This window comes from Eubalaena glacialis, chromosome 15, assembly GCF_028564815.1.
Source record: "Eubalaena glacialis isolate mEubGla1 chromosome 15, mEubGla1.1.hap2.+ XY, whole genome shotgun sequence".
Taxonomy (NCBI): Eukaryota; Metazoa; Chordata; class Mammalia; order Artiodactyla; family Balaenidae; genus Eubalaena; species Eubalaena glacialis.
The window spans coordinates 35,686,532-35,830,710 of record NC_083730.1 but is presented as its reverse complement, the minus strand read 5'-3'; the positions used below and the strand labels follow the sequence as shown (position 1 = coordinate 35,830,710).

General features: G+C 37.7%; 1 protein-coding gene across 1 annotated transcript; it reads right to left on the bottom strand.

The window, feature by feature from the left end:
* Positions 1-99,078: 99,078 nt before the first annotated feature.
* LOC133075765 (large ribosomal subunit protein mL42) lies at positions 99,079-99,640 on the bottom strand. The gene has a single exon (XM_061170121.1). It carries the CDS (start codon positions 99,610-99,612, stop codon positions 99,184-99,186), a length of 429 nt encoding a protein of 142 aa, XP_061026104.1. The 5' UTR covers positions 99,613-99,640; the 3' UTR covers positions 99,079-99,183.
* Between the last annotated feature and the right edge of the window lie 44,539 nt (positions 99,641-144,179).

Below are 144,179 nucleotides of genomic sequence, written 5' to 3'. Positions count from 1 at the left end.
AGTTGGGAGGATGAAATGACTCCAGGCCCTCTTAGGGTCCCACCTGGATTCACAGTGCTGATTAGAAGTGACTGTTGTGGGAAGAGAGAACAAAGTGTGGTCCCAGGGTTGCTGTGTCTGACAGTCTGACACTTGTGGATGTGCCAGGCAGAATATGTTTGTATCTAACCAGGTGGCCCTTCATTTCATCTCACCATAAACAGTGTGCCAGTGGCTGAAGGTATAAAAATAAACAAATAAGCCTCTTGCCTCAAAAAGCTACAGACTAAAAAGGTATGTATGTATACATACATATATACATACATCTCCTTTATACATACACACACATACATATACACACATATACACACATATACACACCTTTTTTACATATATACATACAAAATAATATACATTTATTACTTGGGCTGAACTTTGTAGAGTATAAACAGGAAACGGCTTTGTTATTATCTTACCATTTACTTCAGCATGCTTTGTCTCATTTCCCTTCTTTGCCTCTTGATGACATCTTGGGCAGATTCCATAGCTGTCCAATTCCTTTTACTTCTTTTTGACAGTGTAAAGTCCCTTTCAAGCATTCAAAAGCCTAATTCTGTCCCTTTTAAAACTCCAAGGTCTCTTTTAATTTAAAGCTTTTCTTATTCACTCAAAGCATGTTAACTTGTGTCTTGGTGACCAGGGGTGGGTGTGAGGGGTGGCAGTCTGATCTATTCTTTCTCCATCACCTTTCCCTGTTCTGCTTCATCTTCCTCCAGGGTTGGGGGTGGAGGCCAGGAGAGGTAAGATCAGGTTTAGACATTGCAAGGATAAGGGAGGCAACAACCACATGGCTGATGGTTTGTAAGGCCGGCATCCATGCCCTCAGCTGTAGCAGATGTCCCGATGCTGCGGGAGGCACGGTGTAGGTTGTTCACAGGACCTGCTGCCCAGTGTCACCACCCCACATCCAACATGGGGATTTCTGCTGTGTGGTTTCCTAATACAGGGGCCACACTCTCTGGATGACCCTTGGCAACTCCTTTCTAACACCAATCCCTCTGAGGTCAATCTATAGGCATGCAGCCCTCTTGGGCAGGATCTTATCCAGTTGCCTCCCACTTGGCCATCCTCTCAGCCTTGCACTTGGTTCTCAGGAAGCTCTCATACACTTGTCATGCCCAACACTTTTCTGATGTGCCTGCTGCCCTCTCACTGTCATCCTGGGCTGCTCTAGGTATCCCGATGCCAGAGTCCTCCAGGGTGGGAAGCAGGTTTCAGTCTCTGTGTCCACAGATGTCCCCAACTCAATCTCTCCCAAGAAAGCTTACTCTGTGTTTCACTTGGATCCCTGGCTGCTGTGATGCCTGTGATTCTGTGGCAAGGTAAGCATCCTCCTGGGGAATAGGGTTCCAGTCTCCCCTTCTTGCAACTACACCCAAGATCTATAAATGATGCTCTTCGAGCACTTCCTTCAGCCTCTTGGTTGAGAAAAGCCAACAACTTTCTATTCATTTACTGAAACTCTTTCATATTTCTAAAGTTCTTTTACATCCAGGATGGCTTAGTGGTCTTCAGCTTCTCTTTAGAATGTGTGAGTACTTCTCTGTTGTCCTCAGTTTTAGCCTAGATTCTGGGACAACAGGACACACCCCATTAAATACAAAATATTCTGAACCACATTGATAACTGTTAATGGAGCCAGACAATAAACCAGTTCAAGGGAAGGAATGGCCGGAGGGCCTCAGGCGGCCAGGCATCCAGGAGGAGTGAGCTCTGGAAGGACAGTGAGGAGGAAACTCTAGGCAGGGGGGTGAGAAAAAGTCTGATGACAGAGAGTTTGGTGAACTCAAAGCACAGCAAGTTGGCAAGTCAGGTCTGTGGGGGAGGGAAGGGGTGTCAGGGCTGCAAAGCTACCTGTAGCCAGAGCGTAGGGACATGGGGCCACTGAAGAGCCATAGGAAGGGGGGTGATGTGACATCCTTGCTAGTCAGAAGGTGCCTAGGATGGAGAGCAGGAAGAACAGTTAAGAGACTTGTGCCAGGCCAGATGAGCAATAACAAAGGCCTGCTTTAGGCAGGATAGACTTGGAGAGGAGGGCTGGTTAGAGAAAGGTCTTCAGTTAGAGTCTGGAAATTGGCTGTGTGGAACTCAGGGCTGTGAGTGGAGGTAAAACCTTGTCCAGGCCCCTCAGGTCATCCCATTTACCTTCAAAATTTTACTCTCTTACATCTTCCTTAGTTATCCTGTTGTCTTGTGTTCTTGAATCTCTTCACCTTCTATGTTCCCCTCTAGAGGGGTAACAGACAGTGGTAAATAGTTGGCAAACTATTTATTTGGTGGTGGTGGTGGAGCAGGTTCACATCCTATAGTATGAGTGAAGCAGGTATCTGAAAATGCTCTATAAAGCTCTAACCTGAGGAAATGCAGGGAGCTCTTATTTTTAAACAGATATTGTTTGTAACTCATTTGGCAATAATCATGAACTATCTCTGACATTTCTTCTCTTGCTATCTAGAATTGTTATTTAAGTCTATGAATCCACTTGCCCCATCCCTTGGGGCTCTGCTCTTTGGTTTCCAAGGTGACAGCTAGCTAGCTAGCTAGCAGGTAGATTAACTCATGCTAAGCCATTAGTTACTACCATAGCAGACAACTCTGAGTAATGCCATACATTCTGAAACCTAGTAATATTCAGGTTTCTTTTAGAAGGAGAAAAAAATTCAGACCCAAAGTATTGACCTAAATAATTTTAAATTATAACATTAATTAAATAAGTATGTAGACTATTTGAGTGTGACAGATATATTCCTTTACTTTATGTACTTTAGTTCAGATTGAATAAGACCCTCATCCTGCCAGGCCAGCAGGAAATTGAAACTCAGTCTTATTAGGGCTCCTTGTAGCTCAGCTGACACATCTACTAAAGGCTGTGAAAAGGTCTTGGGAGCATCTTAGGCAGTGACAAAGCATGTAAGCCATTGGCCTTATTAGAAATCAATGAGATGGCCTCATCCAAGTTCTCAAGGCAACTTAAAGTCTACTGCTCTGCTCCCTCTGGGCCATATTTGGGGCCCAGGAATTGGACCCCAGATTCCTAGTATCCAGTTCTCCAAGGTACACCAAGCCTTGTCCTGAGAAGGAGTAGGACATGTATCCCACTACTTGAGGGACCCTCAGAGACTTATCTCCTCCCAAACTGGGGTAAATCTGCCATCATTTTCTCTACATCTTCCTCTATCCCTGGTGAGAACCTTTGCCTCCTTCCTTACCCTGCTGGTGTACTCAGCATATCTCCTAAATAAGTGAGGTCTTTACAAAAATCCCTGTATGATGTGGTCTTCTAGTAGCTCCACTTATGGCCCCACAAATGTTCCTGATGTGAGAGAACACAGCGCACCTGATTAACCTCTGGAACAAAAGTGGTGAGCAATGTAGACGGCAAACAACTTAACATCCTGATAAATTCTCCTACCTCTTGTAGATAAAAGTAGATATGTTTTTTAATGTCTCTAGTTTTTAGCACAATAATAAACATAATAAAGTTATTAATTAAATAGAAATAAGTACACAACTTAATAAAACTTACATTAACAATATTACTCATATGTGATGATATTTGAATAAAGGTTTTTCTGGGCGTCACTATGGCTCTGACTGCTATGGCACACCCCTTTTGAAGTCAGCATGAGTGTACTATTATGTGTTGTGTGATGATGACTCAATTTGCCCACAGTTCTTCTGTTTCATCTATTGTGACCTTTTTTCATACAAACAGCTGTGATGCTATTTGGAATTCACATAGTGTCAAAATTATTATTTACATAATAAATATGCTGTACTCTTTTTCCATTATTCTGGGACAATTAAAAATTAAAGAAGTACCAATTTGTACCAACTCCATCACCAACACAACACAAACTTGAACACAGAAATCATGGGGTAATATTGGTTATTTGATGGTCATTAAGATAAGCCTATGTATATTCATCATTTGAAAAACAACTGAACTGTAAATAGACAATTAAGAATTTTTTGGATTGAATGCTTTGAATTCTGGGCATCTGTCTGTGAATCCCAGTCTCGTGGAAGTCAGTTTGAAAATACTGCTATAGTTGCATGAGTATGAGCTCTGAAGTCAGAGCTGAATTTGAATTCTGCTTCAGTTTCTACATCTGCAACATATGAATGGTGATATCTGTCTCTGTATTTGCTAGTGCTTCATAACAAAATACTACAAACTGGGCAGCTTAGAACAATAGAAAGGTATTATCTCACAGTTCTGGAGTCTGGAAGTTTGAAATCCACGTTTGTAGCCAGTGCTGCCTCTAAAGACACTAGACAAAGCTCTGCTCCCTGACTCTCTCTGAGCTTGCAGTGTCCTCTGGCATTCCTTGGCTTGCAGGTGCATCACTGCAATCCTCCATCTTCACATGGTATTTTCCCTACATCTTCACATCATTTTCCCACTGTGTGTGTCTGTCTCTGTGTGTCCAAATTTCCCCCTTTTATAAGGACACCAGTCATGTTGGATTAGGGCTTGCCCCGAAAGACCTCATGTTAACATGATTACTCGTAAAGACACTATTTCCGAATAAGGTCACATTCTGAGGTACTGGGGATAGGACTTCAACACATGTTTTGGGGGACACAATTCAAAGCATAGCACCTTCCTTTGCTGGTCTGAGGATTTGAAGTAATGGATCGGAACTGTCAGGCTCATGTAGATGCTCAATAAGGAGCAATTGGTATGTTCCTAACAGGATGGTTGACTGCTCCTCCCACAGACACACTTCACGGCATATTTACATTCAGCACACTGGCTGTAGTTTGGAATTTCTGACACTGCAGTGTGTCAGTGAGAGAAAGGCCTTTGGCAACAGATCAAATTCCACCAAAATGTTTATGTCTACTCAAGACCCAGGCTGACAGATTTCGTTATCTACTGTGTTAGTTTTCAAAAATCACTTTGGACCAGATTGTGAGTCTTTTGATTGCATTCACTACCCTGTCTCCACAGTCCAACAGCTGCTTAGCGAATAAGAGCCCCTCTGCACTTCCAAGTTTAAGCTGTGAGTTTCTTTTGCGTCAAAGAAGAAGGCTGCTATATATTTATTTTCTTTACTTTTTTTTTAGTTGGATTTTGGGACTGAGTCTGATTCTCCCATAAATGAAGGAAAGTAATGCCAAGTTAGAGGCAGTGAAATGAGGGACTCAGAAGACTTTGAAAGGAAGGGAATATGTGTGGTTTGTTGTCATTTCTGTGTCCACCTGTGTCCAAGATTTTGAAAGTCTCTGCATTTTAATACTGGGCTTTCATATTCTGTGCAGATTAAATTCTCAAAGAGAACTCTGAACAGTGGCCTTTGCTTCATGGACATAAAAATTTTCTTTGTGGAGTCTCATGTGCATTAAAACAAGGAATGGAGCCTGGCTCATCAGGCTGGCTGAGGGTTTTTATGCGGTGGAGGAAGAGTGGGGGCACCAGCTTTATAGCGTGCCCTTTCAGGTAGATACACATTTGACACAAGAATGCTGAGTTATCAAGTTTCCTCCAAGGGCAATCATATATCTTGAGAATCCAGAGGCAAATTATATTTGACATTTCATTTAAAACCTGAGACACCTTGATGCTAAACCAGAGTGTAAGAGTGCTAAAGCATGAAGCCATTCAACTTGACAGAGAGGATGTTTCTATTCCTATCTTACCTGCATGGGTAATAGACAAGTGCTGATAGCTCTTCCTTATTTCATCCAGATGAAATCACGGAGTAAGCTCTCTGCTGAAATGACAGTAGCTCAAAGTTATTTCCTCTCTGGCAGCATGAAGGGTGCCCATCTGGAGCAATTTAGAAGCTGCGTTGTGGCTGGTATTATTTATGCAGTGGGTAACAAAGCTGTATTTACTTGGCTCACATTCCAGATCGAAGAGGTATGAGTGTGTGTGAGTGGGAGACATGTGAGCAGGCCCATCCGATGACATTTCCTCCACATGTAGGGGCAGAGGGGGAGGAGGCTGGGAAAATTGCCTTTAACTCAGGGTGGCGATGATTCCCATATCTTCTTCATTTTTATGAGAATTTTATACTTGTCTATGTGGATTTGGGAAGGAGGGCAGAAGGGAGAAAAGGTGCAAAAAGAATGATAGTTTAGACTAGTATTTTCCAGAGGCATGGAAATAAAATAATTTATCAAGTAAAAATAAGAAAAATGCAGATGTATTATATTGCATGGTGATATGTAACATATATACAATTCATTGATAAAGAAATATGTGTGTGTTGAGAGATGATGCTCAAATATATATATATATAGATAGATAGATATCTATATCTAATATATCTACATAGATAAAGATATATATATCTCCTTTTTTTGTACTGAGGGGAGTACATGGTCAAAAAACCAATGTCCTACACTGGTCGGTATGTAATAAACCTTAGGAAGTTATAATTACACAGTCAGTTCATCTTGTAGTCAATAATTATTTTATGAATACCTAGTCCCATAATAGAGAAGAGGAAGAGGAATAAGCTGCATCCCAAGTGAGTTGCTGAGGGCAGGGCACATGCCTCCATCTTTCCAAGCCCAGTGTCTGTGTCAAGCCTGCCAAGGAACTGGGGATCAAGAAGAGTGGCAGAGTGAAGAAGTGAGTGACCAAGTGAACAAACAAATTACAAAGTGCTCTGTCAGACTGGAGCTAAGGGAGAACTCACAATGGACTGGGCTGCAGTGGTGTCAGAGAACTAGAAAGAAGGGCAAATTTATGAGATGGGAATTCTTATTTTATTTGTGAACATCTACAGATGCAGCCGGTTTCCACTTCAGAGGCCTCAATCAGGACCTATGCCCAAAACGGGCTCCTTGAAGGATGAGAACCGACACATCAGTCCCTCCAACACCATCCATCATGATACCTCCCTGCTCCAAGCTGTTCTTTTTGCCTCATTTATCATCTCTGTTTTTAAAATATTTCTGTGACATTACAGCCCAATGGTAGAGCACAAGTAGAGTTGTATTGCTAAATTTTAGAGAAATAAACCCCAAACCAGCACATTTTCATCACTCAGCAGTGACCGTTGTTCACACCTTGTTGCATATCCATCTATGCCTATCTACGATGTTTCACACCAAAGTGAGATCATACTGCATATGTTGTTCTGCAACCTGCTTCTTTTTTCAGAAATGATGTCCACCTTTTTATTTTATTAGATGGTAAACTCATCAAACATTCTCCCAAATGACGTTCAAGTAACTTTTACAGTTGGTTTCTCCAGGATTAATCTAGGACCACATGGAACCAGGCAATGTCCTCTAAGCAGTGGCATGCCATAGCTGGCTCTGACTGTGTGCTAAAGATTTTGTGAGCTCTTTGATGTCACACAAGTACCCTGAAATTACCTTGGTGGGGCTGTTTACAACATGGAAATCTGCAAACACTGCAAATCCCTATCACTCTGGACTGGGTGTGAAACATTTACCAGCACACCTTTGCCTCTGGTATCTTTTAATCCAGCATAACACCCCTGTCGCTTTTTTTGTATGACACTGACTTGTTAAAAAGAACAGGTCAGTTGCCCTGTAGAATGTACTACCTTCTGCCTTTGTCTGGCTGTGATGTAATATAGCCCACATATTTCTGTTATACTGGAGGTTATGTCAAAAGGCTTAATGGATTCAAGTTAAACATTTCTGGCTTTCAGTTGATTTTAGGTATATAATATTGTAGTTTTCCAGAAGACACATAATATTTGGTTGACCCATCATTAATGATACTAATATTGGCCTCTAGATTAAATTTAATAAGGGCAATTCAGTCCCTCCATTGTAAATTATGTTTTTCTCTTGGGACTAGAAAGTAATCTGTGTAGTATTACTTTGCACTATATGAATGTATTACTGTACAAAACATTCATCTACTGGTTATGACACCAATTGATAAACCTTGCCTGAAGCAGTTAATTTAATTAGAGTTTCTAAAATGTTTTTACAATTCCACCACTCCTTCATTTGTTAGCTGACATTCCTATGTAAAGAAGAGCTTTCACTCACCAAGTGGGCTATTTTATTACCCTGAAACCCAATTCCTGCCAGAAAGGCAAGATAAATGATCAATTCTTTTCCTTTATTTCCCAATCTTCAGAGAGGAGTTGTGTTAATACCTACCTCAAATAGTGACAAATGAGTTTTCTATGACTTTCTTTTTTATAGTATCGTTATGCACTCATTGATTCTTCATTGATTCAATCTGTTTCAATCCACTAAACTCATTATTCTCTTTTGAGGTCTAAATTGTCTCAACTTTGACCAGTGGTACCTTCTCCATATTGGCTCCCAGATGTTTGACATAACCCCATGAATCTTTGCAGGCACATTTGCTTTCTGGCAAAAGAGGTCCCAGATTTACCTGTTCCCTTTCCCTCTTAGACTGAACTCAACCATTTCTCCAAGGAGCCTTGGCTTCTTTCCATGTAGAACGGTAATAGAAGCCACAGCCTGGGCACAAGGGCTGTTAATTGCTGTTGAGATTACATCACTTCTAGAAGTTTTCAAAAAGTGTTTAAATATATATTTAAAAAGTCATGAGCTCACATTTATAATTTAAATTAAAATGTTTACATCAGAGTGTTTTCACTTTTTCTTATTTTATATTTGTATTCTTTGTTTTACACTGAAATTTTGGTTAATAAAACATAATTAACATAATAATTTGTTTTGATATGCAATATATTTTTAAAAGTTTGAAAATAGCGATGCCAGTTTTAAAAACCAACAAAGTGGGTTTTTTTTTCTTGTTTTTTTTTTTCGGTATGGTTCTTTTTCCCTAAGAATATCTCATAATGTATTATAATATTATAATATCATAAGTATTCACAGTCAAAATACTGTGTTTTCAGGAATTCCCTGGTGGTCCAGTGGTTAAAACTCGGCACTTTAACTGCCATGGCCTGGGTTCAATCTCTGGTTGGGGAACTAAGACCCTGCAAACTGCATGGCCAAAAAAAAAAAAAAAAAAAAAAATACTGTGTTTTCAAGTCCTTTGAATGAAATCTTTTCACTGTTACCAATTTGATATATAGATAGCTTCATTTGTTTCAATTTGAGGTGTTTTTCTAATTTAGTTTTCTTTAAAAGTTAATGTCTATATAATTAAAAAGTCAAAACAATATATAGTGTATATACAAAAAAGTCTTGCTTTCATTTCCCCCTCACCAATTTCATGTAATCATTTAAAAGCTTCTGGTTTATCATTTCAGTGTTTCTTTTTTATATATATATTTCCCCATAGTACATATACAACATTCTGTGTCTTGCTTTTTGTTATTATGCAGTATTTATTGGCAATCTTTCCATATCGGTTGGTTCATGAATATTGTCCTCATTCCTTTATTCCTCTGCAGAGCATTCCTTCTTGAGGGTCTCTCACAGGTGGGGAAGGGAGAATAAAAGCAGAGGGGAGTTAAGAAAGCAAAAGCCACACCCCATTGCTTGTGGGCATCACAACAAAGCCAGAACGAGGCAGAGTGGAAAAGGACAGGGTTATGCCAGGGGGGAAGAGAAGTGTGCTTTGGACTGGATAAAGTTTTCTCAGTCTCCACCAGACAACTGCCTTCCTTCTCAGATGCTAAAAGTTTCTCCAACTGATTCCTCCTTTCCCAGTACAATAAGGTTCAAGGCTGTCTGTGCTGTAGTGAGCCTGAAAATGAGAAGAGCCAACATTTTTTAGCAGGTATCAGGGCTTCCTCTAAAGGGATCTGGTGACAGATGAGAGGGTGGTGAGGTCAGGCTGCGTCTCCTGTATGGAAGGAGCCTGAAAACTGACCTCACTGAAGTTGTTACTTATGATCAGGTTTTATGTTTAATCGATAAAAATGGGCTGATACAGAGTATGGGAACACAAAGGTCATAGCTATGTGCACTTATTACTTCATTCATTCTTTTATTCAACATACATTTATTAACTGTCCACTATTTTCTTTTCCTTTTTTTTTTTTAGTGTTTCTAAGAGAATTCATTATCCCATCTGTAGTATTAAAATATTAGCAAGGAAGTATGTTTCCATTGAATTACTCAACAATGTACTCCTGTAGTAGAGCCAAAATAGATGCACACACATCAATGGTTATCATCAAAATGTAAATATGAACACAGCTGCATACATCCCTCCCTTTATACTTCCTTCTGCCCCTCTGCTGCCAACATAATGAACAAGTCCTGACTCAGAGATAGTTTAACAATTCCATGTCCTAGATGCTGCTTTTCTATCAATTATTTTTAAAAAGATATTTACAAATTGGTTAATTCACTAGCTCTACTTTTTGTCATACATTGTCACCTCAGGATGTTTAAAAAGCTTAGATGTTGCAAAATAAAGAATGAACTTTGTTCATAATAAACACAGGCACTTTACAAAAATGCACATGTAGACCTATGGTTATAACCTAAACCTGTCTTCTCGATATGGAGATACTAGCCAAGAGCCCTTCCCTTCATCCTTCTTTTCCCTCCTCTATCATTTCAATGGACAGTCTGCTGTTTTCTAACAACTTAGCTGGGCAAAGTAAGACATAATCCAGTTTTAAGGATCTGCTAGTATAGAGCAATGGCTGCCAGCTTTTTAAATCTCACACCCCAGCACTAAACACTTTTTGACATGCATTCCAATTATCCTTACTTATTCATAACACAACATACTTTGCTATTCTAATATGAACATTATAAAATGTACAAAGAAATTATAGAAATATAAATAGAAATTTTAATATTTTCTCCCTTAGAATGGTTTTATAAAAATTATTGACTACAATACCAATGTGCTATGGGCTATTGAAAGTGGTTGGCCATCCAGGTAGAAATTAGGCCAATTAAAACAATTTGTCAAGGCTCTACTTACCTGGGTATCCACATACCTGGATCTTGCCTCTAATGTTAACATGGAGTTGATTAATTCAACTAAATCAAAGGGATCTCTTATTTTGTTAAACTAAGACTTAAAAAGACAATAAAAATTTTTTTTGCTGGGGGAAAAAAATGACTATTTGCAATGTATATCACCTGGTTAAAAGCAAAAAGTCCTGAAATTTGTCCCCAGTTCATCTGTCAGAGGAACTGGTAATGATCCTAACTGGTGTGGTTAAGGGGACAGTTTGAGTCCAGGCTTTATTTTTTTCTGGATGTACCATAGTATTCTGGGTAAATGCTAGTGCATCTTGATCTTGATTTAAAGGCACTATTACTAAGGCATAGTCTATGCTTATACACTTGCTCAAAATAAAGCCTGTAAATACTGAACCTTTATTAGTTGAGTTTGGTGAAGGATTTTTTTCCTCTTCAGTGGTCTCTGAGAATTTCTGCCTTCAGCTCTGTGATGATGCAATTTTACATCCACATACATATACTTATAGAGTGCCTGCTTTTCAAGGAGGAAAGACATTAAGCCAAATTTTTTTATTTCCTCAACTATATTATGAACAAAACAATTGCTTTCCTTGCCTCTGAGGTGGAAAGCCTTGGTTGTCTCCAAGTTACCCAAATATGTGGGGGATAAAAGTGACTGAAATTACGGCATTATTTTAAACTGAAGATCAAATCGCAGAACCTTGATACTCTTGGGATTAATGAAAACAAGTTTGGAAAGTGAAGTTTTCTTAGGGAGCATTCAGTTGTCCATATGGCTTAAACAGCAGAGAGATGGTGCCTTCATTGGGATGACCATCATGACTCATTATTTGCAGCAGCATCCCAGCATGCTTATTGGCTCTTAATTGAGTACTGTGTGATGTATATACATATCCTGAGCACTGTGCACCAGAACCTTGCTTGTAGCCTTTTCATAATTCAGTTGCTTTTCTGTGTGATTATTTTATTAATGTTGGTATTCCCTCAGACCATCTGCCCCATGAATGCAGAGACCATTTCTGATTTATAGTCAGTTTCTGCACAGGAACTAGTGTCTAGTAGTGCTAAATACATACTGGTGGAAGGAAGGAAGGAAGGAATGAGGGAAGGAAGGAAGGGAGGGAGGAAAAGACAGGGGGAAGAAGGAAAGAGGGAAGGATCGAATACAAAAAATACAACACAGCTGTAGTCCTTGAATTCTTGGTTGGGGAATCTTCAAATGTTTTGGAGAGGTCGGTGATTTTTAGTTACTCAGAACCTTCAGATTATGGGACATGAGTAGGGTGACCATAGCTCTGTTTGCCTGACTCAGTCCTCATTTGCTCCTGTTGACCTGGTATAATTATTAATAAAGTCCCTTTTCAGTCTCAAAAGTGTCCTGACTAGCAGAAAAATTATATGGTAACCCTAGGCAAGAGGATGTAAAAAATGGGATCTTTTAGAATTTAGCTACCCACTGGCCAGTCTTAGCTGACCCAGTACTTTTCTGATTTCATAAAATATGAACCCAGGCTGCATCCCACAAAGCTTTGTACGGGAGGAAAAATAATTTCCCCCCACCCTTCTGAGTTCTTGACTGAGACTCCTGTACTAAAACATAGATTAACAAATAGAAGTTTATTAGTATGTGAATCATGGGAAGTACCCAAGAAAAAATGAATAGCTCGAAGAAGTAGTTTTAGAATTCAGGATTAAATACCATCTTAGAGAGAAAGGAGGGAGGATGTATAGGCCTCTTAGGGGAGAGTAAATGATTTTGGAAAGATGAATGGGCTCTTAGAATAGATTGAGGGGTATGACATTTTGTGACAAAGTGTGTCTGGGTGTGGTGTCGACTTCTAGTTTCCTCTCCCATGATAAAAGTCAATCTTCTCTGGTGGATGAAACTCCTGGGAAGGGGATTTATGAGAATTGAGTTCCTTTTGGAAGATCTGTCTTTAGGCAGATAAGGGGAGTTCAGAAAAACCATCACCCTGCAGTTGTTTTTCAAGCGCTTATAGCTCAAAATAATTAATATTCCTAAATGACATATTTTGGGCTGGCATATTCTGCTACCCTTCAACTTGTACCTCCTTGAACTGGCCCCATGTGCAGTGATCTAAAAAGACCTTTGAATCAAAATACTTACATCATTTAACCATTTTTTGATTCTTCCAAGGTACAGGATCTGGCTCCAGTTTCTTGGATGCCAAACAGAAATGAAACACCTGGAAGAAGTGATATGTTCCAAGTTCCTTAGTTAATGTCTTGGTTCTCACTAGTTTGTGACTTTTTGCAGCAACCAGAGTGTTTATTTTCACTCCTTGATAAGAGCAATAGAGAGTGAAATGGGAGCTAGCAGTGTAATTTGGTTTGATTTGGTCTGTACAATACCAAAACATTAGGACAAAAAAGAAACCCTTCAGTGAATTATCTAGATGTATTGTTTATGTGACATCCATCATATAGATATGGGATTTGAAAACAGCCAAAATATTCTGATTTTCTACTGTTTATCCATTTTTTTTTTTCACCATCCCTAGCTAGTTCTCATTTGGCTTCATGCTTCCTTTGGAGGGACAGCAGGGTCAGATCTGCCAAGTGTTCAGCTGCAGCTCATAGTGAAGAGAATTAACTCTCGAGTAAAAATGAAACTATAAGCAGGCTGTTCAGATCCCTGTAGACTCTGAATTTAGATCTAAGAGGAGGTTGTGTGCTTATCACACCCTCATTTTGGTGATGAGGAAACTGAGGCTTAGGGAGGTTAGATGACTTGGCAAATGTCACACAGCTGGTGGCAGAACCTCTATTTCATTCTGCTGCATATGTAGAGTTCAGAAAAAGCACTTTCCACACTCTGATTTCTGTTGCACTCAGTGCTGAGCAGAAGTCAGAGTTCTTGCTTCAAAAGGAGTGTGCCGCAGCAGAATAATCCAGGAACGGCACAGCAGGCTCTGAGAGCGATTTGCAGCCGGCATGTGAAATTTGGGTGTCTGGCTGAAACTGACCTCAGTCAATCACTGGCTCTTTCTCTGGCTGTTGGGAAGGAGGTAGCATAATTTTTTTGGTTGTTGCTTTAGTTGTAGTTATGGGTTGATATTTTGAACAAATACACTTTTTTTTCTTTCAAATCTTTGTTTCTGGTAAGGTTAATTAAACTGGGCACTTGATTTGTCATATCTAGCATCAAGGAAAGATAGAGGCTCCTTCCTTCAAATCTACATGTGGTTCTCGGCCCCTGCTATTTCATATATCCCAGGCCATGTGGTTCATGCATCTTAATCCTGTAATTATTTGAAAAGATTCCAGTAATGTCTACTTATCAAAGATCCCTGGGATTCTTACCATACCCCTCTAATTAAGGGTGGTTAGTGAGGATTAGAGAAATACCTGATATCAAACTCTTTTCACATTTTCTTCTATATTGATTGTCCAAAAGGTGATTATTGTGGCTGCTTGGCTGGCTGTTCTCATTAGGAATCCATTGATTGTTGCTTGGTTATGGTTCCACAGGCCAGGCTAGATGTGCTGCATTTGATTCATAGTGTGAGGAGACAGAAAAGAAAAAGGAAAATTAAGGCCAGCATTCTATCATCCAAGCTCTGGTAAAACTGTTCTACCTTCTGACTACTTCCCCAGCTCCCTCCCCAAAGAAACAACATTAATTAGTGTTTTCAGCTATGCAGCCTTTGGAAGCAATACCCTGGATCTATTGAAGGCTGCATTATTAAAATTATCTGCTGTGTCAAAGAAGGAATCTATGAAAGCTGATTCATCACAAAGGCCCTGGGGAGGCACACTTCTGAGAAAAGCAATTTTATTTCCTGTTGCAAGATAGAACTGGGTTGCAACCCCCCTTGCTTATCAGAAAGGCAAAGCCTAAAGAATCCACAATTAATTTGGAGAAAGGCTTAATCACTTCATCTGGCCTTCTTCATGAAGGTTTCCTTATGACCAGGCAACATATAGGGGATGCAGTGGTGAGGGAAGGTTTTAACTCTTTAAGCAAATGATAATTCCTCCCAGGAGATTCTTGTCAGAATAGATTTCCCTCTGAGCTCTCAGCTTATATTTCTTTAATAGTTATTCATGCCACTGTATTGGCAATGCCCCCTTCCCACCATGATAAAATCTCTCCAAAGAAGATTGCTACTGCATACGTTCAGCAGGATTTAGGAAGGCAAGATGCTGGGCAGAAGAATTGATTTTTTCTCTTTCAATAGAGGACAGTGATGGAGACATTGGCCTGTCTTATAGCACAATATCTTCAAATTACTTCAAAATTGCACAGGATAGTCTCCATAATATCCTCAAAATGTAAAAGCTCCTAATTTGGTATTTAATTTGTGCTTTCTGAAAAAGAGTTGTTTCTTATTTCTACTGAAAAAATTGTAGTTCTGGAATTTTGGGGACTACCAGTGTAGGAAAATGGTTGATGTTTGGCCCCATACATAGACACATAGTATCAGTGAATATTTGCCGACTTGTGGATAGTTGCCAAGATAGAAAGCTAAAATTCCCCAAGAGTCATTTCAATACAGCACCCATTTACAGCAAGTAACTTCAGCTTGATCTTTAACATATTTCTTAAATAAGTGTGACTATATAACTGTGGAATCTGAGCACTGGAGTTTCTGCAAGCTCCCCCTTCACATCAAATGCAGGCATCAGCTGAGAAGTCATCATCCAGCTTCCAGCTGTGGGCTTGTGTTAATTTTTTTCCATTTCCAGACTTGCAATGATATTTCTTAGAATATGTGCAAAGTTTTGGCCTCACCCCTAACCAAGTAACAGGAGTATTAATAAAATGAGTGGTGAGGTAGGTTCTTTTTCAAAGCCTTGAAAATTGTATTTGATCCCTCTTGGCTGAAAATATTGTGGAAAGTTTTGATTACTAGGTCATGTCATGAAGCTTTTTATTCATCATAATAAAAATATTTATCTAGCAGTTTCTAGTGGGTTCTGGGCCCTTTGCTTGGGCTTAGAAGTATAAAGATAACTAAACTGTGGCCTCTAGTCAGCCAGTCTGATTAGATTAGTAAAATGTTATGGGGCATAGAGGAGAAAAAAAGATTTCCCAGTTGGATGTGCCACAGAATCCAAAAGATCATAGTCTACTCTGGAAAATTTGGTCTGCTTGTAAGTGAGTGGCTGGAAGAGAGTTTGAGAACTAAAGATGGGCCAGGCCATTCAGGACTTGATACATCAAACTGGAGAGATTGGATAATTTGTATGGCCAGCAGAAAAATTTAACCTGGGATGAAAAGATCACCCTTGCCCCTTAGAACGTTTGTGGCTCTCCATAAATCCAAAGAAAAAAACCAGATATTCAGTTTACATTATGCCCCATATCTAAAATATCTTGAGATCTACCCCTGGCTGTTGCATTATTCTACTGAGGGCTTTTTATATTTTTTTCAACAATTTCAATAACAGGCTTGGAGGACACATCCCTGTTGAGAGATCACTAATTTTTATTTATCACTGCCAACATCACAGAGAAAAATATAATTTGTTTGGCTCTAAGAAGACTAACTGATCTTCAGGTGGGATTAATAGCTTGCATGTACTCTTCATTTGAATTCTGATTTACATAGTAACTCTCTTTTCAGCAAGGAACACCCTACATGGCTTCCTGATGCTGACCTGGATTTTACTTACAGCTGCCCTAAATTGTGTTATCTTGGTATACCAGTTGTTCAGTATTCAATGTTCCCCCTCTGTAACTTAATATTATGATTTATTTCTGACTTGGATTTTCTTTATCAAATACTGACTTTCCCTAAGAGGTTCATGTGGAAATGTGCTGTATGGAAAAAAGAGCAGTTTGCCCTCAGGGCAAAAACATGAATACTGACCCAGGGACACAAATACAGGGCAGAAGAGATGGTGTCATGAGTACTTAAGCAGCCAGCAAAATTAACTCATTCCTTGGTCTCTTGTATGCTCCTAAATGTTGTGGAGTGACTTCAAATTTTAGCATATAAAATGAAGTTAGGAAGTAATTGTTGTCTGCTAACAATCTGTTCTTTCAACTTCATAGTTCAAAAATTCACTTAAAAACTGCAATTTCATTTTGTCTTGGCTAATGCACCAAATTTTAAGGTATGTGGTGATTCTGATACTACCTAAAAAGCAAATATTTCTTGCAGTCTATTTCTGAATGATTTGAATGAGCTCAAGTAAATGACTCAGAGATGGATTAAATGTCCCTTGAAATACACCCAAAAATAATAATTAGGAGAAGAGTGCTTGAATAAACACATTTAGAGTGTTATCGAGCGTATACAAGCTTAGATGGTCCATATTTTGAAAAGGCAGTGAGTCTATAGCATGTTCTGGGGAGCTGAGCTGATTACACCATAAATAAAAATGGCAGTGGAGGCATTTGTTTTATCATTCAGTTAAACAGGAGGAATTTTTTCCTTCCTAGAGGGACTTAGGTAAGACTAATGATCAGACAACCCTAACAGTAAGAACAACAGAAAATAAGAAAGTATTACCTTTCAAGAGTAGGAAATCACTCCTCTCAGAGTCTTTTAGGATTTAATACTTTTTTATTGGTAATGTCAAATTAAAACTTTCCCTAAAGCAGTGGATAAGTAGATGAGTCTTCCCATGCCACCTAAGGCTTATGGTCTCCCATAATTCAACTAACATCCCTGTGTATGTTTCCAAATCCTTCTTTCAATGTCTCCAGTGTTCAAAAACCTGCTGGACAGAGTAAGGTGTGGAGGAGGAGAGTGTTCAAATCCTAGCTCTGTCACTGGCTTGCTCTCTTCATTTTGAGCAAGGTACTTAGTATCTCTGAGCCTCAGTTTCCACATCTGTAAATGAGGAGTAGTGAAACACTAGCCTCATGGGGTTGCTTTGCGGGTTGAATGAGGTTCACAGGGGAAGGTGCATAGCTGGCTTTGCAACAATCTCTTTATCCAACAGTGAATCCTCTTGGCATGTGGACTCATACATGACCTTCCAGTGTCATCCCTTGACTCTTTCAACACATCTCATGCAGTCTCTGCTGGCTGTTGTATTTTCCAGTCCACAAATACCCCTGGCATTGTACCATATCTGTACTCCTTCCACATTATTCCCCCATATATGCAACCTCTAATGACAGTGCAATCTTTTTAGAGAACCTCTGAAGTAGAAATATTACTAGTCCACAGTGAATATAAAAATAGATTAATAGCAAAAGGAAAGACTGAATATGATTGAAGATGAAATTACGCATTTCCTTGGGACATATATAAATAGAAAGTACTCATTTTTTACTTAAAGAAGGGGAAAGTTCTGAGATCTTTCTGTCATTATTCTGGCTATCCTAACTGTACCGAAAGTCTTGGTTCCCCACTGAGGCTGCTTATTATAGTGATTTTCCCAGGGGCCCCTCTGGAACAGACAGACGCCCTCCCTCCCCACAAGCTATGAGTCAGACATGGCATCTACATGACTCGTTACCAAATGGTTCTTCACCAGAATTCCCCTTGCTTACTTTCCCCCAGTCCAGCCAGTCCCTGTGACCAGCCACCTGCCCTGACTCATCCTAGATGCAGCTCTTCTGCATGTTTCTGATGCTTCTCCTCAGAGTCATTTCAAAGAGCCTGGCTTGTGCACCACGACCCCACTCTAATCAGTTTCCAAGGGCTGTCTTAACAGCCAGGTGGTCTACAATGTAATTTGTGTTTAGAGAACCCTCAAGGCCAAAATGCCTTTTAGAAACTCACTCCCTTGGGTATGTCAATCTTCCCTCTGTTCAAATGCATATGCTCTGGGAAGAACACACAGCAAATCATCTCTCCATTGATAATAGTGTGAATCTCACACAGGGCTGGAGCGAGTTTGTGATGGGAAGCATAAAAGGGAGGAAAAAGTTACAAGGGTTGAGGTGGTTAATATGGGAGATGTCCATGAAAAGACTAGGGAGAGGATTTGAGACAGGTCTGCACACATGGAGGAGGACAGAGAAGAACCAAACCAAACCCCTTATACTGCACAATTGTGCCACGAGCTGGCCCTGCTCTCCACAACACTTTAGGAGTAGTAGTCACCTGTACCTCTCATTGCGAGCAAAATCCCTTATTGTTTATAGTATATTCCACTTTTTAGAAGATAAAAGTCCCCTGCTAGAACTAGCCTGCTCAGAATGGTATTCAAGTTTTCAGAAAAGCCCAGCACCAGCATATTTCTTATCCATTTTGAAGGTTATAATAAGTCTCTCCTATTAATTCATAAGTCCTTTAACCACATGCCATTTTTAGTCCATATGCTTTCCTTCTTCTTTCTAACCCTGGGGAAAAATTTTCATACCCAATCTCTATAGATATATGAATATGAAATTGGGTATGGTTATCTTATTCCTCTAATCAGAAGGTCAGCAGTCACCTGGGGCTTTTCCATCTCTCTTCTAGCTGAACACCGGCATTTAGTAAATCAAAAATTGGTTACAAATTAGTGAAGCTGACTGGCTCAATGAGATACAGCCCAGAGTTTTTGCTGAAAGTGTGAAGGTTTAAATATGATTTGAAGGGAGTTCTGGGTGAACTCTATTTGTCAAAGCAGTAGAGTTAGCAACATAGAAGATGAGAGATATTCTCCTGGAAAAAGTGTCAAATTGCATGGGGAATGGGAATATTTCACAAGATGATTATTGAATTTTGAGCATCACTCTGAGTGGATTAGGTGTAGGTTTTTTTGGTTTTGGTTTTGTTTTTTCCCCCCCACAGGTATAAGGAAGTAGCTGGAAACAATTTTCAGCCTAGACAATTATTTCAGCCTAGAAATAAGTAGGGAAGCCTCTTGTACGTCTAGCAGTCTGCCAGGTGCTAGAGTGATGCAGGATATGTTTCAAAGTTCACACACCCATGAAATAATTTTCAAACAATGAAGTGCTAACCTATGTGATGTGGATCACAGATGTATCAGGACACTAGAAAAGGAGGGAAAGAGAGCACCAGCTGAAGAAATTTCACGGAAACTTCACAGACAAGCTAAGTCTTGTACTGGGCAATAAAAAATGAGCATGTAGTTTTTTTTGTTTGTTCATTTATTTTGTTTTGTTTTGTTTTGTTTTAATCAGAAGTAGGAAGAGTGGAAACTGGAGTGGGAGGAAAGATACAAGTAATGATGAAAGTGGTTGGTGAAAGTGAGTAGGTCTGGAAATGGGATCAAGTAAGAAGACTCTCCTCCCATAGACACACCAAAACTACAATTACATATAGAATAACTCTCTCTGAGAACAACCTGAAGACTAGCAACACAGCTTTTCTACAATTAAGGATCTAAAGAAAAACCATATTTAGAAAGGTTTGAAGGGGAGAGAAATAATCCAGTCAGAACCCACACCCTCAAAGGGTGATCCCAAAGAGAAAGGGGATATCACAAACTTGGAGGTCCTTCCTAAGGAGCAGAGATGTTGAGCCCCACATTGGGCTTTCCAGCCCTGGGGACTGGCTCTGGGAAAATGAGCCCCCTTAATGGGTTTTGAAAACCAGTGGGGCTTATGACTGGGAGAGGCTGTAGGAAACTGAGACTCACAAACTCACTTGCTCTGAGTCCCAGCACAGGGGCAGCAGGTTGAAAAGCACCTGGCACTCTAGCTGGCCTGCCAAGGCCACCCCAACATGACCCACAGTCTGCATCTGGTTCTGGCTCCAGCACATTTCTGGAGAAGCCCTGGCCCACAACAGACTCCAGCTCCAGCCCAATCCAGCCAGGGTGGTAGTCTTCAGCATACCTTGGGAGAAGCCCTGGTCTGAGCCAGGCTCCACTTCAAACCCTCTCCCCACCAAGGCAGTGGTTTTTTATGTGCCCTGGGAGAAGCCCTGGCCCACGTCAGGCTCCAGCTCCAGCCCACCTGGCCAAGGTGGCAGCCATGTAACCCAGAAAAAGCCCCAGCACCCCCTTGTTTTAGCTCCAGCCCTCCTGTCAAAAATACTGGGCATATGCAGTCTGCATAGGAATGCTCCTACACAAAGGAATGGGAGACACAACTGTTTCACCTAATTCATAGAGACAAACACAGAAAGTCAAACAAAATGAGAAGACAGGAATATTTTCCAAATGAAAGAACAAGATACAACCCCAGAAAAAAACTGTAATGAGACAGAAATAAGTAATTTACCTGATAAAGAGTTCAAAGTAACAGTCATAGACATGGTCACTGAACTCAGGAGAGGAAGAGAGGGACAGTGAGGACTTCAAGAAAGAATTAGAAAACATTTAAAAAAAATCAGAGCTGAAGCATATAATAACTGAAATGAAAAACATACTAGAGGAAATCAATAGCAGATTAAGTGATACAGAAGAATGCATAAGTGACCTGGAAGATAGAATAGTGGAAATTACCCAGTCAGAACAGCAAAAAGAAAAATGAATTTTAAAAAATGAAGATAGTTTAAGGGACCTCTGGAACAACATCAAACATAATAACATTCACATTATAGGAGTCCCAGAAGGAGAAGAGAGATATAAAGGGGAAGAAAACAAATTTGTTGAAATAAAGGCTGAAAACTTTCCTAGCCTATGGAAGGAAACAGATATGTAACTCCAGGAAGCATGGAGAGCCCCCAAAAAGATAAACCCAAAGAAATGTACACCAAGACATATCATAATTAAAATGGTGAAATTTAAAGGCAAAGAGAATTTTAAAGGCAACAAAAGAAAAACAAGAGTCACATACAAGGGAACCCCCATAATACTATCAGCTGATTTTTTAGCAGTAACTTTGCATGCCAGAAGGGAGTAGCATAATATATTTAAAGTGCCAAAAGAAAAACACTACAACCAAGGATAATCTACCCAGCAAGCTTTTCATTCAGAATTGGAGAGAGAAATTTTCCCAGATAAGCAAAAACTGAAAGAGTTCATCATCACTAAACTACCTTATAAGAAATGTTAAAGGGTATTCTTTAAGTGAAAAATAAAAGGCTCTAACAAGAAATAAGAAAATATATGAAGGAAAAAAATATCACTGGTAAAGGCAATATATATATTAAGGCAGTGGATCAACTACTTAAACACTTAGTATGAAAGTTAAAAAACAAAAGTCATACAATCAACTGTAATTACAATAAATACACAAAAAATGTAAAATATGATGTCAAAAACAAAACATTGGGAGGGAAGTAAAAAATGTAAGATTTTAAAATGTGTTTGAACTCACATAACTATCAGTTTAAATCAAATGTGTGTGCATATATATAATATGTATATAATATATAGATATAGATATTGATATATATGAACCTTATGGTAACTACAAATGAAAAAATATACAATTGATACACAAAAAACAAAGAAAAACGAACTCTAACATAACACTAAAGAAAATTTTCATACCACAAGGGAAGAGCCTAAAAGAAAAAGAAAATAACATAGAACTACAAAAACAACCGAAAACAAATAACAAAATGGCAATAAGTATATACCTAACAATAATCACTTTAAATTTAGATAGACTAATGCCCCAGTCAAAAGACACTGGGTGACTGAATGGATTAGAAAGCAAGACCCATCTACATGCTGCCTGCAAGAGACTCACTTCAGAGATAAGGACACACACAGACTGAAAGTAAAGGATTATATTGAGCAGAGTTCCCTGGGGAAAGAATTTGAAAAACAATAGATACATGTATATGTATAACTGAAAAATAATAAAGGAATTAAAATAAATAAATAAATACAATACAATAAATAAGTAAACCATTAAAAAAAGGAAAGTAAAGGATTGTAAAAAGATATTCTATGCAAATGGAAATGTAAAGAAAGCTAGGGTGGCAATACTCACATCAGACAAAACAGACTTTGAAATAAAGACTATAACGAAAGACAAATTATGGCATTACATAATGATAAAAAGGCCAATCAAAAATAAAAGTACCTAATATATAAAGCAAATATTAACAGACATAAAGTGATAAATTGATAATACTACAATAATAGTAGGGAAGTTTAAAACCACACTTACATCAATGGATAGATCATCCAGATAGAAAATCAATAAGGAAACATTGGTCTTAAATGACACAATAAACAGATAGATTTAATAGATATCTACAGAACAGTCCATCCTCAAACAGCAGAATACACATTTTTTTCAAGTGCACATGGAATATTCTCCAGGAGGCCACAAAACAAGTCTCAATATATTTTAAAAGACTGAAATTATACCAAGCATCTTTTATGATTGTGTGAAACTAGAAATCAATTACAGATAGAAAACTGGAAAAAACCACAAACACCTGGAGACTAAATAATACTAGTAAAAAACCAATGGATCAGTGCATAAATCAGAGGAAATAAACAATACCTTGAGATGAATGAAAATAGAAACACATTTTTCTAAAATGTATGGATACAGCAAAAGAGGTTCTAAGAGGGAAGTTTGTAATGACACAGGCCTGCCTCAAAAGACAAGAAAAATCTCAAATAAACAACCTAACTTTACACTTAAAGGAATTAGAAAAAGCAGAACAATCAAAGTTCAAAGTTAGTAGAAGGAAGAAAATAATAAAGATCAGAGTGGAAATAAATGAGACAGAGATTAAAAAAAGAAAAAAAAAAAAAGAGAGAAAGAGACAATAATGAAACTAAGAGCTACTATTTGAAAAGATAAACAAAATTGATAAAACTTTAGCCAGACTCATCAAGGAAAAAGAGAGAAGGCCCAAATAAATAAAATTAGAAATGAAAAAGAACTTACAATCAAAATCACCGAAATACAATCATAAGAGAATACTATGAACAATTACATGCCAACAAATTGGACAACCTAGAAGAAATGGATAAGTTTTTAGAAACATATAATGTTCCCAGATTGAATCAGGAAAAAGTAGAAAATCTGAACAGACTGATTACAGTAATCCGTAAAAAAAAAAAAAGAAAAAAAAAAAAACGCCTAACAAACAAAAGTCCACGATCAGGTAGCTTCCCAAACTATTCCAAAAAATTGAAGAGGAGGAAACGCTTCCAAACTTATTCTATGAGTCCAGAATTACCCTGATACCAAAACCAGACAAAGACACTGCAAAAAACAAACAAACAAACAAACAAAAAAGCCAATATCTCTGATGAATATAGATGCAAGAATCCTCAATAAAATATTAGCAAACCAAATTCAACAATACATTAAAAAGATCATGAACAAGTGGGATTTATTCCAGGGATGCAAATATGATTTGATATCTTCAAATTAATCAATGTGATATACCACATTAAAAAAACAAAAAATTAAAACCATATGATCATCTCAGCAGATGCATAAAAATATTTAACAAAATTCAACATCCATTCATTATAAAAACTCTCAACAAAGTGGGTACACAGGGAACATACCTCCACAAAATAGAGGCAATTTATGAGAAACCCACCAGTAATATCATACTCAACAGAGAAAAGCTGAAAACTTTTCTTCTAAGATCAGGAGCAAGACAAGGATGTCCACTCTCACCACTCTTATTCAACATAGTATTGGAAGTCCTAGCCACAGCAATCAGACAAGAAAAACAAATAAAGGCATACAAATTGGAAGGAAAGAAGTAAAACTGTCACTATTTTCAGATGACATGATAATATATGTAGAAAACTCTAAAGACACCACCCAAAAACTATTAGAACTAATAAATGAATTCAGTAAAGTTGCAGGATACAAGATTAATATACAAAAATCTGCTGCATTTTTTTTCAATGTAACTGTCTGATTTAATGTAAAAGTTGGGGTAATAAGAAAGGTATTAGAAGGCACAAAAATTAGATCTCTAGTATCAGATAGCCTAATAATTCACATAGATTATTCTAACTAATGTACAAAAATGTTAAAGCTGCATTTTTATACAATAATAGTGAAGTATCAGAAAGAGAAATCAAGAAAACAATCCCTTTTACAATCACATCACAAAGAATAAAATACACTTGACCCTTGAACAACACAGGTTTGAACTGCATGGGTCCACTTATACATGATTTTTGTCAATACATACTTACTACAGTACTACACAATCCATGGTTGGTTGAATCTGTGAATGCAAAACCACAGATACAGTGGGCCACCTGTAAAGTTATACACAGATTTTTTATTGAGTTGGGGGGTTGGCGCCCTTAGCCAAAGCATTGTTCAAGGGTCAGTCTACTTAGGAATAAATTTAACCAAGGAGGTGAAAGACCAGTACTCTGAAAACTAAAAGACATTGATGAATGCAATTGAAGATGAAACAAATAAATGGAAAGATATACCATGCTTATGGATGGGAAAAATTAATACTGCTTAAATGTCCATACTATCCAAAGGAATCTACAGATTCAGTGAAATCTTTATTAAAACACCTATGGTATTTTTCACCAAATTAGGAGAAATACTCCTAAAATTTGTATGAAACCACATAAGACCTCAAATAGCCAAAGTAATCTTGAGAAAGAAGAACAAAGCTGGAGGTATCATACTCCATGACTTCAAAATGTGCTACACACCTATAGTAATCAAAACAGTATGGTTCTAATTCATTCTTTTACATGTACCTGTCCAGTTTTCCCAGCACCACTTATTGAAGAGGCTGTCTTTTCTCCACTGTATAGTCTTGCCTCCTTTATCAAAAATAAGGTGACCATATGTGCATGGGTTTATCTCTGGGCTTTCTATTCTGTTCCATTGATCTATATTTCTGTTTTTGTGCCAGTACCATACTGTCTTGATTACTCTAGCTTTGTAATATAGTCTGAAGTCAGGGAGCCTGATTCCTCCAGCTCTGTTTTTCTTTCTCAAGATTGCTTTGGCTATTCGGGGTCTTTTGTGTTTCCATACAAATTGTGAAATTTTTTGTTCTAGTTCTGTGAAAAATGCCATTGGTAGTTTGATAGGGATTGCATTGAATCTGTAGATTGCTTTGGGTAGTATAGTCATTTTCACAATGTTGATTCTTCCAATCCAAGAACATGGTATATATCTCCATCTGTTTGTATCATCTTTAATTTCTTTCATCAGTGTCTTAGAACACTCCCTAACACAATACACAAAAATAAACTCAAATTGGATTAAAGACCTAAATGTAAGGCCAGACACGATCAAACTCTTAGAGGAAAACATAGGCAGAACACTCTATGACATAAATCACAGCAAGATCCTTTTTGATCCACCTCCTAGAGAAATGGAAATAAAAACAAAAATAAACAAATGGGACCTAATGAAACTTAAAAGCTTTTGCACAGCAAAGGAAACCATAAACAAGACCAAAAGACAACCCTCGGAATGGGAGAAAATATTTGCAAACAAAGCAACTGACAAAGGATTAATCGTCAAAATATACAAGCAGCTCATGCAGCTTGATATCAAAAAACAATCAACCCAATCCATAAATTGGCAGAAGACCTAAATCAACATTTCTCCAAAGAAGATATACAGATTACCAACAAACACATAAAAAGATGCTCAACATCACTAATCATTAGGGAAATGTAAATCAAAACTATAATGAGGTATCACCTCACACCAGTCAGAATGGCCATCAACAAAAAATCTACAAACAATAAATTCTGGAGAGGGTGTGGAGAAAAGTGAACCCTCTTGCACTGTTGGTGGGAATGTAAATTGATACAGCCACTATGGAGAACAGTATGGAGGTTCCTTAAAAAACTAAATATAGAACTACCATATGATCCAGCAATCCCACTACTGGGCATATACCCTGAGAAAACCATAATTCAAAAATAGTCATGTACCACAATGTTCATTGCAGCTCTATTTACAATAGCCAGGACATGGAAGCAACCTAAGTGTCAATTGACAGATGAATGGATAAAGAAGATGTGGCACATATATACAATGGAATATTACTCAGCCATAAAAGGAAACAAAATTGAGTTATTTGTAGTGAGGTGGATGGACCTAGAGTCTGCCATACAGAGTGAAGTAAGTCAGAAAGAGAAAAACAAATATCTAACATATATATATGGAATCTAAAAAAAAAAAAAAAAGGTCTGAAGAACCTAGGGGCAGGACACGAATAAAGATGCAGACGTAGAGAATGGACTTGAGGACACAGGGATGGTGAAAGGTAAGCTGGGATGAAGTGAGAGAGTGGCATGGACTTATATATACTACCAAATGTAAAATGGATAACTGGTGGGAAGCAACTGCATTGCACAGGGAGATCAGCTCGATGCTTTGTGACCACCTAGAGAGTGGGATAAGGAGGGTGGGAGGGAGACACAAGAGGGAGGAGATATGGGATGTGTGTATATGTATAGCTGATTCACTTTGTTATAAAGCAGAAACTAACACACCATTGTGAAGCAATTATACTCTAACAAAGATGTTTAAAAAAAAACACAGAAAACCGTATGGTACTGGCACTAAAAGAGACACAAATCAGGGGAAGAGAATAGATTGTCCATAAATAAACCCAAACACTTATGGTCAATTAATCTATGACAAAGAAGGCAAGAATATACAATGGGGAAAAGACAGTCTCTTCAATAAGTGATTTTGGAAAACTAGATATGTAGAAGAATGAAACTAGACCATTTTCTTGCACCTTATACAAAAGTAAACTCAAAATGGAATAAGGACATAAATGTAAGACCTAAAATTGTAAAACTCCTAGAAGAAAACATAGGTTGTATGCTTTTTGACATAAGTCTTCATCATATTTTTTTTGGTATGTCTCCTCAGGCAAGGGCAACAAAAGCAAAAATAAACAAATGTTACATCATCAAACTAAAATGTTTTTGCACAATGAAGGAGACCATCAACAAAATGAAAAGGGAGAATGGGAGAATATACTTGTAAATGATATATCAAATAAGGGGTTAATATCAAAATTATACAAATAACTCATACTGCTCAATATCAAAAAAAGAAACAACCCAGTTAAAAATGGACAGAAAATCTGAATAGGCAGTTTTCCAAAGAAGTCATACAGATGGCCATCAGACACATGAAAAAATGCTCAACATCAATAGTCATCAGGGAAATACAAATCAAAACCACAGTAAGATACTACTTCACACCTGTCAGAGAGGCTATCATCAAAAAGAGAACAAATGAAAAGTGTTGGCAAGGATGTGGAGAAAAGGGAACGCTTGTGCACAGTTGGTGGTAATATAAAATTGGTGCAGCCAGTATGGAAAACAGTATGGAGGTTCCTCAAAAAATTAAAAATAGACCTAGCATATGATCCAGCAATTTACTCCTGGGTATTTATCCTAAGAAAAGGAAAACACTAATTAAAAAAGATATATAGACCCCAATGTTCCAATATTCATTGCAGCATTATTTACAATAGCCAAGCTATGGAAGCAACCTAACTGTCCATTGTTGGATGAATGGATGAAGAAGATGTTTATATACATATATATTTATATAATGGAATATTACTCAGCCATAGAAAAGAAAAAAATCTTGCCATTTGCAACAACATGGATAAACCTAGAGGGTATTATGCTAAGTGAAATAAATTAGACAAAGACAAATCTCACGTGATCTCACTTATATGTAGAATCTAAAAAAGAAAGCAAGCAAATATAACAAAATGGAAAGACACTCACAGATACAGAGAACAAATTAATGGTTCCCAGAGGGGAGTGGGGCAGAGGGATGGGTGAAGGGAATTAAGAGGTCCAGACTACCATTTATAAAATAAATAAGTCACAGGGATATAATGTACAGCACAGGGAATATAGTCAATAATATTGCAATAACTTTGTATGGTATGTAACCTATAAAAATATTGATTCACTATATTGTACACCTCAAATGAATATAATATTGCAAGTCAACTACACTTTAATTTAAAAAGTGAAAAGGAGAGTAAGTCTGTCCAGCTGGAGCTGAAGGCAAGTGCTAAGAAATGGTGGAGAAGGATGTTGGTGGTCAGAGAAAGATTGGCCAATGCATTTGGAGGTGATATTTTAGATCAAAGGAATCCACAGATGTTTCTCCATAATAATATAAAAGAAAGATAAAAGTGATATTTTAGTATGTATCTGGCCATTGGGGTTGAGACTGGGGAGAAAATCCATAGTAACCCCCAAGCATAACTTGATGGGATTGGTTTACAATGAAGCGCTAAAGGGAAGACACAATTTTGCAGTCAAAAGTGTCAATGAAAACCAAGAGTACTCCCCCCCACCCCACGCCCCCCCAAAAAACCCAAGAGTACTCTATCACAATGCAAAGAGGATTTTAAACAACTTACAAACTTCCAGCCTGCAGCAGAGGAAAAACCTTGTACCTCGGGCTTCTATAGGGCTTCTTCACTGGAATGTTTCCATTTCAGCCAAATTGTTCAGTACGTATGTGAGGTCTGGGCCCCCTTTAACATGAAGGGGTCTGCTGTGCCTCCCCATGTCCAGGTGGGCTCAGGAAGCAGCTGATCACTGGGGGATCTTGATGCACCCTTGATGCAGTAGAGCTGGGATGGGCCTGCCTAGAACAGGTGGTAGTGGTGTAGGAGCCTCAGGCTCTGAGATGTAATAGTTGCAGCCTTCTGTGTTTGTGAAGGATTCTGGAGCTCCCTGGCCACTTGCACCTGGCCCTGGCTTAAGGCACAAAGTTGAATTGTACATGCTGAGAAGCAGGTGCAAAAGACCTTGTGATGTGGTTTAGCTTGTGTGTAGACATTTGCAGCTCAGAATGGTTGAGTGTTTCCTTTCTCTCATTATCCTGTACCCAGTATTCTTGTGGAAGGTCTGAAGGGGACACTGAAATTTTTCCCTTTAGAATTTACTGCGTTTATGGCAGAAGTGATATAATAAAGTACTATTTGCAAACTTAGGCAGGAGTAAGGGTCTATGAACATATTTATGAATAACAAAGTGGGATTGAATCATGTTGGGCCTGCACCTGTTCAGTCTCGGTGTTGCCAGGATGTGGGGTGAGGTGGGGAGGGAGTTGGCAGAAATGGTAAGGGGCAGATGGGGGTCAGGGATGCAGGGTCAGGAATTGAACTAAGCTGAAGCACAGACAGGCAGGGCTGGGCAGTTTAGCTGGATGCTGAGGCAAGAAGAGACTTGCTTTTCCTGCAGCTGTTTGTCTAGAGCCATCTTTTATAACAGCGTTCACTCACAGTTCTCTGAAGTGTCCAGCCTGTGGAAGCTGAGTGATGGGCTGGCAAAACCTCCTTTGGAGCCAAGATTGGGTCTCTGCCATTGATGACTTTTCTGAGCTGGTGATAGTAGCAGTTCTTCCTCAATTTGGCCCAGGGGTTGTGAGGATGTCAGACAGAAACTGAATTCCTGAATCCCCAGGGTCATCACTGTCTTATTTGGCTGCTGCAGCTGGGGCTGAAGGCTCTGAAATGAGGCATGTAACTAGGGCTTTGCCTCCCTTTAGCAGTCATTTTCACACTTTTTCAAAAAATGATGTATTTTCCCAGGAGGGTGTATGGCTGCCTATAGCAACCTTCAGCTAAATGAAAGCATTCTCTTGGTCTCTGGGGAACCAGACGCTGACAGCAAGCTTCTAGGATTTAGAATTTCCTGGGTGTGTTACTTGAGCTTAACAAAAGAGAAAAATCCATTCTGGATGCAATTAGATCATGTTTTCTTTGTCTTCTCCCCCTCTCCCACCTGAGAAATAGAAGAAGAAAAGTGAAGGACAGACTTTTCCCACTGTTACTGGTAATTTTAAGCCCAGTGTGAGTGAGTTAATAGCTGATAACAAATAAAAGGTTTGTATGTGTCCTTTTATCTCTTTGAAAAAGCTATAATGCCATGAGTACACTCTGAATAAGAGGGGCATTCTCAATATATTCAAATAAAGTGAAGGATAATTTTATTATGATACCATGCAGCAAGGTTTCTGTGTAGAGCTAGAAGCTCCCAGAGGAAAGCAGTTTCAAAGCAACTAGCACAGACTGGGAAGGACATGTTGACCCTGAGGGTTGTAGCAGGAGGGAGCACATATTCTTGTTATTCGGCATCACAGACAGGGTGTCGTGCCCACGGGTGTGTAGTAATCAATTGTGATATATGTCCTTCCAATCTTGTTGCTACTAATAAACACTAGTAAACACTGTTATATGTGATAACTTCAATTTTAAAATTATCTTTGTTGAGTTATATTTTATCTACAGTAAAATTAACCAATTTTAAAAGTACAATTTAATGAGTTTTGACAAATGTGTGTAGTCATGTATCACCAAAATGATGAAGATCTAGAACATTTCCATCACCCTAAATGTTCTCTGTGTCCTTTGCAGTCAATTCCCTTCACCCCCTCCACTCCCAGCCCATGGCAACCACTGATCTGTTTTCTATCACTGTAGTTTTGTTTTTGTTTTTCCTCTGCTATATTTCTAAACTAATCTTTCATGTAATTACCATATTGTTTCAATATATTTGTGAATATTACTAATCTCATTTTAGCCACGTCTTTATGGATGGCTTTAGAGCCATTCTGTCAATTTAAGGTAACTTTGTAGATTTCCACTTCAATCTGTTAACATGTGATCCATATAGGATCATAGTTTAGCTCATTTCTTTTTTTTTTTTCCCTCCAAGTTCTTGGTGGGGAGCAGCTCATTGTCACCTTTATACTTTAAAAATTGTGAAAGGAGGTCATATATACACATATATGCTGGGAAGCAGGCAAGGGTCAGGAAGAGAGGGTAACCAGCAGGAGGCTGAGGGGCAGGAAGGGTGAGCATCACTGATGATCTTGCAGGAGGGAAAATATGTGGTTGCATTTGGAGGGGGTGGAGGGTGGAGACATTTCTTCTGGGACAGTGGTTAGAATAGATATTGCTGACAGGTTAACCTAGAGGTGAAGAAATGCCACTGAGTCATGTGTTCAGAGTGACTAGGATAGATAGAATTAGGGATTCTGAGGAGTGTGCTAGAAATTTACAACCACTGGAAGAAATGCAATACAGCAATAATGAGGTATAAAGAAAGAAATCGCTAAGGAGCATTGAGAGACCAATTGCTCCTTTAGGTACCACCTGGGTACCATTTTCTATGGGTTCTTCTTTAATCAGACAGAGACTTAATTCCACTCAATTAAATTTTTATTAAAAATACTTTCATATCTACAGAAAAGTTTTAAGAACCCTATATTTTATGCCCATATATCCTTCACCTAAATTCAACCCAATGTTAACATTTTGCCACATTTGCTCTTTCTATCATATAAAATATATAGAACATTATTCTTATAATTATTATCATCCTGTTGAACCATTTGAAAGTAATTTGCAGAGGTCATGACTCATCATTCCTTCAGCACATATTCCCTAAGAATGTGGAATTTTTTTTAACATAACCATAGTTCAATTCTCAAAATCAAGAAATTTAACATTGATATAATAGTACTATTTAATATGAAGTTCATGTTCAAATTTCTTCTGCTGTAGTGGCTTGCATTTTAAATGACTGTAAGCCAAAATCATCTCATGACTCAAAAGAATGATACTGGGGAGAGAGCTTCAAGATGGAGGAAGAGTAAGACACGGAGATCACCTTCCTCCCCACAGATACATCAGAAATATATCTACATGTGGTTCTGCTCCTATAGAACACCTACTGAATGCTGGCAGAAGACCTCAGACCTCCCAAAAGGCAAGAAACTCCCCACGTACCTGGGTAGGGCCAAAGAAAAAAGAAAAAACAGAGACAAAGAATAGGGACGGGGACCTGCACCAGTGGGAGGGAGCTGTGAAGGAGGAAAAGTTTCCACACACTAGGAAACCCCTTCGCGGGCGGAGACTGCGGGTGGCGGAGGGGGGAGCTTTGGAGCCACGGAGGAGAGCACAGCCACAGGGGTGCAGAGGGCAAAGTGGAGAGATTCCCGCACAAAGGATTGGTGCCGACCAGCACTCACCAGCCCGAGAGGCTTGTCTGCTCACCCGCTGGGACGGGTGGGGGCTGGGAGCTGAGGCTCCGCTTCGGAGGTCGGATCCCAGGAAAAGGACTGGGGTTGGCGGCGTGAACACAGCCTGAAGGGGGCTAGTGCGCCACAGCTAGCCGGGAGGGAGTCCGGGAAAATGTCTGGAATTGCTGAAGAGGCAAGAGACTTTTTCTTCCCTCTTTGTTTCCTGGTGCGTGAGGAGAGGGGATTCAGAGCTCCACTTAAAGGAGTTCCAGAGACGGGCACGGGCCGCGGCTATCAGCGTGGACCACAGAGACGGGCATGGGATGCTAAGGCTGCTGCTGCAGCCACCAAGAAGCCTGTGTGCAAGCACAGGTCACTATCCACACCTCCCCTCCTGGGAGCCTGTGCAGACCGCCACGGCCAGGGTCCCATGATCCAGGGACAACTTCCCTGAGAGAACGCAGGGCACGCATCAGGCCGGTGCAACGTCACACTGGCCTCTGCCGCCGCTGGCTCACCCCGCATACATACCTCTCCCTCCCCGCAGCCTGAGTGAGGCAGAGCCCCCGAAGCAGCTGCTCCTTTAACCCTGTCCTGTCTAAGTGAACAACACATGCCGTCAGGCGACATACACGCAGAGGCAGGTCCAAATCCAAAGCTGAACACCGGGAGCTGTGCGAACAAAGAAGAGAAAGGGAAATTTCTCCAAGCAGCCTCAGGAGCAGTGGATTAAAGCTCCACAATCAACTTGACGTACCCTGCATCTGTGGAATACCTGAATAGACAACGAATCATGCCAAATTGAGAGGTGGACTTTAGGAGCAAAGATATATTATTTTTTCCCCTTTTTCTCTTTTTGTGAGTGTGTATGTGTATGCTTCTTTGAGTGATTTTGTCTGTATAGCTTTGCTTTCACCATTTGTCCTAGGCTTCTGTCCATCCATTTTGTTTTTTTTTTACTTTAAAAAATTTTTTTCTTAATAAATATTTTTTATTTTAATAACTTTATTTTATTTTATTTTATTTTATCCTCTTTCTTTCTATTTTTTCTCCCTTTTATTCTGAGCCATGTGGATGAAAGGCTCTTGGTGCTCCAGCCAGGACTCAGTGCTGTGCCTCTGAGGTGGGAGAGCCAACTTCAGGACACTGGTCCACAAGAGACCTCCCAGCTCCACGTAATATCAAATGGCAAAAAACTCCCAGAGATCTCCATCTCAATGCCAAGACCCAGCTTCACTCAACGACCAGCAAGCTACAGTGCTGGACACCCTATGCCAAACAACTAGCAAGACAGGAACCCAGCCCCATCCATTAGCAGAGAGGCTGCCTAAAATCATAATAAGGCCACAGACACCCCAAAACACACCACCAGACATGGACGTGCCCACCAGAAAGACAAGGTCCAGCCTCATCCACCAGAACACAGGCACTAGTCCCCTCTACCAGGAAACCTACACAACCCACTGAACCAACCTTAGCCACTGGGGATAGACACCAAAAACAATGGGAACTATGAACCTGCAGCCTGAGAAAAGGAGACCCCAAACACAGTAAGTTAAGCAAAATGAGAAGACAGAAAAACACACAGCAGATGAAGGAGCGAGGTAAAAACCCAACAGACCTAACAAATGAAGAGGAAATAGGCAGTCTACCTGAAAAAAAATTCAGAATAATCATAGTAAAGATGATCCAAAATCTTGGAAATAGAATAGAGAAAATACAAGAAACATTTAACAAGGACCTAGAAGAACTAAAAAGCAAACAAACAATGATGAACAACACAATAAATGAAATTAAAACTTCTCTAGAAGGGATCAATAGCAGAATAACTGAGGCAGAAGAACGGATAAGTGACCTGGAAGATAAAATAGTGGAAATAACTACTGCAAAGCAGAATAAAGAAAAAAGAATGAAAAGAACGGAGGACAGGCTCAGAGACCTCTGGGACAACATTAAATGCACCAACATTCAAATTATAGGGGTCCCAGAAGAAGAAGAGAAAAAGAAAGGGACTGAGAAAATATTTGAAGAGATTATAGTTGAACACTTCCCTAATATGGGAATGGAAATAGTTAATCAAGTACAGGAAACACAGAGAGTCCCATACAGGATAAATCCAAGGAGAAACATGCCAAGACACATATTAATCAAACTATCAAAAATTAAATACAAAGAAAACATATTAAAAGCAGCAAGAGAAAAACAACAAATAACACACAAGGGAATCCCCATCAGGTTAACAGCTGATCTTTCAGCAGAAACTCTGCAAGCCAGAAAGGAGTGGCAGGACATATTTAAAGTGATGAAGGAGAAAAATCTACAATCAAGATTACTCTACCCAGCAAGGATCTCATTCAGATTTGATGGAGAAATTAAAATATTTACAGACAAGCAAAAGCTGAGAGAGTTCAACACCACCAAACCAGATTTACAATAAATGCTAAAGGAACTTCTCTAAGTGGGAAACACAACAGAAGGAAAAGACCTACAATAACAAACCAAAAACAATTAATAAAATGGGAATAGGAACATACATATCGATAATTACCTTAAATGTAAATGGATTAAATGCTCCCACCAAAAGACACAGACTGGTTGAATGGATACAAAAACAAGACCTGTATATATGCTGTCTACAAGAGACCCACTTCAGACCTAGGGACACATACAGACTGAAAGTGAGGGGATGGAAAAAGATATTCCATGCAAATGGAAATCAAAAGAAAGCTGGAGTCACAATTCTCATATCAGACAAAATAGACTTTAAAATAAAGACTATTACAAGAGACAAAGAAGGGCACTATATAATGATCAAGGGATCGATCCAAGAAGAAGATATAACAATTGTAAATATTTATGCACCCAACATAGGAGCACCTCAATACATAAGGCAAATACTAACAGCCATAAAAGGGGAAATCAACAGTAACACAATCATTGTAGGGGACTTTAACACCCCACTTTCACCAATGGACAGATCATCCAAAATGAAAATAAATAAGGAAACACAAGCTTTAAATGATACATTAAATAAGATGGACTTAATTGATATTTATAGGACATTCAATCCAAAAACAACAGAATACACATTCTTCTCAAGTGCTCATGGAACATTCTCCAGGAACAATCATATCTTGGGTCACAAATCAAGCCTTGGTAAATTTAAGAGAATTGAAATCATATCAAGTGTCTCTTCTGACCACAATGCTATGAGACTAGATATCAATTACAGGAAAAGATCTGTAAAAAATACAAACACATGGAGGCTAAACAATACACTACTTAATAACCAAGTGATCACTGAAGAAATCAAAGGGGAAATCAAAAAATACCTAGAAACAAATGACAATGGAGACAGGACGATGCAAAACCTATGGGATGCAGCAAAAGTAGTTCTAAGAGGGAAGTTTATAGCAATACAATCCTACCTTAAGAAACAGGAAACCTCTAAAATAAACAACCTAACCTTGCACCTAAAGCAATTGGAGAAAGAAGAACAAAAAAACCCCAAAGCTAGCAGAAGGAAAGAAATCATAAAGATCAGATCAGAAATAAATGAAAAAGAAATGAAGGAAACAATAGCAAAGATCAATAAAACTAAAAGCTGGATCTTTGAGAAGATAAACAAAATTGATAAACCATTACCCAGACTCATCAAGAAAAAAAGGGAGAAGACTCAAATCAATAGAATTAGAAATGAAAAAGGAGAAGTAACCACTGACACTGCAGAAATACAAAGGATCATGAGAGAATACTACAAACAACTCTATGCCAATAAAATGGACAACCTGGAAGAAATGGACAAATTCTTAGAAATGCACAACCTGCTGGGGCTGAACCAGGAAGAAATAGAAAATATGAACAGACCAATCACAAGCACTGAAATTGAAACTGTGATTAAAAATCTTCCAACAAACAAAAGTCCAGGACCAGATGGCTTCACAGGTGAATTCTATGGAACATTTAGAGAAGAGCTAACACCTATCCTTCTCAAACTCTTCCAAAATATAGCAGAAGGAGGAACACTCCCAAACTCCTTCTACGAGGCCACCGTCACCCTGATACCAAAACCAGACAAAGATGTCACAAAGAAAGAAAACTACAGGCCAATATCACTGATGAACATAGATGCAAAAATCCTCAACAATATACTAGCAAACAGAATCCAGCACATTAAAAGGATCATACACCATGATCAAGTGAGATTTATTCCTGGAATGCAAGGATTCTTCAATATACACAAATTAATCAACGTGATACAACATATTAACAAATTGAAGGAGAAAAAGCATATGATCATCTCAATTGATGCAGAGAAAACTTTCGACAAAATTCAACACCCATTTATGATAAAAGCCCTGCAGAAAGTAGGCATAGAGGGAACTTTCTTCAACATAATAAAGGCCATATATGACAAACCCACAGCCAACATCGTCCTCAATGGTGAAAAACTGAAACCATTTCCACTAAGATCAGGAACAAGACAAGGTTGCCCACTCTCCCCACTATTACTCAACATAGTTTTGGAAGTTTTAGCCACAGCAATCAGAGAAGAAAAAGAAATAAAAAGAATCCAAAGTGGAAAAGAAGAAGTAAAGCTGTCACTCTTTGCAGATGACATTATACTATATATAGAGAATCATAAAGATGCTACCAGAAAACTACTAGAGGTAATCAGTGAATTTGGTAAAGTAGCAGGATACAAAATTAATGCACAGAAATCTCTGGCATTCCTATACATTAATGATGAAAAATCTGAAAGTGAAATTAAGAAAACACTCCCATTTACCATTGCAACAAAAAGAATAAAATATCTAGGAATAAACCTACCTAAGGAGATGAAAGACCTGTAGGCAGAAAATTATAAGACAATACGATGATTATAAGACAATAAGATGATACAAATAGATGGAGAGATATACCATGTTCTTGGATTGGAAGAATCAGCATTGTGAAAATGACTCTACTACCCAAAGCAATCTACAGATTTAATGCAATCCCTATCAAAGTACCACTGGCATTTTTCACAGAACTAGAACAAAAAATTTCACAATTTGTATGGAAACACAAAAGACCCCGAATAGCCAAAGCAATCTTGAGAATGAAAAATGGAGCTGGAGGAATCAGGGTCCCTGATTTCAGACTATACTACAAAGCTACAGTAATCAAGACAGTATGGTACTGGCACAAAAACAGAAACATAGATCAATGGAACAGGATAGAAAGCCCAGAGATAAACCCACGCACATACGGTCACCTTATCTTTGATAAAGGAGACAAGACTACACAGTGGAGAAAAGACAGCCTCTTCAATAAGTGGGGCTGGGAAAACTGGACAGGTACATGTAAAAGTATGAAATTAGAACACTCCCTAACACCATACACAAAAATAAACTCAAAATGGATTAAAGACCTAAATGTAAGGCCAGACACTATCAAACTCTTAGAGGAAAACAGAGCCAGAACACTCTATGACATAAATCACAGCAAGATCCTTTTTGACCCACCTCCTAGAGAAATGGAAATAAAAACAAAAATAAACAAATGGGACCTAATGAAACTTAAAAGCTTTTGCAAAGCAAAGAAATCATAAACAAGACCAAAAGGCAACCCTCAGAATGGGAGAAAATATTTGGAAATGAAGCAACTGACAAAGGATTAATCTCCAAAATTTACAAGCAGCTCATGCAGCTCAATATCAAAAAAAACAAACCACCCAATCCAAAAATGGGCAGAAGACCTAAATAGACATTTCTCCAAAGAAGATATACAGATTGCCAACAAACACATGAAAGAATGCTCATCATCATTAATCATTAGAGAAATGCAAATCAAAACTACAATGAGATATCATCTCACACCGGTCAGAATGGCCATCATCAAAAAATCTACAAACAATAAATGCTAGAGAGGGTGTGGAGAAAAGGGAACACTCTTGCACTGTTGGTGGGAATGTAAATTGATACAGCCACTATGGATAACAGTATGGAGGTTCCTTAAAAAACTAAAAATAGAACTACCATTCGACACTGCAATCCCACCACTTGGGCATATACCCTGAAAAAAAGATAATTCAAAAAGAGTTATGTACCACAATGTTCATTGCAGCTCTATTTACAATAGCCAGGACATGGAAGCGACCTAAGTGTCCATCCACAGATGAATGGATAAAGATGTGGCACATATATACAATGGAATATTACTCAGCCATAAAAAGAAACGAAATGGAGTTATTTGTAGTGAGGTGGATGGAGTTAGAGTCTGTCATACAGAGTGAAGTAAGTCAGAAAGAGAAAAACAAATACAGTATGCTAACACATATATATGGAATCTAAGAAAAAAAAAAAAAAGGTCATGAAGAACCTAGGGGCAAGACAGGAATAAAGACACAGGCCTACTAGAGAATGGACTTGAGGATATGGGGAGGGGGAAGGGTAAGCTGTGACAAAGTGAGAGAGTGGCATGGACATATATACACTACCAAACGTAAAATAGATAGCTAGTAGGAAGCAGCCGCATAGCACAGGGAGATCAGCTCAGTGCTTTGTGACCACCTAGAGCGGTGGGATAGGGAGGGTGCGAGGGAGGGAGATGCAAGAGGGAAGAGATATGGGAACATATGTATATGTATAACTGATTCACTTTGTTATAAAGCAGAAACTAACACACCATTGTAAAGCAATTATACTGCAATAAAGATGTTAAAAAAAAAAAGAATGATACTGTTGGGGAACTAGAGGCCATGGGGTTACTATTTGAGAGAAGAGGGGTACCCATTGACCAGATATATTCATAGTCTTATGGAGAGTGTCCAATAAATATTTGTCTAATTGACCTGAAGTATATGAACATTATTTAAAAATTCATTTTCTTGGTTTTCGTTTTTTATTCTTAGCTTTGGGGACCTTGCTGTTACTGAGTGAGCAAGCTAGGCCATTAGCTATTTGGAACACTCCATCTCAGCTCCATTTCTCCAGTGCCTTGTAACAGGCAGGACTGTACAAAGGAAAACCCTTTTTATGGCCCCAATTCATATCAATCAAATACCAAGGAAAGGACCCTAATATCTTTCTAAAATGTTTTCATTTATCTTGGTGTTTAGTTGTCATAAAATCATATGTTTAAAGCGTCCATTGGGTATAAATGGTCCCATAAACTCTTGTAACTGACTGACGTGATAATGAAAGTATCTTCACAAAGAACAGCAAAATAGATCTCTTTTTTTTTTATCGTAATCATCAAATACTGTGACCCATGGTATTGATTGAATTATACATAAACTGATAAGGATGATAGCATGCTGGTTCAAAACAAACCACACACAGATTAGGTTACAAGAAATAACCTTAATTCTAACAATATCCAGACTTTGCTGGATGGATACCAAAACAAAAATATTTCCTGTAGGTATGTAATTTTTTAGGATTGTGCTGTGAGAAATTTTATCAATCAAAAAGTAGGAAAGACTTTATTAAGTCTTTGTCATATGAGAGAGAATCGAATTCCAAGCAGCTTCTCTGAATTTCTTTCTAGCTCTTTCTTTACTGCCACTGTATACTTTATTTCATGTCTTTCTATTTACTTGGACTTGTTTTTATTTTCTATTGAATCACCTTGAGTAATTTTTTAAATAAAGCTGTGTGTTGATGGGTTAAAAAAAGAAGAAACTTAATGTTTCTCTTTAAGGCAGATGCACACATATATGGTTAATTTATTTTTGACATAGGTGCCAAAGAAACTCAGTGAGGAAAGGATAATCTTTTCAACAAATAGTGCTGGAATAATTTTACAGCTATATGTACACAAACAAACAAGCAAAAAAAATACAAAAAATACCCTCAATTTTTACCTAATACCATATAGAAAAATTAACTTGAAATGGATTTTGTTCCTAAATGTAATAGCTAAAACTATGAAACATCAAAATTAAAACAGGAAAAAATCTTAGTGACATTCAGTTTGGCAAAGAATTCTTAAATACCACACACAAGGCATGAAATAAAGAGCATTAAAGTAAAAAAAAATTGACTTCATCAAAATTAAATACTTTAGCTCTTCAGAAGACACTTATGAAAATAAAAAGGCAAAGACACATTCTAGTTAAAAACATAGCAAAAACCATATATTTAATAAAGGATTTTGTATCTAGAATATATACTCTTACAACTCAATAAGAGGAAAACACCCAATTTTTTTAAAAAAAAGCAAGAGATTTTTTTTTCTTTTAAAATTTATTTATTTATTTATTTATTGCTGTGTTGGGTCTTTGTTGCTGCACACAGGTTTTCTCTAGTTGCAGTGAGCAGGGGCTACTCTTCATTGTGGTGCACGGGCTTCTCATTGTGGTGGCTTCTGTTGTTACAGAGCACGGGATCTAGGCATGCAGGCTTCAGCAGCTGTGGCATGTGGCCTCAGTAGTTGTGGCTCACAGGCTCTAGAGCTCAGGCTCAGTAGTTGTGGTGCACAGGCTTAGTTGCTCCACGGCAAGTGGGATCTTCCCAGACCAGGGCTTGAACCCATGTCCCCTGCATTGGCAGGCAGATTCTTAACCACTGTGCCACCAGGGAAGCCCCAGAGCAAGAGATTCTAAAGACACTTTACCATAGAAGATGTACAAATGGCAAATAAGCACATTAAAAGATGTTCAACATCATTATTCATCAGGGAAATTCAAATGAAGACCTTAGTAAGATACCACTACACTCCCATTAAAATGGCTAAAATGAAAAAACTGACAATATCAAGTGTTAGCAAGGATGTGGAACAACTCGAACTCTCACATACTGCTGCTGGGAATGTGACGTGGTATAATTACATTGTAAAACAGTTTAACAGTGTTTTAAAAAGTTAAAAACGTACCTCCCATGTGATCCAACTACTCCACTCTTAGGTATTTACACAAGGAAAAAAAAAAAAAAAAGCATACATTAATTTAAGATTTACACAAATTTTCATAGCAGCTTTATTTGTAGTAGCCAAAAACTAGAAACAACAGATGAACGAACAATTTATAGTATATCCATACTATAAAATATTACTTAGTAATAAAATGGAATAAACTGTTGATATATGTAATAACATGGATAAATCTCAAAATAATTATGCTGTATGAAAGAAGCCAGACAAACAAAGCTACATACTGTGTGATTCTATTTATATGCAGTTCTAGAAAATGTAAATTAATCTCTAATGAGGAAAAGTAGATCAGTGATTACTTGGGGGTGAAGAGAGGGAAAGGAGAAAAGAATTTCAAATAATCCTGAGAAAATTTGGGGATGATGACTCTGGGGTGTTCATTTATTGATTATGATAATGGTTTCACAGGCATAGACCTGTTAAAATGGGTCAAATTCTACTCTTTAAGTATGTACTTTATTGTATGTCAAGGTTATCTCAATAAAACTATTTTAAAAAATTGTTCCCAAACTGACATTTTTGCTGTTTTATAGCTTAAAAGTAATCTAGTTTCTCTTTGGAAGGCAGATGTTGTAATATAAAGAACATGGGCTGCTGAGTTATGTAGATATGAATTTGTGCTATTGCTCTGCCACTTCCCAGACGAGTAACCTTGTATGAGTTCATTTGAGTTTAAGAACCTTAGTTTTCTCTTTTGGAAATTAGGCATAATAATAACTACCACAGAGGATTGATGGGAAGATTATACAATGTAGGCAAAGCACCCAACACAGTGATTTCCATGTAAGGATCATTTCTCTTCTCGTTCCCTTCTTCTCTCTTCTCCACCAAGCCAAGCACAGTTTGCATGTGTAACAAGTGCTGAATAAATCCTTGTTTGAATCATTCATCATTTGTTTGTTTCAATCTTCAGTTTATGAGAACACTCTCTTCTTCCTTTCTACCTTGTGAGGTGACAGGGAAAGATGGCCACCTAGGAAGAGAGGCCTCACAGGCAATGGATCTGCTGGCACCCTACCTTGGACTTCTCAACCTTCAAAACCATGAGAAATAATTTTTTTTTGTTTATAAGTGAACCAGTTTATGATATTTTGTTATAGCAGCCTAATGGACTAAGAAAATATGATTAATAAGCACTTTCATGTGTATCACCTTATTTGAGCAGTGTAAAATCAGTGAGATAGGAGTGTCAAGAGCTCTCATATTCATTTTGAAAATGAGGAAATAACCTTTCTGGGCCTTTAAGTGACTTGAGCATGATCCTATAATTTCCGAGTATTTAAACAAAATACCTTTTGATTTCATTATCTTTTTAGTGTGGTGAAATAAGATGTATTTTGTTGTTTACAGAATTTGCAATAATGGCCAAGATAATTGCTCAGTCAAATATATTTTTATTGCACAAGCATAAATGACATTCAATGGATTTTAAAAGACATAAATGATAATTCTAACAGAATAGCTGATTACATTTCATATTATTTTCTTTCAGTTTTCGTTGGTATGTAACTATAATAGTAGGAATTATACATTACTGAATCTGAATTTTTTAGTTAACAATACATTGTAAATATTTTTCATTGTAGTTTAATACAGTGCATTGTCATTATTTTTTAAATTATAATTTTATTGCGTTTAATATTTTATTCAATTATTTAAAAAATATATAGTTTAGACAATGTGCAATGACTTTTTTTTCAACATCTTTATTAGAGTATAATTGCTTTACAATGGTGTGTTAGTTTATAACAAAGTGAATCAGCTATACATATACATATATACCCATATCTCTTACCTCTTGTGTCTCCCTCCCTCCCACTCTCCCTATCCCACCCCTCTAGGTGGTCACAAAGCACCGAGCTGATCTCCATGTGCTATGTGACTGCTTCCCACTAGTTATCAGTTTTGCATTTGGTAGTGTATATATGTACATGCCACTTTGTCCCAGCTTACCCTTCCCCCTCTCCCCTGTCCTCAAGTCCATTCTCTAGTAGGTCTGCATCTTTATTCCCATCCTGCCCCTAGGTTCTTCATGACAATTTTTTTTTTAGATTCCATATATATGTGTTAGCATATGGTATTTGTTTTTCTCTTTCTGACTTACTTCACTCTGTATGACAGACTGTAGGTCCATCCACCTCACTACAAATAACTCAATGTCGTTTCTTTTTATGGCTGAGTAATATTCCATTGTATATATGTGCCACATCTTCTTCATCCATTCATCTGTTGATGGACACTTAGGTTGCTTCCATGTCTTGGTTATTGTAAATAGAGCTGCAATGAACATTGTGGTACATGATTCTTTTTGAATTATGTTTTTTTCAGGGTATATGCCCAGTAGTGGGATTGCTGGGTCATATGGTAATTCTATTTTTACTTTTTTAAGCAACCTCCATACTGTTCTCCATAGTGGCTGTATCAATTTACATTCCCACCAACAGTGCAAGAGGTTTTGCTTTTCTCACACCCTCTCCAGCATTTATTGTTTGTAGATTTTTTAATGATGGCCATTCTGACTGGTGTGAGGTGATATCTCATTGTAGTTTTGATTTGCATTTCTCTAATGATTAATAATGTTGAGCATTCTTTCATGTGTTTGTTGGCAATCTGTATATCTTCTTTGGAGAATGTCTATTTAGGTCTTCTTCCCAATTTTGGATTGGGTTGTTTGTTTTTTTTTTTTTGATATTGACCTACATGAGCTGCTTGTAAATTTTGGAGATTAATCCTTTGTTGGTTGCTTCATTTGCAAATATTTTCTCCCATTCTGAGGGTTGTCTTTTCATCTTGTTTATTGTTTCCTTTGCTGTGCAAAAGCTTTTAAGTTTCATTAGATCCCATTTGTTTATTTTTGTTTTTATTTCCATTTCTCTAGGAGGTGGGTCAAAAGGGATCTTGGTATGATTTATGTCATAGAGTGTTCTGCCTATGTTTTCCTCTAAGAGTTTGATAGTGTCTGGCCTTACATTTAGGTCTTTAATCCATTTTGAGTTTATTTTTGTGTATGGTGTTAGGGAGTGTTCTAATTTCATACTTTTACATGTACCTGTCCAGTTTTCCCAGCGCCACTTATTGAAGAGGCTGTCTTTTCTTCTCCATTGTATATTCTTGCCTCCTTAATCAAAAATAAGGTGACCATATTTGCATGGATTTATCTCTGGGCTTTCTATCCTGTTCCATTGATCTATATTTCTGTTTTTTTGTGCCAGTACCATACTGTCTTGATTACTGTAACTTTGTAGTATAGTCTGAAATCAGGGAGCCTGATTCCTCCAGCTTTATTTTCTTTCTCATGATTGCTTTGGCTATTCAGGGTGTTTTGTGTTTCCATACAAATTGTGAAATTTTTTGTTCTAGTTCTGTGAAAAATGTCATTGGTAGTTTGTCAGGGATTGCATTGAATCTGTAGATTGCTTTGGGTTGTATAGTCATTTTCACATTGTTGATTCTTCCAGTCAAAGAACATGGTATATTTCTCCATCTGTTTGTATCATCTTTAATTTCTTTCATCAATGTCTTATAGTTTTCTGCATACAGGTCTTTCGTCTCCTTAGGTAGGTTTATTCCTAGGTATTTTATTCTTTTTTTGCAATGGTAAATGGGAGTGTTTCCTTAATTTCACTTTCAGATTTTTCATCATTAGTGTATAGGAATGCAAGAGGTATAAAGGTATAAATTTTTCCATTTCTTTCAGATTGTCCATTTTATTGGCATATAGTTGGTTGTAGTAATCTCTCATGATCCTTTGTATTTCTGCAGTGTCAATTGTTACTTCTCCTTTTTCATTTCTAATTCTGCGCATTAATTTTGTATCCTGCTACTTTACCAAATTCATTGAATAGCTCTAGTAGTTTTCTGGTGGCATCTTTAGGATTCTCTATGTATAGTATCATGTCATCTGCAAACAGTGACAACTTTCTTCCTTCTTTTCCGATTTGTATTCCTTTTATTTCTTTTTCATCTCTGATAGCTGTGGCTAAAACTTCCAAAACAATGTTGAGTAATAGTGGTGAGAATGGGCCATTTTTTCTTGTTCCTGATCTTAGTGGAAATGGTTTCAGTTTTTCACCATCGAGAACGATGTTGGCTGTGGGTTTGTCTTATATGGCCTTTATTATGTTGAGGTAAGTTCCCTCTATACCTACTTTCTGGAGGGTTTTTATCATAAATGGGTGTTGAATTTTGTCAAAAGCTTTTTCTGCATCTATTGAGATGATAATATGGATTTTATTCTTCAATTTGTTAATATGGTGTATCACATTGATTGATTTGCATATATTGAAGAATCCTTGCATTCCTGGGAGAAACCGTATTTGTTCGTGATGTATGATCCTTTTCCTGTGCTGTTGGATTCTGTTTGCTAGTATTTTGTTGAGGATTTTTGCATCTATGTTCATCAGTGATATTGGTCTGTAGTTTTCTTTTTTTGTGACATCTTTGTCTGGTTTTGGTATCAGGGTGATGGTGGCCTCATAGAATGAGTTTGGGAGTGTTCCTCCTTCTGCTATATTTTGGAAGAGTTTGAGAAGGATAGGTGTTAGCTCTTCTCTAAATGTTTGATAGAATTCACCTGTGGAGCCATCTGGTCCTGGGCTTTTGTTTGTTTGAAGATTTTTAATCACAGTTTCAATTGCAGTGATTGTGATTGGTGTTTATATTTCTATTTCATCCTGGTTCAGTCTCAGAATGTTGTGCTTTTCTAAGAATTTGTCCATTTCTTCCAGGTTGTTCATTTTATTGGCATATATTTGGTTGTAGTAATCTCTCATGATCCTTTGTATTTCTGCAGTGTCAGTGGTTACTTCTCCTTTTTCATTTCTAATTCTATTGATTTGAGTTTTCTTCCTTTTTTTCTTGATGAGTCTGCTTAATGGTTTATCAATTTTGTTTATCTTCTCAAAGAACCAGCTTTTAGTTTTATTGATCTTTGCTATTGTTTCCTCCATTTCTTTTTCATTTATTTCTGATCTGATCTTTATGATTTCTTTCCTTCTGCTAACTTTGGGGGTTTTTTGTTTTTCTCTCTCTAATTGCTTTAGGTGTAAAGTTAGCTTGTTTATTTGAGATGTTTCTTGTTTCTTAAGGTAGGATTGTATTGCTATAAACTTCCCTCTTAGAACTGTTTTTGCTTCATGCCATAGGTTTTGGGTCATCATGTTTTCATTGTCATTTGTTTCTACGTATTTTTTGATTTCCTCTTTGATTTCTTCATTGATCTCTTGAGTATTAAGTAGTGTAGTGAAAAACACCATTGGAATTTTGATAGAGATTACATTGAATCTGTATCTTGGAGCTTTAATATTTTCCATTTACTCTTTGTAACAAGAATGGATATTATCTTTCTCCTTTAGCTACTTGCAACAGGATAACAAACTTGTATTAAGGTTAGGAATTGAGGCATGGAATAGCTTTATACCTCTAAGAAGATTGAATTCTATATTTAGTGTCATTGAGTTGGCTCGAGTAATATGTGGCTAATGCAAAAATTCACTTTATTTAAATTGTTTATGTGACTTCATGTCATAAAGTGTTTATTCACTGTTCAGTGACATCCATTTTTAAAAAATGTGTTACTATCCTTGGCACCCAGAGTCATACTAACTTTTCACAATATTTGAAGCTTGAACTCAAGGGGCTAGCCATAATAACCAGGAGATGACTTACAATTTTAGTCTTAACTAAGGACATATGTTGGCTTCACAATTGAAATGGGAAGTCTACAGAAGGAACAGACTTTATGTCGTTGCCTATTACAGGTTTTGTCACAGAAAATTGGATTAATAGAGTAACATTTCATTGTAAATGGACATTAATGAATGCTAAATTACCACCACATTCCTACGGAACTGCACATAACAGCTACTTTCATATTCAAAGAATTTTTCATGATTAATGTTATTGTAATGAATACCAAAGAAATTAATAACCTTTTGTCACTTTAAAAGAGTTGCTGATTAATTTTATGCTATTATTCTATTCTCTTTTTTCATAAGAGTGAGACCTCGAATTTTAATGTTTAATATGTGGTGTGAATTAAAGAAGTAGCCATGCCCCCCTGACCTTTTCAATATTCTAATCTTTGCTTTCCTGACCTCTCAGACCTCTTTCTGGCAACAGTTAGGCTTTTGAGAGGAGGGAGAGCTGAGCCTGTTGGGTAACTGAATGGAATGAAGAAGCATTTCAAGACACATTTTCATAATTTACTGACTATTGGAAATTCAAAATTTCAGACTATTCATTATCTTGACAAACATTGTAATATGTGCAAAATATGGCACCACATAAATCCATTCTGGTGACAAAGAATGCAATGAGAATGGGAAATAGTAGAAACCCAAAGCAATCACCTTACAGTCTGGAGACTGGATAAAGCTAATGTCCCATCAGGTTTCACAGCAGCTCTTTTTTGACACTCATAACAATTGCTTTCTACAGAAAACACAGCATGGCACCATATCCAAGCACTCATAATGGGAGTTTGGACACATTCATTTGAAAGTGGCCTCCATCCAAGTAGAACATCAATTTAATGAATTCATGTTCTTTACTCTGTGTGGGGCAATGATTTGACATCATAGTTGATTTATATTGAAAGTGATTCATTCGGATTTTGAAGGGACATAAATATTTTCATCTGTTAGTGTATTCATTAATCTATTTCATTTGTCTATTTGACTATTTGATAAGATTTATTAAATTACTGGTGTGTGCTTAGCATTGTGCTAGCTAATATAAGGGGCTTACAATAAAAGAATTGGATATGGATGGATGGACAATAAAAGTACAAATGACTGAGGATAGATTCTCTCAGAATGAAAAACTATGGCTATAATTTTCTGGAGAATATGAGGGGGATCATTCTAGTCATGAGGAGCTTGGGCAGTTGTGTGCCAATAAGGGGATATTTGGTCCCTGGAAGTGTGAGGATGTCCAATCTGCATGAGAAAGGTATTTAAAGGATATGAGGAAAAATGAAGAAACATTTTTATTTTTAACAATTTTGTAAACAAGTAGACATACCATTACAAGTTTTTATAATTGTTGCCAACAAGATCTTAGCCAGAAGTAGCACATACTTAGCACCAACAAATGTGCTTAGCACCTACTTTGGGAAGGACTCATCCTAGAGCATTTAGGGAGGTAGAAGCCACTGAACTATGGTTGTTTGACACTGTCCCATTCAAACGTACCAATATTTTCATGTCTTTGGTGATTACACAACTATGTGTCTAGTCTATGTGACTGAAATTTGCAGTGAGAATAGTCTGCTAGTGGGAACCTGAGAGCAGGTGGCCAATATGGACAGGGAGTATATCCAATTGCTGAACTTTAAAGCAAGTTCATATATGAGTACTGAGTAGAGGACTTAGAGTCAGGAGTTAAAACTGGGGTTTGGAACAGATTGGCCATATGACAATGTGTTAGAGGTCAGGAAACAGGAAATGAGGATCAAAAAGGAAAATAAGAACACTAATAAGGCAAGCAGCAAATGGAAGCAGCAGTTAAGACAAGGAAATCTGAAAAATCTACAAGAGTGAGGCAAAGTGATTAAAAATCTTGCTTTTGAGGTAGATTGTAAAACATGGTATTTTATGACAACAGGTCAGACAAGTAAATGATTGTGACATTTGCATTCACTTTATACAGAATATTAGCACTTAAAGGAAACAATTCTATCACCAAAATTTCTGGAAGGGAAGTCCTTAAGAGGTGCCTGACAAACCTGATACTTACAGGTTGTACAGTCAAAGATAAGTAGTGTTACAGATAATAAATGTTGGAGAGGGTGTGCAGAAAAGGGAACACTCTTGCACTGTTGGTGGGAATGTAAATTGATACAGCCACTATGCAGAACAGTATGGAGGTTCCTTAAAAAACTATAAATAGAACTATCATATGACTCAGCAATACCACTACTGGGCATATACCCTGAGAAAACCATAATTCAGAAAGAGTCATGTATCACAATGTTCATTGCAGCAATATTTACAATAGCCAGGACATGGAAGCAACCTAAGTGTCGATCGACAGAAGAATGGATAAAGAAGATGTGGCACATATATACAATGGAATATTACTCAACCATAAAAAGACAAGAAATTGAGTTATTTGTAGTGAGGTGGATGGATCTAGAGTATGTCATACAGAGTGAAGTAAGTCAGAAAGAGAAAAACAAATACCATATGCTAACACACATGTATGGAATCTAAAAAAAAAAAAAAAAGGTTCTGATGAACCTAGGGGCAGAACAGGAATAAAGATGAAGACGTAGAGAATAGCTTTGAGGACACAGGGAGGGGGAAGGGTAAGCTGGGACGAAGTGAGAGAGTGGCATGGACATATATACACTACCAAATGTAAAATAGATAGCTAGTGGGAAGCAGCTGCATAGCACAGGGAGATCAGCTTGGTGCTTTGTGACCACCTAGAGGGGTGGGATAGGGAGGGTGGGAGGGAGATGCAAGAGGGAGGGGATATGGGGATACATGTATACATATAGCTGATTCACTTTCTTATACAGCAGAAACTAACACAACATTGTAAAGCAGTTATACTCCAATAAAGATGTTTAAAAAAAAAAGATAAGTAATGTTTTGGGGCTAGAAAATTGACATGGTTTAAAGCAATTGTAAAAGTCTAATATCAATTAAATTTCTTGCCTCTATGCACTATCAGTTTGTTTATTTACTTTTTATTTTGGAAAAATATAAAACATGTGAATGCCAAGTACTTGTCACTTAGCTTCAGCAATTATTAAATCATGAACCATTCTTTTTCATTTACACCCCTACTAACCCTCATCTCTCCTTGCTCTGATTATATTGAAGTAAATCCCAGACTTGAAATAACTTCATCCATAAATATAACTGTATGCATCTCTAAAAGATAAGGAATGATTCTTTTATTAAGCATAGCCATAATACTATTATATCACCTTAAAAAATTAAGGATGATTTCTTATACTATTTAAGGTTTAGTCAGTGTTCAAACTTCCCTGATTTTCTTATAGTATTTCTTTTTATATTTTGTTTCTATGGCAGGATCACGTAAGTCCATGTATTGCAATTAGCTGACATGAGAATCAGGCTTCTTTGGGAGTTCCCTGGGGACAAGCGGTGGTTAGGAGTCAGTGCTTTCATGGCTGAGGGCCCAGTTTCAATCCCTGGTTAGGGAACTAAGATCCCACAAGCTATGTGGCACGGCTACTTTTAAATACCTGACTTGATGTGTTTTGTTAGTTTTGGAAAAATCTCAACCATTATCTCTTTATTTATTTATTTATTTTTTAATAAGTCATCAATTTTATACACTTCAGTGTATACATGTCAATCCCAATCGCCCAATTCAGCACACCACCATCCCCACCCCACCACGGTTTTCCCCCCATGGTGTCCATAAGTTTGTTCTCTACATCTGTGTTTCAACTTCTGCCCTGCAAACTGGTTAATCTGTACCATTTTTCTAGGTTCCACATACATACGTTAATACACGATATTTGTTTTTCTCTTTCTGACTTACTTCACTCTGTATTAGAGTCTCTAGATCCATCCACGTCTCAACAAATGACTCAATTTCCTTCCATTTTATGGCTGAGTAATATTCCATTGTATATATGTACCACAAGTTCTGTATCCATTCGTCTGTCGATGGGCATTTAGGTTGCTTCCATCACCTGGCTATTGTAAATAGTGCTGCAATGAACATTGGGGTGCATGTGTCTTTTGGAATTATGGTTTCCTCTGGGTATATGCCCAGTAGTGGGATTGCTTGATCATATGGTAATTCCATTTTTAGTTTTTTAAGGAAACTCCATTTTGTTCTCCATAGTGGCTGTATCAATTTATATTCCCACCAACAGTGCAAGGGGGTTTCCTTTTCTCCACACCCTCTCCAGCATTTGTTGTTTGTAGATTTTCTGATGATGCTCATTCTAACTGGTGTGAGGTGATACCTCATTGTAGTTTTGATTTGCATTTCTCTAATAATTATTGATGTTGAGCATCTTTTCATGTGCTTCATGGCCAACAGTATGTCTTCTTTGGAGAAACGTCTACTTAGGTCCTCTGCCCATTTTTGGATTGGGTTGTTTGTTTCTTTAATATTGAGTTGCATGAGCTGATTATATATTTTGGAGATTAACCCTTTGTCCGTTGATTTGTTTGCAAATATTCTCTCCCATTCTGAGGGTTGTCTTTTCGTCTTGTTTATGGTTTCCTTTGCTGTGCAAAAGCTTTGAAGTTTCATTAGATCCCATTTGTTTATTTTTGTTTTTATTTCCATTACTCTAGGAGGTGGATCAAAAAAGATCTTGCTGTAATTTATGTCAAAGAGTGTTTTTCTTATGTTTTCCTCTAAGAGTTTTATAGTGTCCGGTCTTACATTTAGGTCTCGAATCCATTTTGAGTTTATTTTTGTGTATGGTGTTAGGGAGTATTCTAATTTCATTCTTTTACATGTAGCTGTCCACTTTTCCCAGCACCACTTATTGAAGAGACTGTCTTTTCTCCATTGTATATCTTTGCCTCCTTTGTCATAGATTAGTTGATCATAGGTGGGTGGGTTTATCTCTGGGCTTTCTATCCTGTTCCATTGATCTATGTTTCTGTTTTTGTGCCAGTACCATATTGTCTTGATTACTGTAGCTTTGTAGCATAGTCTGAAGTCAGGGAATCTGATTCCTCCAGCACCGTTTTTTTCCCTCAAGACTGCTTTTGCTATTCGGGGTCTTTTGTGTCTCCATACAAATTTTAAGATGATTTGTTCTAGTTCCATAAAAAATGCCATTGGTAATTTGATAGGGATTGCACTGAATCTGTAGATTGCTTTGGGAAGTATAGTCATTTTCACAATATTGTTTCTTCCAAAACAAGAACCTGGTATATCTCTCCATCTGTTTGTGTCATCTATAATTTCTTTCATCAGTGTCTTATAGTTTTCTGCATACAGGTCTTTTGTCTCCCTAGGTAGGTTTATTCCTAGGTATTTTATTCTTTTTATTGCAATGGTAAATGGGAGTGTTTCCATAATTTCTCTTTCAGATTTTTCATCATTAGTGTATAGGAATGCAAGAGATTTCTGTGCATTAATTTTGTATCCTGCAACTTTACCAAATTGATTGATTAGCTCTTGTAGTTTTCTGGTGGCATTTTTAGGATTCTCTATGTATAGTATCATGTCATCTGCAAACAGTGACAGTTTTACTTCTTCTTTTCCAATTTGTATTCCTTTTATTTCTTTTTCTTCTCTGATTGCCGTGGCTAGGACTTCCAAAACTATGTTGAATAATAGTGGTGAGAGTGGACATCCTTGTCTTGTTCCTGATCTTAGAGGAAATGCTTTCAGTTTTTCACCATTGAGAATGATTTTTGCTGTGGGTTTGTCGTATATGGCCTTTACTATCTTGAGGTAGGTTCCCTCTATGCCCACTTTCTGGACAGTTTTTATCATAAATGGTTGTTGAATTTTGTCAAAAACTTTTTCTGCATCAGTTGAGATGATCATATGGTTTTTATTCTTCAATTTGTTAATATGGTGTATCACATTGATTGATTTGTGTATATTGAAGAATCCTTGCATTCCTGGAATAAATCCCACTTGATCGTGGTGTATGATCCTTTTAATGTGTTCTTGGATTCTGTTTGCTAGTGTTTTGTTGAGGATTTTTGTATCTATATTCATCAGTGATATTGGTCTGTAATTTTCTTTTTTTGTAGTATCTTTGTCTGCTTTTGGTATCAGGGTGATGATGGGCTCATAGAATGAGTTTGGGAGTGTTTCTTCCTCTGCAATTTTTTGGAAGAGTTTGAGAAGGATGGGTGTTAGCTCTTCTCTAAATGTTTGATAGAATTCACCTGTGAAGCCATCTGGTCCTGGACTTTTGTTTGTTTGAAGATTTTTAATCACAGTTTCAATTTCATTACTTGTGATTGGTCTGTTCATATTTTCTGTTTCTTCCTGGTTCAGCCTTGGAAGGTTATGCCTTTCTAAGAATTTGTCCATTTCTTCCAGGTTGTCCATTTTATTGGCATAGAGTTGCTTGTTGTAGTCTCTTAGGATGCTTTGTATTTCTGCGATGTCTGTTGTAACTTCTCCTTTTTCATTTCTAATTTTATTGATTTGAGTCCTCTTCCTCTTTTTCTTCATGAGTCTGGCTAATGGCTTATCAATTTTGTTTATCTTCTCAAAGAACCAGCTTTTAGTTTTATTGATCTTTGCTATTGTGTTCTTTGTTTCTATTTCATTTATTTCTGCTCTGATCTTTATGATTTCTTTCCTTCTGCTAACTTTGGGTTTTGTTTGTTCTTCTTTCTCTAGTTCCTTTAGGTGTAAGGTTAGATTGTTTACTTGAAATTTTTCTTGTTTCTTGAGGTAGGCCTGTATAGCTATAAACTTCCCTCTTAGAACTGCTTTTGCTGCATCCCATAGGTTTTGGATCGTCGTGTTTTCATTGTCATTTGACTCTAGGTATTTTTTGATTTCCTCTTTGATTTCTTCAGTGACCTCTTTGTTATTTAGTAACGTATTGTTTAACCTCCATGTGTTTGTACTTTTCATGTTTTTTTCCCTGTAGTTCATTTCTAATCTCATAGCGTTGTGGTCAGAAAAGATGCTTGATATGATTTCAATTTTCTTAAATTTACTGAGGCTTGGTTTGTGACCCAAGGTGTGATCTATCCTGCAGAATGTTCCGTGTGCACTTAAGAAGAAAGTGTAATCTGCTGTTTTTGGATGGAATGTCCTATAAATATCAATTAAATCTATCTGGTCTATTGTGTCATTTAAAGCTTCTGTTTCCTTATTTATTTTCGTTTTGGATGATCTGTCCATTGGTGTAAGTGAGGTGTTAATGTCCCCCACTATTATTGTGTTACTGTCGATTCCCTCTTTTATAGCTGTTAGCAGTTGCCTTATGTATTGAGGTGCTCCTATGTTGGGTGCATATATATTTATAATTGTTATATCTTCTTCTTGGATTGATTCCTTGATCATTCTGTAGTGTCCTTCTTTGTCTCTTGTAACATTCTTTATTTTAAAATCTATTTTATCTGATATGAGTATAGCTACTCCAGCTTTCTTTTGATTTCCATTTGCATGGAATATCTTTTTCCATCCCCTCACTTTCAGTCTGTATGTGTCCCTAGGTCTGAAGTGGGTCTCTTGTAGACAGCATATATATGGGTCTTGTTTTTGTATCTATTCAGCAAGCCTGTGTCTTTTGGTTGGAGCATTTAATCCATTCACGTTTAAGGTAATTATTGATATGTATGTTCCTATGACCATTTTCTTAATTGTTTTTGGTTTGTTTTTGTAGGTCCTTTTCTTCTCTTGTGTTTCCCACTTAGAGAAGTTCCTTTAGCATTTGTTGTAGAGCTGGTTTGGTGGTGCTGAATTCTCTTAGCTTTTGTTTGTCTGTAAAGCTTTTGATTTCTCCATCAAATCTGAATGAGATCCTTGCCAGGTAGAGTAATCTTGGTTGTAGGTTCTTCCCTTTCATCACTTTAAGTATACCATGCCACTCCCTTCTGACTTGTAGAGTTTCTGCTGAGAAATCAGCTGTTAACCTTCTGGGAGTTCCCTTTTATGTTATTTGTCATTTTTCCCTTGCTGCTTTCAATAATTTTTCTTTGTCTTTAATTTTTGCCAATTTGATTACTATGTGTCTCAGAATGTTTCTCCTGGGGTTTATCCTGTATGGGACTCTCTGTACTTCCTGGACTTGGCTGGCTATTTCCTTTCCCATGTTACAGAAGTTTTCAACTATAATCTCTTCAAATATTTTCTCTGATCCTTTCTCTCTCTCTTCTCCTTCTGGGACCCCTATAATGTGAATGTTTCATTTAATGTTGTCCCAGAGGTCTCTTAGGCTGTCTTCATTTCTTTTCATTCTTTTTTCTTTATTCTGTTCTGCAGCAGTGAATTCCACCATTCTGTCTTCCAGGTCACTTATCCGTTCTTCTGCCTCAGTTATTCTGCTATTGATTCCTTCTAGTGTATTTTTCATTTCAATTATTGTATTGTTCATCTCTGTTTTTTTGTTCTTTAATTCTTCTAGGTCTTTGTTAAACATTTCTTGCATCTTCTTGATCTTTGTCTCCATTCGTATTCTGAGGTCCTGGATCATCTTCACTATCATTATTCTGAATTCTTTTTCTGGAAGGTTGCCTATCTCCACTTCATTTCATTGTTTTTCTGGGGTTTTATTTTGTTCCTCATCTGGTACATAGCCCTCTGCCTTTTCATCTTTTCTATCTTTCTGTGAATGTGGTTTTTGTTCCACAGGCTGCAGGATTGTAGATTTTCTTGTTTCTGCTGTCTGCCCTCTGGTGTTTGAGCCTATCTAAGAGGCTTGATGGGAGGGACTGGTGGTGGGTAAAGCTGACTGTTGCTCTGGCATCAGAGCTCAGTAAAACTTTAATCCACTTGACCGTTGATGGGTGGGGCTGGTTTTGCCTGAGGCCACCCAACACTGGAGCCTACTTGGGTTCTTTGGTGGGGCTAATGACAGACTCTGGGAGGGCTCACGCCAAGGAGTACTTCCTAGAACTTCTGCTGCCAGTGTCCTTGTCCCTTGGTGAGCCACAGCTTCCCCCCACCTCTGCAGGGGACACTCCAACACTAGGAGGTAGGACTGGTTCAGTCTCCTATGGGGTCACTGTTCCTTCCCCTGGGTCCTGATGCGCACACTACTTTTTGTGTGCCCTCCAAGAGTGGAGTCTCTGTTTCCCCCCGTCCTTCCAAAGTCCTGCCCTCAAATCCCTCTTGCCTTCAAAGTCTGATTCTCTAGGAATTCCTACTTCCGTTGCCAGATCCCCAGGTTGGGAGGCCTGACGTGTGGCTCAGAACCTTCACTCCAGTGGGTGGACTTCTGTGGTATAAGTGTTCTCCAGTTTGTGAGTCACCCACCCAGTAGTTATGGGATTTGACTATATTGTGATAGTGCCCCTCCTACCGTCTCATTGTGGCTTCTCCTTTGTCTTTGCATGTGGGGTACCTTTTTTGGTGAGTTCCAGTGTCTTCCTATCGAAGATTTTTCAGCAGTTAGTTGTGATTCCGGTGTTCTCGAAAGAGGGAGTGAGAGCATGTCTTTCTACTCCGCCATCTTGAACCAATCTCTGTGAAATCTTTCCTTTTGGTAACTTTGGGTACTTTTTTGTTGTTCTTCTTTCTCTAGTTGCTTTAGGTGTAAGGTTAGTTTGTTTATTTGAGATTTTTCTTATTTCTTGAGGTAGGATTGTACTGTTATAATCTTCCCTCTTGGAACTGCTTTTGCTGCATTTTTTTGCATTTTTGTATTGTTCATCACTGATTGTTTGTTCTTCAGTTCTAGGTTCTTGTTCAACATTACTTCTATTTTCTCAATCTGTGTCTCCATTCTATTTCTGAGATCCTGAATCATCTTTACTATCATTACTCTGAACTCTTTTTCAGGTAGATTGCCTATTTCCTTTTCATTTATTTGTTCTTGTGGGTTTTTACATTGCTCCTTCATCTGCAACATATTTCTTTGTCTTCTCATTTTGTCTAACTTAGTGTGTTTGTGGTCTCCTTTCCACAGGCTTCAGGATTGTAACTCCTCTTGCTTCTGCTGTTTGCCTCCTGGTGGGTGAGTTTGGTCCAGGGGCTTGTGTAAGCTTCTTGGTGCGATGGACTGATGCCTGTGCTCTGGTGGGTGGAACTGGATCTTTTCCCTCTGATGGACAGGGCCATGTCAGGTGATGTGTTTTGGGGTATCTGTGAGCTTAGTACAACTTTAGGCAGCCTGTCTGCTGATGGGTGGGGCTGTATTCCTTTCTTGATGGTTGTTTGGCATGAGATGTCCAGCACTGGAGTCCATGGGCAGTTGGGTGGAGCCACATCTTGGTGTGGAGATGGATACCTCTGGGAGAGCACACTCCAATTACTTTTCCCTGGGCTTGGGAATTCTCTGGCAGTGCAGTCCTGGACTCAGCACTCCCACCCCAGTGCCCAGGCTCAATCCTTTGTCAGGGAACCAAGAGCCTGCAAGTGGAATTGCAGGGCCAGAGAAAAATATAAAAGAGAAAGAAAAAAGAAAAGAAAAGAAAACAAACAGATGAACAAAACCCAATACAAATAGCATAAACAAAAACAAACAACACAACACACACAACACACACACACACAAAAGAAGAAAGAGAACAAACTGACACACCAAATCCAAGACAAATGTTAACAACAAAACCAAACTAACAGAAACAAAGAAGCAGACAATAAAGCAGGAGAAAAACCGAGAACAAACAAAGAAAAGAATTAAAACTGAGAACAATCAATAAGGACTAAACTAATAAAAAAAAAAAGAAAAAGAAAACTAAAACAGAAAGCAAACAAAAAAAGCAAAGAAAACATAAAATAAACACATTGAAACAAAGAAAAATAAATTAAAATAAAAATCAAAGAACAAAAAGAAGAAAAAAATCCACAAAACAACAAAAAGTAAAGTGAAAATAGAAAAACATATATATTAAAAAAATAAAAAAGAAAATGAAAAAATAATAAAACAACAACACCATCAAATGAACAAAAGGAAACAAAAAAAAAGAATAATAGTAATACAAATATTTTCCTGCAGCCTCCTCTGTCAGTGTCCTTGTGCCCACCATGAGCCAGAGCCAACCCCTACCTCCCCAGGGGGCCCTCCAATACCTCTAGGTAGGTCTCTGGACCTGCTGTGGGTACTGTTGGGCCAGTTCAGACTCCAACCTGGCCCAGCTCCCACTTGTACTTGTCCCCAGTGTCCACTGCTGCTAAGGCTAGCCCCGTAACAGTTGTGCGAACACACATTGTCTATTCAGGTATTCTATAGGTGCAGGATTTACCAAGCCAATCACAGGGATTTAATCCGCAGAAAGATTTCTGTTCCTCTTCCTTAGTCACCCTGCCCCTGGTGCTCAGCTTTGGTTTTGGTCCCACCTCTGCTTGTGCTCCTCAGTCATGTGTTCCCCACCCAGGTGAGAGGGAGCGAAAGCAGCGGTGATTGGGGCACACTTACTACCTCAGGCCGGGGAGGTGTATGGCAGCCACAATTGGGGTTGCACAAATTGCCTGCGGTGGTGGGGACTGGCAGGCAGTTGAAACAGTTTGGGGCATGCTTGCTGTGTTGGGAGTCCTTCCCAGTGCCCACAGAAACTGAAGAAGCTGGCAGGTGGAGAATGGAGTTGTATTGGTGGCCCCTCCTCTTGTGCACCACTCAACAATGACGCCTTGCTTCTATGATGGCCCAGGCTTTTTCCACAAATGTTCTCAGTTGTGGAGCTCCTTATGCTTGTTCCTTCAGGCTGTCTTTTCACAGCCAACAGCTGTCCCCTCCCTGGGTCCGCAATCCAAACCCCACTTTCCAGCACCTGGCCCCCCTCCACAACAGGAGACTCATGACTCAGGCTGGGATGTGTAGAGTTGCAGTGCAGATGTGTGTGCAGTTTTTACTTTTTCCTGCCTTCCACAGGCCGTCTGCTGCATTCTCCTTTGATCCCCCGAAGGTCCCTTTCTATCCCAGCTGATTTCCCCACCGTGAGGGAGTGTTTCTGAGTTTGGAGACATCCCCTCACCTTTAGCTTCCCACAAGAGTTGCTGGTTCCTTTTTTGATTCCTCTTTTTCTTTTTTTTTTCTTTCTTTAATCCTACCCAGTTGTGAGGGGATTTTTCTTGTCCTTTTTGGTGTCCTAAGTTTTCTGCTAATGTTCAGCAGGTGCTCTGAGAGAACTGTTCATTTTTGTAGATGTATTCTTGATGTACTTGTGAGGAGTGATGAATTCTGCATCTTCCTATTCCACCATCTTGACTCCTCCTCCCTTCCTGTGGATTTAAATTATCATCAGATCTTATTTTCTTTCAGCCTGAAGGACTTCCTCTAGTATTTCTTATAAGGCAGGTCTGCTAGCCACAACTTCTCTCAATCTTTGTTTGTCTGGGGATATTTTATCTTTGCATTTTTTTAAAGAACAGTTTGGCTAGATATAGAATTCTTATTTCATAGCACTTTGAATATGTCCTTCCACTGTTTTCTGGTCTCTATTTTTCCTGATTCAGAAATCAACTTTAAATAGTACAGTTGGTTCCCTGCATGTGATGAGTCTTTTTTTTCTTACGCAGCTTTCAAGATTTTTCTCTTTGTCTTTGTCTTCCTGCACTTTGACTGTGATGTGTATAGGTATTGATCTTTGTGTTTATCATATCTGGATTTCATTGAACTTCTTGGATCTGTAGATTAATGTTTTTCATCAAATTAGGGAGTTTCAACCATTATTTATTGTCATTTAAATAAACTTTACTTTTCAGAACAGTTTTAAATTTACAGAGAAATATTAGTACAGAGAATTCCTGTATTTTAATACCCTGTTTCCCCTATTAACATCTTACATTATTAAGGTACAATTGTTAAAATTAATAAACCTAGAACAAGACATCATTATTGATTAAAATTCATATGATTTCCAGACTTCCTTACTTTCTACCTAATATTCCCTTTCTGGTCCATGATTCCATCCAGGATATCACATTGCATTTAGTTATCATTTCTCCTTAGGTTCCTCAAAGCTGTGACAGTTTCTCAGAGTTTCTTTACTTTTGATGACCTTGAAAGTTTTGAGGAGTACTTATCAGGACTTTTTTTTTTTTTTGAGAATGTCCCTCTATTAGGATTTTTATGATGTTTTTCTCATAAGACCTTAGTTATATTTTTGAGGGAGGAAGACTACAAAAGTGCCATGTTCATCACATATCAATGGTATGTACTATCAATGTAACTTATCACTGTTGGTGTTGACCTTGATCACCTGGGTAAAGTAGTGTTTGTCAGGCTTCTTCACTGTAGTTACTTTTTTTCTCTTTCCATACTGTATTCTTTGGAAGGAAGTCATTATGTACAGTGCATACTTAAGGAGTAAAGAGTTATTGTCTACATCCTTGAAGAAGGAATATCTATATAAATTATTTGGAATTCTCCTGCATGGAAGATTTCTCTATTATCTCCCAAGCATTTAGATATTCTGTCATTTATATCTGAATGGCCTTATGGATATTTATTTTATACTTTGAATTATAATCTGATACTACTTTGCTTATTTTCTATCCCATATTGTTACAGTTTTGGCCTTTGGTAACTCTTTCAGTTGGTTTCTATGTCCCCTTTGACATAACCCATCACTAAAGGTTTTTTTTTTTTTAACAACTATTTTCTTACTTTATGGTACTGCAATATGCTCAAGGCTCATTTGTATATTTCCTGCCTCCATGCTAGAATCTGCCAGTTCTTCAAGGAAGCCTGGTTCCTTTTCTGGAAAATGGTATTAGAAACCAAGATCTGAGTGCTAGATATACTCTTTGTTACTTGAGTGTCATTGCTTCTAGGCCCTCTCAGCTAACAGAGCAAGGAAATACGTGTGTGTGTATTCTAACCCATGTATACGTACTTATCTAGAAATATTTTCATATGTAACCATCTGTATCTATATGTTAGGCTAAACATGAGTTCATGCTGATGTCTCCAACTTCAGTCTATTACCATTATGGATCATTCAAGCCTCTTCTACATGCTTATTTGTAAACTGTGACTGCAATAGTGAGAAATCTGGCTCCTACCATCCACCTTTCATTTGCTTAATTGTTCAAATCCAGTACATATTTATACCAATATCAGAGTTAATGTCTACCCCTATGGAATTCACCTTTATCAACTGGAGTATAGTGCTTATGTACACTCTCTTTTGCCTTTAGTTTTACAGACTCCACTCATTCCTAAAATTGCCTAGGTCTGCATGCTTTTCCCAGACCCCATTCAGTGAGGTTGTATCGTACATTTGTAATACAGTTAGATTGTTTCATCACATTCTATATTCCATACTGGGATTCCCCTAACATCCCAAATGATTTTTTAAAATTTACATACATTAAGGTATATTCTTTGTGCTGTAAAGTTCAATAGATTTTGGTAAAAGCGTAGTGTCATGTATCCACAATTACAGTATCATACAGAGTAATTTTACCATCCTAACAATTACCTGTGCTTCACCTACTCATCCCTCCCACTCAGCTCCCTGAACCCTGCAGCCACTGATCTTTTCACTGTTTCCATAGCTTTATCTCTTCTAGAACGTCAAATAGTTGGAAAATAAAGTATGTAGTCTTTTCAGATTCTTTTCAAATTCTTTCACTTAGCAATATGCACTTACAATTCAACCATGCCTTTTCATAGCTTGATAGTTCATTTCTTTTTATCACAGAATAATATTCTGTTGTATGGATGCACCACAGTTTTATTATCTATTCACCTATGTAGGACATTTTCTTTTTTTATAGTGTCTTTATCTGGTTTTGGTATCAGGGTAATGCTGGCCTCGTTGAATGACTTTGGAAGCATTCTTTCCTTTTCAATTTTTTGGAATCACTTGAGAAGGATAGGTATTAACTCCTCTTTAAATGTTTTGTAAAATTCACCAGTGAAGCTCTCTGGTCCTTGACTTTTGTTTTGTGGGAGGTTTTTTATTACTGATTGAATCTCTTTACTAGTAATTGGTCTGCTCAGATTTTCTATTTCATCATGGTTCATAATTTCCTTTAATTCTTTGGACATATTTATAACAGATGCATGAAAGTTTTTGGCTGCTAAATCCTATACTTAGATCTACTCTGAGTCAGTTTCACTTAGTGCTCTTTTGCTCAAGTATGGGTCATATTTTCCTGGTTTTATTTTTCTGCATATCCTGTAATATTTTGTTGAAAACTGGACATTTAGGTAATAAAGTAATTTTACATTCAAATTTTACTTTTTATGTGTTTTTTGTTTTGTGTTCTGTTATTTACTTGGACTTAAACTGTGGAATTTATCTCCCCTGCAGTGTGTACTTGCTTGTGTCTCTACTCAGATTTTTTTTTTAACTTTTATTGTTTAGCCTGGCTTCCTAGGAGTCACCCCAGCATCTGCATAGCTTAAAGGTCAGCAAATAATTTGGGAATAGGTTGTGCTCAAACATCTTAAGCCCATTAATCGTCCTTCTGCTAACTGATCTTTGTGTGGGTTGGGGAGCACGTTTGATGTTCAGCCAGTTCTCACATCTTCTTTGGCTTTTACTTTCAACTCAATTTTCTTGGTTATGTTCCACATATGTGTATAGGTTGCCAGTCAGCCAGGGGTACATGAAAATATTATCTCATCTCTTCTATGGCTCTCTTACTTTAAAAATCTTTCCACTAAGTTTGTGACTGATTCATCTCTTGCTACAACTAGTACCCAACCTTAGGCCAGTAGAGCTGTCAGTTTCTCATTTATTTCCCATTTATTTCCTACTGACAATGCTGCCTGCTGCAGATTTTTCTCCTATGCCTGAAACTGGGTCCACTTTCTCTGGTAGCAAAGTTATTGGTATGCTGGCTAACCCCCCACTGGCAACACTGTCATTATCACTGACCAAGGTGGAGTTAGGGAGGGGGGTGAGTTTTAGCTCCAGGCAAGAAGACTATACACACTGTTGTTTTTAACTGAAGGACTAGCAGTTTTTCATAAGTAAATGCTTATCAATTTGTTTGCATTCGGTCAATTTTTTCAAAGCCCCTAATTGTTTTTGACAATTGTGTCCAGTTTTATCCTTTTTTTGTGGAGGTAAGGAGAGGATTTGTGGACCTTTTCACTTACTCCTCCACAGCTGTAAGCCCTTTTCCCTGGTTCTTTTTAGTAGGAAACTATACTTATAGACCATGATATTGTCACTGGGAGAACTCATTGCTATTAATTTAGTTGTTATTTTTTACATGCATATGGTAAAATATATTACAAGTTCACACTGATACTTCCAATTCAAATTTAGGATTATGGGGTTTTAAAAAATGTAATCTCTTTGATCCTACATCTGTATGTTTTTTATTCCATGCCAAAAGTCCCAGGTCTTAATTACACCAACATAATTATCCATTTTATCTCACAATGTACATGCACCTGTCTCAGAATAATAATGCCAACATGATCACATATATGGTTACTTACAACAGGTTAAGTGGGTATTTTTTGCACTGTACTGTATGTTTCATAATATAATGTGGATGCTGATTTTTTGCTACTATATATTTGTATATTTGTATTTGTTACATGAGTCAGGAAATATCTGCTTGTCTTGGAAAAAAAAATCTGTGTATTCTACCTTGCCAAATCCTTAAACATGCTGTGTTTTATATCCATGATTGATAATACAACACATTTTGATGAGATTCGGGGAGCTATTCCACTGTCCAGTTTTGCTGCACATTTGTACTACACCATAATTCTGCTCAAAACCTGATGCAGTTTACATTTCCAACTTTGTCAGATGTACTAAAGTACTTTTAAAATATTAAACATTAAAGATTTTTAAAAGTAGTTGTAAAATTGAGTATTTTCTGCCATTTCATAGCTTCTTCCCATTTATGAGTGAGCCACATGGCATCAGGATATAGATGATGAAGAATATTCTGGACATTCTGTAATTCTAGGAAGGCAGGTCATAGAAAAATTACTCCTTCAGTTTATATACATGATAATGGTCAATGGAGGAAACTCGCTAGAGAATACAAAAATGAATTATATTGTATATGTTCTGCAAACTCAAAAGAATAAAAACAAATAAAAATCCTCCAAGTGCCCCCTCCTCACCACTAAAGTTGTTTAAAATTATTTTTTAAATTATTATAGAAAGTTCAGTCATGTAAAAGTAGAAATAATAGTAAAATAAGTCCCCATGTACTCACCATTTGGCTTCAGAAATTATAAACTCATGACAGTATTGTTTCATTAATACCTCCATCCACTTAACCTCATTGAGTATTTGTTTGAAGCAAACCCCAGAAATCAAATTATTTCATCCATAAACATTTTCAGTGTGTATTTCCAAAAGATAATAATTTTAAAATAACCACAATTTCATTGTCACAAGTAAAATTAATTTCTTACTATCATCAAATACCTAGTCATTGTTCAAATTTTCTCATAAATGTCATTTTTAAGCAACTTGTATGTCTTGGATGGGTCTGAAAAACAGTTTGCTTTGTTGAAGGAAGCAGGTCATCTGTCCTGCAGAGTTTTCCACAGTTTGGATTTTCATGATTGTACCTCCCTTAGTGTTATTTAACATTTTTCCTCTGGTCTCTGTATTTCCTATAAACTGGGCTTAGGTTTTGTGGTTTAATCAGATCCAGGTAGTGTTTTTTTGGGAAATGCTATTTGATAAATGTTAGTGTGTTTTTCCATTATTAGGTATTTACTATCTGGTTGTTTCTCTTTTAGCAGCTGTTGATGGTCAATCGTCTATTAATTCATTAAAAGTTGCAAAATGGGGCTGTTGTAGCTCTGCTGTTTATATAACTAAAGTTAAATGTAGATATGGATGTACGTTTGGATGTATTTCTGAAATACAACTATAAACAGAATTTTTTGAAAACAAATAGTATAGTTTGTATAGGAAATACACAATAAATGCAAAATGTTACATTTCACAGATGATCCATAAACATAAAAACATGCTCTGGAATGCCATAGGAAAAGGCACCCAAGGCAGTATCCCCAAATTTTAATATTCTCCTCATACTCAAAGTCTTTTGAGATCCTTTACACAAAAATTGTAATCACAATACTTAAAAAGTGTTTATAATTGCTTTCTGTCCAAAAAGTTATGCATGTAGAGTAAGTAAATTAACAATGCTGTACAACCACTGGCACTATTTAAATCCATAACTTTCTCATCACCCCAAATGAAGAACTCGTGATAGGTCTGCAACTCTATGACTTAGACTAAGAAAAACTGAATTGTACATTTTAAGTTGGTGAGTTTTAGAGTATATCAATTATGTCTCAATAAAGCTGTTTCCAAAAATGGGAGATAGGAATCAAAATATTTTTAAAAATCCTTGACTTCATGGAGTAATAGTCTAGTAATAATCATTACCAGTAAAATTCTTTAGTACATTCAATAGCAACAAGAAAATGGGACAGATTGTCCTTAAAAGGTAAAAGATATGAATATGTTATTTTAATAGACTTTAGATTTCTTGAATGTAATCTCAAATTTATGGCACCTGACCCCCAGTTCTCATAAACAGTTAGCCAACCAAGGCTGCAATGGGGGCAACCAATCCTGTATTTTCCTGCAGATGAAGAAACCCCTAAACTACAAAAAAATACTGCAAAATAAATTTTAAAATGTAAATCAACATCTTACAAAGTTATGAAACTTTAGATCTGGGAGTAATCTTAGAAATAATAAAAAACCTAATTATTTTACACATAGGAAATTGACACCCATGGTAGATCAAGGATTTACTCATAATCAACCAGGTATTATCTGAATGTATAAAGCTGTTATGTCTAAGGGCAATGCTTATTATATTTTATTTTTATTTTCCAGAAGCACTGTCTATTTGACAGCTCACTCATGATTCAAATGCTCTATTTATAAAATATCTTTTAATTTGCTATTCTAGAAAAGATGGAGGTTGAGTAAACATTGCATATCATACAAATCCTTTCAACTTAGATTTTTTTTGGTGTCAATTCATAATGGTCAACAGCAAACCTGCAGAAGAATGAAATCCTGAATGAGGAAGATTTCTGAAATTTGACCTGGCTCATGGATGAAAGCCCCAGGGTACAGTAGGCCTTAACATGCCCCTGAGGAAGAAACTCCGTGTGAAAACCTGAGATTTTGGTCCAATTCTTTCAGTAAAACCTGTACCTAAAGAGAAAGTGATGTCCCTGAGTGGGGACCTCTTCCTCTTGTTCTTAGAAGCTAGCTGGTGGCTGAGTTGAAACAGATCTTTTAGAGCCTTGCTGTGTGTACATTTTGGCTTTGATGATTTGTGATAAAAATCCTTCCCAACTGACTGACTCTCTCTCATGCCTCAATTAGTCTAATCTAATGAGCATGAATGAAGGTTTCTTTGCCAATTAAAACCCTTGCAAGTTGCAGGGTCCAATTTTTGAATGTGAATTCTCATTTACTTTGTAAAGAGTGGATTGTGGTTGAAGAGAAAAGAAAGAAGGGTGAGGAAATTAGACTGATTCTATCAGTACTTAAAGTGAGATGTCTCAAGTTCCAAGCAGACTACCGGGAGGGCTTTGAAAGATATTCCCTGTAATTGTGAGTCACACTGAGGCTAAGAGCAGATTTGCAGTGGGTCAATTTGAACAGAAAGGAGGCTGCCAAAATTTTCATCTAGGGGCTAGCATTTTAAGGCAGAGGGATAAAAAATATAAAGTTGTATTTGTTCCCATTACATGAACAGCTGTTCAACATACAATTTGATTTGAAATTATGCAAATTTAGGAATGGAAAGAAAGAGAAAATAGAGGCAGTAGTAAAGTGAGGCTTCTACAATTATTGCTGGAAACAGGACTGTTCTTTTAACGAGGCACTGACTGTGTGGTATCTGGTTGGCTGGCATGATTTAAAGGGAGCAATTTGTAATCATCATATATATATATATTTAATCATTTAGGCATCATAACAGCTATGAGAGATAGGTAGCACATATATTATTATCCTCATTTTAGGTGAGGCAGTGCAGAGATGAGGTGGTTAGCTTTTGTAAGATCATCGATTTATTCATTCAGGAAGGTGAGTTAGTTGAAGTGGAAGGAGAAGTCAGATCTCCTGTTTGTGAGCCTGTTGGCCTTCCATCTACAGCACGTTGTCCCATTCATCATGCCCATTATGGGCCACCTTTCTTCTAAGGGCTCTTATATCAGTAGGGCAGATTCTATAGTCAAACATATTGCTTTTGCCCATTGTCTTTGCAGCAGAAACATCAGTCTGAGAATTTGCTTGACGGCTTCCTTCACTCTGATGAACATAAACATGATTTGGGGGAAAGGATTTGAGTTGCCTTCAATATTTTGTGGTTAATGAATTGTCTTAAGGGTTTTATGTGTCCCCCTCCCACTCACTTGTTTGCATGGTAGTGGTCCCTTTTCCATTAAAAGGCTTTTTTTCATTTGAACTGATTTTATGAATAGAGGGCTCTTTCATTTTTCACACCCAATTTCCTTTTATTGTCTTGTTTGCAATTTAACAGGGAGACAAATGACACCACAAACAGAGATGAGGGAGACTGCCCCTGCCTTTCCTTTATGTGTTTTTATTAACCTTCGTTCATCCCCTAGCTCAGGTTGTGGGATGTAGACCTTTAGTGCAGGTCATAAACAAACAGTCATACCTGAAGCTCTGTTGAAAAGCTTTCTAATGGAGCAGAGTAGTCCCTGAAACAATATTTGTTTCTAAAATTGTGTCTGCAGTTATAATGACTAGTAATAGCAATTATAATAATAAAAGTTGTAACACTAAGAATCGAGGTGTATTGATAGAAGGAAACATTTAGTGTCTACTAGTATCTACTATGCTAGGCAGTCTAAGTTTTTTCTATTATAAAAATAATATATGAATGTATTCTTGTGATAAAAATTTTTAAAAATCGGGGGGTATATAGAATAAAAGGGGATAATTATCTTTATCTCCCTCTTCCTCCAAACACCACTGGCCTCAAAGAGACTTCATAACAATTAGATTTGTATATACATATTTATATTTTTCATATTGTTTTGATATGAATGGGTTTAAAACTTCCTCCCACATATTGTTCAATGACATTCTTTTTTTTTAATTAATTAATTAATTTATTTTTATTTTATGGCTGTGTTGGGTCTTCGTTTCTGTGCGAGGGCTTTCTCTAGTTGCGGCAAGTGGGGGCCACTCTTCATCGCGGTGCGCGGGCCTCTCACTATCGCGGCCTCTCTTGTTGCGGAGCACAGGCTCCAGACGCGCAGGCTCAGCAATTGTGGCTCACGGGCCTAATCGCTCCGCGGCATCAATGGCATTCTTTTTTATTTAACATGTTTCAAAAGGCTTATCATTGCCACTCTGTATAAAATCTCTCTTTTTTAGCAGCATTTCTCTCTTGAAGGAGATTTTTTGTTATTACAGTTGAAACTGCAGTGAACATCCTTGAACAAACATTTGCTCATAGGATACACTTCTAGAAGTGGACTTTCTAAGTTGAAAGATCTGTGCAGTTTGGTAGACACTGACAAATTCCCTTCCAGCATCTGGGCAGCTTACCACTTCATGTGTCCACCTTATTGAGAGTATAAGTATGACTCGGGGCTCTTTACATGTTACTTATTTTAATCCTCAGAATACCCTGACAAGGAAGAACTTTAATCCTTATTTTCATCAACTGAGAATAACAAGCTTCAGAAATGTTAAATAAACTTCTGTAAGTTTATACAGCTACACTGTGGAAAATGAATTTTTTCCATCACAAAGGCCAAGGCTCTTCCCACACTCAGGACTTTTTAGGCACAAAGTCCGTATCTAGCTTTGCCACTAGTTGTTTTTATGTCTTGTGGAAGTTGCATCACCTCTTTGGTTCAATTTTCCTTTTCTATAAGATGAAATAAGATGAAGTAGTCGGACTGGTGATTTTAGGGACCCTTTTAGCTTTAAATTTTAGGTGTATTTTGGGGTGTATTTTATTAATATTAGTGATAGTTATTATTTTGGCTAGATTTTGATCTTGTCTCTTCAACTTGGGATTTCACTTTTCAAAGGATGACAGGATTTGAACTAGGGTTAACGTAAATGGTCATATTTATCAGAAGTAAACAAGGACTTATTGTGGTCCAAGCACTATTCACCCTTCTGAGTGTTTACCTGCATTATTTTATACTGTCCTCCCTGCATTTCAGTGAGCAATATACTGTTATTGTTCTAATTTTGCATTCGAGGAAAATGGCAGGGAGGGTGAGTAACTTGCCAAAAATCATATGGTGCATAGTGAGTGTTTGAACTGAAGTAGTCACACTCGAGACTGAGCTTGGAAACTTTTTTCTTCTTTCCAGCCTGAGGGGATGGCATTTTTCTGGGGGAAAAAATGACACAATTCCTCTTTCTAGCAAGGCTAAGAAAAGGTCAAAACCAATAAATTTTCTAAACAACTGTGATGTATCTTCTTTAAGCTCTAAAGTTAAAACTTCAACAAGTTGTGATAAAAAGTCCTTTAGAACCCATTCCATTCTTCTGTTTACTTTTAATTTAACTTAACCTTTATTTGGGACAGCATCATTTTATAAGTATTCATTCCTTTAATAGATTCCTGCTCTTGAAAGTAATTTAACTGAATAATCCATTTTTCCCTTTCTCTGAATGATTTAGAATTGCCATGCATTTAGAGCATTTGAAGTTCTTTTTTGTAGTATGCTTCTCTTGCTTCCATGTAAAAGACCTGCACTGAAAATCACTGTGGTGTGGAGAAGGTATGGTCGAGTAGAGAGGTTGTGCCCTTTGGATAGAGGACAATATAACTCCATCCAAACCAGGACACTCTTGAGAGTGAAATGGGACACTATTTATAGTTAAGCAGGACAACAGGAATAAATGCAACTGCCCCATTCAAACTGGGATATATGGTCACTTTACTTTGGATCAGGTCTAAATTCTGGTCCAGTTACTTGCTAGTTAAGGAATCTTGTCACAAAATGTTACTCAGTTTCTCTGAACCACATTTTCTTCAGTTGCAAATTGGTCACAACTGGGCCAAATTGTTGTAAGGATTTGAGAACAATTATGTAAAATTCTTGGCACTAGTAAGGTAGTAGGTACCTTATGATAGTAGCTGCCTCACAGGCTTGTTGAGGGGAACAAAGTCAAGGACTTTGTAAGGTGCTTGGCACATAGTAACAACTCATTGCCTGTTAATGTGATTATTGTTTGGGCTATTATTATCTTACTTCCTGTTTGTGTCTACGTCTGGCTGCTCCCTCCTGCACTTTATTCTTAGCTAATATTTCTAATCTGGGAAATAAGTTAATTACTTTTTTAGTATTCTGGGAAACTCTCACTTCTGAGTAAGTTGCATATACGCATACATATATATGTGTGTGTGTGTGTGTGTGTATATATATATATATATATATATATATATATTTAACTGTGCAAGTTTTCATCTTAACTGGTTAAAGTATCTCTTGGACTGTGTCTATGACCCGAACAATAAATGCTATGTGATAACCGATCACTGTAAAAGTAATGCTTTTTGATGATTCTGTGTGTTGGAATATTATATGTTGATAGGTGCTTTTTAGGTATTAAAGTAGATTAGGTCAATAAAGTTTAATTTCCCACCAATTTGCAAAAAGGGAGAGGTCCTCTACAAAGCAATTAAATGGAGTATAATTGAACTTTTATAACATTTGACAATTAGGTAAAACCTTCCTGATTGTGAAGGACTAAACAACCTAATTTCTTGCTTCCTCAGAAAACAAGATGTATTTTTTTTTTAATTTAATTTAATTAATTTATTTATTTATGGCTGTGTTGGGTCTTTGTTTCTGTGCGAGGGCTTTCTCCAGTTGCGGCAAGCGGGGGCCACTCTTCATCGCGGTGCGCGGGCCTCTCACTATTGCGACCTCTCTTGTTGCGGAGCACAGGCTCCAGACGCACAGGCTCAGTAATTGTGGCTCACGGGCCTAGTTGCTCCGCGGCATGTGGGATCTTCCCAGACCAGGGCTCGAACCCATGTCCCCTGCATTGGCAGGCAGATTCTCAACCACTGCGCCACCAGGGAAGCCCCAAGATGTCTTTATAATTATTAGGATATATTTATGATTAATTTATATATAAGGGCAAAGAATTATAGGACTGTGTAATATGCTTGTAGTATCAAAGAGACATGTAGGGTGAATTAAATGCTGTTGTAATTTTTCCTTGTAGAGTAAAAATCACATTATAAGTAATTGCTATTTTATATCTTCTCCACTAAAATAGAAGCAGAGGCCGCATCTGTCTTACTACTGTATCCCAAGCACCCTACATGGACTTTGGCTCATAGTACATTCTCAATATATAATTTTTAAAAATTGTTGAATGAATGCAAAGTGACAAAGTATAAATAATTGCAATCTGGTTAATTAAGTATTTAGTCTCCTCAACAGTTGTGTGAGAATGTGCAATGACTAAATTTTTGTTTGCTTTATTCTGCATCTTTTTCAGATGAACTGTTGACTGTCCTTAGTAGAGATGATCATTTTGGGGAAATAGACATCACTTCAGTATATGTGTGTAAAGAGTAATAGTATTTTTCCAGAGCAAGACAACATCTGCGCAAATAAGCTAATGTTCTTATCTCTTCAATTCAGTCATATATTTATTAAATGCCTGTTACATGCCAGGAACTGTATATATATGAGTCACAGGCGAAGAGGAAGAGGGTGAGTGAATGAGGTCTTTATAATTTTTCATGATGAGCATGAGTATTTCAGTTTTCTCTTACAAAAGCATCTATATATATATATATATATATATATATATATATATATATATATGTGCTTAGTTTGTCTTGTCTCTGAAAAATATAGTGCTCTCTGGACAGCCATGGTAAATGACTAACAGAAATGCTGAAACACCCTCTTCATTTTCACCAGTTTTTATTGTGTTTGGGTGGAAATATTTGCAAATACACCAACTCTCAAGTGTTCTCATTAATGGTGGTGAACAGAATGTGGGTGGGTAAACTCAGTGGCTAAATATTTATAGTGCGCGCTTTGGCTTTGAAACATAGTCAGAAACAGCACCAGCCCGCCTGTCTCTCTCCTTCTTTCTTTCTCTTTCCACCTTTTCTTCCCCCCCCCCCACATTTCTTTGTTTCTCCCTCTTCTAGACTTTTGATAGCCCTTTTGTTGGTCATTTATTCCATGACCATTTGCTGAGCCCCAGTTTATGTTAATCACTATGTCAAGGGCTGTGGCTAGAACTGTGGTTTCTGGGCTTAAAATCCTCATAGTCCAGTGAAGAAGATAATACAAAACTTAATGCTGTTAAAAATGTGTAAGAATAATTAAAAAGTTCCCAAGGGGATTGATTATGCCATCTAGGGAGTAGGAAAAAGCTTCATAGGTGATGGAAGTAAGGCACTCAACAGTGGATATCAGGGACCCTGTCATTTCCTGACCAATGCGGGCCTTGTCCTAGGACTTTTAGATTCAATTCCAGGTCATCTAAAGAGCTAGGTGAGTTTAACTTCTTAGTGCTTCAGCCTTCATATTACTAAGCAGTGGATAAAAATCTTCAGTGACATGAAGACAGAATAAGACAATATTTGAGAACTCTCTTTGACAAGTCTTAAGTAATTATGAATGTTATCTCTGTTTTGCTGGTATAGAAATATCCTGGGCCATTGAACTGATATTCTTCTGAGCCAGCTCTAGAGGAATCCAAGCAAGTCCAGGACCCTTTCATGAAAGACAAAACTAAATGAGATATGGAGTCTTAAATTCCAGTCCTTTGAAAAGCTAGACATTTTAAAAATGACAATGATGGTATAACCTTACCCTCGTGGAACTCTTAGAGCATTTCCAAGAATTTACAGAACCATGATCTCATATAACATTTAGCTGAAAAAGTTTTACCATTTTTTCTTTATTGACGAGTCCACAAAAAAACAAAAAGAATTGCTTTGTGTTAAGGCCAGGACACACTGTCAGAATTCTAAAAGAAAGATCTTAAAAATAACAGAGTGCAACAACATATGAGGGAAATGATGCTGGGAGCAATTAAATAGCCTGTGCAATTGTCCCTCTTATCCATGGGGAATGCATTCCAAGACCCTCAATGGATTCTTGAAACCATGAATAGTACCAAACCCTATATATACTATTTTTTTCCTATATGTACATACCTATGATGAAGTTTAAATTATAAATTAGGCACAGGAAGAGATTAACAACAATAACCAATAAGAGAACAATTATAACAGTATACTGTAAAAAGTTATGTGATTGTGATCTTTCACTCAAAATATCTATTTATACAGGCACACCTTGAAGGTATTAGGGTTCAGTTCCATACCAATGCAATAAAGCAAATATCTCAATAAAGTGAGTCACATGAATGTTTTTGGTCTCCCAGTGCATATACAGGTTATGTTTATGCTAACTTTTTATATTCCATTAAATATGCAATAGCTTTTTGTCTAAAAAAACAATGTACATACCTTAATTTAAAAATATTTTATTGATAAAACTGCTAACCATCATCTGGGTCTTCAGTGAGTCATAGTAGCAACATCAAAGACCACTGATCACAGATCCCTATAAAATACAATAATAATGAAAATGTTTGAAATATTATGAGAACTTCCAAAATGCAACACAGAGACACATGTGAGCAAATACTGTTGGGAAATGTTGGCCAAAGACTTGCTTGATGCAGGGTTGCCACAAACTGGCAATTTGTAAAAAAAACACAGTATCTTCAAAACACAATAAAGAAAAGTGTAATAAAATGAGATATGTCTGTAATGTACTCACCCTTCTTCTTGTGATGATGACAAAATGCCTACATAATGAGATGAAATAAGATAAATAACATGGGCATTGTGACACAGACTTAGGCTATTATTGACCTTTTGATGATTCTTCAGAAGGAGGATCATCTGCTTCAGGTGATGATGGTTGGGGATCCTGGGAAGGCTGGGAGGGCCATAGTGAGATGGCATGAAATTTCATCTTTCTGCCCAGAACAGTGCACAAACTCTTTTTTATGAAATTTTTTATATCTGGAATTTAACATTTCATTTTCAGATTGCAGTTGACTGTGGGTAAGTGAAACCTCTGAAAGTGAAACTATGGATAAAACAGGACAACTGCAATTAGAAAGCAGAAGTGGGTCTCAAACCCATAGCTCTCCTGACTTTTGCAGCTGAATTATATTGGGCTCCATCTTAATTTTGAATTTGTCTTCAGTTGTTTAGCTCCTTAATATTGACTTTTAAATTCCATGGTGTATACTCTTCCTCCCCACCTCAAAGCATTTCTATCAACTGATAAGCTAAAACAAATACTTAATTTTTTCAGGGAAATTTACTACATGAAATAGTCTTACATTCTGCAGATGAATGATATGGATTGTTTTACCATCTATAGCTCTTTCCGCCTTTCACAAATTTACTTATTTTGTAAAGTTGAATATTCTAATCTGGAATATACTTAAGGCACTCTTGGCATGCCAGGAGTAGCTGCAGCCTCTGTGGACCTCAGTCTTAGGCCTTGGTTCCATCTTGTGTTCTGAGGACACATGGAGGGCAGCACGTCTGCAGAGCTCAAAGTGTTAATTATGCCTGTGTCCCCAAACCAATCTCAGAAAGTTGACCCCAGGCCCTAGACCACCAGTAAAGACACCAGGTGAAGTCAAATCCAATTAACTTCCTCCCATTCAGATCACTGAACTGACAATTAAGAAGATACAAGTGTTGCTTAAGATGGCTTTTAGCCCTGTGGTTGTGTAATGACATTCTTTTGCAAAGGTGGAAAATAGTTAGGACTTGGGCTGCCTTAGGTACTAGGGGTGTCAGATGTTGCCTCCTCACTTTCCTGCTTCTAGCACAACTGGTCACAAGTAATAGGGAAATGTGATGGTTAATTTTATGTGTCAAATTCACTGGGTCACAGGATGCCCAGAAATAATGTTTAATCAGATATCTGGGCACCCTGTGACCCAGTGAAGTTGATATTTTTACATCTGTAAGGATGTTTATGGAAGAGGTCAGCTTTTGAATAGGTAAAATGATTAAAGCATATGGTCTTCCCAAGTGTAGGTGGGCATAATCCAAACCATGCCCTGAGACTGGGACTTGCACCATTGGTGCTCACTGCTCTCAGGTCCTAGGACATGGACTGGAACTATACCACCTGCTTTCCTTGGTCTCCAGCTTGTAGACAGCAAACTGAGGGACTTCTCCACATCCATAGCCTTGTGAGCCAGTTCCTCATAATAAATCTATCTATATCTATATATCTTTATATATATCCTATTGGTTCTGTTTTTCTGGAGACTAATACAGAGACTTAAAGTTATTTGTTGAATATTGGTAAAAGATATAATATTGGTAAAAATAGAATGAAGACTGTTATATCAGATGGCATGGCTGGTAGGAGGGATGACTTCATCCTGTGAGTTGGTTATAGAGTCACTGTTTATCTTCTTCCTTCCCAAATCTGAACCCTTTCAATGAAACTGACAGTATGGAATCTTCCAATTGGTGAGGACCAGCTGAGAGCCTGGCACTGATATATTGCAGGTTGAAGATTATAAAGAATAACCCAATCCCAGCACCGAAGGTGCCTAGGGCCTAGTTGGAGAGAAAAAGTAACATAAAAAAGAGCCAGAGGACCTTCAAGATGGCAGAGGGGTAAGATGTGGAGATCACCTTCATCACCTACATCAAAAATACGTCGACATGTAGAACAACTCCTACAGAGCACCTACTGAACACTGACAGAAGATCTCAGACTTCCCAAAAGTCAAGAAACTCCCCACATACCTGGGTAGGCAAAAGAAAAAAGAAAAAACAGAGACAAAAGAATAAGGATGAGACCTGCATCTCTGGGAGGGAGCTCTGAAGGAGGAAAATTTTCTACAAACTAAGAAGTCCCTTCACTGTTGGAGATGGGGGGTGGGGGGGGAAGCTTCAGAGTCATGGAGGAGAGAGCACAGCAACAGGGGTGTTGAGGGCAAAGCGGAGAGATTCCTACACAGAGGATTGGTGCTGACCAGCACTCACCAGCCTGAGAAGCTTGTCTGCTCACCTGCAGGGGCAGGTGGGGACTGGGAGCTGAGGCTCGGGATTCAGAGATCAGACTCCAGGGAAAGGACTGGGGTTGACTGCGTGAAGACAGCCTGAGGGGGCTACTGCACCACAGCTAGCCAGGAGGGAGTCCCAGAAAAAGTCTGGACCTACCTAAGAGGCAAGAGACCATTGTTTCAGGGTGTGTGAGGAGAGGAGATTCTTTCCCTGTCTGCCCACAGAAGGCAGAGCACCACCTAAAAAATCTCCAGAGATGGGTGCAAGCGGCAGCTATCAGCATGGACATCAGAGAAGGACATGAATGCTAATGCTGCTGCAGTGACCAAGAACCCTGTGTGCAAGCATGGGTCACTATCCACACCTCCCCTCCTGGGAGCCTGTGCAGCCTGCCACTGCCAGGGTCCTGTGATCCAAGGACAACTTCCCCGGGAGAACATACAGTGTGCCTCAGGCTGTTGCAACAACATGCCGGCCTCTGCCGCCTATGGCTCGCCCCGCATTCCAATTATAACTACCATACCCCTCCCTCCCCCCAGCCTGAGTGAGCCAGAGCTCCCTAAAGGAGCCAGCTGCTCCTTTAACCGCCTCCTGTCTGGGCAAAGAACAGATGCCCTCAGGCGAGGGCATGCCCTACACGCAGAGGCAGGGCCATATCCAAAACTGAACCCCAGGAGCTGTGTGAACAGAGAAGAGAAAGGAAAATTTCTCTGTGCAGCCTCAGGAACAGTGGATTAAATCTCAACAATCAACTTGATGTACCCTGGATCTGTGGAATACCTGAATAGACAACGAATCATCCCAAAATGAGGCAGTGGACTGTGGGAGGAACAATAGACTTGGGGTTTGCTGTATACGACTGACTAGTTTCTGATTTTTATGTTTATCTTAGTTTAGTTTTTAGCGCTTGTTTTCATTGGTGGATTTGTTTATTGGTTTGGTTGTTCTCTTCTCTTTTTTTAAATTACTTTTTTATTTTAATAATATTTTTAAAAAATTTTATTTTAATAACTTTTTACTTTATTTCATTTTATTTTTTCTTTGTTTTTTTTCTCCCTTTTCTTCTGAGCGATGTGGCTGACAGGGTCTTGGTGTTCTGGCCAGGTGTCAGGCCTGAGCCTCTGAGGTGAGAGAGCCAAGTTCAGGACATTGGACCACCAGAGACCTGCCAGCCCCATATAATATCAAGCAGTGAGAGCTCTCCCAGAGATCTCCACCTCAGTGCTAAGACCCAGCTCTACTCAACGACCAGCAAGCTCCAGTGCGTGACACCCCATGCCAAACAACTAGCAAGACAGGAACACAACCCCACCCATTAGCAGAGAGATTGCCTAAAATCATAATAAGCTCACGGACACCCCAAAACACACCACCAGACACAGTCCTACCCACAGAAAGACAAGAACCAGGCTCATCCACCAGAACACAGGCACTAGTCCCCTCCACAAGGAAGCCTACACAACACACTGAACCAACCTTAGCCACTGGGGGCAGACATGAAAGACAATGGGAACTATTAACCTGCAGCCTGCAAAAAGGAGACCACAAACACAGTAAGTTAGGAACAATGAGAAGATGGAGAAATATGCAGCAGATGAAGGAGCAAGGTAAAAACCTACCAGACCAAACAAATGAAGAGGAAATAGGCAGTCTACATGAAAAAGAATTCAGAGTAATGATACTAAAGATGATCCAAAATCTTGGAAATCAAATGGAGCAAATACAAGAAAGGTTTAACAAGGACCTAGAAGAACTAAAGAGCAAACAAACAATGACGAACAACACAATAAATGAAATTAAAAATTCTCTAGAAGGAATCAATAGCAGAATAACTGAGGCAGAAGAACAGATAAGTGACCCGGAAGATAAAATAGTGGAAATAACTACCACAGAGCACTGTAAACAAAAAAGAATTGAGGACAGATTCAGAGACCTCTGGGACAACATTAAACACAACAACATTTGAATTATAGGTGTCCCAGAAGAAGAAGAGAAAAAGAAAGGGACTGAGAAAATATTTGAAGAGACTAGAGTTGAAAACTTCCCTAATATGTTAAAGGAAATAGTCAAACAAGTCCAGGAAGCACAGGGAGTCCCATACAGGATAAATCCAAGGAGAAACATGCAAATAAACATATTAATCAAACTATCAAAAATTAAATTCAAAAAAAAATTATTAACAGCAACAAGGGAAAAAAACAAATAACATACAGGGGAATCCCCATAAGGTTAACAGCTCATCTTTCAACAGAAACTCTGCAAGCCAGAAGGGAGTAGCAGGACATATTTAAAGTGATGAAAGGGAAAAACCTACAACAAAGATTACCATACACAGCAAAGATCTCATTCAGATTCTATGGAGAAATTAAAAACCTTACAGACAAGCAAAAGCTAAGAGAATTCAGCACCACCAAACCAGCTTTACAACAAATGCTAAAGGAACTTCTCAAGGCAGGAAACACAATAGAAGGAAAAGACCTACCATAACAAACCCAAATCAATTAAGAAAATGGTAATAGAAACATACATATCGATAATTACCTTAAATGTAAATGGATTAAATGCTCCAAAGACAAGACATAGACTGTCTGAATGGATACAAAAACAAGACCAGTATATATGCTGTCTACAAGAGATCCAGTTCAGACCTAGGGACACATACAGACTGAAAGTGAGGGGATGGAAAAAGATATTCCATGCAAATGGAAATCAGAAGAAAGCTGGAGTAGCAATTCTCATATCAGGTAAAATAGATTTTAAAATAAGACTATTACAAGAGACAAAGAAAGACACAATATAATGATCAAGGGATCCATCCAAGAAGAAGATAAAACAGTTGTAAATATTTTTGAACCCAACATAGGAGCACCTCAATACATAAGCTAAATGCTAACAACCATAAATGGGGAAATTGACAGTAACACAACCATAGTAGGGGACTTTAACACCCCACTTTCACCAATGGACAGAGCAGCCAAAATGAAAATAAATAAGGAAGTACAAGCTTTAAATGATACATTAAACAAGATGGACTTAATTGATGTTTACAGGATTCCATCCCAAAACAACAGAATACACCTTGTTCTCAAGAGCTCATGGAACACTCTCCAGGATAGATCAGATATTGGGTAACAAATTAAGGCTGAATTTAAGAAAATTGAAATCATATCAAGTATCTTTTCTGACCACAATGCTATGAGACTAGATATCAATTACAGGAGAAAGACTGTAAAAAAAAACAAAAACCGAAAACAACAAAAAAACACATGGAAGATAAACAATACACTACTAAATACCCAAGAGATCACTGAAGAAATCAAAGAGGAAATGAAAAATTACCTAGAAACAAATGACAATGAAAACACGACAGCCCAAAACCTATAGGATGCAGCAAAAGCAGTTCTAAGAGGGAAGTTTATAGCAATACAATCCTACCTCAAGAAACAAGAAAAATCTCAAACAAACAACCTAACCTTACACCTAAAGCAATTAGAGAAAGATGAACAAAAGAACCCCAATGTTAGCAGAAGGAAAGAAATCATAAAGATCAGATCAGAAAGAAATGAAAAAGAAATGGAGGAAACAATAGCAAAGATCAATAAAACTGAAACCTGTTTGTTTGAGAAGATAAACAAAATTGATAAACCATTAGCCAGATTCATCAAGAAAAAAAAGGGAGAATACTCAATTCAGCAGAATTAGAAATGAAAAAGAAGTAACCACTGACACCGCAGAAATACACAGGACCATGAGAGATTACTACAAGCAACTCTATGCCAATAAAATGGACAATCTGGAAGAAATGGACAAATTCTTAGAAAAGCACAACCTTCCAAGACTGAACCAGGAAGAAATAGAAAATATAAACAGACCAATCACAAGCACTACAATTGAAACTGTGATTAAAAATCTTCCAAAAGACAAACCCCCAGGACCAGATGGCCCCACAGGCGAATCTGTCAAACATTTAGAGAAGAGCTAACACCTATCCTTCTGAAAGTCTTCCAAAATATAGCAGAGGGAGGAACACTTCCAAACTCATTCTACGATGCCACCATCACCCTGATATCAAAACCAGACAAAGATGTCACCAAAAAGGAAAACTACAGGCTAATATCACCGATGAACATAGATACAAAAATCCTCAACAAAATACTAGCAAACAGAATCCAACAGCACATTAAAGGGATCATACACCATGATCAAGTGGGGTTTATCCTAGGACTGCAAGGATTCTTTAATATATGCAAATCAATCAATGTGATGAACCATATTAACAAATTGAAGTATAAAAAACATATGATCATCTCAATAGATGCAGAAAAAACATTCAACAAAATTCAACACCTATTTATGATAAAAACTCTCCAGAAAGTGGGCATAGAGGAAACTTACCTCAACATAATAAAAGCCATATATGACAAACCCACAGCCAACATCAATCTCAGTGGTAAAAAACTGAAACCATTCCACTAAGATCAGGAACAAGGCAAGGCTGCCCACTCTCAGCACTATTATTCAACATAGTTTTGGAAGTTTTAGCCACAGCAATCAGAGAAGAAAAAGAAATAAAAGGAATCCAAAATGGAAAAGAAGTAAAGCTGTCACTGTCTGCAGATGACATGATAATATACATAGAGAATCCTAAAGATGCTACCAAAAAAAAACTACTAGAGCTAATCAATGAATTTGGTAAAGTAGCAGGATACAAAATTTATGCACAGAACTCTGTTGCATTCCTATACACTAGTGATGAAAAATCTGAAAGAGAAATTAAGGAAACACTCCCATTTACCACTGATTAAAAAAAAAAACAAAACAAAAATATCTAGGAATAAACCTACCTAAGGAGACAAAAGACCTTTGTGCAGAAAACTATAAGACATTGATGAAAGAAATCAAAGGTGATACAAACAGATGGAGAGATATACCATGTTCTTTGATTGGAAGAATCAACATTGTGAAAATGACTCTACTACCCAAAGCAATCTACAGATTCAATGCAATCCCTATCAAACTACCACTGGCATTTTTCACAGAACTAGAACAAAAAATTTCACAATTTGTATGGAAACACAAAAGACCTCAAATAGCCAAAGCAATCTTGAGAAAGAAAAACAAAGCTGGAGGAATCAGGCTCCCTGACTTTAGACTATACTACAAAGCTATAGTAAACAAGAGAGTAGGGTACTGGCACAAAAACAGAACTATAGTTCAATTGAACAGGATAGAAAGCCCAGAGATAAACCCACACACACATGGTCACCTTATCTTTGATAAAGGAGTCAAGAGTATGCAATGGAGAAAAGACAGCCTCTTCAGTAAGTGGTGCTGGGAAAACTGGACAGCTTACATGTAAAAGAATGAAATTAGAACACTCCCTAACACCATACACAAAAATAAACTCAAAATGGATTAAAGGCTTAAATAAGGCCAGACACTATAAAACTCTTAGAGGAAAACGTAGGCAGACCACTCTATGACATAAATCACAGCAAGATCCTTTTTGACCCACCTCCTAGAGAAATGGAAAGAAAAACAAAAATAAACAAATGGGACCTAATGAAACTTAAAGCTTTTCCACAGCAAAGGAAACCATAAACAAGATGAAAAGACAACCCTCAGAATGGGAGAAAATATTTGCAAACAAAGCAACTGACAAAGGATTAATCTGCAAAATAAACAAGCAGCTCATGTAGCTCAATATCAAAAAAACAAAAAACCCAATCCAAAAATGGACAGAAGACCTAAGTAGACATTTCTCCAAAGAAGATACACAGATTGCCAACAAACTCATGAAAGGATGCTCAACATCATTAATCATTAGAGAAATGCAAATCAAAACTACAATGAGGTATCACCTCACACAAGTCAGAATGGCCAGCATCAAAAAATCACAGACAATAAATGCTGGAGAGGGTGTAGAGAAAAGGGATCCCTCTTGCACTGTTGGTGGGAATGTAAATTGATACAGCCACTATGGAGAACAGTATGGAGGTTCCTTAAAAAACTAAATATAGAACTACCATATGACCCAGCAATCCCACCTCCTGGCATATACCCTGAGAAAACCATAATTCAAAAAGAATCATGTACCACAATATTCATTGCAGCACTATTTACAATAGCCAGGACATGGAAGCAACCAAAGTGTCAATTGACAGATGAATGGATAAAGAAGATGTGGCACATAAATACAATGGAATATTACGCAGCCATAAAAAGAAACAAAATTGAGTTATTTGTAGTGAAGTGGATGGACCTAGAGTCTGTCATACAGAGTGAAGTAAGTCAGAAAGAGAAAAACAAATACCATATGCTAACACATATATATGGAAGCTAAAACAAAAAAAAAATTGTTCTGAAGAACCTAGGGGCAGGACAGGAATAAAGACACAGACATAGAGAATGGACCTGAGGACACAGGGAGGGGGAATGCTAAGCTGGGATGAAGTGAGAGAGTGGCATGTACATATATACACTACCAAATGTAAAATAGATAGCTAGTGGGAAGCAGCCGCATAGCACAGTGAGACCAACTCAGTGCTTTGTGACCACCTAGAGGGGTGGGATAGGGAAGGTGGGAGGAAGATGCAAGTGGGAGGTTATATGGGGATATATGTATACGTATAGCTGATTCACTGTGTTATGTATCAGAAATTAACAGAACAATGTAAAGCAATTATACTCCGATAAAGATGTTTTATAAAAAGTAAAAAAGAGCCAGGATAGTGTCTGGGAGGTGACACTAGAACAGAATTGTAGAAAAGGCAGAAAGAAAGAGACATGGGATGGAGGGTTTAAACTAACTTTGAGAAAACATCAATGAGGTAATCAATGGTTAAGAACAAAATGTGGGATAAAACTTTCCAGATAATCTATGTTCATCTTAACCAACACACTTCTTCAGCATGACTGTCTTTCTCATTTGGTTGGGGGTGTGACCAAATATTCTAATATAATGATCATAATTTACAGAAGAGGAGAATTAAATCATTAACAGTATGAGAAATTTTAAGTTCACTTGTAATTTAAAAAAAAAAAAACATAAAGTTGAATGTAAATAACACAAACTTTTTACCCTCCAATTTGGCAAAGATATAACTATCAATAAAATGTACTGCTGGTAAAGATGCAGAAAGATGAATAATCCCACACAAACCTGGTAGGAAATTTGTTACACTTACTGGGAAACCATTTGACATTTTGTATCAAAACCTTAAACATTTATATCCTTCAAGGTGGTAAACATTTTAGAAAGAATTTCTATAAAAGTAAACACATTTACATTCAAATAAATTCATTGCAATATTATGGTGTTTTTAAACATAGAAAATTAGGAAAAAACTTACCCTTTATTGAGGATTCACTATATGCCAGGTACTATGCTAGGAATTTTGAATATAAATGTTATATTTAAATGTTAATACAATAGATTTGTCCATCATTGGATTTTTTTGTTATAGAAGAATTGTACAATTCCTAAGTTGAACATTAAGATGTTTCCCAACTGGCTCTGATCTATCATCCTGACTTCCAAATTTTTCCAATTTAGAGATAAGGAAAATGAGGCCTAGGAAAGTTATGTGAATTATTTAAGGTCAAAGAACAAATTAGAGACAAGGTCATGAGTGGAACCCCCAGATCGATGTCAATTCAATGAACTTTTAATTCCACATGTTCTTGAATAATTACATCCCACTTTAAACATTTATTGAGCATCTAATATGCCTTAGACACTGGTCTAGGCAGGCACTAGTGTTGGTTAAAACATGAAACATATAACATAAGATAAAGGAGTTCTCCAGGAGTTCATAACCCATGGGAAGACAAACTCATTTAAAAATGATTTAAAAAAATTAATAAATCAAATCCTTGAACCACCACAGATCAAGTCTTTTTTGGATTGAAACAGAGTATCATGATAAAATCTTCTCCATGTAATGTGACAGATGTGATAATGTGGTGGCAGAGAAGACTTGATGATCAGCTCATCCTAAGTGGGTTAGCAGAGGAGCCCCAGAATCATGGCTAATGCTTATGCAGAGCTCATCAAATCCCATGCACTCTTCTAAATGCTTTATGTGGGTTAATTTATTTAATCCTCACAACAGTCCCATGAGGGAAGTACTATGATTATCACCTCCCACTTTGCAGATGATGGGATAGAGGCAATGAGAGGTCAAGTAACTCCCAGGCAGTGAACAGGAGCCAGGATTTGAGCTCACGTGGTCTTACTCTATCTCCCATATCTCGTTGTACCTAGGATATGACACTTGAACTGGAAATTGAAGGATGTAGGGAGAAACTCATTCTAACCAGAGTTAAAGGAGTGTTCAAAGGCTTGGAGACTGTAGGATGCTTAATTCCTTTAGAGAGTTTTAGGAAATTCACTGTGGGGGTGGGGTGGAGGTGATCTTTGCTCCGGTAGGTACAAGGGGTGCTCAGCCATGAGGCCTGAGCTCTAGCAGGCTACACTGAGGAGTACGGCCCTTGTCAGGCAGCTGGAAGCCATTGAAAACTTAAGCAGGGAAGAAATATGATCAAACTTGCCTTTTAGAATGATCACGTATTAATCAGTCAACAAAGTGACTGAGATGAGTTCAGCTGGTTTTGAGATCCCTGACACGGTGACCATGATTCAGCTATACATTTCTTCCCATAAAAATGAATAGCCCTCAAACGGAAACCATTGCTCATTGCTACAAGGGGTTAATAAAATCTCTGGGGCCAAGAAAGCCAAGTCACAATTTTAAAACGTTCCTTCCCAGCGGGCAGCTGCTGTGAGTGAATTGTGAGTGTGGGTGTCTGGCAACTCTGCCTTCATTGGCAGTATATTGCTTTGCCTCCCCTCATAAACCTTTCTGTTTATTTTGTAGGAGGGTAAAGTCTCTGACAGACCTTATCCAGGAGGAAAATAAAGAAGCAGGAGGCTTTAAATTTTCATCAAGTTCCAGAAACCTCCAAACCAACACAAACTAAGATTTGAAACTTGGAAAACTGGGACCTTGCCTGGGCATGTCTTTGGCTGCCCTCCTCTTCCTTCCAGTTCCCCTTTTCCACTTCTGTGACATCCTCTCCCTTCCTTATGTTTAATCTCTGAGTCCCACATCCCAATGAATTAATGGTTCTCATATTGCCAAAACTTCACAGTGAATTTCCCCAAGGGAGTCCTGCCCTTTCTAGAACTGTCCACCTTTTAAAATTACTTCCTTACATTTCTGTTGCAGCTATTACACTCCTCTGGGGCTGAGCTCAAATATGTGTTAGGAGGAGAGCAATTTAATTAAATCTCATCCACTAAGGTATAAATAACTTATAGCCCCCAACCCCATCTCTTTATACTTTATACTAAGGTATAAATAACGTATAGCCCCCAACCCCATCTCTTACATTTCATGAAAGAAATGTATCTCATATTACTGAATATAACAATGAATAATAACAGTATCTTCCAAGTGGAGGTCATATTTCAGGGCCCCTTAAAATATCCTTCCTTTGCAGCCACCCCACTTCTGGTAAAGCCAACCTGTTCATCGTCTGCTCTAGTCTCTATTCAGCAGTTTTGAAGCATTTGTTTTCATTTACTATTTATCAGCACCAGCCTCTCTACATGGGGCTCCCTGGACTGATTTCCTACAAGCCTGAGGGCACTTCTTTGTTTTTGCTCTGAGGATCACATTCAATCTCAGAGTAAGGAAGCAGGAAGGTTCAACAAATGATTAATAGAAAAAAGGAGAGAGAAGTGCCAATGAGAACGAACTGTCTCTATACAAAAGAGAAATGCGTTTGTTTTAAAAAATTATCAGCAAAAATACGGAGAATTTGTGGCAGCAAAATATGTGACAAGATATCCAGCAACTTCATGCTGTAGTGCAAAGTCTAGACTAGGAGATGGAAATGCTTTTTAATTCTGATCTTGTATTAGTTACCTAATGTCTCTGCATCTTCATGTCTTCATTACATCATCTGTAAAATGAGGGGTTGAACCAGATAGATTCAGTTCCTTTTAGATCTAATTGGTACTTATCAAGTATTGGGCCTCATTTGAGACTTTGGATCTGTGTGTTGTAACACTGACCTGCTTTACATATTGTTCTGTTGACCATCAATTTCTCTGCTGTAGGGTGGAAGAAAGACCATCTTGACAGCGAGATCTGGTAGAAAAAATACCAAAGTTGGAGCTAGAAAACTTGGGTTCTAGTCCTGGCTGCTTCACTTAGAACATCTGAACTTTGGCCTACTAATAAAACCAAGTTTCATCTCAGTTTCTTTGTCTATAAACTAGAATTAGTAATTCCTCTCTTGCTTTCTTTAAAATATTGGAAACCACACATTACAGAGTTGCTAACTCTTTTTATTTTCAGAAATGGCTCTGGTTCTGAAAGTCATGCATAACCAGGACCTATGTTACCTGATGGCCACTGAGCAAGGGGAGTACAGCTGGGGGCAGGTAGGACAGAGTTTCCTAAACCTGGGTTCAATAGGACTTAGTGCCCCAAATACACATAACTGACTTTCTTTTGTGTAAGTCACACAATGGGAAATCATATGTTATATGCCCTGTGCTATCATATCACTGTGTCAACAAGAGGAGGATTGAGGTGAAATTAATGGCATTTTTCTAAATTCCATCTATTCTAGGCATGGATGATCTTTGATCTTTTCATTTTATCCATCACTGAGAAGATTCTCTTGGACTACATGGGTTTTAGTCTCTCCCATGATAAGAATGATTGATAAGCATATTTTTCCCATCATAAACCAAGGTGCTGATTATAGGAAGGAATGAAAGGAACCTCGACCTCAGCCCATTTAGAGGACAGAGCCCCAAAGAGGCCAAGTTTGCTTTGTATGGTTGGGAATTACTTACTGGGGATCTGCTTCCTTCATGCTTCACATTACAAAGAATTTGGACGTCATCTTGATGTTACAAAAGCCACTCAGGTCAGGCCTATCACTGCCCTCATTTGCACTGTTTGCTCTCCCCATTTACTCATCTTGGCAGAAAATCATTTGTGATCTCATATTGCTATCTTTTCATGTGGGTGTACCTAATATACAGGAAGAAATTATAAGCTCGTTTGGATCAAGAGCTCTGTTTTTATACCTCTTTATTTTTGAATGTTGAGTTCTTGAATCAGAACATAAACTCTTTCTAGGTTTAAATTTTGTCTTTTTCTTTGTACTTCCACTACAATTCAGTATTGGACACAGAATAAGCACTTTATGAATTCTTATTATAGAACCTAATGAATATTTCTTGGCTTTAACTAAAACTCTCTATCTGTAAGATCATGGCTTACTAATAATTCAGTCAGCAGCAAATTGGGAATCTGTTTGATCTGAGAAGTGAAAAGAGATTGGGGATGTACCAATTACCTCACTAACATTAGCCTCCTATTAAGATAAGTTCACATTCCTTGGGAGACCCCAGGAAGGACAGAAAGAGGAAGTAACTGAAAAATTAGCTTGGTGGTTGTATTGGCTTGTGGCCAACAACTCATTCACTACAAGGCACGTTAAATTATAACAATCTCAAATTCATGCAGTTGGTGCTTGGAAGATCCTTAGAAATGTCTAGTTCAATTTCCTTGTTTTACAGATAAGGACATTGAGGTCAAGGAGCTTAGAAGATGACCAATTTTGAAGAAATTGCCCTAGGAAGTAATTGTACACACACACACACACACACACACACACACACACACATATATATATACTTTTTTTAAACTTCTTTATTAGACTATAATTGCTTTACAATGGTGTGTCATTTTCTGCTTTATAACAAAGTGAATCAGTTATACATACACATATGTCCCCATATCTCTTCCTTCTTGCATCTCCCTCCCTCCCATCCTCCCTATCCCACCCCTCTAGGTGGTCACAAAGCACCAGGCTGATCTCCCTGTGCTATGCGGTTGCTTCCCACTAGCTACCTATTTTACATTTGGTAGTGTATATATGTCCATGCCACTCTCTTACTTTGTCTCAGCTTACCCTTCCCCTTCCCTGTATCCTCAAGTTCATTCTCTTATATATATACTTTTAATAACACAATTCCACAGCTTAAAAGCAGTTTTATGTGACCAAGTTCAGTGTTTGGGTGAAGCAACTGAAGTTAAATAATAGAGCAGCAGAAACACAGCAATGTATCTGTGTGACAGAGACAGCCAACTGTCTTCCAAAGATTCTTTCTTCCCTTCCATAACATAGTTGCTTCTGGAAGGTGGATGCTCAGCTGGGAAGAACACTGTCTAGATCTGTTTGCATTTCCATGTGAACTCTGACTGGATCCAGACCCTGAAACGTGGGTAAAAGTGATGTACACCACTTCCAGACCTGGATCCCTGAGGGTCTCTCACACTGTCTTCCAGGATCTTTTCCCTCCATTCTCTTCTCTCCAGTCTTATTTCATCAAGGGTTACTGTCACTAATAAAGTGGAAGTGAAGACAATTAAGAAATAAGAATCTAAACTCAGATGAAATTTACCTGTCGGATCAAATACCCTATAAGACAATATAGCCTTGCCTATATCTGCATAGCTCTGAGAAACATTTTTTTTTCTTCTAGCAGATTGACAAAAACTCAAAATTGTGATAATATTTTTGTTGGTGAGACTGTAGAGAAACAGTCTCTCTCATACATTGCTGTTGTGAGTGTGAAAATGTACAACCTTATTAACAGCATGAAATATTTATCAAAATTATTTACACAGTCATTTAACATTTGACTTGGCAAACCCACATCTGGAATTTACACTTATGTACACCTGCATATGTTTGAAATGACATATGGATAAAGTTATTGATTTTAGCATTCTTTGCAATATTAGCCTGTGGGAAACATTCCAAGTATCTATCAATAAAATATAGTTAAATAATACATGATCCACACAATGATATACTACACAGCTGAACAAAAGAACTAAGAAGGCTTCTGCTTACAGATATGGAAAGGTTGCCAGGATATATTGGCAAGTGCAGACAGTGAAGTTCAGAACAGTATATACAGTATGCTATCATTTGTTTTAAAAAGAGGAGTGATAAAATGTATTTTTATATGTTCTCTCATCTGCATAAAGAAACCATGTATACAAGGGGAGTAGGCAGGAACAGGAATGAGACAAAGATTTCTTAATCAGTAACTTATAATATGGTTATTAATCTGAGAGAATGAACTTCCTATTAAAATACAATTAAAAATAAAAGGGAAAATATTATGGAGGTCATCCCTTTTGGCTTCTACCCAGAAAAAGCACAAAAGTAGGCATTACTAGATAATTAATATTAAAGAACTGTTATTAAAGAAAAGTCAAGCTTCACTTTGGAGTGATCGACCTAGAATTATAGCTATGCCTCTGTCAGCTTCAACCAGGTCAGTATATTGCATTCATCAACTTTTGCTTTCAACTCTAATTATTTACTTGATTAAGTGAAGCTCACCTGCTTTCCTTAGATCATCAGTGCTTTTCAAGAAATGATGAGTTTTGTTACCATGAGCTTGTTTGTGTGAACTTCCTTTCCTCTGTAGCTTCCATTTATTAAGCTATGTGCCAGATGCTGTTAGGAGCTGGAGATACATGGACAATAAGACAAAGCTCCTCTTTTAGGAGATCATAATTAGAGGGGAGAGAGAGAGATGAATTAAGTATCTCGGTATGGGATGAACTGTGTTCCCCCAAATTCATATGTTGAAATCCTAACCTCTAGTGCCTCAGAATGTAACTGTATTTGAAGAAAGGGTATTTAAAGAGGTAATTAAGGTTAGATGAGGTGATTGATGTGGGCTTTAATTCAATATGACTGGTGTCTTTATAAGAAGAGGTTAGGACACAGACATACAGAGAGGAAAGACCATGTGAAGACCAAGGGAGAAGACAGCCATCTACAAACCAAGGAAACAGGCCTCAGAATGAAATCAACCCTGTGGACTTCTTGATCTTGGACATCTAACCTCCAGAATTGTGAGGAAATTAATTTCTGTTGTTTAAGCCACTCAGTCTGTGGTACTTATATATGGTAGCCCTAGCAAACTATTGGGTTGGCCAAAAATCTTGTTCAGGTTTTCCATTAATGGAAGAACCCAAGCGAAGTTTTTGGCCAACCCAATAATATACGTCTCTAAGGCAGTTCAGTTAGAGCTGCGATAGGAAAGTTAGCCTTCAGTGATAGAGAAAGAAGCACAGAGGAAAGGCCCCAAATTTAACTGCTCAGATAAGACAGAGAGGTGGCATCTGGGCAGAATTTCTGAGACAACTCTATTATTATCCCAACTTTATAGATGAGGAAACTGAGGCACAGGACAGTTATATAAATTTCCTAAGATTATGAAACTAAGAAGTGACAGAGCCAGGCATTCAAAACCAGACAAATTCTCCCAATCAGTGCTTTTACAACTATATTATGCTGTTTCCGATAAAAATTATTAAGGAGAAATAATGAATGGGAAAAGAGTACAGATAGGACTCACAGAGCTACACACACTTGGTTTGAACATAAAGCACAAGTTTGGGTGGCAGCAAGTGGTGGGGGAGTGCTCAGTGGGTCTCATGGGCTGTATTAATTTTGCATTTTATCTCAAAATCAGTGGAGGCTCATTTTTGCATTTTAAAGTAGGAATTTAAGGAATTTGTGCCAAAATCATAAGTGTGAAGCTCAATGAATTTTCACAAACTGACACATCTGTGTAATTGGCACCTCGATTAAGAAACCACCAGATCCCCAGAAGTCTCATCCTGTTCTCTTCTTTCACTACCTCCTTCACTGATAACTCCTCTACTGACTTCTAAGGTCATAGCCTAGTTCTCCCTCATTTTGATCTCTTAGATAAATGGAATCATGCAGAGTGTATTCTTTTGTAACCACCTTCTTTTGTTCACTCTTATAAGGTTGAACTTTATGTATGTAGTTCTAGTGTGGTCATTCTCTTTGCTATATAGTATTTCAGGGTGTATCTGCCTCTATCCATTCTATTGTTGGTTGACATATGAGTGGTTTCTAGTTTGAGGCTAATATAAATAATGCTACTATGATAATTCTTATAAATATTACATAGTGAACGTATGTACCTAAGTGGAGTCACTGTATCATAAGATATGCATATGTGCAGCACTAGTAGATATGGCCAAACAACACATATACTTAACGGTAAAATATTGCAAGCTTTTCCCTGACATGGGAATCACTTTTATTCAACATTTTACTAGAGGTCTCAGGCAGTGTTAAAAGGCAAGAAGACAATATAAAATGCATGAGGTTTGGAGAGAAAGAAATAAAGCCATCATTTGTCACAGGAGACATAATTATGTATGTGTGAAATCCAAATGAATCTTCAAACTTAAAAAGTGAATTTAACAAGATCTCTTTGCATATATTTATATAAAGTAAATATATAAAATTGTATTTCTATCTACTGAAAAAAATAGATGGAAGACAAAATTTAAAAAAATGATACCGTTTTTCATAGCTTCACAAAACATCAATTACAAATTAACTGAATGACAGATATGCACTATCTCCATGCTGAAAATTATAAAATATCATTAAGAGAAATTAACAGAATTTTATTAATATTATTTTTGGAGGACTCAATACTGTAAGGAAGTCAATTCCCAAATTCATCCGTGGATTCAATGTAATTCCAAACAAAATTTTGGCAGGTTTTTGGGCAGACTTTGACAGACTCTAAGTGTATATGAAACAGTAAAGAACTAAGAGAAAAAAAACTTTGGTCATTATTTTTTAAATTGGAACTACTTATTGAGGCATATTGTCTAACAACCTGGAAAAATGCTATTTACTCTCCTCTCTAAAATTAATACATTAACCCCTTAGATGAATATAATATTTATACTCTTTTCTAGTGCCTTCATTGTTATGATCTTGATTAACACAATGACCATGAGAGACAAGCAGAGACCATGAGAGGAGAGAAATTTTTTATATTAATCAGATAGAAGAGAAATCCAAGCCCCAGAGAGGTAAATGATTTTCTTCCAGGTATAAGTCCAACACAAAATTATGATAAGAGCTCTGATTTTTTAATTTAAATCCCCCTTTTGCTGAACTCACACTGTATAGACCCCAAATGAATCAATGTATTTTTTATTCTTTTGTGGAACATTCCATGGTGATGGCAACATACCAAATGTCTTGATAGGATGGAAAACTTGACAATAACAAACTTAGGTCTGCCATGTGAACTTAAGAGGTGTATTTCAGAGGGTATATGGTCAGGCCACTCAGGATGGCTGTTCTCTTGCTCTCTGTACATCCCCTGCCCGACCAGTGCCTGCTTCACCTATAACTTATGCACATGACTGATCTTCCTACATACTTGCCCCAGGCCCCAGCTAGTGATTGTTCTTACCAAATGGGCAGTGAGGAACATGTCCCTCTGCTGTTTTCCCCAGTAACTAATGAGCCCACCTGATGTCAATTTCCCTATAACTGGTAGTCTCCTCCCCCAGCCTCACCCCCAGGAGCGAAGACTGCCAACATGTCCTGTCCAACGTGCACTGTGGGGTGTAGCCCCAGGGCCTTGCTTCAGGTGTGTAAATTCCCCTATCCATTAAATCATAGAAATCTCTGTTGCTGACTCCAGGATCTTTCTTCCGTCTTGAAGCTGGGCAAGCACACGCCTTGTAGGCCTGCGGGGTGCAGCCCAAAAGAGGGGCTGTAGGAAGGTGCCATATTGGAGTCAGGCACACCATCTCCTGCTGAATAAAATACTGCCTGTTTTGTTTGTCTTTTTTTCCCTCCAGCATTGAAGCATATGGTTGTTTTCTTAGTGGAGTACTAAGTGAAGTGGTCAGCTTGCATTTAGGGTCATATTGTAAAAGGCATATCTTTTCTCTAGATTTTCACCCAAGTTGTAAGAAGCTCACACCAAACCAGGAGAACTTTAAGGGAAATAAGACCAGCATGGAGAACAGCAGATTCATGGCTTCCACCACCGGTGTCTGAGGCATACGTTCACAGAGGCGAATATCTGGGTGAATTACCCACATTACTTAAATTGTTAGTTCTTTTTATCAGTTTTTTTGTTTGCCAAACAAATGTGGTTAAATTGCAGACATTAAATGTCTCTTTGTTGAGATTGTGTCTGATTACATAGTCTTTCTTGAACCCTTTCTACATTATTGTGTTTGCTAGCATCTCAATATTCACTAACTACAGCAGATTAATATTCCTTTTGATTCACTATTTACTCAGGTAAGTATTCAATTTGGGGATTACAATATAGTTATTTCCCCCACATTGAAGAAAGCAAGCTGCTGGTAAGAAAAGGAAATAATGAATTCTTTTTCTTTCATGAAAATAACAGGTTGCTTTCTTGTTACTTAAACATTTTCATAACTTGTCAACAAAATTACAGTATTTTTCCCCTTCGTCCAACAGATTTTTACACATTACAGTTACAAACAAAGGCTCAGCTTCACCAGCAGAAGCTCATGCAGTTCCTGGCACATCCTTAAGAGCATTTCCCATTTTAGTGCGTAGATATTTGAAAGAGGCTATCATATGTTCCATAAATCTCATATTTTCAAATTCCACTTCCACTAATTTTAACCTCACATGAGATTAAAACATGAGGTTTCTAGACTCATCATCTTCTTGGTTGCCTGACATGCCCAAGCAGAAGAAAAGGAAACGTTAAAGGAAACAGTTCCTCATTAAAGGAAACAGCTAATGGAGCTGAAAAAACATAAGGAAGGAAGAAAGAAGAGAGAGACACTAAGTAGGGGGGAAGAGAGAGAAAGTGAGTGAGAGAAGAGGTTGAATACAACTACTCCTCCTAGTTTGAGGATCAGAAGGGTTGTAGAATTTATTTACAGGATGAGGACTTAAAGGTCATTTACAATGATAAATAGTTTGCATATCAATAATTAAAATCAAGTAAGTTTTTATAAGATCTGAAGTTTTTGAAATTTTCCAGAGGAGAGAGTTGTATAGGAGTTTCTCTCTGTGCTTTTTTTTGGCATTTTGTCAATGTTGTATATCAAGAAATCACTTAATTCAAAGGACTAGAGATTTATATCTTCTCATTTTCTGTTGCCCAAATTAGGGATAATCCATTACTTTAGAATAATGTCTTTGTGGTCTTTCTCTGCTGAATGCCAAATATTCTTTCAATTATTTTATTCAGAGGGACATGAATCACCAGATTCTTTACTTGTGTTTGTCTATAGACTGGATAAAGGTTTTTATTGAACTCAACTACTTGGTGGTCAATGTCAGTGGATACTCGATTATATCTTTCAGATGAATTGACACATTAAAATTTTTTTTGGAATACAGAAAAACTATCACTGTCTTCAAACTGCTTTCATTTTGAACAATGAGTCTATATAACATATTGATTTGTGAAACAGGTCTTCCTAATATATAGTCACAATACATAAAGTGTGTGAAGTATAAAACAAAACAAAAATTCAAGTTTTCAACGACATTTTATTCTGAAATTTTAAATATATTATATGGTACAAAGGAAAAGAATATACAGTAGACCCTTGAACAACATGGGTTCGAACTGTGAGGATCCACTTATACACAGATTTTTTTCAATAGTAAATATTATAGTACTACATGATCTCTGGTTGGTCAGATATGCAGGAACCATGGATACAGAGGGCTGATAATAAATGATTCACAGATTTTCCACTGCACTAAGTGTTGGGGTCCCTAACTCCCACATTGCTCAAGGCTCAACTATAATAATAAATGCATTAAAGTCTTTAAGTTTGTTGTTTTAAAACTCAATGGGCATTCCAATTATTCATCTATTCATCCATTGATTAAATAAACATTTAAAGAATACCTGCTAGATGCCAGGCACCATATTAGGTTCTCTCAAATAAGAACACCATGCTGAGGCTGATTAGAGAGAGTCACACATAGTAACTATTCAATCTAAGAACTTGGAAGGGCAGGAATGTGGTTCCTTGAGGTCAAGAACAAGAAAATCCCTGAACTTATAGGGCTGGTGGAAGGGGAAATATGTGAGATGTGATTGGGAAAAGCATGCTGGGACCAGACATTGCAAAACCTGTTAAGAATTGTAGTCCTTGCTTAATGGCATTAAAAAAGACTTACAGTGTTTTATGTAAGTGGTGACATAAGCTTATATTCATTTAGAACAGATATGAGAGACCTAAGATTTTCCTTAGAATGAGTTGGTAGTTAATTTTAGTGGTCTACATGACAGATGAGGGGACTTTGGACTAGAATGGTAGCATTGGAGTTGGAGAGAAAAGAGATGTCCAGGAGAAAATTCAAGAAGACTTGGTGACTGGTTCTTGAGTAGGAGGAAGATGTCAAGAATTACTTCTAGTTTTCTGCCTTAATGACTCTAACTTACACTACTGAGAAGTCTTTTGTGTGTCCATATGGGGAGATAAGTGATCAGCATCACCTTATTCCTGGGTAAGTTTTAGAGCTCACTGAGTCACTAGTATAAATACATAGTCTAGAGCACAATATTAACAAAACTGAGTCATGAGTTTTACTTGACCCCAAATGGTTCAGTTAACTGTATTGTCTTGTTTAACAGAATTCTATTCCTCACACCTGCTTTCTCAAAAGGCATTTTGATCACAAATAGCCCTGGGAGAGGGCATGTACCCGTTTCACTACAGATGTGTCTTTAAAAAACAACTGAAATTGTTAATGAGCTCTTTCAGGGAGACTCTTGCATACCTTTTAATATGAGAAAATTTTTCCTTCCTTTTTAGGAGAAATTAATATGTCCTGAATATCCTAAAGGGAGAGGGCACATTATAGATTTTTCCCTCTGTGCTCAGTGAACATTTAATATCTCAGGTGAGCCATAATATGGGAACTCAGTAACACAGCCAGAGGAAAGGAGAAAGAAAACTGGTGTCATGAGATGATCATAGAGATTGGAAAAAGGCTGGCTTGATGGTCCTCCAGGGTGCAAATGCACCAGAATAAAGCAGCCTGCTCTCTGATCCTGTGGTACACTTGTAATTACTTAGGAAATCATCTGTGATATTGTGATTTATAGTAATAAATATATATTTGGCCTTTGTCCCCACTTTTGGCACAGAGCTCCTAAAATCCTAGGAATTTCCTAAGTGATTAGAGCATAAAGATGTCTTTTGTATGTTAATGAGGTAACTTTTGGAAAGTACTAAGAATGGGAGCTGGTTGCCAGAGGAGTCAAACGCGGTGTTAGAGGGTTGGAACTTTTATTTTTACTTTCCTGACCTCTAGGGAAGGGAGAAGGGCTAGAAGTTGGATCAATTGTCAATGGTCAGTGACTTAATCAATCATACCTATATATTGAAGCCTCCATGAAAACCTAAAAGGAGAAGGTTTGGAGAGTTTTCAGGTTGGTGAACACATGAAGATTTGGGGAAAGTGGCACACTTGGAAAGAATATGGAAGCTCCACATCCCTTCCTACATACCTTGCCCTATGTATCTCTTCCATCTGGATGTTCATCTGTATTCTATGTACATCCTTTGTAATAAACCAGTAATCTGTTGAGCGGACAGGTTTCCTGAGTTTTGTGCACCACTCTAGCAAATTAATCAAACTCAACAAAGGAGTCATGGGAACCTCTGATTTATAGCCTGTCAATGAGAAGTACAGGTTACAACCTGGAGTTGTGATTGGTCTCCCAAGTTGGAGGGGGATATTGGAATATCCAATTTATAGCTGGTAAGGCAGAAGTGCAGGTAACAACCTGGGCTTGTTTTGCTTCTGAAGTGGAAGGCAGTCTTATGGGACTGAGCCCTTTACCTGTGGAATCTGATGCTATCTCTGAGTAGATAGTGTCAGAATTGAGTTGAATTGCAAGACAGCCAGCTGGTGTCCTGAGAATTGTTGGAGGTGGGGGGAAGCCCCACACCCTCACAATTGGAATGGGTGAGCAGAAGCCAACATACCAGTATTCTCCTAACTGTACTGTAAGCTTTGTGATGGAAAGAACCAACTTCATCCTGCTCACTCAAATTTCCAGTGTCCAATCAAGTGCTTGACATATGATTGATGTTTAATACATATTTTATGAGTGAATGAATAAAAATGTTATAGAACCAAACTTGGATTTGCTTACCTGCATGCAATAAAGCCAATATACTGGCACTGTGTGGTATTGAAGAGTGAAGGAAAGTGCAGCATTTATTGCAGGGTGCCAAGCAAAGACTCCAGGGCAACTAGTGCTCAAAACACCTGAACTCCCCTGATGGGTTTCAGGAAAGCATTTTTAAGGGCCAGGTGAGGGGTGGAAGTTGCAGGGTATGTGATCAGCTTGTGTACAATTCTTTGGTTGATGGTGAGGTAATAGGGTGGTGTCACAGGGCTTAACTTTATCAATACTTAGGCTTCAGTAAGCCTTGGGGCTGTGTGCTCATGGTCATCAAGTAGTTAATGTCTTCCATTTGGTGGGGTTTTTAGCATCTGTAAAACAACTCAGGTAATGTGCATCAGATACAGTTATCTAGGTACTTCAGAGAGGAGTTAAGCAGAGGATATGAGGGCATCTGTCCTGGGAAGGCCCTACAGGGTCCTGCTCAGTTCCAAAAGTGGTTCCAACCACAGTGCCCAGGAAGAGGTGAAGTTCAGCCACTGATCTGTACTTGAGGACCAACCAGTGCAGAACGGCTACAGATTCAATTAGTAAACCATATTGCATTAGTTGGAGTCAGTTTGGGAAGTTTTCTTCTTAGGTTGCAGGGACCCTACAAGCATCAAAATATGAAGATGAGCCTTTAGGCACAGAAGTGAAGGGCTAGAAGGATCTAGATTAACTACTGATGCTGAAAACTCAGCCTCTGCACACCGGTGCCAAATTGAATCTCAGAGACAGAGTTTTGGGTGGAGTAGAAAAGAATAGCTTTATTGTTTTGCCAGGCAAAGGGGAATACAGAGGGCTCCTGCCCTCAAAAACTGTGTGTCCCAGCCTGGGAGGATTTGGTGAGGAGCTTTTTTTTTTTTTTTTTTTTTTTTTTTTTTTCAACACTTGACTCTTCACCTTCCTTTATTCAAAGAACTAGATTAAGCAATAGACTTTGAATGTGAAATCATTTTTCACACCAAATTTTAAAATATCACAAATATTGCACAAGTTTGAATAAAGCACCTTTTCACCTTCTTAAGAAAGACTCCTCACCTCCTAAATAGAAATCACAGGGGCATCAATGCTATTAAGGATCATATATAAGCTGGTAGGGATAATCAACAGAATGCACTATTAACATTTTTGTAAGACTAGTTTAGTAATATTAACATTTTAATCACAGAGTTGCATGTGCTCTGAAACAAGCATAATTTTTAAGACAGCCAGAAAAAAAATCTCAAAATGAATAATATTCTTTCTAGGAAAGCACATTCTTGGGTGAAACAAAACACCTCTTGTCATAGTGATGCCTTGTAAAAAAGGCTCTGGACAGTTTGGATCCTGGCTCTCCCATTTGCTAGGTAGGTAGGTTTCAAGTCACTTAGCCTTATCTGTAAAATGGGGATGATGCACTTTCTTCAAAGGATTATTGTGAGAATTTAATAATAATGTAAACTAAGGACCTAGCAGGTAGTAGAAACTGATTAAAATGTAACTAATTATTTCCTAGAGCCACAAAAAAGGAAACATTATAACATCTATTTTTTCTGTGGATCTCATGAGTTTCTTTTCAAAGGCAGTTTAAAAATCTTCAGGAGAATCATGCACGTTTTTATTAATCATATTTATACTACTATTTGGCTGATAATGTAAAAGTACTTAATCATACTAGGCACATAAAAATAAATAGTAGACTTTAATAACTCAAAAGGAAAATAAAAATAGGCTTCCGTAAATAAGAATGTGAAATCCAGAATTACTTAATATATATAAAGAAATACATTCTAATATATGAGAAGACATTTTATTATTTTACTATATAACATATTAGTGAATATACCCAATTGTATTTTCTCAAATGGCAAATGAGACGCAGGATAACATTTCTCTTTGATTCCTGAAAACCTCAATATCATCTGTCTTTTGGAGGATTCAGTTTCCTACGACGTCTATGATACTGTCCACGAGGATACCAACGGTGCTTAGTAGTAAAGAACATTTTGCTAAGTTGTTCTATCATGGGTCCTTGCTCTAAGTGTTCACCTTTTTCTTCTAATCTGGTTTTCAGCACTAGATCATGTGTTTCTTCATTATTCTGCACAGGATCTGGCCGAGGGATAGGTTTTGTGTGTTCATATGGAATGTCCACAGAAGGGTGATAGCATACTATTGTCTTGCCATCAGATGTCAAAGCAAGCTCTACTTTGCAATTATAGTCATCTGGAAGAGAAGAATACATAGTTTTATGACAAACACAATATAAGGCTCCATTTTGAATTGGAAATAAATGTTTCAAGATAGTTCTGATTGATATCGCCCATTTTACTGCTGCCAATGCCATGGTGAATCAAGATGCTTATCAGGTGGTATAAAAGATGATTTGAAGAGAAACTGCTTTTAAAATCTGCTTCGCGAGCCTGCCATCTTACCTCTGGTGAGGAGCTTTTATAGCAATGGTTCAAGAGTGGGGTTGCTAATAAGATTAGGGTGTGTGCAGGGCCTACATTCCTTTAATCTGCTCTCAGGTAATCTCTTGATGAGCTCCCCTGGTTCCTTTAATCTGGCCTCAGGTGGTCTTCTCTGGAATGAAGAATGCTAACTTCATTTGTTGGGGGTTTTTGTTCTGTAAAGAGCTCAAAGATATTGATATGTATATCCCTTGAGGAACCAGGACCCTGCCCCGAGACTACACTATTGTTTCTTGGCTGCTTCTCCCTTGTCTCTGCATCCACTTCTTTCCCTGATTAACAACTGTTTGAATCTGTCCTTTGGCACTCAAGAGAGGTCACGGAGGCTGGAGTCTATTTCCTACAAGGAACAGGGGACATAGAAATTCTTCCATGCCCAGGAGCTCCACAAGGTCTTGCTTGGTTTCACTACTGTGGTCCCAGCTACAGCTTGGGGTTTCAGGGAAGTGCCCAAATTTTAGATGGAGCTTATTATTACAGAGGGTGATATTGTGAAATCAATGGAGTACCTAGCCAAATCAATTAGATTGGTTTAGAATGGAGCTGGGGATTGCCAAGACTTAGAGGCTATCTCTTAAACACAAAGATATGAGTATATTATGATACATTGGACCTATACAGATGAACTAGGCATACTATGGCTTTTGATGTGTTCATGGTATAGTACAAAGAGAACTTGTTAGAGTACTGACAGCTTAAAGGTGCTCTCCCAGAAATACAGGCATTATCCAGTGAGCCACAAAAGAGAGGGGTCTACTCTACATAGGTTGTCAATAGAGACATGCCTTTTCCAACTTAGGTAACGACCCTTAGGTTGATTGTTTAAGAATTTGTAAAAATGATAACTTTTTGTATGAAAAAAAATGCACAAAGAAGAAGACATACAAATAAGATGGTTATAAAAGTTATGTGAAATCTACCCTCTCAGAGACAATCATTGTGAATATCTTGGTGAATACTCCTTCAACCATCTTTCTGTATATATATATATATATATATATATATATATATATATATATATATATATAATTCTACAGAAACAGACCCATACCATGTATGCTGTTTGTTCCAAAAGCTGCTTTTTCAACATTGGCAAATTATTTTAATGTTAATAACTTGAGATAAGCATCATCAATTTATATAACTGCATAGTCATTCATTTCACATGTATATCATTTACTTACCCTTTCCCTACTGATAGATATTTGATTTATTCCTAATTATTTTCTTTTATAAACAACACAATAATGAACATATCATAGTAATGCCCCTACCATTTTACATTTAACAAAAGTTAAAAACATGGTTCTCAAATAACTAAAGATTGAACACATGTCAAATATTTATTTAACCAGACTATGATGAAACTATCAGGCAAGTAAAGCTGGTTCAATGGGCATTTGATAAACATACATTTACATATTTAGTAGGGAAAGGCATGTGAAGGTAAGTTCACTAATCTAGAGACAACATTCAAGGGCAATATAACTCTTTTTTTTCCAAGGGAAATTCTTGGCTTAAATAATATTTTAATAAAGCTTAGCTACATGTGTCAGTAAAAAGGAGATGACAGAATGATTTATGATTTAAATATCATATAATCACTGAAGTGTCTAGTACTGTCTTATATCAAACAACATGAGAGAAGCAAATTCCCGGGGGCAAAGAAGAAAGGAGCAATGTGAAATCAATGCAGATATCAGTAGAGTGCATATTGCATAAACCATCTCATTAAAAATTTGATGAAAGGATAATAATAACTAACATATCTTGAGAAGATATGATATGAGCCTTATAAGTATACTCTCATTTAATCTTTTTTTTTTTTTTTTTTTGCCCAAAGTGTGTATATTCAGAACATCAGACAGGCACACATCAAAATAACCTTATACAGTGTTTAGTAGAAAAGAGACCATGAAAAATAACCAAAATATTATTTAGATTTTGAGATTAATTCTGATTGAGGTTGACAATTCTTATTCATTATGGTATTCAACAAATATAAAGTATAACTGCATGGAGTTAATACACTTTATAAAAAATTGAAATATAGTTGATATACAATATAATGTTAGTTTCAGGCATATAACATAGTGATTCAACATTTAAATACATTATGAAATGATCACCATGATAAGTCTAGTAACCATCTGTCCCATACAAAGTTATTACAGTATTATTGACAATATTACTTATACTATATGATAGATCCCTGTTACTTATTCATTTTCTAATTGGAAGTTTGTACCTCTTAATTCCTTTCACCTATTTTACCCAAAGCCCCCTTCTCCCCTCCTCTCTTGCAACCACCCATTTGTTCTCTGCATCCATGAGTCTGTTTTCATTTTGTTTCTTTATTTTTTTTTTTTTGTTTTTTAGATTCCACATATAAGTGAAATCATACTGTATTTTTTTCTCTGACTTATTTTACTTAGCATGATACACTCTAGATTCATCCATATTGTGACAAAAGGGCAATATAACTCTTGTTTTAAGTTTATCTTATCTAACAGACAGAAATCACTTGCACCTCTACCAAAAGTCTGCCTACAAGTTAACATGTAACTTAACAATGTCTGGAATGTAATCAATAATAAAGTCTACATCAAAACAGGCACATTATCTTACAGAATTACATAATCTTTGGGAAGATCTATTAGTGCTCTAATATAATAATGCAAAAACTTTCAGTCCTATTCTTCCCTTATTTCCAAATTTTGGATAATTTTTCTTAAGACATGTGTTGCCAAACTCGGCTTCATTTTGAAAGATGTGAATTTGAAAAATGAGACCAGGTGGACAGGGTTGCGAAAGACTCAGGGAACCTGAAAGGGTGACAGAGATTCTCTCAGGTAACCTATGGAGAGCAGTGTCATTACCTTTGTTGTGAATTTGTTGATCTTTTTTTCCCAACTAATTTGTAAGCCCCTCAAAGGGGAGACTATGTTAAGACATAGTCTTATTTCTCCTATATCTTCAGAGCACTTGATGGGCCCATCAAAATGACCTACTGGGACTGAAGAGAAGGGAATTTAAAACTGACCAAAATTGTGCATTTTAATGGAGTTGAGTGTAGGATTGCCTCTTCAAACACATTTATGAAATGTTTCAGAGGGCATTGGGCATTGCAGGAATCTTGGAAGAGGAAAAACTTTCTTTTGAGAATGTCTTAGTCCTAAAAGAATGATTGTTCTGGTAAATAAGGGGTTATATGCTAGACTATGAAATCTCAAGAGTTAAATCGTCACTTTGCTACTGATTTCACAATCAGTCCTTAACCTGGACCTTTCTTAGTTCCTGGCATGGAATATGGAGGTCACTTGTCAGTTTCCCATCTCATGTTTCTCCTTAAGCCTGGTTTGAAAAGATCTTCCATCTGCATTGCTGGAGGGAACTAAAACTACTGGTTTGATTGCCAAACTCTTCTTGGCTGGCACAAGAAGGATTTCTGTCTGACAGCTGCTTTTCACATTACCACTTGATCTGATTATCTCTGCTCGTTGGCAATGACAAGGATCTCATCACACTACTGTCAATAGCGTTCCTTCTACTGTGTTAAACAGGATATTGCTTTTTATTCAATGATTATAATTTTTCCAGTTGGGTGAATATTAGCAAGGGAGTTTTTCATTTTAGGAAAATTAGTATTGCTCACTTAGATGTTTTTCTTTTTGGGTTAAAGCATTTGAGAAATGGATCAGTGAGTACAATAGGGGACTGGGGTAGAAAGTCCCAGATAAGTTACTTGCCTTTGTCTCCCGCTGAAAGCTTCAGTAGAGGATTTACAGAAAGTTTTCAATAGGCACAACATTATCTTTGCTTTGGAGTCAGTGATAGCACCACTGGCTTTCTTTTAACATTAAACATTGTATTGGATAGTTCCTCACATGCCTAAGGGAGGATTGTGACTCTTCAAATTAAAGTAAAATCACATGATGAAATTGACTTGCCCCATAGAGTTCTTCTCCCTGAAACCATTTTGAAGGAGAAGAAGAGTAAATGTTTTAGAGTTTATTTTAGGGAGTTATTAAAAAGGGAAAAGATGCTTCACGGATATGCCTTAGAGATCAATACAGATTCTGGCCAGTATGTGATCCTGTCTTCATCTCCAGCTGCAACAGTCAAAGCTGTTCAGGAAGACCATTCCCTGAGAGGATCAATGAGCCAGGAAAACCCAGTCCCATCTCTATCTTGGATAGACCAAGGTGAGAAACTGTGCTTAGACATTTTAGAACTACAAATAGAAAAGAAATATAATATCAAGGATCAAGTAGTTTGGGAGGTTTGGTTCAAAATATATGACTTCGGAAAATAAACTCTCAGAACTCAAAAAAAAAAGGGATGAGGGATGTGTGATCTCAGAGAAAACTGAAGTTGCCTTTATGATGTGATTTGATAGTCCTAGAAAACTTTCTGGCTCAGAATCCCTCTCCAAGCTACTATCTGGAATTCTTGCATTAATGATTCCTTTCCTGGCTTAAATACACTGCCCTCTCCTAGATCTCTTGTAAAATTGAACAGCCTGTGAGGGGTATGGTGTGAAGTTTTCTGACTTTAGAGGGAATAGGTTTATCAGTTCATTTATGCAAAAAAAGAGTTTGTTCAACAAAAGAAAATTGGGTGCCCTGATGTGGGGGTGGGATGAGCAAGGATGCAAAAGTAATGGAAGGGGAGCAAAATACTCACCATTTCCCCACTTCATAAGGTATGTGAGTCTGAGAAAACTTTCCCTGTCTCACAGCATATGTATCTTCTAATCTCTGGTTTGGAATTATCCCTTTCCCCCTGCTTTCAAGTGCTCAGATTTTCTCTCCCATTGCTTCTGTTTAGTTTTCTAACAGTATTGTTTAACTTGGTAAAGCACTTAGAATGATGAATTTTGCTCTTGAAGACACGTTACAAAATAAAGCCACAGGATATTGCATTGTAAGTGAAAACCATAGTGAATTACTCAGGTTGAATCTGTAATGTACTCAAGTTAACGTCGTGGGAGCCTCCTGTTGCATTGTGAAGAGAGGAAGATGCGTTGTATAATCTGTCTCCATAAGGTAATATTCCCAAGTAATTTGTAATAAGAGTCTCCCCTCCTGCTATCAGATCCCATGGCAGAGCCAAGACCAGCTGAAAAATATGCAGTACTCTGGGTGTGCTAGACGGGAGATCGATGTTTCCACAGAAATTTTATTAAGAATAAACTCGGGATGAGGAAAACAATGGAAATAGCATTTTTTCCCTGGAAATACTTTATTAACATTTAATATTTTCATTATTAGCATAACAGCTGTACTTCAGGTGCAAGTCAACCAGAGAATATGTTTAATGAAATGCAGAAAAATCACACCACCTCACAAGCTTATTTGTTACTCATAAAAATTATGTTAAAACCATGTGTATCCAAAAGTGTTGCAGCAATAAAAATGAATAATAACATCTATGAAGAAATGGAATCTCTTTTCTCAAAATTTACCTATAAATGTTAGGACATTTGAGCTGGGTGTTTTTTTCTTTTCTTTTCTTTTCAACTTTTTTTTTTTTTTTTACCTTGTATTCTGAAAACTTTAATGTTTCTAAATGTTCAGTGTTCAGAGAAAGTAGTAACATTAATATTTATTCCCTCTGAGATCTGTCATTTCTGTGATGGAAGACGTGGAAATAAAATGGGGGATAGAGGAGAAGGAGGAAGAAAGACCGTCTATAACTAACATACTTCAACTGATATTTACAGTTTTTAAAAAGACTTTCACATCTTTGTTGTGTTAGACAAATATGAGGCATATTAAGAATTTTAAGAGCTTGTGACAAAATCAATCTAAATTGAGCAGCTTCTAACCAGAAGTGGTTAGGGGTTCTTCTGCAGATGGGAACTCAGGGAGAGACTTCTAGAGAGAAGTGGAGGAAGCGAAGTAAGGAAATTATCCATTGGCTGTAGCTTAAAGCCTACTTGGTTGTTTGTTTGTGATTGGCTGTCTTTAACGTTTTGATTTTGCAGCCCTGAGGCATTTACAGGCCTAGATTTTGGTTTGCTTATGTAGCTGCCACGGCATTAGAGCAACCTCAGTCTAATGGCCGCCTTGTTTATTAATTGAACACAGCCAAGTTAATATATTCCAATGCTAAGGAATATACTCTGCCTATACTCTGCATATCACTCCACTTTCCATAACCGGAGCAATCCCTCCTCCTTGACCCCCACACTGCCTAAGCCACTGTCCTCTGAGCTTTGAAGGGCATAAGGCGGTTGCTTGACTTGATTGGATCACCACTTGCTGTTTCAACTACTCCCCCATACTCAAGCTTTCTTTTTCAAAATACACAGCCCGGCTAGGATCAGAGCATAAAATGTCTTCAAAAAACCCCTGAGGTGTTCTAGACTCTTAGTTATATATGCAGAGAAACAACCATGCAAGAAAGCATGAAATTTAATACAAGATTGCATGATCTAGTATTTCTTTTTGCAATTAATAATAATATCATTAATAATGAAAAAGAATAATTTACCTGCTGAGATTTAAGTGCCAGGAAGTGTGCAAAGATTTTTATATACATTATCTCTTTTAATGTTCCCTATGATATCATGTGTTAATTTTATTTCTATGAGGCACAAGATCAAAATGGAGATAGGACTAGAACCCAGGCCTCTTTGATTCTAAAGCTGTGCCTCTTTACCTCGAAAACAGAATGGATCAAATATTTTCCCCACCATCAGCTGGTAAAATTTATCCACTGAAACTTCAGAGGTGCCTTAGTCCTATTTGTCATTTTCACCTCTAAAAATGGCATTACCAAATAATTCCCTGAGGTATCTTGACGAAGTAGCATGGCCTGAAAGTAGGGAAGATGTTTTTCAGGAAGTGGGACTAAAGCTATTCTGAAGGTGAAGGAGGGGTTAGGAATTGTGTGGAAAATAGGACAAGAGAAGGTGTTTCTGTCGGAGGCAGAAAGCACTGATCTAGGGTGAACGGGATGGGGATGGGGGCAAAGAAGACATGCCTGTCTTCAGAGTTTTACTTGCTTCTTGTGATGATTGAATAATTTAGAGTATTCCTAAAATAAGTATAAAGAAGAGGGTGAATGTATCATTCACTTAAAAGCCAAAGAAAACAAATACTTCTAATAAAAACCCATAAATGAATTATCAGCAGAAAGAATAATAAATAAAAGATGCAGCTTTCCGTGAAGCTTTTGATGTTTAAAATGTACAACTTTTTTTTTTGTTGTTTTCCTTTTTTTTTTTTTTTAACTTGGAGTATAATTGCTTTACAATGATGTGTTAGTTTCTGCTATACAGCAAAGTGAATCAGCCACACGCATACATATATCTCCTCTTCCTTGGATTTCCTTACCATTTAGGTCACCACAGAGCATTGAGTAGAGTTCCCTGTGTTATACAGACTGTTCTCATTAGTTGTCTATTTTATACATAGTAGTGTATATTTGTCAATCCCAATCTCCCAATCCATCGCACCCCCCAATCCCCACTTGCTATCCATACATTTGTTCTCTATGTCTACGTCTCTATTTCTGCTTTGCAAATAAGATCATCTGTACCATTTTTTCTAGGTGCCAATAGTTTGCGTTAATATACGATATTTGTTTTTCTCTTTCTGACGTACTTCACTCTGTATGACAGTCTCTAGGTCCATCCACATCTCTGCAAATGACCCAATTTCGTTTTTTTTTAATGGCTGAGAGTTATTCTATTGTATATATGAACCACATCTTATTTATCAATTCCTCTGTTGATGAATATTTAGATTGCTTCCATGTCCTGGCTATAAATAGTAAATAGTTCTGTAATGAACATTGTGGTGCATATATCATTTTGAATTATGGTTTTCTTTGGATATATGCCTAGGAGTGGGATTGTTGGGTCATATAGTAGTTTTATTTTAAGATTTTAAGGAACCTCCATACTGTTCTCCCTAGTGGCTGTATCAATTTACATTGCCACCAGCAGTGCAAGAGGGTTCCCTTTTCTCCACACCCTCTCCAGCATTTATTGTTTGTAGATATTTTGATGATGGCCATTCTGACCGGTGTGAGATCATACCTCATTGTGGTTTTTATTTGCATTTCTCTAATAATTAGTGATGTTGAGCATCTTTTCATGTGTTTGTTGGTCATCTGTATGTCTTCTTTGGAGAAATGTCTATTTAGGTCTTCTGGCCATTTTTTGATTGGTTTGTTTGTTTTTTTGATACAAACAAGGGAATAATCCCTTGTCAGTTGCTTCATTTGCAAATATTCTCTCACATTCTGAGGGCTGGCTTTCATCTTATTTATGCTTTCCTTTGCTGTGCAAAAGCTTTTAAGATTCATTAGGTCCCATTTGTTTATTTTTATTTTTATTTCCATTACTCTAGGAGGTGGGTCAAAAAAGATCTTGCTGCGATTTATGTCAAAGAGTGTTCTTCCTATGATTTCCTCTAAGAGTTTTATAGTGTCAGACCTTACATTTAGGTCTCTAACACATTTTGAGTTTATTTTTGTGTATAGTGTTAGGCAGTGTTCTAATTTCATTCTTTTACATGTAGCTTCCAGTTTTCCCAGCACCACTTATTGAAGAGACAGTCTTTTCTCCTTTGTATATTCTTGCCTGCTTTGACAAAGATTAGTTGACCATAGGTGTGTGGGATTATCTCTGGGCTTTCTATCCTGTTCCATTGATCTATATTTCTGTTTTTGTGCCAGTACCATACTGTCTTGATTACTGTAGCTTTCTAGTATAGTCTGAAATCAAGGAGTCTGATTCCTCTAGCTCCACTTTTCTTTCAAAAATTTCTTTGTCTATTTGGAGTTTTTTTTGTTTCCATACAAATTGTAACATTTTTTGTTCTAATTCTGTGAAGAATGGCATTGGTAACTTGATAGGGATTGCACTGAATCTGTAGATTGCTTTGGGTAGTACAGTCATTTTCACAATATTGATTCTTCCAATCCAAGAATGTGGTATATTGCTCCACCTGTTTGTGTCATCTTTGATTTCTTTCATCAGTATCTTGTAGCTTTCTGAGTACAGGTCTTTTGCCTCTTTAGATAGGTTTATTCCTAAGTATTTTATTGTTTTTGCTGCAGTGGTAAATGAGATTGTTTCCTTAATCTCTCTTTCAGATTTTTCATTGTTAGTGTATAGGAATGCAAGAGATTTCTGTGCATTAATTTTGTATCCTGCAACTTTACCAAATTCGTTGATTAGCACTAGAAGTTTTCTGGTGTCATCTTTAGGGTTTTCTATGTATAGTATCATGTCATCTGCAAACAGTGACAGTTTTACTTCTTCTTTTCTGATTTGGATTCCTTTTATTTCTATATCTTCTTTGATCACTGTGACTAGGACTTCCAAAGCTGTGTTGAAAAATAGTGGTGAGAGTGGACACCCATGTCTTATTCCTGATCTTAGAGGAAATGCTTTCAGTTTTTCACCATTGAGAATGATATTTGTTGTGGGTTTGTTGTATATGGCCTTAATTATGTTGAGATTCTCTTTGCCCACTTTCTTAAATTTACTGAGGCTTGATTTGTGATGCAAGATGTAATCTATCCTGGAGAATGTTCTGTGTGCACTTGAGAAGAAAGTGTATCTGCTGCTTTTGTATGGAATGTCCTATAAATATCAATTAAGTGTACCTGGTCTAATGTGTCATTTAAGGCTTGTGTTTCCTTATTAATTTTCTGTCTGGATGATCTGTCCATTGGTGAAAGTGGGGTGCTAAAGTCCCCTACTATTATTGTGTTACTGTCAATTTCCCCTTTTACAGCTGTTAGCACTTGCCTTATGTATTGAGGTCCTCCTATGTTGGGTGCATAAATATTTACAATTGCTATATCTTCTTCTTGGATTAATCCCTTGATCATTATGTAGTGTCCTTCCTTGTCTCTTTTAACAGTCTTTATTTTAAAGTCTATTTTGTGTGATATGAGTATTTCTACTCCAGCTTTCTTTTGATTTCCATTTGCATGGAGTATCTTTTTCCATCCCCTCACTTTCAGTCTGTATGTAGCCCTAGGTCTGAAGTGGGTCTCTTCTAGACAGCATATATATGTGTCTTGTTTTTATATCCATTCAGCCATTTTATGTCTTTTGGTTGGAGCATTTAATCCATTTACATTTAAGGTAATTATTGACATGTATATTCCTACTACTATTTTCTTAATTGTTTTGGTTTGTTTTTTTTCCTCTCTTGTGTTTCCTGCCTACAGAAGTTCCTTCAGCATTTGTTGTAAAGCTGGTTTTGTGGTGCTTTTGCTTGTCTGTAAAGCTTTTGATTTCTCTGTCAAATCTGAATGAGATCCTTGCTGTGTAGAGTAATTTTGGTTGTAGGTTTTCCCCTTTCATCTCTTTAAATATATCCTGCCACTCCCTTCTGGCCTGCAGAGTTTCTGCTGAAAGATCAGCTGGTAACCTTATGGTGACTCCATTGTATATTATTTGTTGCTTTTCCCTTGCTGCTTTTAATATTTTTTCTTATATTTAATTTTGTTAGTTTGATTAACATGTGTCTCAGTATGTTTCTCTTTGGGTTTATCCTGCATGGGACTCTCTGTGCTTCCTGGACTTGATTGACTATTTCCTTTTCTATGTTAAGGAAGTTTTCAGCTATAATCTCTTCAAATATTTTCTGAGGCCCTTTCTTTTTCTTTTCTTGTTCTGGGACCCCTATAATTCTAATGTCACTGCGTTTAATATTGTCCCAGAGCTCTCTGAGACTGTCCTCATTTCTTTTCATTCTTTTTTCTTTATTCTGCTCTGTGACAGTTATTTCCACCATTCTATCTTCCAGCTCACTTATCCGTTCTTCTGCCTCAGTTATTCTGCTATTGATTCCTTCTAATGTATTTTAAATTTCAGTTATTGTGTTTTTCATCACTGATTCTTTGCTCTTTATTTCTTCTAGGTCTTTGTTAAACATTTTTTGTATCTTCTCAATCCGTGCCTCTATTCTATTTCTGAGATCTTGGGTCATCTTTACTATTATGACTCTGAATTCTTTTTCAGGTAGATTGCCTATTTCATCTTTATTTGGTCTCATGTATTTTTACCTTGCTCCTTCATCTGTAATGTATGTCTCTGTCATCTCATTTTGTCTAACTTACTGTGTTTGTGGTCTCCTTTCCATGGGCTTCTGGGTCATAGTTCCTCTTGCTTCTGCTGTCTGCCCTGTGGTGGGTGAGTTTGGTCCAGGGGCTTGTTTAGGCTTCCTGTTTGGATGGACTGGTGTCTGTGCTATGGTGGGTAGAGCTGGACCTTGTCCCTCTGATGGGCAGGACTGCATCAGATGGTGTGTTTTGGGGTTTCTTTGACCTTACTATGACTTTAGGCAGCCTGTCCTCTGATGGGGTGGGTTTGTGTTCCTGTCTTGCTTGTTGTTTGGCATTAGGTGTCTGGCACTGGATCCTTCAGGCAGTTGGGTGGAGCTGGTTCTTGGAGTTGAAATGGAGACCTCTGGGAGTGCTCTCACTGATTAATATTCCCTGGGGCTTGGAATTTTCTGGCCATCCAGTGTCCTGGATTTGGCGCTCCCACCCCAGAGACTCAGGCTTAACCCCCAGCTGGGGAACCAAGATCCTGCAAGCCACATGGCATGGCTAAAAAGAAAATAAAAGAAAAAAAAAAGAAAAGATAGGGGGAGAAAACAAACAGACAAACAAAACACAAGACAAATAGCAAAGACAAAAACAAACATCAACTATAACAATTGAAAAAAAAAAGGAAAAAATGAACAAACAAAACCCAAGACAAAAGGTAAAAGCAAAACCAAAAACAAAAACTTAGAAACACACACACACACACACAAATAAGAAACAGAAACAAAAGCAAAGCAAACAGAAAACAAGAGAAGAACCAGACCAACAAAAGAACCCAAAAACGAAATCAAACAATTAAAAACAAACTAACAAAAGCAAAAAACAAAAAAGAAAACAAAAGCAGAATGCAAACTAAGAGAAAAAGAAAAGCAAACAAAACAAACACATCAAATGATCCGAAAAAAAAAGATAAATAAAAAGAAAACAGAACAAAGAAAAAGAAAACAAAAAAAGGAAAAAACACAAAACAATGAAAAAGTGAAATAAAAATAGAAAAATTTAAAAATATATTTAAAAAAATTTTAAACAGAAAATAAAAATAAAAAATACTACTAATAAAAAAAGAAAAACAGAACAAAACAAAACATAAAAAATAATAGTAATAATAATATTTTCCTGGGGTCTCAGCTGTCAGTGTTTTTTCCCCCACTGTGAGCCACAGCCAAACTCCTCCTCCCAAGAGGCCCTCCTATACCTCTAGGTAGGTCACTGGACCCACTACAGGCACTGTGGGGGCAGCTCAGACTCTGACCTGGCCCAACTCCCATGTGTACTTGCCCCCAAAGTTCATAGCTGCTAAGGCTAGACCGGTCTCAGTTGTGGGAACACTCGTTGTCCATTCAGATATTCCACAAACACAGGATTTACCAAGCCAATTGTGGGGATTGAATCTGTGGCTTGTGCAGCTGCATGGTTAGATTTTCATTCCTCTTCCTTAGTCGTCCTGCCTCTGTGGCTTATCTGTGGTTTTTAGCTCCACACCTGCATGTGGGCCACCCACAGTAATATGTTCCTGAGGCTGCCCTGGAGCATTCAGGTCTGCCCTGCTGAGGACAGGACATGGAGGTGGCATGGCTGCCAGCATTGTGGGAGCCCTGGTGGCCACAGGTGTTCTGGGAAACCAGCAGCCATGGAGGCGGGAGATTCAGCCCTAGTAGGAGCCTTTCCTAGCACCTGGTAGCCTTTGTGAGAGGATGAGCCCCGGCAGGTCCTTTCCTATTGCCTGGAGGCAGGCACCTGAGGGCCAGCTATGGGGGGGGGGGTGCTTTCCTATTGTTTGGCTGCATGTGCGCATAGACCTGCCCCAACGGGGGCTTTTCCTAGTGCCCAGCAGCAGGCAGGAGAAGGCCAGCCCCAGTGGGGGCCTCTCCTAGCACCTGGGGGAGCAGGGACTAGTGCATGGGAAGAGAGAGGTGGAATTGGTGACTCCACCCTCTGCGTGTCAATCAACAGTGGTGTCTTGCTTCTAAAATGTACAACTTTTAATTATTATTTCCTTTAAGTACAAATACCCAATAAGTAAAATTAATTATTAGCCAATGTTTGAAAATACTTTGAAGAAGACAGCAACTCATCAACAAATGGCGTGATTATTTCTATTATATTTCCCCACTTTTTTTGGAAAACAGAAATTCTAGAATTCTTATTATCAGTTAGAAATTACACCTGATAATATGAATAATGAATTTAAGGGGAAACAGGGAAATCTATTTGAAGTATCTTCATTATTAGTTTTCACTTTTTAATTAGCTTGTACATTTACAATCCCTTTGGATGATTGGTGAATAATATGTGAAAAATAACCAAGCAATGATGTTACTTCAAAAAAGTAAAGATTAAGTAAATGATTAAGGATTTTTATAGATATAAAGGAACACATTGGATGATGATTTATGACCTAGTGAAAACCTTTACCATAGAACACATCTGAAGTTTTTGTTTTTTGTTTTGTGTTTTTCTTAATTTTAGGTCCTGTGTGAGAGAGAAGGGCACAGTTTAGTAGCCATTTGTGAAGAGGAATTTAGGAAAAAAGTATCATCTGAGAAAAGGATGAAATTTTAGCTGTTTAGCCTAGAAAATGTAAGGGAGATCTGACAGCCATGATCCAACCTTTGAAGGATTATTATGTTAGTGAGGGTCACATGTGTGGGTTTGAAAACTAAAGGTCGGAAGTTACTGAAGAATACTCTAACAATTAGAACTGGCCAACAATGGCACTGCTGCTTTATGAAGTAGGAAGTTCCTCTTCAATGAAGTGTTCAGATACAGGCTGGAAGACCATCTGGCAGGGCTGTGCTGGATATGCCTCCACCAGTCATACTGTGTGGATGGGGGAGGGTTGTGTTAGATGACTTGACAGTTCCTTCTAAATATAAGTTCTCAGATTTTATATTGGCAGTGGGATTCCATCAATGAGGGGGATGGTGGGGGATGGATACATTGAACTCTGATAGTTTTTTTGTTTTGTTTTTTTTTATCACTAAGATTTCTATGCTTTCCAAGGACAGAGGCAAAGAGGATAAAACTAAATAGTTAAGAAGAAAATTTCATTAAGTTAGGAAAATTATTTAGTAGCAAGAGAATAATTATTTATAGCACCTTAATCATTTTCAGAGGTATAACACTTCTTGAAAAATATAAAACAGGCTAAAGTCTTTGGATTCTTTTGACCTGATTTTATCTCTCTGTGCTCCAAAAGTTTTCCTCTTGTCAAATTCTTAGATTCCCTCCCTAAAGTTTTCCTACCATTCTACCAGGTCTGTCCAAGAACCAGATGATCCCAAATCCCAACCTCCTTAATTGTGTTAGGCATAATTCCAAAAATTTATCCAAATATTCCCACTCTTTGGTTATTAAATTAAACCCTCAACTAGGTACTGCTGTGAAAGATCTTTGTTCATGGAATTAAGTTATGAATCAGCTGATTTTAAGAATCAGAGATCATCCTGAGTATTATAGTTGGGCCCAATGAAATCACATGAATTTTCCAACAGAGGGCAGGTAGATGAGGTCATAGAGATGTGTCAAAAGGGGAGACCCATGAGATTGGAAGCATGAGAGACTCAAATCACCATTGCTGACTTTGAAGATGAAGAAAGATGCCTGCAGGTTGAGGAATGTGGGCAGCCTCAAGCAGTTGAGAGCAACCCTTAGTTGACAGCTAGCAAAGAAACAGGACCTCAGTCCTACAATTGCATGGAATTCTGCCTATAACCTTAATGAGCTTGGAAGAAGATTCAGTCATAGAGCTTCCAGAAAAAAATACAGCCCTTGATTTTAGCCTTGTGAAACCCAGAGCAGCAAAACAGCTGAACCTGACTTATAGAACTGTGAGATAATAAATGGGAATTGTTTTAAGTTGCCAAATTGTGGTCCTTTGTTACAGGACCAATAGAAAATGAATACTACAATAAAACAGTACTGCTGGTAGCCCTTCTTGGTCTTTAGCAGAACTTTAAAAATTTGTTAATATAATTCACATAATGAGTGAATTTCAGGAGTGTTTTTTTTTTTTCAAAAAGAGGATTTATTGGTGAAAATGATGTTACTAGTGGTGGAGAATGCACAGGACTTATATTCTGAGAGGCAGTCCTTACTTAGTCAGGTTTTCATGGATCTCTGTTCACAACTTGGCATCCTTTACTTTTTCGTACTATCTTCAGCTTGACCACATGTAGGTACACACATACATACAAATACAAGCACACTATGGAAATCAAAGATTCTGGACACCATATTCTTAAAGCCTAGTGACCACCTAGTTCAATAAAGAAAATAGACTTATTTAGATAATTATTCCCTTCAGGGTTGTGACCCTTACAATGGGCAAAACTTGATGATAAGTAATAGTTATGTTCATTGCTTTCATTGGAATTTTGTTTATGAATCCTTAATTGGCCAGAATTTGAAATGTGATTTGATTGTTAGCATGGTGCCAGCACATGTGTAGTACATCACAATCAGTTCTGTTAATATGAATTCTTTTGATTTGTTTTTCTCAAATCCTCCCATTTTAAGATTAGTTATGTAATTTTATGACCATAGTTCTATGTGAAAAACTTTTTGAACATTTGACTGAGTTAACCAATAAGCTCACTAACAAATTGAATCAAAGTAAAGAAAAATCAATTGCTAAATTTGTTGGATTAGTTAAAGATATTTAATGAACTGACACCTTTTTTATTTCTTTTATCATATAATTGACATATAACATTTTAGTTTTATGTGTACAACACAGTGATTCAATATTTGTATATATTGCAAAATGATCACCACAGGTCTAGTCAACATCTGTCTCCATACAGAGTTAGACTTTTTTTCTCATGAAGAGAACTTTTAAGACTTACTATCTTAGCAGCTTTCAAATATGCAATAGAGTGTTATTAACTATAGTCACCATGCTGTACATTGCATCCCCATGACTTATTTACTTTATAACTGGAAGTTTCTACCTGTTGACTTCCTTTACGCATTTTGCCCATCCTCACTCCCTGCCTCGGGCAATCACCAACCTGTATCTATGAGTCTGGTTTTGTTGTTGCTGTTTTTGTTTAGATTCCACATATAAGTGAGATCATAAGGTATGTCTTTCTCTGTCTGATTTATTTCACTTAGCATAATGCCCTCAAGGTCCATCGATGTTGCCACAGATGGCAAACTTTCATTCTTCAGGGCTGAATAATATTGCACTGTGTGTGTGTGTGTGTGTGTGTGTGTGTGTGTGTGTGTGTGTATTCCACATTTCCTTTAACCATTTATCCATTGATGAACACTTAGGTCGTTTACATATGTTGGCTGTTGTTTGTTGCCGTATTTTGGCTATTTTAAATAATGCTGCAATGAGCAGGAGGGTACACATATCTTTTCAAATTAGTGTTTTTGTTTTCTTCAGTTATATATCCAGAAGTGGAATTTTTGGATCATATGGTAGTTATATTTTTATTTGGGGGGGGAACTTCCATACAGTTTCCATAGTGACTACACCAATTTACATTTCCACCAACAGTGCACAAAGCTTTCCTTTTCTCCACATCCTCTTCAACAGTTGTTATTTATTGTCTTTTTAATAATAGCCATTTTAACAGATGTGAAGTGGTATCACATTCTGGTTTTTATTTACATTTCCCTGATGATTAGTGATGTTGAGCATCTTTTCATGTACATGTTGACCATCTGTATGTCTTAGAAAAATATCTATTCAGATCCTCTGCCCATTTTTTAAATCAGATTTTTTTTTTTTTTTTTTTTTTGCTATTAAGTTGTATGACTTCTTTATATATTTTGGATATTAGGTCTTTGTCAGATATATGATTTGCAAATATTTTCTCTCATTCTATAGGTTGTCTTTTCATTTTGCTGATGGTTTCCTTTGCTGTGCAAAGGAGAATGTTCCATGTGCACTTGAGAATAATGTGTATTCTGTTGTTTCTGGGTGAATTGTTCTTTATATAAGTCCATCGGGTATAATGCGTCATTTAAGGCTGATGTTTCCATATAGTTTTTATGTCTGGATGATCTATCCATGGATGTAAGTGGGGTATTAAAGTCCTCTATTATGATTGTATTTCTATTTATCTGTTTAAGTCTGTTAATATTTGCTTTATATATTTAGTTGCTCCTATGTTGGGCACATAAGTATTCACAAATATTATATCCTTTTGTTGGATTGACTCTTTTATCATTATGTAATGCCATTATTTGTCTCTTATTACAGTGTTTGTTTTAAAGTCTATTTTGTTTAATATAAATATAGCTACCCCAGCTTTCTTTTGGTTTCCATTTGCACAGAATATTGTTTTTTTCACCCCTTCACTTTTAGTCTGTGTGTGTCCCTACATCAGAAGTAAGTCTCTTGTAGGTAGCATATAGATAGGTCTGGGTTTCTTTTCTTTTTTAAAAAAAAATTCATTCAGTCACTCTGTCTTTTGATGGGAGAATTTAGTACATTTACATTTAAAGTAACTATTGATAGGTATGTTCTTATTGGCATTTTGCTAATTGATTTCTGGCTGTTTTGTTTGAACTGACACCTTTTGAAAACTTAAATTGTACAGACAATTTTTTCAAAACAAACAAATATCATTTGGAAACATAGTTTAAAATGAACTTGCCTTCCCAGTCCATGAGGGTGATAAGCCACCCTGACTTTCCATTATGTATCTTCTTAGTCTAATTTAAAGAGCTCATAATAGAATTGGAGAGTTTCAATTTTTTTTCCTCAACACTGAGAGCAAACAATAATTTTTTTGAAGTTCTATGTATTGTTTTAGGTGATGGATGAAGACACTCTTGGGTATGGGTCATGATTCCTGTTCTCCAGGATTTTTAGTGTACTGGGGTAGATGGTTTTAAATTTTATGCAATATGAAATGATATCTCATCTTATTAAAACGTTTATTAAAAATTGCATAATTTTAAAGGAAACTGGGCAAAGTGAAATGTAAACTCTATTCACCTCAAGGTGATAATACTTTAGCTGGCAAATGGAAATTTCCACCACCCTTGGTCAAAATGAATTATGGATTCAGCAACTTTGATTTTTAACAAGGTCTTTGGGAATCATCTCTTTGATTTTGAAAAGATGGTCACATCCAAGATAGTATTAGGTGTCATGAGGTACACAGACAATAAAATCCTTGGGAGATGGAACACATTAATGTGTACAGAAATAAGATTTCCTGAGGACCTTAAGCCCAGGAAGGCATTGGACAGGCAGTGAAGGAGCCAAGTCACTTCAGTGGGATCAGGGAAGAAAGGGATGTCATAATGTATAGGTGGGTTGGGAGGACATTGGGAAACTAACATGGTCAAACTAATTTTTGCCAGCTTGGTATGACCTGAAAAAGGGGTTGACCTTTTTCTGTGTACAGGAGGCTATGACCACCATCCATCTATGTCCAGGTTCCCTGCTTTTCCTACCCCTGCCCCACACCTCTTATCACTGCTATTCCTGAACATTTGTATGTAGTTGAAATCTGATTAAAATGAACTGGGGCAGCCTCAAAGGAGAGATGCAGTCACACAGGAGCTCTCATATCAGGGGTTATATGAAGGAGAAGGAGGCGTTCCTGCTAACCTCTGGTCGGCAGGAGTGTTTCTGATGATGGTAAAAACTATGTTTAAACCCTGACTCACTGTAGGTACAGAAACACTTCACTTATGCTTATAACCTCTGTGTCCTTTTTATCTGAAATGTCTGCAAGCCACCCAACCATAACACAGTCTGTGAAAGATTGTGACAACAGCAGAATGATTCCTGCCTCATACCACTGGCAACTTGACCTTAACCAGGGGACAAGAGTTTCTGCCCACAGAATGGCAGTGGTCAGAAGGGCAGATTAAGCTATAAACATTAAACATTTCTGTCACAGGAAAACAAGATGATCTCTTGCAGCTTCCTATTCTACCTGAGGTGCCATGGTTGGTATTATACAATATAAGATTAAGCTCTTGTCAGAAAACTAATGAATTTTGGATTGATTTCTGTCTTCTGCAATGCTAGTAACATTTTTGACAGCTATGATTTATAGGGCTTCATTTAGTCTATTCATGAGAAGAGCTGTTTATTTTGGTTGATGGGCAAGGTTTCTAATGTTCCCAGTGGGAAACACTGAGGACCAAAGGGATGGCTGTACTGAAGGTGCTCTCTGGTTGTTTGGGGAAGGTCTCTTATAAATTTATAATCAAAATTCAGAGAACTAATGGGGCAGGTTGACTCGGAATTGTTTTGGTGACATTTGACCAGTGGAATGCTCCAGAAAATATGTAAGTCTGTTATTCATCTGCAGATCCTTAAGGTAAAAATTCTTCTTTATATGCCACTCTATTTGCTTTTTTCTTTATTTTTATTTTTGAAATAGGATAACTAGTGCCTGCAGAGTGGGGCAAGAATTTTAGTCCCCTAAAATGGTAGCAGAAAAACAGTGTAATTCAAAGATAAAGACTTGGCTTTTTTTTTCTCTTTATGAATTCTATAGCTCAGTGCAGAATATTTTTCTAATGGGAAGTATTTGAAAGTTTACAAATGTAGTGGATGCTGTGGTGGACCTCCTAGATTTCCCTTTAGGACCAAGACACTCATTTCCCTAGTTCCTGAAGTGATGGCTCTTAATAGCTCACAGACGAATTGCTTTCTGGAAATTGCCTTCTACTGAAGGAAATTGCCTTTCCTAAGCTTATGTGTACTTCCTGGGCCAGTTTACATTCACTGGCTGGTCAAAAGTAGATTAAAATGGCATCTTTCCTCAATTCAAGACCTCACTTTTGGGCTATCCCAAATCCAGAGCTCCCCGTGTGTTTAGCTGAAGCCTTTGTTGCAAGTACATCATGGTTCAACTCTTCTCTCTGCTCAGTTAAGTTTCCCTCACAGGTGTCATCCCTGAGACCTCTCCTCAATCAACTTCCTGAATACAAATATCAAGTTAAAATCCGTTTCCCAGGAAACTCAACCTAAAACTAGGAGGTGATAGTTGAGAGAGGTGGGCATAAAGGAAGAAGAGTATCAGGGGTTGAATATGAGTGGGATTTCAGGAATGAGAAAAGGAAGGACACTGAGGATATCTTGGAGATTCCAAACCTGGGGATCTGGGAGAATGATGTTTCTTTAGGCTAAAGGGAATCCTCTTCTCATCACCTCTTGAGATATATAGCTCTAACAGATTACACAAGAAACTAACCCCATGCCATGTTTACCAACAGTGAAATATCATGGAGTGCTTGGCCACTAGCCTTTCAGAGGTAGATTCAACCTATAATAAAAAATAGAGGAGACTGGCCAAGATGGTAGAGTAGAAAGACCCTGAGCTCAACTCTTCTCATGGGCACACAAAAATCACAATTATTTGTAGGACAACTATCAGTGAAAAAGACCAGAACCTACCAGAAAAGGTCTTCTACAACTAAAGACATAAAGAAGGAACAATAAAGAGATGGGTAAGAGGGGCAGAATCGTGATATAGTCAATTCCCATACCCAAGGTGTGTGACCCACAAATGGTAGAATAATTACAATTGCAGAGGTTCTCCCAGAGGAGTGAGAGGTCTGGGCCCCATGTCAGGCTCCCTAGCCCAGAGGTCCTGCATTGGGAAGATGAGCCACCCACAGCACTTGGCTTCGAAGATTAGTGGGGCTTACTTTTGGGAGATCTAGAGGGCTGGGGGAGTAGAGACTTCACTCTTAAACGGTACACACAAAAATCTCACATGCTCTGAGATTGAGGGCAGAAACAGTAACTGATAGGAGCCCAGGTTAGACCTGCCTGCTGATCGTGGGGAGTCTCCTGGAGAGGCAGGAGGAAACTGAAGTTCACCCAGGGGACATAGACTCTGGTGGCAGCCATATTGGGGAGCTTGTTCTATCACATAGACACTGGTGCTGGCAAACACCATTTTGGAGTCTTCCGTTAGACTATCAGCCCCAGGGCCCAGCTCCACCCTGACCCAACGGCTTGTAGAAACCAGTGCTAGATGCCTCAGGCCAAGCAACAAACTGGGTAAAGACATAACTCCATCCACCAGAAGACAGGCTGCCTTAAGACCCCCTGACCCCACAGCCACTCTGGACATGACCCTGCCCACCAGAGGGCCCAGGACTTAGCTCTACCCACCAATGGGCAGGCACCAGCCCCAGAATCCCCTGGGCCCTTGCCCTGCCCTCCAGGGAGCCTGTTCTAACCTCCAGACCAGCCTCACCCACCAGAGGACAGACACCAGATGCAAGAAAACCATAATCCTGCAGCCTTTGAACATGGTCCGTCTACCAGCAGGCCTGATCCTTCCCTAGCACCAGCTGGGCCTTGAACCTACCCACTAGCAGGCCAACACAAGCTTCGGGACATCCTGAACCCCATGCCCAACTGTGTCAAGGACTAGCCCCACCCACCAGCAATCTGACACCAGCTCTGGGATCCCTGTGCCCTGCAACCAGACTCCAGGATCCAGCTCTGCCCACCACTAGTCAGGCACTAACCTCAGAACCTGGCTTCGCCTGCCAGTGGGCAACCACAGTACCAGAGTCTCTTGAACCCTGACTCCACCAATCAGTGAGCCAGCAGTAGCCATGGAGCCCCTTAGGGCTCCTCAGTCAGCCAACTTGTGACCCGACCCTGCCAACCAGCTGCTGGCAGCCTCCGCACAAGGCAACACCTGGCAATCAACTGGATGGGGAGCCAACCAAGCCTACCAGACCACCACATAGTCAGCCCCCCACAACAGAAGGACCCATGTAGCCCTCATAGGGGGAACCCATAGAGCATATAGCTCAGGTGTTGAGAGGGGAGTGTGTTGTTGGGACAAATAGGACATCTCCTACAAAAAGCCAGTTCTCCAAGGTCAGGAAATGTAATCAACTACCTGATACATAAAAATAAAAACAGCAATTTAGGCAAAAAATATAGAGAGAGGAAGGTTATTGTTGGAGAAGTGATAAGCAAAATAGAATAAATGTAACTAATCTTATATTTCAAATCTTTTGATAATGTTTCTGAAGAATAAAACCAGGTAGAAAGATAAGATGTGTGATCAGAGTGGGTTCACTTAAAAAATGTATAATATCTATCAGAACACACATGACAAGAAAAAATATGACATACTCTGAGGTCAACAAAGATTCAGCAATAAAATCAACAGGTTGGATGCATGCTGCTTACAAGTATTTGGGCGGTGATTATTGGATAACACAAGCAATGGCAGCTCTCGTGAACCAGGAACCAGTCTTCTAGGGGTCCAGAGAGACATTCTTCATGTGTTTAATATATGTTAAAAGAGTGACATTTCATGTGAGGACACTTCCCTACAAGTAATTCCTAGGAATCCCACATTGTTGCTCTTTTCTTTAAATATGATGTCTTGATTTTATTTCTTTTGTCTGCCTGAGTTCAGCAAAATATAGCAGTTATACTTTCATTTCTTTTTCTGCTAGAATATCAAAAAGTTCATAATTCCAAGATATTGACTTATATGGACTTTTCCTTACTATAATATCAAGAAGTTTATAATTCCAAGATACTCAGCAGGAGAAAGAATTTCAGGACCATAGAATAATAATCCACTGAAATGTCTTCTCCCCAAATAAGCAGCCACCAAAAATAATGATAAACAAAATTTATCATTTATAGGAGTCCATAACCCTATTCGGGGTAGGCTTCCCACATAGGCCAACTAAGGTAACCTCTGGGGGGTGTGTCCAGGGGCTCTGAAGAGGGGTTCCTTGTCCCCAAAATTCTTTTGTTAGAGGTGATGCTTTAAAATGTCAGAATCTCAGTGACAGTAGCTTACATAAGTGAATGGGATACGATTCTTTTCTTCTTTCCTGAGAGCTTTTCTGAGGAGGCAGGAACTAGAAGTTGGATATGTGATACCTAAAAGGACAGAGAGGATCAAAGGTGTGAATGAAAAACTAAATGAGGCATGGTGAGAGGGGCAAGAGAAGAGAAGGTTTCAAAGACCAGCTATAACTAGCTCACAACCTTATATAACTTGCCAACTGCAGTCAAAAGCCCTGGACTTCAATCAAATAGGTCTGTTTGAAGAGCATTTTAACTGCTCCTCTCCTGATCTTGAGGCTCCGCACAGGCTTCCCAGCTTGGGACAGCTGACGTTCCCTACTATTAAATTACTCTGTTTCAGCTACTTCTTCCTTAAATCATTCTCTAGGTTAGTCAACTTGAATCTATACCAATGAATTGTGATAAAGGACAGTCTCTTTAGGTTTTGACTGAAGTAACCAGGTTAGTTGAGTCCTACCTGTAGTCAGATAGGTGCCACAATTGATGCCATGAACACCCCTGGTTCCCAAATATATCCCCTGCCAGCTGCTGTAGTTGACACTCTCTTGGATGAAGAAAGCAATTTTATGTCTTAGGGGATGGGTCCCCAAATGGATTGTGACTGTGTGTGACATGTGTTGAAATTGTGTTATCACTAGGAATAGCAATGCACCAGAGTGTACTAGTGATTTACTTTGTAATAATTAGAGAAGGTTCTCAGTTATATTTTTAGAAACATTATTTTACTCATTCTAACAAAAAGTGGCTTGAGCCTCAGGAATGGTGCAAATGCCTTGAGACAGTCACATGAAGAAGAATATATTCAGTCAAATAGGTGCTGACAGAGAACATTTGAAAACCATAGGATTAAAACACTGTGTTGCTTAAAAGCCATGATGTCTCTTGGAAAGAGTCATGCTGGATGTGGGTGTCAGCAACCTTCATTTGTTAGAGTGACAAAGTTCAGACACCTCTCCTTCTGATGCCTGACAGAAGATTACTCATGGTGGGAGTAATCTGCCCTGTTCACTAAGTGGTCTCTCACAGTAACTTTTCATTGAGGTAGTTGGGAGCAAAAAGGAGAGAGTTTTTCTGAGCAACTTGGTGAAGGCTTTTCAAGCTAATGTGCTTATGAATCACCTGTGAGCCTTATTAAAATGTAGGATCTGATTTGGTGTGTCTGGGTGGGGCTTGAGAGTCTTCATTTCTAACAAGCTCCCAGGTGAAACTAACACTGCTGGACTACACTTTACCAACTACAAGCACTTAACCTGAGCTTCATTGGAAGGATGACAGTGTCAGCCCAACCTGTCTCCTGTGAGCATTAATCAGGTAGTGGAGGGGAGAGAGCTAAATATATGTTATGTGGTCTCCTGAATGTTTTGAGACTAAGTCTAGTTAGGACAGGCTTACATGGGATACAGAGATGCAAATTCCTAAGGAAGATGGTGGGGATGGGGTGGGTCATTTGAAATTTCTTTCTGTGTCTTCCTGAATCCCATGAGTTTTTCTGTAAGATGGGTGCCTTATGCAGACCAATCCATGACAGTGGGAGGTGTGATCAATGAATCTGTTAAGGTTTCCACACCACCCTTCAGGGAGGGTGGCAGGAAGACAAATGCAGTTTATTTTCTCCAGCTCAGCAGCTCATTTGCATAACATGCAGGAGGGAGAATGCAAAGGAAGAAAAATACTAAAAGGGGCAGAATATGCTAAAATAGGTCAAGGGAGAAAATGAAAGAGTATTATTCTACTCTCTTCAGAAAATTCTGTTAAGTTAGACCTGCCACAGACCACAAGATCAGTGTTGTAAACATATTTTGTTTTTCAGCTACCAAAAGCTTTGATTGTTAGATAAGGACTGACTAAAGATGTGGGCTCAATAGGGCAAGATGTATGTTGTGTTGATTTTGGAGGAGAGAGTGCCTATATATCTTTAGCCAGGCCAGATCCTTGGTAAAATATGTCAGCAAACTGTTTCTAACAGCGCTATTTTCTAACTCCTCCCTTTCCTCATATTGTTTTGTTTTACAGATGCCTATTTCTCTTTATTTAAATTAATTCACACTAAGATGTTACTGACTTGACATGTACTTTTCCTAGCTGTGTTTGTCTTATTTTCTAAATTTACAAAGCAATTACTTTTGCTATGATATTCACTAATATTCTGAGGTTAGTAATACTTATCCCAAAACACTAAGGGCAAACTATCAGATACTGTGTTTGATGGGTATGTTGATTCTCTTACCAAATTGACCCTAGCGCAGCTAAAGTCCCCTACCTTGGTGGGGAAAGTTCTTTTCCAGCTCAGATTTATACAACCAATAATGAAACCGATGCTGAGACTGAAACAGCACAAGCTTTATTCAATGGCCAGAGAATGGAGAAGTGGGAACTTAGTTCAAAAATCAACTTCTCAAGCTGACTTGGGCTGAGACACCATATATATAGGAGGATCGAGGTAAAAGGGAGGGAATAAAGAGAGGGAGGAATGTTCATGATTTATCTGAGAACAGGGGTATGGTTTGCTCAGAACTCAGGCAACACTCCTTTTCGGTTCTTGTATGAATCTTCCGGTTGTTGACATGGTGCTAATACATTAGCATGCTTAACGTATAACAAAGAGTGTATAATGAGGCTCAAGGTCTACTGGAAGTCAAGTCTTCCACCATCTTGGACCTAGCTGGTTCTAAACAGTTCTTGTTTTTCTTTGTATCTTCATCTTTTGTGGTTAAGCCTGAAACTCAGATAAGAGCAGTTAGTCTCCAACCAGGGGCAGGGATATGATTCTTGGGCAACAGTCTGGTAACAAGTCTGCTGGTCTGAGAGTCCTTCTTACCCAACACTGTAAAATCACCACTTGTACCCTTCAACATAATAGGCCCTCTTACCTTCACACACACAAGTAAAGCCCTATCTGCCTTCTTAATGAATCACTAAAAGGAATGTTATGTAAAACACTTGAACTTCATACTTAAAGCACAGTTCTCTTGTATAAGGTCAGAATCTTCCCACTGGTTTTCCTTTTATCAGCCTGCATATGTTCCCCACTCCAGGAATCCTGACAACTGGACAAGTGGAAAAGGATCTCATCAGACTCAGAGTCTATATTTCCAATTAGAAGAGGTTATAGTAAAGTTAAGTATAACACAATACACCAACAACAATATTTCCTGCAAGTGAGATGGTCAGGAAGTAGTATACCCAAAATCATGGTTCCCTGTTGAATTTGTCTTTATTTTTAGTCTTTGTTCCATTTCCCTGAAATGAAGGAAGGTGACATTACGATGACTTCCTCATGCTGAATTTAAAGACTTAGGGCTAGAAAGGGGCAGGCTGAAACTTAAATCTTCCTGAGGAGGCTGTGGGAGGGAAGACAGAGACTTGAATATAAATTAAGGCTAAGGGACCCCACTACAGTTAGAGACTGAGAACATAGAGTTCAAGGGACTGAATTTCAGATTCATAGATGATCAAGCAGAAATTAAGTCATCAGTTGGAGCAACACAGAAGTTAACTGTAGAATCAAATATGCATTGATGGTCCCTTTATCTCTCTGAAGATAGTTATAACCAAGTAATGGGATAGCTCAGCTTGAAGCATGTTAAGAGACACGTGGTTTCCTCTGGAGGGATTTCTCCTTGCCCCTGCAGTCATGAGAAGCAGAAGGATGGTTTTTGTTGGAAGATGTATCTCTTGACTTCATTTCTTAGAGGTGTGAACGTTACTCACTAGTGAGACTTAGAGTCAAGTTGCAATGACTCTGTTGTCATTTAGAGGAGCCATGTGCTATGTTACTTGAGCCCCTTTCACACTTTGGTTTTTAAATATTATTTCCCTCTAAAAGACATTTCTTTGTAAATAAAGAGCTATGCGTCATTCTGCTTTATCATTCTCTCCTATGAAGGGAGACTCTGGGAGATAAACAACACCCAGATAAATAAGGCTTAGAGACTGTAGGACAAGGCTTCTATTGATTCCACTATATTTATCTCTCTCTCCCTCTCAAAGAAATAATGATAGTAATCATTTTAAAAAATGATTCTCTTTTCTAATCATTTTAAATTGCTATTTCCCACTCTACTCAAATAGTAATTGTTTTTATGGCCCTGTTGTAACTCGTGAGAAGGAGGGAGATGGAATAAGCAGCTGAGAAAACCCATTCACTCCCTGGGCAGCATAGCTAAGGCACAAAGCAGATTTGCAGTAGTTCATCTACCAAACCTTCTTCAACTCTCACTCTGGATTTTATGTAGAGATCTGTGATGAAAGACAGAGAATTTGAATCTGCTGAGTGTATTAAATGCAGTGGAGGGAGAGTATTTGGGGAATAGATATTTTTTAAAAAATACCTTTGAAGACACATGAATGAGCTGATATTGAGTTTGGTGTGTAGGTGGGGCAAGAGGACTGAACTGGGATATAAAGACCTGTGTTTTGCCACTTCTTACCTGTATATAAATTTGGGTGGTAAGTCACTTTCTTGATGTTTTCTTAATCTTTTAACAAATTATTATAATTCTTAATCTCTGTCTCATTGTAGTACTGTTTATCTTAAATGATATATATTCCAAGTAAAAATTGCTGTAAAATGTGTAGACTTGGGGACATGAGACTTTAGGATTGGAAGCACTCTACAAAGTGAATGTTGGCTCCAAATGTCTTCACACTTCCCAATTGCTTTAAGTGGGAGACAAAATAAACCAACCCTGAAATAGCTTCCTGAAGAAATTTGGAATTGGCAATTTTTGTATACGAAAAGAAAGAAAGGAGTCATCTAAAGTTGAAAACAGCTCTTGAGGTTTGTATGTTATATGCAGCTCTGCCAACTCTTTCTCAAGCGTGAGGCTAGAAAAGAACAACATCATGAGTGAGTCAAAATGGAGTAAACTACCGAGTCCTCCACTAGAGGGTAAGGGGGGAGGTTGTAGTGGTTAAGCAAGTGACCTGGAAGGTCAGTCAGTCCACAGCTTACTCATTATCTGGGCACAGCTTTAGAATATTACCTAATACACTATGGGAATGAAATGAAATAGTCTAAGAAAAGTGCTTAGCATATTGTGTGCTGTGTAAAATATACTCGATAAATGACTAATGGAGGTGGCTATATTAATTTTAGAGGGAGTATACTGCTAAATGCACTGTATAATTTCAGAGATATTGAAAAATCTGCTGACTTAAGTACAGTTGACCCTTGAACAACATGGGTTTGAACTGTGTGGGTCCATGTACACACAGATTTTTTTTCAATAAATACTATAATAGTAATGTGTAATCTGTGGTTGGTTGAATCTGCAGATGCAGAGGGCCTGCTATAAAGTTATACATGCAAGGGGTTGGTGCCCCTAACCCTCTTGTTTTTCAAGGGTCAATTGTATTTCCCCTTTCAATATTTCCCAGTATTTTCCCCTAGTCTCTTATTTAAAAACTTCCCATTCCCAGAGAAGTAGATATAATTCTACCTACAAGGTCTGGTACTACACCTCCTTTGCTTACCATTGGACATCAAGCCCTTCAAACTGTTCTCGGCACAGAGTTGTGTTCAGTAAATGTGTGCTTATTAACTTTATGAAAGCTGTGATCCATGTGGTCCAATATCAGAGTGGTGGCAGAGTTAAAGAAGTGCCAAATCCCCACGTAGTTGCAAAATAACTCAATATCTTTACATGCATTTCTCCAACACGTGCAAAATGGTACAAAGTCCACAACAATTCTTCTTAAAATGTTAATTTTCCCCTCAATTAGCTTCCCTCCCAAAAGAGAGCAACTCCTATATTTTTACCAAATTTCTCAAGCTGAGCCTCCTTCATCCCTAATCTAATGTATTTTTTCATCTATCTCTTTTTCTTTCCCATTTTGGACCATAAACCCCCAGAAGAGTTTGTCTGACAAGACAGAGGGTGTGAGAGGTGAAAAAAACTGTATGTACAAAGCCAAAACCTTCTTAGTTGGCATGACAAAAAAACTAGAAACACCTGTGTAATAACTTATTTCTGTTGGATTTGTTAACTGAATAGTTGATTGAATGGAAAAACTTAAGCAAATTGTTCTGGTTTTATACCTTGGTAACAACCTCTGTCTGTGAAAATCACTTGAAAATTAATCATTCACTGCTTTTTTGTGTATATATGTTATTTAGATTTTTTTACCTAACATTTTAAAAAGTAAATTTATTTATTTATTTTTGGCTGCGTTGGGTCTTCATTGCTGCACACAGGCTTTCTCTAGTTGCAGCAAGCAGGGGCTACTCTTCATTGCAGTGCGTGGTCTTCGCATTGCGGTGGCTTCTCTTGTTGTGGAGCACAGGCTCTAGGAGTGTGGGCTTCAGTAGTTGTGGCACGCGGGTTCTAGAGAGCAGGCTCAGTAGTTGTGGTGCATGGGCTTAGTGGCTCCGCGGCATGTAGGATCTTCCCATACCAGGGATTGAACCCATGTTCCCTGCATTGGCAGGTGGATTCTTAACCACTGTGCCACAAGGGAAGTCCCTACTTAACATTTGTGTTCTGCATCTTTTATGCCCAACTATTTAATAGGCTTTTTAAAAGATTTAATTTAGTGTACAATACCTAGCATACTGTTTTAGACTTAGTGCTTAACAATATTTGTGGAGATAAAGTCCCTACTAAAGAAAGATGTTACCTAAGAGGTGTGATATTTTGAGCCATTACCAGCCATTAGGTTGATATTTTATTTTATCATATAAATTCAAGATATTTAAGAAAGGATGTGGGCTTCGCTAGTGGCGCAGTGGTTGGGAGTCTGCCTGCCAATGCAGGGGACACGGGTTCGAGCCCTGGTCTGGGAGGATCCCACATGCCGCGGAGTGACTATGTCCGTGAGCCACAACTACTGAGCCTGCGCATCTGGAGCCTGTGCTCCGCAACAAGAGAGGCCGCGACAGTGAGAGGCCCGTGCACAGCGATGAAGAGTGGGCCCCGCTCGCTGCAACTGGAGAAAGCCCTCGCACAGAAACGAAGACCCAACACAGACAAAAATAAATAAATAAATATATAAAATTTTAAAAAAAGAAAAAGAAAAAGAAGGGATGCATGAGGCTCAGAACATGAGGAATAAGAAATGAAATAGGCTGGGGAATCAGGGAAGAAAGACCTAGTTGAGGGTGTGGATGAGAGTTGAGCAGCAAGAAAGCACTGGGTGGACACTTGCCAGAAAGAAGGCAGACAAAGGAAAAGAGAGGGGTCCATCAGAGTAACAAAAATTGTATTAAATTGTACCATTGTTCCAAACGATATTCTCCTTGCTCCTCCCCAGTGAGCAAATTATAATTTCCTACTACATTGCCTTTTTCATATGACTCACTTTGGCTAGTGAAATGTGAACAGAAGTGATATATTTTACTTCTAAGCAAAATTTTAAAGACCATTGTGGGATTTCTCTGTTAGTCTTTTCTTTTTGATATAAACCCCGCAAGTTCCATATGAATCCTTCTGTTTCAGGCTGGTCTCAGGATGAGGATTTAATTACACCTGAAGCTACCCATGAAAAGCTTAATAACATTTTAAAAATTCAGACTTTTTTCCTAGAGAAAAATTTATGTCATGCATCACCCCCTTTGTCTAAATAAATTTGTTTTACAAAGATGGAACCATAGATACACATAACATTTTCTAACTTCCAGAGATAATCTAGAGTGACCAGTATTAAAAAATATGTAAATAAAAATAAGAAATATGAAAGTGTCAACTGTGTACCTATAGTTAAAGAAAGATGTTTTCTCATGAATTAAGGAAATTTCTTCTGAAAATATTCTACTTCAAGTTATAGAATACATGGAAAATAAATTATTATCCAATGGATTCTGAAATGGAATGGAAAATAAATTATTATCCAATGGATTCTGAAGTGGAAAGTAATCAATGTGGTCTATCTCTGAACAATATTGAATTTTAGGAATAATCACGGAAAACTTCCTGTTTTTGAAACAGTGTGGCATTTCGTATATGTTTTTCATCTTGAGAAATACATATTTTTTCTCTCACAAGCAGATGTTTACCAGTCTGCACACCCAAATCTTTCACTAGAAACCAGAATAGTAGCTGAGACTGGGGAGCTTGCCTTGATGCAAGTAGTGGAAGGAGAGTTATTCAGTACTGTTCTAGACCCAGACAATTGTCTGGACCTTATGCAGTGTTTCTGCTCCCAAGTTTGCTTGGATGTTGGAGACAGTTTCTGGGCCAGTATTAACAACCATGCCATTCAAATTAGCTCAAGTGTTCTCTGTCTGTGTCTCCACGACAGCAGAATTATTTCTTTTTATGTTCTCTGCTTATCTTAACTAATATAAACTAGGAGAAATAAAGCTTTTTGGTAGAATTTAACAATAATTGCCACAATTATAATTATAATGGCTAATATTTATAAAGCATTTTCCATGGGCCAATGTATTGACCAGGATTCTTTGGTTACAAGTGACAGAAACCCCCGTCTAGTTACCCAGGCACAAAGAGAAGTTTTCTGCATCATGTAATCAAAAGTGAGTAAAAGAGGATGTAGCTAGCTTTGAAAATAATTCAGACCAAAGACTGGAAGCCCACCAGCACTCTCTTTCTTCTCCCAGTTCTGTTTTCTCTGTATATTATCTCCATTTTTCCTACTGTAGACTGGTTTCTTCCACAGGGTGTTTGGGAATCATATGTTTCTGGTTAGTGAATTCCCAGTTTACCTGAGATTTTCCCAATTTTAGTGCTCAAAGTCCTGCATATGGCAAACTCCTCAATCCCCAAAAAACCTGGACAGTTGGTCATCAAAAGGGATAGAATCTCTTTCCTCAGGCTCTAGTTCAGAAAATACTCTAATTTGGTCTTGATTGGGTTATGTGTCCACCCTTGAGGATCAGTCAGTGTGGCTGGGGAGTGAGGTACTATGATTAAACCAGCTTAGATCAGGTGCCACTGGAAGGCACTGTTCACTGAGGCAAGAGAGGCAGATTGGGTAACATGATGGGTATGTTACATTCTGACCCTTGCCAGGGGACAGATGTGGGCAAACCTAACATCCACTGTCGATTAGAGTTATACACGATGCTGAGCTCTGCGTCTAAGTTAGTTCTTAGATCCTGTGAAGGGAGTACTCGCTTTATCTCACTTTTACAGACAGGAAGCTGAGTCTTCAGGAGGCAATGAGACCCAAATGTGAAATCTAAAATGCCCTCACGTTCATTTGTTTGATTCTTTTAAGGCCTAAGTCCTAGTATTATCGTTTGGTTTGTTTTGAATACTGTTTCTGACCGCTCCATCCCATGCGCATCCCTTTTTCTCTTGAACTTCTGTGATATTAATTTTTATTTTCAGTTATGTTTTTGTTAATCATGTGCTTTCTTGTATTAAAAAGCTTCTCTTCTAAGTTCTTTGAGGGCTGATGCTACATGGTCCATCTCTGTGAACATCCCAATTACTGGTCAGTTTTCATCTAATGCTTTACATCATGACTCTCTGGATTTTTTTTAACATTGTATCAGTTTTTTTTTTCCAAGTATGTGTGTGTGTGTGTTTTTATTATACTGAGACTATTGTTGAAATTTAGCTACTTTTAAATTTAAATAATTTTTATTTTTAGAACATTTCCCTTTGGGTATGGTGACCATCAAATATTTTCCTAAATGTGTACAACAATTACAGAAAAAGGCTGATATGATCATTAAAATAGAGTCAGTATTACTTATTCTGAAATCAAGTAAATTTGAGGCATAGTCTAAGCCAGGGATAAAGAGTGCTACTTTAGAAAGACAGATAAAGGCTACTTACAAACATTGAAGCAAACGATAAATATGAGGGAAGTTTTCATGCTAAACGTTTGCAGAAATGAGAACATTACAGGAATATTTGTTGAAAAGTCATTAGGAAAAAGCTGATATCCAACCTGCTTACAATATTTTTTAGTGTCCATGAACTATTTTTTGATGACATGTTTTGTTTTTAAATCTAAAAAGCAACTGTTTTAAAATAGACTTGTGGAATTTAAAGATGGATTAAAAAAATACAGTAATGATTGTCAATTTCAAATTGTTACTTTGGGCTAGTTACTTCAATTCTCTGGGGCTCAACTTTGTTATCTGTGAAGTGGTGGTGATGGCATTGAGCCAAAGTATTCTAGGGTTTCATCTTCTTACACTAATAGTCTTTGGTTTTATTTTAATTTTATTTCTATGATTGGATTCTATGTCTATCATAAATAGATCAAAGCCTTTAAGGTAAAATGTTAAAAAATAATAGTCAGTTGGCATTTTAGGCCTTGACTAAATGAAATTTACTGATTTTTATCAAATGTGAATTACAGGTGGTCATACCTATAATTCAAATAAAATGTGATGGTAAATTCCATATTCTTACATAGATGAATCCTAAAACAGAGACAAAATTAATAGGATCAGATTCAGCAGCTAAAGATAGCTTGGATTTTTAGGTTCCATGGTTCAGAGTTCCCGCCCATAATTAATGATTGTGGGAATACAGTTGTTCCTCAATATCTATGGGATGTTAGTTCTAGGAACCCCAGGGATACCAAAATCCTCCAAGCTCAAATCCCTCATATAAAATGGCAGAGTGCAGCTGAATGCGGAACCTGCAGATAGGAAGGGCCAACTGTAATTATTAAAGTATGAAACCAGATTTCTTGATTTATTCTGTCAAGAGACATTTATCCACACACAAGGTGCTAACTTACCTTCTTAGTGTTGTTTTACCCAGGATCTTTCTATATCTGACACAGGTTTAGGACAATCCAGAAGAATTTCACTGTTCCTGGGAAGGGAACTCATGAAATTCAGCATCTTTCATGACATGTAACTTCAAAACCTGTACAGAGCCTACTGTAGTGCTAGAGCTGTGATGTGTACGTCAGTGTGGTTGAGTCAATGCTATCTTTATCACAAGGTGTCAGGCCTGCCTCTCATACTTACAGCAACCAGGGAAGAATAAAAATGGAGACTCATATTCTGTGCATCTAAGTATTTAACAGTTATACATCAAGCTAGGGAACTGTTAATTCTAATACATTCTATTCTTTCTCCTTGGCTAATACATAATAATCTGGAATGACAGGATTGAGTTTAGATCCTTGAACACACCACCTGCCCTGGTCTAAGGCCACACCTGTTCTCTTCCCACCCAGGCCTCTGTTCTACACTGTGAGAGATCTTATATGGCCTGAGTAAATACCCCAGTTCAAGCTTTACCTACAACACTGCCACAGCCCCCGTGCATCCATCCTTTGGGGATAGGAGTGTTCACACCAGTGACTTGGTCCACCCTCCAGACAACAGTCTAAGGAGGAAGTCCATGCAGGGGATTTTGGGGGATGTAGGCTTCATATGGACACATCCCCTAGGGTTTCTGAGGAGGGTGTGGCTAGAGGAGGGTCAGTGTGGCTACAGAAGCATCTCTGGCTTGCTTCAGACTCTAAGGAACCCTACAAAATGAGGTCAAAACAGGAATTTATTTCAAGTTTATTGGAAGACTCAAGGGCACAAATTTGTTGGGTGTTGGGACCAAGGACAGGTCCTTACTTTTCTCTTGTTACTGCGTCTCTGCTGCTTTAGTCTTTCTTCTTGCAGACCTGCTTTTTCAGTTTCTCTGGTCCACATGTCAGGAAATCTGGGCACAGACTGTTCTTAGCTGTGCATGTGTTAGTCTGGGCAACCAGAAGGATGCATTTCTTTCTCATTCTAAATTAGAAATGACTTGGATGCTTGTCCTCAACTCATCTAACTGTGGACAGGGAAATTAGGTACTGTCATCCACAGAGAATTAAATTAGGTACTGTCATCCACAGAGAATTAAAAGTTTTATGAGAAAAAATATTAAAATTAAATTTAAAAGAATGAAAGATATATTTTATATTTTAATTTCGACTAGGAGCTATTCTTACAAGAAAAACAAAGAAAGAATATTTTTAAAATCTTGTAAAATAATACAAAAAGCATCCTTTGCTTTATATTTGGCTTTCATAACACCATCATGAATAAAGTTCTTTCTGCATAAATATTTAAGAACTTTGATTTCCCAAGGGGTTCCCTTAATCCTTTGATATTTAAATCATTCTCTTTTGAAGCGCCTAATGTGTCGTCATCAATTTCTATTTTTTCTTTTTTGTTGTTAACTAATCTAACTTTACTTTGTTCTCTGTTTTCAAGGGTCTATGTATGTTGTAAGTGGTTTTTCTCAATCATTTTCACAGACCTCATGAAATCTTGAGTCTTTCACAAAATGTGTGATTTCACCTTGCAATAATTTTGCATTGCATGTCATATGCAGTGCAAATTAATGAGACACAACTGCTGGAGTTGTATATCAGAAACGGTGGGATAGGTAGAGGCTAAGTTTAAGAAATATGGGGAGGTAAGAGAGAATAATTGTATAGGTAGTTGGCTTGTTAGCAAATATTTTCGTGTTTTAAGGAATTTTGCTTTGCCTTAACGTGTCATAACTGTTGGGAATCAGATAATTTTCAGAAACTGAGGGTCCCTGAGTAACATAGTGATTAAGAATGGAGTTTTGGGGGAGTCTTACAGAATTGGGTGTGGCTCCACTAATGATTTGCCATTTCCTTCTGGGCAAGTAGCTCCTCTGCTCCAGTCTGCAGTTTCTTCATCTTTAAGATGAGGACAACAACATCCTTCTTATTATGTAGCTGGAAGAATTCAAAGCAGAAATTACCTGGTGCTGGTGCTTTCTCAGTAAATGGAAGTTATTTGATTGAGACACAGTCTCTGTCCTCCAGAAGCTTAGTTTAAGGTGGGGGCTGGGGGGGGGGACAGAAACATGTACAGATGTACAGTTAATTATAATACACCTGGAAATAGCAAAGACAGGGATATGCAATGGGAAGTCAACAATACTGCCCAACAAAGAGGAGCAAGTCATCTGGGACAGGTGAGTTGGGGAAGGCTTCCTGGTGGAGTCACAACTGAGCTTATTTATAAGTTATTCAGACTAAAGAGGGTGGAGAGGTGCTGGTGAGAGGAGGGGTCCAGACCAAACCCCATTAAGACCAAAGGCACAGGTAATACATAGAACTGCACCTTCTATGTTAGGTGGTCCATGTGGCTGGAATCAGAGGCAAAGGCAAGGTACAGCAAGATTTGTTTGTGATTCTATTTCTGGGGAGAAGTGAATTCCAAGTTCCAAATATCCATACACAATCAAAATTACAACCCAACACCTCATGAATTATAACCTCCTACCTGACCATTTCAACATCTTATTCACCCCAAAACACTGGCTAATATAATTTCTAACAGAATGCACTCTGGTGTAACTAAATAGAAACATTCATATAAATCTGTATAGACCTTTATAGTTTTCCAAGTATTCCAAGTATATTATCACATCATGAGCTTCACCAAAACCTTGTCATCTAGGTACGTTAACCATTAGCTTCATTTTCAGCTTAGAAAATGAAGACTTAGAAATATTAAGGGACTTCCCCAAGAACACATTGGGTGGTAAATATGAGACAGGATTCAGGTCTTCTGAGTGCTTGCTCCTTTCTCTACAACAAGGGTCAGCGAACTTTTTCTGTAAAAGTTCAGATAGCATATATTTTAGGCTTTCTGGGCCATATGGCCTCTGCCACAACCACTCACCTCTTCTGTTGTAGCATGAACACAGCCATAGACAATATAAAAACAAATGGGAATGGAACAACTGTGTTTCATTTAAACTTTCTTTACAAAGTGGGCTGTGGGCTGGATTTGGCTCATGGTTGTAGTTTGCCAACCTTTACTCAGTATCATTCTACAGAGTTTTTCTTTAATAAATAGAGGAGAATTTCAGTTATATGACTCCAGTACTTTTTGAAGTGTATTGATTCCTGTGTCTGCTATCTGGATAGTGCCTATTTTATTAGTATGAGAATCTCTTGTTTGTTTTCCCCTTGGTAAAGGTCACTTACCTCTGGAATAGACAGGATTTTCCTCCCATCAGTTTCTGAGTCAGTGTATACTGATGCCATCTCCTCTTTCCTCATCAGTGTCTTCACGATCACTTTTAGCTGCCCCTTAGCACTCCATTCACCTTGTTGCTGACCATTGCTTGTTATTTGGAGGTTTCCATTCTCCCTATGGCTATTGCCATATTGACTTCCTTGGGAAAAAAATGGGAAAACTAGTCTCAGTTTCCCAAAGCACCATTGGCCCAAGGCTTTCTTGGGTAACAGATTTTACTGAAAGGTTAGCAATAGCCAGAGAGAATTGCAACATAGAAAAATAATTATTTTCAGAGAACAAGCAAAGATGTACAAAGGTCATTCCTCATAGGGGTCATCTTATTGATATATCTCAAGTCTTGTCTTCTTCCCTGTCATAATGCCTTCCCTCTTCTAGAGTGGCCCCCTCTTCCATCCTTTGTGATATAATTATAATGTAGGGAAATCCTACTTTTCCTTTAGGAAAATCACTCAAAACCTATAATTTACTCTACTATCATATTCTGAAAGCCTCCAAAATGAGAGTTTTCTGTTCCATTATTGAGCTTACCATTTTACTGACTAAAGATATGAAGAAAACGTTAAAACTTTGTTAGCCATACTTTTTGAATTTATATGTGAACCTCTGTAATATTTATTTTAAGCATTCAGGATAATAGTTGTTACAGTGTCACATTTATTTTGTTTTAGCAGAGTATAGAAGTAAACTGACCTATTCAGTCTCTTTGGAGTTTTGTACAAGGAACATGGTCACCTGCTCCTAACTGAACTGTATTAGTGCATCATTTTTCTATGTATTGTGGCAACATCCAAAATAATCTAGTAACTTCCCAGTTGTCTTTATCAGTGCACTGTACAGTTTTCCCTGTGTTCACAGACACAGTCCAAGGTCATTGCCAAATCTCCAACTATGTACTGTTCAAAATGGTTGTTACATTTCCCCAATTAAAAAAAGACAAAATAATGATCTGGAAGTAATCATGTGTTCTAGGAAATAGTATGTGGGGGAGATTGCAATGGAATAGTTCAATTATTGTCTTGTGCTGAGGAGGGTTGATCCAAGATTAATCATTTTCTGCTTAGCTTCATCCTTTCATAGACTAAATACCTGCTGGGTGTTGGGAGAGTGAGAGAGATTAGGGGGCAAACGAGACTGGGATGATTGAATGCAGGTCTCCTCTTGCTACTTTTTTCATTTATTTGTAAAATGGCACCTGGTACTTTAAATAGCATCTTTAATCAGAGCGACTCAAAATGCTTTCCAGATAGTAGCTGCATGTTCCTTATTTTATAAACAGAAGAAGAGAAAGAGAGAGAGATGAGAGAGAGAGAGTTAAATATTTTGCCTAAGGTTGTAGAAATGGCAAAAGAGCTGAAAACCATCCTCAGAGAACCCCAACTCCCTGCATAACCTCACATTGAGGGGTGTTCATATCAGATGCAGTGGAGATCAGAGAGTCACAAGATAGATTTGTTGCTAGTTGGCTGTGTGAACTAGGGCACTGTACTGATGTTCTCTGGCTTTTGTTTCCCTTATTTTGAAAATAATCTGGGGACCAGGCTTTCTCTTGTATTCATGGTGGCAATAAACTTCTATGTCATGTTTTCAGAAATGTAAAACTCAACTTTTGAAATAATGGTATTTTGGGCAGAACTCAACTCAATTTACCTCTGTTCTGTTTTTGATAGAAGAATTTTAATGTGAATGACAATTTTAATTTCAAAAAAAACCCCACTTCTTTTGAGACTTTGGCATCAACTACTTAGATGCAAGTGAGTGTGTTCAGTGAAGTGGTCTCTAAGAGGTCTAGATGGTGTTCTATTGATCACACGTTTTAATCCATTTGGCACATTTTTAATGAATCTCAACTATATTCAAAGCCCTGTGCTAGAAACTTCTGGAATAAAGAAATGGGTGAAATATAGTTCTTGCCCTCTACGTAATTACAACAAGTAGGAGAGGATCATAAACAAACCACTCGGAAGAACCCAAGGAAGGATTAAATATCAGTGAAATAAGGTAAAACTGGAGGATTGAGGCAATGCCCAGATGGAAAGAGCATGGAATTTTTGGAGTCAGGAAACTTGAGTTTGAATTCTGATTCTACCATTTATTTGGGCAAAATGTAGAAGCTCACATAGATTCTCTAAACCTTGCTTTTATCATCTGTAAAGTGAAACTAATAATAACACCCACTTCATGCAATTAAATGAGATAATTAAGGTGACATTTTTATATTAGATAAATTAATGTATAAAAGATATTAGGGTCTAAGAATTGGGGAAAATGTAGGAGGGATGGTTTTTGAATGGAGACTTGAAATCTGAGAAGAATGTCAATATCTACTAGAAAAGAAGCAGTAAGAAATAGCATATAAAAAGCAGCATAACAGTGAGCATAGGCTTAGGGCCTTCATGAATCTGGAGCATGGTGGATACAGTTGACACTTGGAGCAGAGGTGATCAAAAGCTGAGAAGGGTCAGCATGGATGGCATTTACCATTATGCTAAATAGAATTTGCATTGATTCTGCATTTGGCAAGGCAGCATGAATTTAAGTTAATTATTCTTGGTTCTTTTCAAATATTCCATAATTCTGATCTTTCACTAGCTCAGATTGACCTCTTCTCCAGAATGAGTAAAAGCCTATGATATTTTATTATATATGGTATAACTATAAAGTAATAAAATTAATTTTTGTGTGTAACCTAAAGTCTCACTAACACCTTTAAAGTCACATTCAAAGAAATTACTTATTATCTTTGTGTAATCATTTACTTTGTAGGGTTTTTATTTCAATAGTTTATTTCTTATTTTCTTTCTGCTATTTTCCTAGGCTTGTTAGGACCAATTCACTGTGAGAAATTTAGCGTATTGTTTCTTTTCCTCATCTTGCCCTATGTATAAAGAAAAATTATATGTATATTTTTGGATTGCTTCTTGGTGAATAGAATTTTGACAGGCTATTCAAAAAAAGTATTTTTTCATAATAATTTCCTATCAGGAGGTTAAAAATCTATCCATGAACATTCATGCATTACTGGTAGAAATGTAAAATGGTCCTGCCACTTTGGAAAACTGTTTGGCAGTTTCTTAAAATGTTAAGCATAAATTTATCATGATGTAACAATTCAACTTCTAGGCATCTACCCAAGAGAAATGAAAACATATGCCCACACAAAACCTGTCTGTGCAACAGCAGAGTTATTCATGATAGCCAAAAAGTGGAAACAATTCAAAAGTCCATTAACTGGTGAATGCATAAACAAATATAATATATACAAATAAGGGAATATTTTTCAGCAATTAAGAGGGGTGAGTACTGATACACGCTGTAATGTGGTTGAACCTCAGAAACCTTACGCTAAGTGAAAGAAAAGACCACATATTGTATGATTCCATTCATATGACATTACTAGAGAAGAAGAATTTATAGAAATGAGTGTAAATATGTGGTTGCCTGGGGCTTGGGATGTGAAAGAGAGTGACTGCAAATGGTCATAAGGTTTCTTTTTTGGAATGATAAAAATATTCTAAAATTAGGTTGAATGATACACCACTCCCTATATTTACTAAAAATCATTGAATAGTACACTTAAAGTGGGTAAATTTTATGACACATAAATTTTACCTCAATAAATTCGATAAAAAACTGTCTGGAAAAATAAGATATGCTTGAGGCAAAATTTAAGGGAACATTAAAACGATCTGATAGACATGTAGTGTTAGGCCATAACTTAATAGTTAAGAGATCAGAAAAGAAAGAGACACCATTTTTGATTGGATTTTAAAGAATTCTTTGTGGAACAAGTAGATTCTGAAATGATTATGAAACAGTTGTGTTTGAGTTAAACGTTGAAAGACAAATAGAATTAATTCAAGATCCTTTAATAATTTAACCCAAACCAAACTCCCTAAACACGTGTTTCTTTATTTCCTTTAGGGAACTTCAGTGTTGATTAGAATTCCCCATTTACTATTTGTTAAACACAATTTGATATGTATTACCCTACCCTAGAATACTACTTTTCCTTTTAGAAGGCCCTTCATAGTAAGAATCGTAGCTTATTTCTTTGTGTTTCTCAACTAGGCATCACCTACACAAAGTATACATTAGTTAGGGCCCAATAAAAATAGCCTTTGGCTGCTTAACTGATGAATAGATACCATGTCGGGGTAGTACAAAGAAGGGCATAATGATAGAGGTAGTGGGGCGAGAAGCCGGTTGCTTAAGAGAAGGTTGGACAGTTACTTAGGGCTCAATTAGGAGGCCCTGGAGTGGCAGGTATGGGAATTTGGCTATTGATGTAGCTAGTTGAGGAGCAAAAGAATGGCTGATGCAGGTTGTATTTTGAAAAACAAACATATCAGCAGTGTGAGGAGTAGTTTGGTAGAGGAGAGTCTGGCATCAATTAACACGTGATCATTTTTTTTTTCCTTCATCACACATATAAAGCTTAGTTAATTTTTATTGAGTACCTGGTAATTGTTTGCCTTACTTTAAATTCTGCTTCCTGGAAATCATTTGGTTCTTTGCACTTCTCCTTTGGCATTAACTTGAGGAGGCTGATTTCTATTGAAAAGTACCTCTAGAGCATGCTTTGCAACAAGACAACAATTTTTGCCATGAACTTCCGTGCTGTTCTGCTATCATTGGTTTGGGAGTCAGCAATAATAAAATAAAATTCCTTTAAAAATATTGACCCAGACTAGATATTGCTTTTTATTTTTTTTTAAATAACATGCTTGAAATTGAAAGCCCCTTTGTTGCTACAGCAATTATTCACATGTGAGACCTTAATATCATGTCTGCAATATTTTCCCTCTTTCTGGTTAAAGGGGAAGATTTCTCAGCATAGCACCAACTCAGAGAGCCCTACTTTTAAGAGCAGCCTTGTAACTTAGTGCTTTTCAGTCTGACCCACAACACACTCAGCATCCCCCAGTCAATGCACTGAGCTGGTGGGGCCTGAGGATAGGAGGGGAGTGTGATCTTAAAGTTGGTATCAATAACCATAGCACATAAGCTCACATCCAGGTGTACATTTTCCTTCATTCTCCACATGAAATGGTGAGCTCAATACTCTTCTATTTTGAAGGGAATTGAAGTTCATGGAACTAAAGGGCTATTAATGCTACACAAATCACACTGATGTTGCAGTGGACAGCTCCTACAACTCCATCTGGAGCTCATAAAAATCCAGAAGCCTTGTGTTCCCGGATTTGAGACCAAAAGGTGGGCAGATGCACAGTGACCTCTTTCAAAGGGAAGAGAAGAAATGCTTCAAAACAAAAAGGATATTAACCAGCTTTCATACACATACTCTCCATCATTCAGTGAGAGCTGAATTTGAGATTGACTCAAATAGCCCACTGCAGAATTGGATTCAATTAAAATTCACCTCAATGTCAAGATATGTGAGCATAATTTTCTCCCTCTAGTTAAGTGTGGCAGAACCACAATAATCAGCATCAGGTGGTCAAACTGAACTGTCATATAGAAAGACTCAGATCAGTTTGACCTACAAAAGAATAGTTCTGAAAATACCAGGTACCTCTCACCCAACACCCTTTTGATTTAGTCAAAGAAAATTCTAGTGGTTTAGAATCATGTTGAAAGATCAGTTGTCATTTAAAAAATATTATCTGGTTGTGATGCCAAACAAATATCAAATCAGATCTACACTGTGTATTAAAAGCAATAACTGAGTGGTGAGTTTTGGGTGTGTTGACCTCAAATAGAGAAATAAAGTCCAGGGAAATTAAGTCTATGATACTACAATTCATGTTAAGTTTTACTTTAATGGGATTATGTGTACTTAGATTTCACATGGATTTCACTTGGAGGATTAAAGAAGGAAGGTTCAAGAAGCTCAACTGAGGAGTAGAAGAAATCAATATCTACTGAGACAATGAGGTGTGAGGGAGTGTGGAGAGGTTTCGTGGTCAGGTCCCAGAGATTGTTGTTCTAGAAGGGGATCAACTTTAGTCAAACCTCAAGCAGCCTGGAAGACCCATAAGAGAGTGGCCTGTTTTTGGTAAACAGGTGAGGCTTGTGTTTGCTGAGTTCCTCTTACTTTTTAAAATCATTCCTTAAATGCATACCTGTGTTGCATTAAAAATTAATTTAATAAATAATTAAGTATTGGGTGAATTTATTTTGTTGTTAACTATCAGTGATTATCCATTCTAATATAAGTGTATGCAAGGAGAAATAATTCTTGTTACTCATATTAAAAAGTGGCTCAGAGAGTGATCACATAGTAGCAAAAATGTGGTGGGAACTGGGATAATCCCCAGCCTCTGACCATCTGCTTCACTGACAACTGAACGTTTACCACACATATTTCATCTCCCTGGTGTAAGCTTTGCACTGTAATCTATGTAAGTAAAAATACTTCTGGGAAGGATATGGATAGAAAGACCCCCTAGGGACCTTAGATATGATTTATTCCAATGTTTCGCTTTACAGAAGAGGAAACTGAGGCCCAGAGTGTCTTGTAAGACGTTCACTGTGATTCTAGTACTAGGACTCACTTCTAGGCTTTTCTGCCATATTGAATGCACTGCTTATTTAATAACTTTCAAGTACTTTGACTTCAAATGCTCTTTCTGTGCAGCTGTGATTCTGATTCAAGGATCATTTCTTGAGACCCCCCAAGGAGGTTATTGATTCATGTTTCTAGTTATTGCTGAAAACAAACACAGTCATTTGAAGAAATAGCAACAAGAGTTTTACAGAGGGGTCTGCTTTTGGGTTTAGTTGTAAAACATACCTACTCTGGATGATTTTACTGTAGAGAACTTCTTTGTAAAAGATTTAAGGACTTTCTGGAAAGAGTAGAGAGAATATTGGTACATAATGAATGTTTAATGATGAGAAAAGAGTGACTTTCTCCTAAAAGTCATGGTTGGTCACTCACTGAGTTATAATCTCCATAGGAAAAAAAGCTAATGTTTATGACTGATCATCATGTAACACAGTGTTCAAAAGACCTTATTTGATTTAACTTATTTTATCCTTACCATGATACTACCAGAATTTGAGTAATTTGCCCAGATCTTAAGGATCACATTCAGGATTCCATCTCTAGCATTTTGCTTTCAGAATGCAATGTGCGGAACAATACAGACCCTTGTTATAGAACAAAGCTTATTTCCTACACTCTCTTCTTTGGTGCTCATTATTAGAGTTTCCAGCCTCATACTTGTGTGACCTGAATCTCTAACACTTTAGTATGAATTACTTATATTAATTGCTTTCCTGTTATGTAAGGAGATACTCTGATAAAGGAAGTCCTGGGGTTAGAGGCTTGACTAGGATAGGGTTATGTAAAGTCTAGGACTTCTCAAGATTAATTAGCGCAATGTCAAAATTTTTCTTATGGCCAGTGGCACCACTCTATTTTGTGATGAAGAAGATTACAGTGAGAAATTTTGTCTAAAGTGCTGGAGACTCAATTCTGCCATTTATGTGCTGTGTGACCTTCAGCAAATTTCCTTTGTTCTTCCAGGGACCTTAGGTTTATCATCTGTGTGATCATCTTTATGTTTTCTTCTTGCTTTAACCATCTAGGAATTTAAAGTTTGTTTCTCCCACAGGACGAGTGTTCTGGGAAAGCAGACTAGTTAACTTCATCTGCAGAT

Bases quoted from the DNA above. Each gene is read 5' to 3' on its own strand.
- LOC133075765 (XM_061170121.1), bottom strand. From the start codon at position 99,612: ATGGCATTGGCAGCAGTAAAATGGGCGATATCAATCAGAACTATCTTG.